Raw genomic sequence first — 144179 nt, 5'->3', positions numbered from 1 at the left:
GAGGCAAATGGCTCTGCTGGCAAGGTAAGCAGCCCTATAGCTGGTGTAGCTCTGTGGAATCCTCGTGGGGTGGAGCTGCTCTGGAGGATTCCGGGGGGGGGGGGAGAATGGATTGCACCGGAACGGACGGTGGGGAATCTGTACACCCCTAGATATGGACATGAGTTGGAACAAGCTTCAAGGTAGAAATTGAAGGACATTGATGAACTTGGTGATTCATGCATCCCTAGTCTTTTTCACTGTTGATGTTCTCTTGAAATGAGGAAGTTTCTTTTAATGCTTAGCTGAAATCTGCTTCCTTCCAATTTCCACCCATTTGGTTCTGGACCTGCCCTCTGGAGCAACTAGTTGGAAGAATCCAGCTGGGACGGGACTTGACGAGTTTTCATCAGCTTGCTCCCCACCCCAAACTTTGGTTCATCTTCTATTAGCTGGCCTGACTTGATCTTCAGCGAGTGGGGCCAGCTGGTGGATTTCCAGTGTTTGTGTAAATTATGGCTGCAAGTAGCACGAATTTGCACTGGGGACTCAGGAGATCCAGGGTCTAGTCCCCACTTGGCCATGAAGCTCACTGGGTGACTTTGGGCCAGTCACTGACTCTCAGCCTAACCTACCTCACAGGGTTGCTGTTGTGAGGATAAAATGCAGAGGAGGATTATGTAAGCCACCTTGGGTTCCATGCAAGAGGGAAAAGGGTGGGATATAAATGCAATAATAACTAAAATAAATCTATAATTGCAGCTGTAATTTGCACAAATTACACAAATGTTGGCCACAATTTGCACAAATTACACAAATTGTGCAAATTTGTGCAAATTATGGCCAGAACAACAACAACTAAAACATCCCCAGAGTTCGGGGGAAACCTGAGGCTTGGCTCACAAATATAAACTGAGTCAGGCATGCCATGAAACTCTGGCGAGCCCAAAAAGGGTCAGATTTTCCAGTGACAGCTATCCCTACAATAGTGAAGATGTCTGCTCCACCTTCTGCATGGCAGTCCTGCAGATAAATGAAGACCAGTATCATACCTCCCCTTAATTTTCTCTTCTCCAGGCTAAAAGACACCCAGCTCATTTGACCATTCCTCATAGGAACTGGCTTCCAGGTATACAACATATACAACCTAAAATTTCACATGCTATGGCTGGTGAGACTCATTTTGAACTCTGAATTATGATAATGCATTATAAAACTAATATGTTTCCACAGCTTAGTATATATATTTTAGGTGTGAAAACAAACATCCACTTTGCTTTCGAATCTTTGCAGGGCAAGATCTTGCAGAGTAAAGAAACACAGGAGGCAGGAGGCAGCCAGACTGTGCAAAGCACATACGGGTGTCACTATTTTCATCTCTGAAATGATGGGTGGTATGTTATTAAATCACCATAGAAATCATTTCTTTTCTGAGTGACTGAGTGAGTGAAATTATGGGTATATAGTGCTGACATTTATAATTCATTTATGCCAGTCTTCCCCAACCTGGAACCCTTGAGATGTTTTGGACTACAACTCCCATCAGCCCCATATAGCATGGCCAATGATCAGGAATGCTGGAAGTTGTAGTCCCAAAATCTCAAGGTTTGAGGAAGACTAATTTATGCTATTCTTTGAAAGTCTACCAGCATATTTAATTGGATATATTTAATGGGGAGTTTTTCATGTCCCAGAATATAGGTTTATTTTATTCATTTTTTGCCCAGATCCAGGTAAAATATGTCATGACTAAGACCCACTGCAAGCAACAGGGTTTAGGTTAGCCACTGACACCTTTTTATTGGTTTCAATGGGGTTTGGGGCTATACTACAAATGGCTCAAAGGATCTGGGATGGCACCTGGGCAGTGGTATGTTGACTTGGGCACTGACCTATTAGCTGATGGGTGTGTATGTGGTTTTCATAAGAAAAACAGCACAGTGGGGAGAGTTAAATGCCCTCTCTCCCATCTTTACTACCCTGGACTATTTTGGCTCTCTTAATCCCCACCCCACTGCTGCTTTTTAGCTTTAAAAAAAGATATCAGGAGATCAGATCATGGTATGTTCTTTGTTCTTTGTATCTATGTTCTTTGGTTTGTGTCATGTGAAATGTATAGTAGTTTGGCCCTAGGGATGGATGCAGTTTGGCCCTAGGGATGGGTGTAGTTTGCCCCAGGGATGGATGTAGTTGGCCCTAGGGATGGATGCAGTTTGGCCCTAGGGATGGGTGTAGTTTGTCCCAGGGATGGATGTAGTTCAGCCGTAGAGATGGATGGACCCACCCCTGTCCAGTTCTCGCTGGGGCCGGCTGAAGCACTGCCCCAGTTCAACCCCTCCTGGACATGCTCTCAAGCCCCCATGGGCTTGCTGAGCCACCCACACTCACCCTGCTGTATCCCGTCCATGAGCACCCACCATTTTCCTGAGCTTGTATTTACAAAAAGGGAGGTCTTTCAAAAAGCGCATATGTAAATATGTGCACATTCGGGCTGGGAAAGGTTGATATATGCAATATTAGTGGCGTAAATGGCTCATTAATGCCTCTAATATTGCATAGATCAGCCCTTCCCAGCCTGAATTGGTACATATTTAAATACGAACATTTTTAAAGCTTGGGAAAAGGGTGGGCGCTCACAGATGTGTCCGGGTGAGTGTGGGGAATGCCCGGGAGGATGTGACCAGGGTGAGCTAGGCCAAAGGCTCAGTAGGCATGGTCTGGGGATGTGGGCAGGGGGAGCCCAATGGACTCTCAGACCCAGTTGAATGTCTGCACCATCCGTATTTGGCCCTTGAGTTATGAGAATAATGAGTAATTTGGCCCTTAGTGATAAGTAACTATGGCTAGATTGAGATGTCAGTATATTATTATATGTCACCATGCATCTATGTGATTCAGTTTGTAAACTGAAATGGATTACTGGCCTGTCTTGTCAGCAAGGTGACATATTTGGTGGTTTCCACCTTTATTATGCTGAACTGGTATTGGCTACTGGATCTTGAAGATTTGGTACTCAGGATTTTCCCTTATTACACAGTGTTGAAATAGATGACTAGAGGGGTTCCATTCTGTGCCCCCCTTACCAGTCTACATTTAGATCAAGACCACTTGCAGTTAATTAGCCAGCCCTAGTAGATGCAGCAACCTAGAAAACCAAAATTCTTTCACAACAAAATCCTTTCTTTCTTGCCTTATTTCATATTTTGGTTGCCGCTTTCTTTCTTGCTATACTGGCAACTGTGTTATTAACTTGCTGATTCTAGAGATAATGGTATTTAATTAAACTACTTTGCAGCTTACTACTGTTTGGGGAGCATTCTAATTAATCTTTATGTAATTGCTTTGCGATGGAGTATAGCAAAAGTAGTTAAATTATACATTCTCCTTCTCACATTGCATCTCATTTTGGAATATAAGCACTTGTTAACAAGGGAAGAGGAAAGAGGTCAGAATTTAACTCTTCTGCATTTTGTTTGCTTTGGGGCAAGCCTCTGGAAAGTGCATGGGGCAAACTCGCCAGGATCCCCAAGTCCATGTATTGGCAAACCCCACCCCACAATGGCTGGAAAGGTGATGAGTAACTGGGACAGAGATGGAACAGTCAGGTGGCAGAAAAAATAGCTTAGAAGTGAGGAGGGATACCTTTGTGGCTTCCTCCAGCAACATATTGAAAAACTGAGAGTACAAAAGAACATGGAGAGCTATAGCAGGCATTGGCACGGCATGGCATAGGGTTGCTGTCTCAGAATTGCCTGACTCCCAAGGCCAGGAGAATTCTGGACTGTATTGTTTGCATCCCTGCTGGTCCTCTACTCTGACTAGGATGTGCAGATTTTGTAAAATCTGTTCTGTCTACATTTCTCAGCTTGTCACGTGCCTTTTGTTCCATTGTCCACTCATTGACAGAATTTGATTTTTTTGAATTTCCCGAATTTGTGCAAATTCACACTTTCAAAACTGTGTAAATCCCCCCATGGACACTGTCATGCAGTAGCCTATGGGGGAAATGTGCATTTTCAGCCAGATATATATATATATATATATAGAGAGAGAGAGAGAGAGAGAGAGAGAGAGAGAGAGAGACTGCGTTTGCATAAAATTGTGGAAAGTAAAAAACAAACAAACCCGCAGTTCTTCAGAATACATGCAACTTGGGAAAAGCCAGTCTGCTGTGGAATCCATGGGCCAGATTCATAGAAATCCAAACTCACTTGATTCCACTGCAGATTTCTCTAACATCCCTAACTCTGACCACTAACCTTACTGCTGTAGAGGCAGCAAAGCAGACCATATTGGAATGGCATCATCTCTTCTCACCAGATCCTCAGCTAAGTGACCCTGGTAGTCCCCATTCACCTATGATGTCTGACCAAGTGGATTTCTAAGCCCTGATGATGACACCTTTGCATTCTACCTCCCACAACCAGACTTTCCATAAAAATCCTAGAAGAGACCAAACAAGTTCAAAAATTGGTTGGCATCCACAAAGTAGTATATGTCTAGCCACACCAATTTGAAGATAGCAGCATCTCCAATCAAAAGGATCATGTATAGGTGATAGGGAAGACTCCTGACTCAGACCCCAGGAGTTATTGCCAGTCAGATCATGAGAGAATATTGGGCTGCATGGAGAAATAGTTTGACCTGATGTAAGATAGCTTCCTATATAATCTCTTGCTGATATCCTTTTGGAATAAACAGATTCTGGGGCTAGTTTCAAATGAGGGATGTATAAGATACCCATTTCAATTTGTTTGTTTTATCAGATTTTACGCAGTTTGCACCTCCTGGATATGATGATAATCTGCGGCCAACATCTGTACATTTCCGAGCTTGCAATGTGATTTGCAAAACAACAACAAAAAGTGTGCGAAAAATATGCATACATTCCAAAATTGCACTTCTGAAAAATGCATGCAAACACAGTTTAATCAATGGGCAAATAACGTATCCATTTTGAAAATGTGCAGAATTGATGTGCACATTTCGAAAAAATGCACTCTAAAATACACACACATTTCATGCAGAAAGGGTGGGAAAGCTCACAATATGTTGTGGTCATGAGTCAGGATGCGCTTCAAGGTAGAATTTTGAGAACCTCAACAAGCTTGACTTTTGTTGATTCACACATCCTTAGTTCATATTTCACTCCAAAATCTGTGATGGGTCCCTCTAATTGATTTCCTTACAGTACAGAGGAATGCTGAACAACATTTGCAAACTGTTCAGGCCAAACTAATCGATGTCAGGCTCCCACGCTGTGTCCCAATTGTGCAACTTTGCTCCCTTCGGCAAGTGTGGAGGTGGCAAATAATGAGATATTGGTTCTAAGCACTCTAAGAGAAATCTATTCCTTTTAAAAAATGGAGCTACAAATGCTTGAACACTCACGTGAGGTAGACAGGCACTCAGGTCATTTGCAGCATGATAAATGTCTGAAATAGACATTTCTGTATTCATTTTATTTGATTGTGATTTTACTATGGCCCTTTTTTATTTAGGCAAACTGAGGTGTGGTGTAAGCCAAATCCTGTCTTTACCTAGTACATATTATTGCATTGAAATGCATGATATTTGGGCATTAACGACATGGTGTGATGCCGTGAAGCATTTACATTAGGGATGTTAGAGAAATCTGCTGTGGATTCAAATGAGGCCAGATACTTTGGAATCCGGCTTCCGGAATCCATGGCTGGATGGCCCCACTTACCTCCACTCCAGGAGGATTCCATGCAGAATGGCTCTCGGCTGCTTGCTTAACTGGAGCCATTCGCCTCCTCCGCGCCGATTGCATTTTTTTTAAAGGATGTGACCATAGACTTATACACAAAATAGAGCCACGAATCTTGCTTTAAAAAATAGACCCATTTTTTTAAGCATCATGGCGATCAGCACGGAGGCAAAGGGCTCTGGTTAAGCAAGCAGCTGACAGCCATTCTGCATAAAATCCTCATGGTGTGGAGGTAAGTGGGGCTGCCCGGCAATGGATTCCAGAAGCCGGATTCCAAAAAATCCAACCTCATTTGAATCCGTGGCAGATTTCTCTAACATCCCTAATGATTTTGCAGAGCTGCCCAGCTTGAGGGCCGCTTACCTGACCCATTTGCCTCTGCGCTGATCACCATTTTTAAAAAATGGACACACAGACTTATACGCAAGATTCACGTCTCTATTTTGCATACAAGTCTCTGGGCACACCCTGCTGATTGCCATTTTTTTACGCAACGTGGCAATCAGTGCGGAGGCAAATGGGTCAGGTAAGCAGCCCTCAGGCTGGGTGGCTCCGCAGGATCCTCGTGGAGCGGAGCTGCTCTGGAGGATTCTGGGGGTGGGGGAGGAATGGATCACCTCCCCCCCAGGCAGATTCCCCACCAGAATGGACAATGGGGAATCTGTACATCCCTAATTTACATAGAGTCCATCGGTTGACCTTTGGTTTTCCCTGCCCCATGTGGCTAAAATCTATGAAAGGTTGTGTGTTGCCATTGAAGCTCTTAGCTTCTAGGGATGTCAGAGAATTCTGCCACAGATACCAGGGAGGCCGAATTCCAGTGAATTCACCCCCCCCCCAAGAATCTGTGGCGGAACGAAGCAACCTCCCCTCGAAATGGGCCTGGAACAGAGCCTACCTTGTGTCGGCCATCTGGTGCTCCGCGAATGGTGGCCGTGTCTGCAGCCGCCATTTGCATTCCGTCGAATGGCCGTGATAGGCTTTGTAAGTATTTCTGTAGTGTCACCATATGTGTCCCTGCAGAGGCTGTGATAGTCTACGTAAATATATACATAGCCTATCACGGCATGCCAGGGTGGACACTGAGCCCATAGAACCTCAGAGCAGTTCTGATTCTGAGGAGGAGCAGCCGTCCATGGGAGAGGAGCACGCTCATCCCTCCCAGGACCTGCAGCTGGCAGAGATTCCTCCTCCCAGCATTCCAGACATAGATAGCGGTCCTGGGAGTGAAGGAGCGTGGGAGGAGGGCTGGCTGGATGCTCGATGCAGACACAAAGAGCGACGAGCTATGGAGGGCGCAGAAAGGAGGCGTAGCGCCTGTTTGGCGTGCAAGCAACGGTCGCGTCCAGAGGACCCAAGGGAATAGGGGAGGGACTCTCCCTAGCCCATAAGTTCAGGGTCTGCAAGTAATTATCGTTCAAACAGGGACCAACTGTTTCCAACCCAGGGACATAGGTTATTCTGCTGTTCATAGCTTAGTCGCTGGTGATAGAGTTATTAAGTTGTAAAAGGAATAAAACCTTGAAAAGAATCCTTTGTCTGTGTCTGGCGTTGACTACTGGAGTAGACTGAAAGAGGCTGGTTAGGGCCCCCTGACACGGCAATAGGCAGGAATGCAAATGGCAGCTGCCGTAACTGCCGCCATTTGCGCCCCTGTCTTTTGCCGTGATAGGCTACGTATATATTTACGTAGCCCATCATGGCAAAAGACAGGGGCACAAATGACGGTGGCTATGGTGGCCGCCATTTGTATCCCTGCGCAGCCCAGGGGCTGGATGTCCGGCTGTGGGCGGCCCCGGCTGGCGGCTCTGCAGAGTCGCCATGGAGCGGAGCCGGCCAGGGAGAATTTCAGGGGGAGGAATGGAGCACCTCCCGCTGCTGTGAATGACCCCACGGGGAACGAGGTAAGGGATTCGTACATCCCTATTAGCTTCTCCTGCATGTTAAAGCAAAGTCACCTCATCTGCCACACTCCAACTAATGCATCCATTCCCTCCTCTTGAGCATTCATGCCTGTTGTGAATCAGGATATTGCTGGGAGTTCATCTTTCCTTTCTGAATTTGAAGTGTCGGAAAGGTTCTATACCTATCCACTGGGGAGTGAAAGATAGGCCTAGGGGGGAGGGGGATCAGGAATGGCGTAGGGATGGAAAGGAGTGGAGAAGAACGTTTTTGCATTGGTGGACAATGCATTGCCTTGTGTTCAAGTGGTTCTTCATAGCAGCAGCTGGTGAAGCAGTTAGGCAACAGGAACCACCTCGGAGGGCTGGTCAAGGGGGGGGTATTACTAGTAGGGATGTACGAATCCTTTACCTGGCTCCCTGCAGGGGCATCCGCAGTGAGGGGGAGGCATTCCGTCCCTCCCCCCGGAATCCTCCCTGGCTGGCTCCGCTCTGCAGTGGCTCTGTGGAGCTGCCAGCCAGGGCCGTCCGCAGCCGGTGTTCCGGCCGCGGCTGGGCTGCTGCAGCCACAAATGGCAGCCATTGTAGTGGTCGCCATTTGTGTCCTGCCAAGCTGCCATAATAGGCTATGTAAGTATTTATGTAGCCTATCACGGCAAAGAGCAGGGATGCAAATGGCAGCCTCTATGCCGTTTGCACTCCTGCTCTTTCCGCGATAGGCTATGTAAGTATTTACGTAGACTATCATGGTAAAGGCAGCCACGCAAATGGCATAGTTTGCATCTCTGCTCTTTTAGTTTGTGTCCCTGCCATTTGCGGCCGCAGCAGCCAGCCGAGAGACCAGCTGCCGCCAGAACCGCCACCGGAGCCGCCTCCGCATCTGCCCCAGGTAAGCTTTGTCCCAGGGGGATTCTGCGGGGGGTGGGGGTGGGAGGCCATTCCGCCACGGGTTTTGGGGGACCAAATGCCAGTGCATTCAGCCTCAGTGAAATCTGTGGCGGAATTCTCCACCATCCCTAGTTACTAGTATCTGTTGGGTGGCAGAAGTGGAAGCATGGGGTGTCTCTGCCACACTGGGAAAATGCGCAGTTGCTGAATGGCTAGTTGCCCCAATACACACTGGTTGTTGTGGCCAGCCAGTCAGCAACCACATAGGGGTATACGAAATACTCACCCCGTTCTAGTTCAGGTGTCCACAGGGTGAGCGGAGGTAATCCCTCCCTCCCCCCAGAATCCTCCCCTGGCTGGCTCCGCTCTGCGGCAAGTCCATGGAGGCACTGGCCAGGCCCGTCCACAGCAGGACTTACATCTGGTGCCGGGCTGCATACACAAATGGCGTCCGGCGTAGCCAACACCATTTGCGTCTCAGCTCTTTTCGGTGATAGGCTACATAAATATTTACGTAGCCTATCACAAAAACAGTAGCGACGCAAATGGTGTCCACTACGCCATTTGTGTCCCTGCTCTTTGCCGTGATAGGCTACATAAATATTTACATAGCCTATTACCAAAAAGAGCAGAGATGCAAATGGCATTGGCTATGCCGGATGCCACTTGCATCCGCAGTCTGGGGCAGTGGACGGATGGCAGTGGACAGACCCAGACCGGCTGGCAGCAGGTAGGGTCCATCCAGGGAGAATTTCAGGGGTTGGCGGGGCGGGAGTAGTCCATTCTGCCATGGACTCCAGGGGGCCGGATTCTAAAGAATCCAGCCTCATTGGAGTCCATTGCAGATTTCTCTGCCATCCCTACAACCACAACCCTTTCCTCTACTGCTGTCTCCTATGGTTGCTGAGGTGGCAAGATGGAGAAATTGCCTTTCCTCTTGATCACTGCACAATGACAACTGACATTTCCTACTAGTTACCCACCCCCTAGTGCAGGCTGCTGACATCAACGAAGTGGCCAAGCAGTCAGCAACCACATGCTTGCCTGCAGTTTCCTGGAATTTTGGATCTTGAGTGAACATGGAAAGCCCTTAAGACAACATCTTAAACTAATCAATTATATATATAATAAACTGCCACTCCTGATATCCATTTAACAGCACAGCTACTGATAAGGGCAGCTGAAACACACACACACATGTACACGCATGCGTGCGCGCGCGCGCGCGCGCACACACACACACACACACACATATATATATATATATATATATATGAATACTCTGTTTTTAGTTTTTCTGACTTTCATATATGTACACACACGCACACGCACACACATGCAATCATACACATACGCACCACATGTTTAACATCAACGACAACAATGCAAATACTGCAACTTTAGAACCCTTGAAGATGGTTGGATGCCCCATTTTAATGCCTCTGCATTTTCGATGCCCTGCAACCATCTCCAGACAGAAAAACATCCCATACATACAGGAAGAAGGCATATTAACACTCCCCCACCTCCAAGTGCGCATTGTAAGTCTCTAAACAGAGCACTTAGCTATAGAGAGAGAGAGACTCAACCAAGTGTAATGAATTTTATTACATAGCAGCTGTTCAAATAAAGGAAAACAAATTTGCCTTAATAGCTACTTGATGAACGGTCCCTAGTCTTTTTAAAAAGACAGCAGCAATGTGAATGGGACTACATCAATAACTTACAGCAAGGTCATGGACAATACTATACAAGTCAAAAGGTAAACTTAGCTACGGTGTGCTGACGTCATGCTATCCTCAAGTCAGAGCTCTGCATCCAATAGGATATAGTAGTCCCTATGTCCCTTACACAGGGCAAAATCTAAGGTTCAACCTTTCCTAGACATCAAATGATTTATTGTTATTGGTGTTATTGACCCCAGCCGTTCTCCTTTACTGCCCCTTATGCCAGAACTGTCTCCCATATAATGTCACTGCTCTCTCTTCCTTCAAATTCTTCCTAAAAACACAGCCTATCACTAACTCTTCATTAAACCCCTTTGTGCTCACCCTCAAGTCAAACTGAAATGAAGCCTATGTATGTTTAACATCATTTACCAACATTCATCGCTTGTCAATAGGGGCACTGGAAGGATCTAATCCTGGGGTAAATGTGTGTGTGTGTGTGTGTGTGTGTATGTGTGTGTGTGTTGGGTGCTTCACAGTCCACATGGGAGAGTTGGTTAAAGGATTTAACCAGTTGGTCAAAGAAGCACGGGACACGAAATAATGGGCTCAAGTGACAGGAAGCCAAATTCCAGCTGAACATCAGGAAAAACTTCCTGACAGAGCAATATGACAATGGCACCAATTACCTAGGGAGGTGGTGGGCTCTCCCACCCTGGAGGCATTCAAGATGAGGCTAGACAGCCATCTGTCAGGGATGCTTTGACTTGAATACCTGCATTGAGCAGGGGGTTGGACTCGATGGCCTTGTAGGCCCCTTCCAACCCTACTATTCTATGCTTCTATAATTCTATAATTCTATGATTTATTTATTTATTTATTTATTTATTTATTTATTTTATTAATCGCCCATCTGGCTGGTCACCAAGCCACTCTGGGCGATGTACAACAGTAAAAACAGTTCATACAATAAAAATCAACATTAAAAACATCACATTTCTAAAATTACCCTAGCCCACCCCAAATGCCTGCCTGAACAACCATGTTTTTAATGCGTGGCGGAAGCTGCTCTCCCAGTGCTACCCTCTGGTACCTGCCGGAGAGGAAGGACTGGGACCACCGTAATACAGTGTCTCCAATGCCCAACCCCTCCAGGCGGTCCAGGAGGATACCGTGGTCAATGGTATCAAAAGCCACTGAGAGGTCGAGGAGAACAAGGAAGGAGCATTTGCCTCTATCCAGAGCCTTCCTCATATCATCCACCAAGGCGACCAAGGCTGTTTCTGTCCCATGCCGAGGCCTGAAGCCCGACTGAAATGGATCTAGATAATTAGCTTCTTCCAAGTGTGCCTTCAACTGCATCACCACTAGGGGTGGACGAAAGTCCCTTACCTGTCGTCGAAGGACGTTCGCGGTGGGGGGGAGGCGCTTCGCTGTTCCCCCCGCGAAGTTCAGGCCGGGGGGGGGAGACTTCCCGCCTCGCCCCGGCCGAAATTCAGGCCAGGGGGGAGGCTTCCCACCTCGCCCCGGCCGAAATTCAGGCCGGGGAGGAGGCTTCCCGCCTCGCCTGGCCGCGAATGCGAAAGTTTAAAAAAAAAAAAAAAACACCCCCTGATAGGCTACGTGACGATTCACGTAGCCTATCATGGCTAGATCTGCAAAGTCAGCCGTGATAGGCTACGTCAATCGTCACGTAGCCTATCACGGGTGACTTTAAAAAAAAAAAAGCGCGTACGCTAATGGCAGCCCCCATAGGGAGCCGCCATTCGTGTTCCTTATTTAGTCGCTGTAGTCTACGTAAACATTTACGTAGACTACAGCAACCAAATAAGGAACAGGAATGGCGGCTCCCTATGGGGGCCGCCATTATCCGTACGCGCTTTCTTTTTTTTTTTTTTTAAGTCATCCGTGATAGGCTACGTGACGATTGACGTAGCCTATCACGGCTGACTTTGCAAATCTAGCCGTGATAGGCTACGTGAATCGTCACGTAGCCTATCAGGGGGCATTGTTTTTTTTCTTTGATTGCTATGGCGGTGGCGGCAGCCGGTCGAAAGACCGGCTGCCGCTCCCGCCCCGCTCAAACACCCGCCGAACCGCCGGCCGGACCCGCCACCAGGAGGGACATTCGGTGAAGGTAAGTCCCGTCCCGGGGGGGGTGCGGGGTGCGGGGGGGGTTCGGAGGATTTCTCCCCGAAACTTGTTCAGGGGGCCGAACACGTTGGCGCTCGGCCCCCCGAAGTTTCGGGGAGAAATTCTCCGCCATCCCTAATCACCACCACCCACTCAATCACCTTGCCCCAAAATGGCAGAATTGAGACTGGGCAGAAGTTGTTCAGAACTTGGGGATCCAAGGAGGGCTTTTTAAAAAGTGGTCTTATCACTGCCTCCTTGAGGGCTGATGGCATCACTCCTTCCTCAAGGGAAGCGTTCACCACTGCCTTGATCCCCTCACCCAGCCTCTCTCTGCAGCTTACCTGGCTCCTCCGGGTTCCGCTGGGCAGGGAGGCGCTCCATCCCTCCCCCCGGAATCCTGGCCAGCCGGCTCCGCTCCACGGGGATTCCACGGAGCCGCCGGCCGGCTCTGCCAGTAGCCCGACATCCGGCCGCTGGCTAGCAGGGACGCAAATGGCGGCTGCCATAGCTGCCGCCATTTGCGTCCCTGTATTCAGCCGTGATAGGCTACATAAAGACTTATGTAGCCTATCACGTCTGGGTTAAAAAAAAAAGCGAATGCAAATGGCGGCGGCTATGGCCGCTGCCATTTGCGTTCCTTACTTTTGACCGTCTTAGTGTACGTAAATATTTACGTAGACTAAGATGGCGAAAATAAGGGGGAACACAAATAGCGTAGCGGGCATAGCATTCCCCTTAGCCATAGCCGCCGCCATTTGTGTACGCGTTTGTTTGTTTGTTTTAACCCAGATGTGATAGGCTACATAAGTCTTTACGTAGCCTATCACATCTATGTAAAAAAACAAACAAACCAGAAGTGACCAGACTGCAAATGGTGGCGGTGGCAGCCAGTTGGAAGACCAGCTGCCGTTGCCACTGAAGCCACCTCTGGAGCCTCCGCCGCCCGGAACATCTGCCCCAGGTAAGTCTTGTCCCGGCGGAGATCCGCAGGGGGCGGGGGGGTGGCAGACCGTTCCGCCACGGATTTCAGGGGGCCGAATGCACTGGCATTCGGCCTCACCAAGATCCATGACGGAATTCTCTGACATCCCTAGCCAAGATGGGCAAGGATGAAGTAAGCAGGTGGTTGGCCTTACAGATGAAAGCACCTTGTCCACTTCATCAGAAGGAAGAAGCTGGAACCAATCCCACAAAACCAGTGTGCCACAGACCACCTCCTGCTCACTAACTGTATCCACAGCGCACGGAATAACACTCTAAGATTTGGGGCTGTCACTTCAAGGCCCGGGCTAGCTTAGGAGTTGGCATGCCTGTGACAAACCTAGGCTGAAAATTACTACCAATGGCCATTCTTTGATTCTCTAGCCACTGGTTCCTCTGGCATAGGGAGGTGAGGACAGCATCAAGGGGTGGGGTGCCCTCTGAGTCCAAAAGGTCTGGTAAAGCCATGCCCTCTAGCCTGGAAAGTCCCAGGGTGAGTAGGGATGCATGAGAAATTCAGCTCATTTGAGTGTATTTTTGACCAGGATTCCAGTTCACACTTTCCAGACTGAACATGGACTCATATGCAATCTGGGCTCAAAGTCCGTACAGTCCTGAACTTCCAGTGTGATTCACAGGCCCCTACAAATGTGCTTGACAGCATGCACACATTTGAAAAATATACATGAAAACGGTGTACGTTTGAAAAGTGCACACAAATGCGTGTTAATCAGTAGGAGAAGAATGTGTTTCAAAAATGCACACAATCGATGGGATTGTCAGAACAAGCTTTGAGATGAAATTCAGAGAACTCGAGTTTTGCTGATTTGCACATCCCCACCTTTGGCTCAAGCAGAGCAACTCACATGAGAGTGCAAAGGATACACCATTCAGTCCCCAAAGCTACAACACATTAGCAACATGGTTCAAATGCTGATTTATTTCAATGTCCAATGTGAGGTGTGTTTTTTGTTTTGTTTTTAAACCATCTAGTCTGGGCACAGCTTCAATTTACTTTCACCACAGCTATTTCCACCCCAAACAGAATTAGCTTAAGCCACTGAATTATCGATCGTGTTGATCAGGGAACTGGAATCCGTCCATGTAACGTGCACCTTACAAAAACACAATAACTGTTTGTCCCATTAATAAGGAAGGAAACTGCATAGGGTTGGGGGATGCCATGCAAATTGTGCATGGGGGGATGCCATGCAAATAAATAAGGAAGGCAGTAGGGGGATGCCATGGGGGGGTGCCATGCAAATTAATAAGGAAGGCAACTGCATAGGTGTGGGGGATGCCATATAAACTGTGTACAAAAACAGGAGGAGGAGGATGCCAAACATCTCCCCTGCACCCACCTGCCCCAGCTGAGAACTCTTATTACAATTTCAATAGCTTTCCTTATCTTCCTTTGTCCATAGTTGCTTACACGAGCTAAACACCTCCATCCATCCCAACCCATTACTTGTATTTAATCAAATGGCTCAGCAATGACATGTTTGGTGACAGCCGACTTAGTTACCCTGCTGAGATAAAGGGTTGATCAATGTTCTATTCTTCTTTCATTTATTGGCTTTCCTTTCTTTGCTGTGCACTCCCAGATCCAGTTTTGTCGAGTTTACAGTGCAACAGCCCCTGGCCCTTGTATTCTCCCTTTAAGGGGTGGCTTTTTCCAGCTAGTGTTCAGAAGAACCATGAAGTTTATTGGAATCTTCTCAGGGGTTCCCCTACTAGAAAAACAGTAATGATATATAAGCTTCCTTGAAGCAGAGGAACAGAACGTCTTTCAGCCAGAGCGTTGGATTCCATTTGGGGGAAGTTGTTGAGGGGTGCATTCCAGTGGTGGATGAGGCTGAAGGCAAAAGTTCTCATGACCGAAGGCAAAATGGGGGGGGGGATTAGAAATCCATTGAGCCTTAGAAAGATCCCCCACCACACAGACAAATTTAGTGGATTATGTCCTCTGGATGCCAAAGCCCCTTGTTGAAAAAAAGTATCCAGCATGGGTTACCATAATTTAACAAGTTCCCTATAATTTTAGCAAACGGATGCAGAAGCCAGCATGAGCAACCTTGCATATGGTGAACATTTCATATCAATCTAACCAAAATGTCTTTGGCAATGAGACTGTGAGGGCTGGATGCGCCTGATCTTGTCTGAACTTGGAAGCTAAGCAGGGTCAGCCCTGGTTAGTACTTGGATGGGAAACTGCCTGGGAATCAGGCTTCTTGCACTAAGCAGGGGGTTGGACTCGATGGTCTTGTTGGCCCCTTCCAATCCTGTGATTCTATGATTCTATGAATAAATTTAGCATTTGTGAATCCAAGTGGGACCTGCAACAATATGCTGCAGTCTGCGGAGCTCCTGTTCACAATACTCCAATACATTCCCTATCCTCATAGCCAATCATCATTCTGTGGGCATCCCCCCACCCCCCCACACACACACTTTTAGGGTTCTTTTTTCCTAACTTTTATTTCTTGGTACTTCTGTAAATGTAGGGGTTCCCCCAAGCCTCTGATACCTAGGGATGCATGGATTTGGTAAAACCCATTCAGTCTGTGTTTTGTGGATTGTCAGATACCTTTCAATCCATCATCCACTCATTAACAGAATTGGATTTTTTCCAGTTACCTAAATTTGCACACATTCTCATTTGCAAAAATTCACACTTGTGAGTGTGCAAATTTCACCCACCCCCAATACACAAATCCTTCCCCTGAACGTTGCCATGGTTTGACCTATGGGGGAAATGTACATTTTTGCCCAGTTTTTTTTTAAATGTTTACATATTTTTCTATGACTAAATTTGAGTTAAAGAAATGGTCCACAAGTCCACAGAATCTGTGCAATTCAAGAAAGCTGGTCTATTGTGGAATCCCTGGGTCAGATTCATAGAAATCTGAAGTCATTTGATTCCACTGTGGATTTCTCCAACATCCTTACTGATACCTCCCTGTTGTGTATGGGTGATGCCTTGTGGGTTACATAAGGATCAGCATTCAGGGAATTGAAATATCTATTAATATATGTTCGAGCAAGTGTACTAAAGAGCAAAGCAACATCAAGTGAGAGTTCCTCTGCAGTGGTCTTTTAAGCAGAACAGGTAGCAAACCATATCTGTGCTGGAGCCAGCAAAGAGAGCATCTCTCCATGCCAAAACACAATTCACCTTCTGTGCATGAAGAAAATCTCACAACTGAAGAAGGACCTCCCCCCCACACACACATATTGGTTATTTATTATTAATTGGACCAAATCAAAGAACAACTGGAATAGTGATGAATAGAAATTGCATAAGACCATATCTAGATTTTATGTCATTTCTAAAAATGGATGTACCGCTTTTCCAATATGTGCTCAGTGGGTTACAGCAACAGAGAAAGGAAAAAATACAGTAAAAAAAAAAGATTAAATAATGTGTTTGTTCCACAGCCTTCGAATCAGAGCTGTAAAGGGCCTCCTTCTAGTGGTAAAGATAAATGATAACTGAAATAGGGACTTGTTTTTTAAAAAATAAAATAACCCATATTGTTGGGGGGGGGATGACGTTCCCTCCTCTACGCCAAGAGAAAGAGTGATGGGTCCCTCTAATTGATTTCCTTACAGTACAGAGGAATGTTCTGTAATACCTCTGGAGTGTCCTTTACATGAAATAAAATGACTCAAATGGAAGCAGAGTTGAAGCCCTTGTTTGTTGAGAGTATTGTTGAGAGTATTAAAATCCACATTATAAAGGAAGATTAAAGTGTCCGTGCATGTGTGTGTGTGTGTGTGTGTGTGTGTGTGTGAGTGTCCCCAGCAGTTGCTCAAGAAAAACAGCAACACATCCCAATGCTTTTGATCTGCTTTACCTGTGTTTGGAAAACCTATTTCTGAGCTAGCACTGTAGTTCCTCTAAGAATAATAGACTTCAGATGGCTCGTGACCAACAGTATCAATCAATGCACACACACCCTCATTTTCACGACCTGTTTCCAAAACTCCGTCCTTCCAGCAGCTTCAAGAGCATGGAGGGACTTTTTTCAAGAGTCAGGCTAGATTAATGGTGATGTTAGGGATGATCTAGTAGTCCCATGTTAATAAATTAGAATCAGACAAGTAGGGATGGTGGAGAATTCCTCCACCGACTCCAGTGAGGCCGGATTCTTTAGAATCCACCCCCCCCGGAGTCCGTGGTGGAACAGAGTGCTCCCCCCACCACCACCCCGTGAAGTCCCCATGGATCAGATCCTACCTGCCTCCGGCAGGTCCAGATCTGGCAACTGCAGCCTGCTGCTCCGCTGTGCGGTCGCAAATGGCATCCATAGGCTACGTAAATAAAGCGTGGACACAAATGGCATAGGGGATGCCATTTCCCCACTTTAGCTGTGTCCCCGCTTTAGCCGTGATAGGCTACGTAAATATTTACATAGCCTATCATGGCAGTGATGCAAATGGCATCCCCTATGTAGGGTGCCATTTGCGTCTGCAGCAGCCCGGCAGCGGACGGAAGCCCCGCTGCGGATCAGCCCAGCCAGCAGCTCCGCGAACTCGCCACGGAGCGGAGCTGGCCAGGCAGGATTCCGGGGGTAGGAATGGATCACCTCCCCTCCCAGCCAACCCCCAGCAAAAGAAAGGTAAGGGGGATCTGTACATTCCTACAGACAAGTGGGACTGGCAACAAAAAGTTGCATTATGCACTTTAGGGTTCCAGCCAGCCAGTCATGCCCTCTTGCAGGATACCATTCGGGGGGGGCAGGATAGTAGCACAAACTAGCAGCTCTCATTTATTCCCCCCTCCTCCAAAATTCCCCAATTGTGAGATGCTAGTACTATGCAGAAGGGGCTTTTGGGAGAGGGGGAAATGACAGTCACCAAGGAAAAAGCTGTTGCTGCTGCCTTTGCTATGAAATACCACCAGCAGCAGCAGCAGTAAAGAAAGGTGAAACATGGTGAGGACCAGGGATGTATGAGAAATTCATTTCAGTTCGTTTTTGAGCAGGATTTACCCAGTTCGCACATCCCAGACTGAACATGGACTTGGACACAATCTGCGGTCCAGGTCTGTATATTTCCGAGCTTGCCATGTGATTCACGGATCCTCTCCCCACCCATGTGTTTGAAAGCATGCATATATGCAGTTCCATTGGTAGAGGCGTTCAGAGCACCGTCTGGTCCAGTTTTATTCGATAAGTCTCAGTTACTGAGGCCTGAGGATGAAGACAAGGTGCTTGGCCAAGTCCGATCGACCACTTGTGTGCTTGACCCTTGCCCTTCACGGCTTATTCAATCAAACAAGGAGGGGTTGTCCGGCTGGCTCCAGGAGGTTGTAAATTCCTCCTTGAGAGAGGGAGTGGTGCCAGCCACTTTAAAAGAGGTGGTAATCAGACCACTCCTGAAAAAGCCTAACCTGGACCCAGAGTATGTTAACAATTATAGGCCAGTGGCCAACATCCCCTTCCTGGGCAAGGTGCTTGAGCGGGTGGTTGCAGGACAGCTCCAGGCACTCTTGAATGAAACACATTATCTAGATCCATTTCATTCAGGCTTCAGGCCTGGTTTTGGAATGGAAACTGCCTTGGTCGCCCTGTGGGATGACCTCTGCTGGGAGAGGGACAGGGGGAGTATGACCCTATTGATTCTCCTGGACCTTTCAGTGGCTTTCGATACCATCAACCATGGTATCCTTCTGGATAGGTTGTCTGGGTTGGGAGCTGGAGGCACTGCACTGCAGTGGTTCCACTCCTACTTGGATGGCCAATTCCAGAAGGTGGTGCTGGGGGATTATTGCTCTGTGCCATGGCAATTGTGCCATGGAGTTCCACAGGGCTCTATTTTATCCCCCATGCTGTTTAACATCATGAAACAATCCAGACAAGATAGAGGTACTATTAGTGGGTGGTTCGTCTGCCCGACTAGGTGATATTCAACCTGTTCTGGAGGGGGTTGCACTCCCTCTAAAGGATCATTCACAGTCGTAGTTTAGGGGTACTCTTGGATCCAGAACTCACTTGAGGCACAGGTGAACTCAGTGGCATGGAGCACTTTTTATCAGCTTAGGCTGGTATACCAACTACGCCCTTATCTGGACAGAGATAGCCTAGCTGCAGTTATCCATGCTCTGATAACTTCTCATCTGGACTACTGCAATGTGTTACACGTGGGGCTGCCTTTGAAAACGGTCCAGAAACTTCAGCTGGTCCAAAATAGGGCAGCAAGATTGTTAACAGGGACTGGTCATCGAGCTCATATTACGCCAGTACTTTTCCAGCTGCACTGGCTGCCAGTCCATTTCCGGGCCCGATTCAAAGTGCTGGTGTTAACATTCAAAGCCCTTAACGGCTTGGGGCCAGGTTACCTGAAGGATCGCCTCCTCCCATATGTGCCTGCCCGGACCTTAAGATCATCATCAGTGGCCCTCCTCCATGAGCCCCTGCCAAAGGAAGTGAGGCGGGTGGCTACCAGGAGGAGGGCTTTTTCTGCTGTGGCACCCCGGCTCTGGAATGAGCTCCCTAGTGAGGTTCGCCTGGCACCTACATTGTATTCCTTTCGGCGCCAGGTGAAGACCTTTTTATTTTCCCAGGCATTTTAGCATTTTAGCTTTCTAAATTTTTATCTTTGCTGTTTTAAATCTGTATTTTAAACTCCTGCACTGCTGCTAGGTTTTATTGAGGTTGTATTGTTACATTGTGGTTTTAATGTTCTATATATTTTAAATTGTTTTATTGTGTGCTGTTTGGTTTTAATTTTTGTGAACCGCCCAGAGAGCTTCGGCTATTGGGCGGTATAGAAATGAAATGAAATGAAATGAATGAATGAATGAATGAATGAATGGATAAATAAATAAATAAATAAATAAAATTCTCCATGAGCCCCTGCCAAAGGAAGTGAGGCAGGTGGCTACTAGGAGTAGGAGGAGGGCTTTTTCCTGCTGTGGCACCCCAGCTGTGGGATGAGCTCCCTAGTGAGGTTCACCTGGCACCTACATTATATTCCTTTCGGCGCTAGGTGAAGATCTTTTTATTTTCCCAGGCATTTTAGCATTTTAGCTTTCTAGACTTTTAGCTTTTCTGTTTTAAATCTGTATTTTAAATTCCTGCACTGCTGCTAGGTTTTATTGTGGTTGTATTGTTGTATTATGGTTTTCATGTTCTATATATTTTAAATTGTTTTATTGTGTGCCATTTGGTTTTAATTTTTGTGAACCACCCAGAGAGCTTCGGCTATTGGGCAGTATTGTTGTTGTTGTTCAGTCGTTCAGTCGTGTCCGACTCTTCGTGACCCCATGGACCATAGCACGCCAGGCCCTCCTGTCCTGCGCTCTCTCCCGGAGCGTGCCCAAGTTCATATTCATTGCATCCGTGATGCTATCTAGCCATCTCATCCTCTGCCGTCCCCTTCTCCTTTTGCCTTCAGTCTTTCCCAGCATCAGGGTCTTTTCCAGGGAGTTTTCTCTTCGCATTAGGTGGCCAAAATATTGGAGCTTCAGCTTCAGTATCTGTCCTTCCAATGAGCACTCAGGGTTGATTTCCTTTAGGATGGACTGATTGGACCTCCTTGCAGTCCAGGGGACTCGTAAGAGTCTTCTCCAGCACCACAGTTCGAAAGCATCAATTCTTCGGCGCTCAGCCTTCCTTATAGTCCAGCTCTCACAGCCATACATTACTACTGGGAAAACCATAGCTTTGATTAGACGGACCTTTGTCGGCAAGGTGATGTCTCTGCTTCTTACTATACTGTCTAGGTTGGCCATAGCTTTCCTCCCAAGGAGCAAGCGTCTTTTAATTTCATGGCTACAGTCACCGTCTGCGGTGATCTTGGAGCCCAAGAAAGTAAAATCTGTCACTGCTTCCATTTCTTCCCCTTCTATATGCCAGGAAGTGATAGGGCCAGATGACATGATCTTCGTTTTTTTAATGTTGAGTTTCAAACCAGCTTTTGCACTCTCCTCTTTCACCCTCAACAAGAGGCTCTTGAGATCCTCTTCGTTTTCTGCCATTAGGGTGGTATCGTCTGCATATCGGAGGTTGTTGATAATTCTCCCGGCAATCTTAATTCCGACCTCTGATTCATCCAACCCGGCATTTCTCATGATGTACTCTGCATATAAGTTAAATAAGCAGGGTGACAATATGCAGCCTTGTCGTACTCCTTTCCCAATTTTGAACCACTCGGTTGTTCCATGTCTGGTTCTTACTGTTGCTTCTTGACCCTCGTACAGGTTTCTCAGGAGACAGGTAAGGTGGTCTGGTACTCCCATCACTTTCAGAATTTGCCACAGTTTGTTGTGATCCACACAATCAAAGGCTTTAGCGTAGTCAATGAAGCAGAAATAGACGTTTTTCTGGAATTCTCTTGCTTTCTCCATGATGCAGCGAATGTTGGCGATTTGATCTCTAGTTCCTCTGCCTCTTCGAAACCCAGCTTGTACTTCCGGTAGTTCTCGGTTCGCATACTGCTGAAGCCTAGCTTGTAGGATTTTGAGCATCACCTTGCTGGCATGTGAAATGAGCGCAATGGTGCGGTAGTTTGAACACTCTTTGGCGTTGCCCTTCTTTGGAATTGGAATGTAAACTGACCTTTTCCAGTCTTGTGGCCACTGTTGAGTGTTCCAGATTTGTTGGCATATTGAATGCAGCACTTTAACAGCATCATCTTTTAGGATTTTAAATAGCTCGGCTGGAATACTGTCATCTCCGCTAGCTTTGTTGTTACTAATGCTTCCTAAGGCCCACTTGACTTCACTCTCGAGGATGTCCGGCTCAAGTTCAGTGACCGTACTATCATGGCTATCAGGGACATTCAGATCTTTCCTGTATAGTTCTTCTGTGTATTCTTGCCACCTCTTCTTAATCTCATCTGCTTCTGTTAGGTCCCTGCCTTCTTTGTCCTTTATCATGCCCGTCTTTGCACAAAACGTTCCCTTGAGATCTCCAATTATATTGGGCAGTATAGAAATAAATAAATAAATAAATAAATAAAATATATTTGAAAAATGCATATGAAACCATTCATACTATTGAAAAATGCACACAAATTCGATTTACTCAATGGGTGAAGACTGCATAGAGTTCAAAGATGTGTACAATTGATGCGTATATTCGTGGGAGGGGAACGCATGGAGATACGTATTGCTTTTCATGCAAAAAGAATGATAAAGCTCTCAATCCGATATGGATTCAAGTCAGAATGACCTGTGACTCGTGCGATGGAATCTGGAGAGCTTCAGTGAGTTCAAGTTTTTCTGATTTACATATCCCTAGTGAGGACTTTACTGCCTGCATGCAACTGTCAACGTCTTCTCAAATTCAGCCATATGAGTTTTGGCTATAGGGCCTTATAGAAATGTAAGAAATAAATAAATGAAATATATAATATACAATTTTATAATATATATAATATATAAAATTCACCTTTTAAATTTTTCCACCTGGTGTTAGTTGAACCCCAGAATCCATAATGCTTGATTCCTTGACTGAGGTAAGATTTAAACTGGATGCCTTTAATTTCCTACCCCCCCTCACAGATTGCATGATTCAAGCTCAGTTTGCATGCTTATGATTATGATTTATTAAATGTATAAGATGCCTTTCTCAGAAAAAAGACTCAAGGCGTCTTACAATAGGGGTTAAAATCATGCAGTGGTATAAAACAGCTAAAACCAATCAACAATAAGAATCAGACATGTTAAAAACTACAAAATTAAGAAGCCCCATGACATGCTACCAAATGCCTGGAAGTAGAGAAAAGTCTTATTGGATTATGGTTTACAAGCAGCCATTCCTGGACTGGGAGAAAGAAGTGGCCAAAACAAGTGCGAGCAAGCCCTGCTAGTTCTTCTTTGTGTTCTCCTGCTTAGGAATGGTAACCAGGAACATCAGCATAAACCATATCACAAAGAGTTCTAAATGACAACAGCTCCATTGGGTGTGTGTAGGGGGGAATGGGGGAGTTAGATCAAAAGGCATCTGTTGTTTTGTAACATGCAGTATTTCTCATTGCTGAAGTTCATTTGATCCCCAAACTACAGTATTGGGAATTTCTTCTACATAAGTGACTGGTGTTGCAAATAATATCAGAGATCTTTGATCAGATTTAAATGAAAACAGTACAATGCCTCTCCTTTAAAAGAAAGAAAGAAAGAAAGAAAGAAAGAAAGAAAGAAAGAAAGAAAAGAGGGGGGAATGAAGAATGATAAAATGACAAATACTAGAGTAAATATTTAAGGATACATTTAAAAGACAAATGATGAAATGGAAGATTTATTGTGTCGGGGAGAAGACTGGGAAGATAAGCAATTAGGCATTGTGAATAAGACAACAGCAGCCACATTAAAGTTTGGCTTGAAAACATCTGGATTTGAGACTCAAGCAGCAGCAGACACAGCCTTAATGAGAATGAAGATTGCACAGAAACACATAGCTAAAAGGTTAGTGGCTTATAAAACCATCAGTGCATAAAAGTTTGGTAGCTACGTCTGCAGTTGGAGACAAGAATGGGGGAACCAGGGATATTAAACATAAAGGGCCTCAGGCCAACTGAGAACCTAATCATGGTCGGAGATATGAAGACCAGGGATTAAAAAGGGGGGAATGTCCCCCCCCATTAAAAAAAAATCCCTGGAAAAAAGTTTTCCAATATTAAAATAAAATTCCATCCTCCCGAATGTTTTGGGATTCTCTCCCCACCCCAGGCCTTCACATCTCTAACTGAAGCCCATGGCACATAGGGACTTGTGAATATGTCATAAAATTTTGCTCAGTTTCTCCTTTTCCCAACATTATGTTCATTTAGGACCATTTGCAAATTCAGCAAGAGAAAAAGGTTGGCCGGAAAATTCATACACATTTCCTAGCACATTCTCCTCATGTACACATTTTTTCCTATATATTTCCCAGCATGCATGCTTTTTGTAAGTGCTTTTCCCAATATAATGAGCTCTTTTGCATATTGTCCCCTAATACATGTATGTTTTTCCTTACAGTGCAGAATGTTGTGCACATTTTTGAGTTGCAACCTGCCTTGCAAAATTCTGAATAGTGTGGATTTCAAGGTACAAATGTGTTCTGGTTTGTGTATAAGTTCAGAGAGTGCAAATTGGGTAAGTCCTTATATAAATTTGGACCAAACAAATTTCTTCTCCATCCTTAATGACACCCCTATTCAAATATTGGCTTCTCCAAAGTTCACAAATGATCCAGACAGGAGACTGTAATGTGCAACACAGGAGGTTTACTGGAGCTGTGCAACTCTCACAATAATATCTAAAAGGACTAACTCTCTGTGTTTTGATTCTAGGAATCTCTGATAATGGGAACTAAAGTGGTCCATAAGGAAGGAATTTGTTCAGAATGTTCCTTGTTCTACTCTAATGTTATATCTGATTGGCACCAGCAACACTCACAAGGCTTGAAAAAAAGGTACATTGATCTATAATTTAGCCTCTTTTTTTCCGCGTATGGTAATGTATTTACGACATGGCCAGGCCCGCCCCTTTGAATCTCCGGCCCAGGTAAACATATCCTTTCTGCAGTGCTTGGACCCTGAACATATGTAATACTGGGACTGGGTCAATAGACTCATTTCCCTGTTTAACAAATAGAGTGATACTGTGAATTTGTATTTGATACTGTATTATAAGTACTGTGACTAGGGCATCACTAGCCGCTGAGAGTGCTATGGAGAGTAGGGATGGCGTGGGCACCTGATCTGGTAGAGGAGTCTGGCAGTCTCCCCCCTCCACCTGCTGCCCCAAGCCACCCCTGCTGAGCCCCCTGCCCCGACCGACCCCCCTGCCCACCGAGCTGCCTGCACTCACCGCAAGCCCATCCAGCAATCTCCGCAGCTGCCATTTTGCCAAAATGGCGGCCACATATATGTGCACATTTGCTCTTAGGCAAAATGGTGCTGTGAATGGCTGATATACACAAGGTTACAGGTGTAAATTGAGCACGCTCCGGGAGAGAGCGCAGGACAGGAAGGCCTGGCGTGCTATTGTCCATGGGGTCACGAAGAGTCGGACACGACTGAACAACAACAGGTGTAAATGGCCCATTAACCTGGATGGGGGAGGGGCTGCCCATCCCTAACAGAAAGGGGCAAGGGCTTCTTTGAGGGAGCTACCTGTGGCTTTGTAGACCAAATATCAGTGCAGGCTAGTGGCTCTGATTTCAGTGGGGCTTGTTAAATCCTGTTTAACCTCAGAACCTGCACCAAATGGGTCTGAAGCACCCCAGTGGGTAACCAAACTAATCCCAATAGACAAACACCACTACAGACAAAATTCTAAAATGAAATCTATTCAATGCTTTATTTCAGAGAAATATGAAATATAAAGGAAGTGGCACGGTGGTTATATGAGTGTTAGAAACTTTCTCTATAATTACAGGGAAAGAGAATGCAACAATAGAAGATTAATCAAAAGAATTGCAATTGCCAAAGTTGGTATTATGAACTTGGCCAATAAGATAACGGCTTCAGCTTCTAATGTTGTTATGACTCCTCCTTCCAACTTTCTCCTGTTTACTACTTGCAGTTCAAAGCTAAACTAAAACAGCCTAAAATAAGTGTTAACCCTCTCGTTACTTCCTCCTGCTTCTTACTTAAATACAAAAGCTATGCTAAAGCATTACTGTGTTCCTATAGGCATATGAAGAATAGAGGTAGGAGTTAGAGTGAAACAAAAGACCTGGAAATAATTCCATTTGTCACCTCTGAAGATGGGATTCCAAATCCCGTCCTCAGAAATAACCTCCAAGTCTCAAGTTTAGAAAGCACTCGCAGTGCCAAACTCATAAATAATTATTAGTTCTACTTTCAGATAGGAGTGTATGAAACCCTGCTTACCTGGCTCTGCTGGGTTCCTCAGGTGGGGGGAGGCGATCTGTCCCCCCCCCCCAGAATCCTGCCTGGCCAGCTCCACTCCGTGGCCAGGCTGCGGAGCCGCCAGCCAGGCCAACCCGCAGTGGGGCCTCCAGCCGCTGCTGGGCTGGTGCGGACACAAATGGTGTCCTGCATAGGGGATGCCATTTGCATCCCTACGCAAGCCCGTGATAGGCTAAAGCAGGGATGCAAATGGCATCCCCTACGCCATTTGCATTCCTGCTTTAGCCATGATAGGCTACGTAAATATATATGTAGCCTATCATGGGCCGGCGTAGGGACGCAAATGGCTGCTGCTATGATGGATGCCATTTGCAGCCACAGCAGCCCAGCAGTGGCTGGAGCCGCTGCAGCCACTGCCGGCAGAGCTGGAGCTGGAGCCGCAGCCAGGTAGGCTCCGTTTTGCGTAGGGATGTCAGAGAATTCTGCGATGGAACTCGGTAAGGCCGAATGCTAGTGCATTCGGCCCCTCGAAATCCATCGTGGAATGGCCTGCCACCCCCCGCCCCCCGCAGATCCCCCCCAGGATGAGACTTACCTGGGGCAGATGTTCTGGACAGCGGCGGCTCCAGCAGCGGCTTCGGCGACGGCGGCAGCTGGTCTTCCGAAAGGCTGCCACCGCCGCCATTTGCAGTCTGTGTCTTCCCCACCCCCCCATAGACGTGATAGGCTATGTAAAGACTTATGTAGCCTATCACATCTGGGTTCTTTAAAAAAACGCATACGCAAATGGCAGCGGCTACGACCGCCGCCATTTGCGTTCCTTATTTTTCGCCGTCTTAGTCTACATCAATATTTACGTAGACTAAGATGACGAAAAGAAAGGGGAACGCAAATAGCGCCCACTACGCTATTTGCGTTCCCCTTTCTTTTCTTTGTCTTAGTCTATGTAAATATTGATGTATACTAAGACAGTGAAAAATAAGGAACGCAAATGGCGGCAGCCGTAGCCGCCGCCATTTGCATACGCTTTATTTTTTTTTGTTACCCAGAGCCCTCCGCGGCCAGAAATCCGGCTGTGGATGGCCCTGGCCTGGGCCCGGCTGGCTGCTCTGCGGAGCCACTGCGGAGCACAGCTGGTCATCGAGGATTCTGTGGGGGAGGATCGGATAGCCTCCCCCCTGTCGAGGATTCCGGGGGAAGGGATGGAACGCCTCCCCCCCCCATGAACAGAATCCATGAAAAGGTAAGTCACTTTCATACATCCCTAGTTTTGCGGGGCTTTCGCGGGGTAGTGGGGCGGGGGGCTCTGTTCCGCCATGGATTCCGGGGGGGGGCAAATTCACTGGAATTCACCCCTCAGGATCTGTGGCGGAATTCTCTAACATCCCTACTTTCAGAAAACATCCTAAGTTCCAAAGTCTAAGAGTCTAAAGAGATCCATAGTTACCCAAATCCTTGGGTCTGGTGGCACGGCAGAAAGAATGAAGTAGCAGCAGCAGCAGGAACCAGAGCAACACTGAGCTTTCATTACCTATGCTTTTATACCCCTGCTCTGGTCAAAGGTGGGGCCCAAGGAGCAATGAGACAATCACCTTCTAATCAAAATGGGGTGCACGTGGTTAGAGCATTTGCTCACCAATCAGAAACAAGGTGTCTCATCTATCTCCCACAATTTCATGTGTCTGGGGAACATGTCTGGCACCATTACAAATGGGTTACTTTGAAATGTCCCAAAATATGACCCAAAGTCTGCCATCTGAGCATGTTTTCTTGATTGACACATTCTCTCTGGTATACGTATCTTCTTTGAACTCTCAGTCATCTTTGGCCATTTTTGGTCATATCTGCCCAAACACCTCCTCCCAGTTGTCACTTGTGCTCAGAGCTACTGCTCCCCTGCCCAACTAGCATCGAGTAAAGCCATTCTCTTATCTGCAGGTGTACACCACAAGATATCAAAACAGTACTTTTCCTCCTCTTAGTAGGCATCTGAGCATGCTCAGTTCTGCTGTTCATCTCAATTAGACACTCTGCCAGCACGTCATGGCCTTGAGCAAGTTCTGTGAAGGCGCTTGTAAAGACAGCTGCTTTTTTTCTTTCTTTCTCCAAAGGCAGTCCTGCAAAATCTCAGTTAGAGTCTCAGTTAGTGAAATAATATCATTTAGCATAGAATCAGACTTCAAGGTATTCTTGCCCAGGGGTCAAGAGTCTGACTGGAATATAAAACTGGTTATGCGTCTGGGGTTTTTTAGGGGCTCTTCTTGTAGGTCTCCCCAAAACCCTCACTCAGGTCATTCTACCATTCCAGATCAAATCCTCTGTCTTTACTCTTTGTTAACTCTTTTACTACCATATTAAAAGGGCTGTGAATCCATTCTGGGTTTTAGTCAGAACCAGGCAGAACTCTAAAGGAGTTATTTTGGGGATAAGGCTCAGCACCCATTAGAGTGCTGCCTGAAACCTGAAATGGAGCCCCACTGCAATCAGGGCCTCAAGCATCCACTGCTGAATATGGAACGCAAGCCACTTACAAAGGGATATGTTAAAGCCTTCCAGAAAAGAAGAAGACCCTTCACAGTACCATTTGTTTTCCATGAAAGTGCGTGCATGTGTGTCTGCTCTGAGGAGGCAGGAAAATGTTTTGAGAATCCTTTTGGGAGGGAGGGTTTCTTGGCTTACCTTACTTTTAGATGAGGTGACTGGAGATTTTGTTTCTGTTTGATTTTGTTGTGCATTTCTAAAACAAATTTTGTTTCCATGGACATTCTGGGCCCAGAAACATGGCTGGGAAGCTCCAAGGGAGAACAGAGCAGTCATGAGGCTTTTTAGAAGAGCAAATCAGTAGGAACAAACCCCTCAGTCACCTTGTCTAAAACTAAGATAACTCTAGACTAGGGGTGTGGAGAAAGTAGATCTCCAGATGTTTTGGACTTCCAACTCCCCACATTCCTGACAGTTGGCCATGTTGGCAGGGGTTTCTGGAAGTTGAAGTCCAAAACATCTGGAGAGCTACCTTCTGCCCACCCCAGGCCTAGACAATCTTGCAAGATTTCTCACTCACACACAACCTTCAAGTGACACTTCCTTTTCACCCCTCCCCACCCATGAATAGCTGAAAAGAAGCAGCAGCTGGGCTGATTGGTTTGGAATCCAACTCAGGAATATATGGGAATAATAAAACATTTTCAGTTCCACTTTGGTGAAGGAAATAGATTTGCTTATCATTTGGGGCTAGCTTATCAGTGGACAGTGCTTTGGGAATATGAATAGGTGATCATTGCATCTCTGCTACTTTGGTTGCAAAAATTTAATTAACTGAGTTAATCCAGCCCCTAAAGCTGTTTTCTCGACCACATCTAATACAAATTCACTCAAACATGCAACTCAGTGGAATTTGTCATAATTATAGTCAATGTAAAATAATAAGTATCATCACAATTTCCCAAAATGTCCAGGTGTTTTGCTGCATAATTAATAGAATTGTTCTAATCACAGAACCCTAAACTGGTGTTACTGCTTTTTAGAGATTGCCTTTGTGAAGAAATTCTTCAGATATTGTTGCTACAAACCACAAGAAATACTTAACTTGTGGCCTGCTTTATCTCTGCTTTACTAGGGAGATTGTAGATAACATATGTAATGGGGTTTTTACAATGTTACAAAAGGTAAACAGGACCTTAAACCAAAAATGAGTTTTCTTCCTTATGGAAAATAAGACCGTTTTAGCTCCTGTTTACATGAAGAGATCCCATCAATCTTGGTTGCACCCCCAAAAAAACCTTTACAGTTTTCCAAAGCTATCATGCAGAGTTCACAAAGAAAATGCTTGTTTAAATGCCAATTTACATCCCATTACATACCCTACATTTAATTAGAAAGGATCATCTTTAATAGTGTGTGAGGTTGTTCAAAGCACACATTTTGAACCTGCTTTCTGCTTTGGTATAAATACTGGAAATCTAAGCAGAAACCATTCACGTTTTTGTGGTTTATCTTGTTTCACTTAAGAGGCTTGTGGCATAGTGCATTTTCTGGGGGAGAGGACATCAAAGGAAAGATAGTCATTGCTCAGGTGATAATCTAAACCATGGTATTTTAAAGGAAGAGCATTGGAGTTGCAGTCCAACACATCTGGAAAGGTTGGGGAACAACACAGAGGTACCTACCTCATCAAACAAACAGTGGTGGATTAACTTCAAAATATTGAACACTTGTTCAATGTCCTAAGGAGAGCTCATCCTGCTCCCCGGGTCTTAAAGGCACATAAAAGGGGAGAGATCTTCTCCAAGCTGCTGATTGTAAAGAGTGTGCAATTTCCTCCACTTAATTAACAGCACTGGCTAAATGAGTTGTTGTTGCTGTTATTTTAGTATTTTTAAAAAAATACCGAATGTTCTATGTTGCATCAGTGGAGAATGAAATTACTTTTTCTGTAATCCCTCTGTGGTTCTTAATGTTAAAAAAAGCTGAAGCAAAAATTTCTTAATATTTAAATGTAAGGACAAGGAAGCAACTCAACTAAACTGAATATGAAATTGTTCTATAAATACTTGTATGTATTTTTCTGCACTCAGTCTTTGGGTGAAATACTTAAGAAGAACTGGATTTTATATATAGCTCTAAAATAACACTTAACATTATCTTAAATTACTGCAACACACTCTATGTAGGGTTGTCAGAGAAATCCGCAATGGATTCCAATGAGTTTGGATTTCTATGAAGCAGACCACCTTTTTCCAAGTTGCGTGGATTTTGTGGACTTGCGGACTGTTGTGTGTGTTTTTTTTACTTTTGGAGAGGATTTATGCACATTCAGACTTCCTCAAGTGTGCATTAGTGCAAGTGTGAATTTGCAAATTAACACAGTTCACATATAAAAAATCCAATTCCTTCAGTGAGTGGACAACAGAATGCAAGACGCCTGACAGTCTGCAAAATACAGATGGAACAGACTTAAAAAAAAATCTGTACATTCCTAACTCTAAGTGGGGCTGCCCTTGAAGAGTGTTTGGAAATGGCAATTGGTGCAAAAAATTAACAAACCAACAAACCCGGGCATATACCTTTGTATACACTTTGCCAGGTAGGTTCCAATATCTTAAGGGTCTTATAGGGCCCTACTACAGTGCAACTGCCTGAGAGCACTTATACACGTAAATGTGACATGAAAGAAAATATATCAGTGGAACCCAGTCATGGTTCTGCATGACCCCCACCCGAGTCCTTCCATCCAGTTTTATTCTTCCAGTTAAAATTAAGATAATACATATTTCTCTGGAGCACATTTTTGACCAAGGGTGTTTTTCTCCCACACTGAATCGTTTAATGCATTAGGCATTTTTCCTCTATAGGGTTGCAATCATTTAATTCATTCAACATCTTTTCTTTGTAGGTTTGCATTCTAGCAATTTCTTTTCCATAGACTCTTTCTTGTCTGTCTCTTTCTAGCTTGATGCATCGTTTCTCCTGGGCTAAGAAGCAATGTTAGCCATTACTATCTGGGAGACAAATCCCCCTCATTTCCACCCCTTTTTCAGTTGCGTCAGCAGTTTTCAAAATCCAAGGAATATATCTGTTTCAGTCACTATGAAGATATCAGCCAGTTCAGCTCCTGGGTTGGCCACAAAGATTAGAAGAAAAATGGGTATGTTTTAACAATGAGCTGAAAGTTCTTTAAAAGGAATTTTGAGTAGAGAATTTGGGGAGGGGGTAAAATTTGGATGGGGGGCTTCAATGGAGAAAAACTGGGGGTGGATAGTGGACTTCCATACAAAGTTCAGGCAGGCTTACCATTGGTGGCTCCCTTTATTTTTAAACTTTGTTTTAGCAGCAAGAAAATGTCATCGGAGCTTCTCTAAAGTGGCTACCAGCTAAGGAGGGGAGAGAAAATCGTTCAGTTTGCATTCTAGAATAAATTTATTTAATTTTGCACTTTTTTGAACAACTATGAGAAGCAAAACTCATTTATGGTTCAAAATTCACACATATCCAAATTTTGAAGTGGAGGAGCAGTCTCAGAAGGTGGTGCTGGGGGACTTTGGTTCCACTCCATGGCCATTAGCTTGTGGGGTGCTGCAGGGTTCTATCTCATCCCTCATGCTTTTTAGCATCTACATGAAATCGCTGGGGGAAGTCATCAGGACGTTTGGGCTGAAATGTCATCAGTATGCGGATGACACTTAGCTCTACCTCTCATTTCTATCTGTACATCCCAGGGAGGCTGTGAAACTCTGGAACCAGTGTCTGGAGGTTGTTTTAGGATGGATGAAGGTGAACAAGCTGAAACTTAATCCAGACAAAATGTAGGTACTGTGGGTTGGGAAACTCACTACTTTGGATGGAGGTTTACAACCAGTCTTAGATGGGGTTGCACTCCCCCTGAAAGACCAAGTGTGTGGTATGGGAGTCCGCCTGGACTCCCAGCTACCTGGGGAAGCCTAGGTGGCTGTGGTGTCCAGGAGTGCTTTTTTACCAGCTTCAGCTTGTACTCCAACTGCATCCCTATCTGGAGAGAACTGATCTTGCCTCAGTTATCCACACACTAGTCTTGTCCAGGGCTCCAGGCTGGACTACCGTAATGTGCTATATGTGGGTCTGTCTTTGAAGATGGTTCAGAAACTTCAGCTTGTGCAGAATGCAGCCACCCGAGTATTGATGGGGGCAATTTGATCACATAACGCCTATACGGCACTGATTACCGGTGCATTTCTGAGCCCAGTTCAAAGTGCTTGTTTTAACCTTTAAAGCCTCATCACTTAAGATGAGGGAAGCTAAAAAGTTTTCCAAGAGTTGAGCTGAAATGTGCAGTTAGAATGGTAACATGGTGCAGCTATTGCTAAGATCTTATTACTCCAAATGTCAGGATCACCCAGTGCAACTGATTGACAGTTGACTCAGAACAAACCAAAGAGCTTCTTCATGTAACTCATAATTACAGTATTAATACAGAAATTGAGGAAAACAATAGAATGGGAAAGACTAGAGATCTTTTCGAGAAAATCAGAGATATCAAGGGAACGTTTTGTGCAAAGATGGGCATGATAAAGGACAAAGAAGGCAGGGACCTAACAGAAGCAGATGAGATTAAGAAGAGGTGGAAAGAATACACAGAAGAACTATACAGGAAAGATCTTAATGTCCCTGAGAGCCATGATAGTGCAGTCACTGAACTTGAGCCAGACATCCTAGAGAGTGAAGTCAAGTGGGCCTTAGGAAGCATTACTAACAACAAAGCTAGTGGAGATGACAGTCTTCCAGCTGAGCTATTTAAAATCCTAAAAGATGATGCTGTTAAAGTGCTGCACTCAATATGCCAACAAATTTGGAACACTCCATAGTGGCCACAAGACTGGAAAAGGTCAGTTTACATTCCAATTCCAAAGAAGGGCAATGCTTCTTTGTGTTCAAACTACCATACAATGCTTCTTTGTGTTCAAACTACCATACAATTGCGCTCATTTCACATGCCAGCAAGGTTATGCTCAAAATGCTACAAGCTAGGCTTCAGCAGTATGTGAACCGAGAACTACCGGAAGTACAAGCTGGGTTCCGAAGAGGCAGAGGAACTAGAGATCAAATCGCCAATGTTCGCTGGATCATGGAGAAAGCAAGAGGATTTCAGAAAAACGTCTATTTCTGCTTCATTGACTACACTAAAGCCTTTGATTGTGTGGATCACAACAAACTGGCAAATTCTTAAAGAGATGGGAGTACCAGACCACCTTACCTGTCTCCTGAGAAACCTGTACGAGGGTCAAGAAGCAATAGTAAGAACCAGACATGGAACAACCGATTGGTTCAAAATTGGGAAAGGAGTATGACAAGGCTGCATATTGTTGCCATGCTTATTTAACTTATATGCAGAGTACATCATGAGAAATGCCAGGTTGGATGAATCACAGGTCGGAATTAAGATTGCCGGGAGAATTATCAACAACCTCAGATATGCAGACGATATCACCCTAATGGCAGAAAGTGAAGAGGATCTAAAGAGCCTCTTGTTGAGGGTGAAAGTGGAGAGTGCAAAAGCTAGTTTGAAACTCAACATTAAAAAAATGAAGATCATGGCATCTGGCCCCATCACTTCCTGGCATATAGAAGGGGAAGAAATGGAAGCAGTGACAGATTGTATTTTCTTGGGCTTCAAGATCACTGCAGACGGTGACTGTAGCCATGAAATTAAAAGATGCTTGCTCCTTGGGAGGAAAGCTATGGCAAATGTCCTAGACAGCATAGTAAGAAGCAGAGACATCACCTTGCCAACAAAGATTTGTAACATCAAAGCTATGGTTTTCCCAGTAGTAATGTATGGCTGTGAGAGCTGGACTATATGGAAGGCTGAACGCCGAAGGATTGATGCTTTCGAACTGTGGTGCTGGAGAAGACTCTTACGAGTCCCCTGGACTGCAAGGAGGTCAAATTAGTCAATCCTAAAGGAAAGCAACCCTGAGTGCTCATTGGAAGGACAGATACTGAAGCTGAAGTGCAAATATTCTGGCCACCTAATGTGAAGAGAAAACTCCTTGGAAAAGACCCTGATGCTGGGAAAGATTGAAGGCAAAAGGAGAAGGAGACGGCAGAGGACAAGATGGCTAGATAGCATCACTGATACAATGAATATGAACTTGAGCACGCTCCGGGAGAGAGCGGAGGACAGGAAGGCCTGGCGTGCTATGGTCCATGGGGTCACGAAGAGTCGGACATGACTTAACAACTGAACAAATGTATTTATTTATATGTATCTGTACTCCTTTCCCTAATGACCACATTTTCGCACACATTTTTTGATTGAAGAACCCCATTGCAATATTCAGAGAAATGTGAACTTCAAAGGAGAACTTGGTTTTGGTTTGCGTTCACATTCAAATGTGAACTTAATAAATTTCTGCCCCATCTCTAGTTCTCTGCACCCGCAAAATTAGAGAGAGAACTCTAGCCTAACCTTTTTGGCACTATGTGGAAGGGATTGTGTAGCAGCAAGACAAATCACATAAAGTTGCTGATCATGTAATTTGGCTCACAGATGGCTGTGTGTTGTTGTTGTTGTTGATTTTTGGTGGGGGAGGCATTAAGCAATGCCATGGAAGGCAGGTCTATCAACTGCTACTGGCCATGATAGCTATGTTCTAAGGCATTACACCCCTGAGTACCAGATGCTGAGAGCAAACAACGAACAGGTGCCTTCACTTTTCTATCCTTCTTGTTGACTTCCAAAGGCATTTGGCTAACCTGCATTGTAAACAGAATTCTGGTCAAGATCACCATTGTACACTCGATTCTGGAAACAGTATTTTATAATAGAAATATTCTTCAAATACAGCAAAGCCCCAGGTAACAACAAGGCAGTGCTGAGAAATTGGCCAGCCAAGCAAATTTCCCAATGAATTTGATAATTCAAGTGAAAAGTATGTGATACACGAGTGTATTAAATCCTTCCATCAAGATCAATATAACAGATGTCTTTTTAGTTCATGGGACATGCGGTTGAGGATCGAAATTACAAAAATGCACAGCACAAAAATGGAATGCAGCATGAAGTCAGCTGAAAAAGCCTTTCCTCCACTCTCACAGTGCAATTATTTGATTTTTTCCTACCTTGTCGTTCATTTATTTTCCCAGGTCAGTTGAAAATGAAGTATCTCCACACCTCTCTGATTTCTTCTATTTTTTTTTTTTAAGGAAACGAAAAAAGAAGAGAAAATATTTGAAAAAATGAAATAGGTTGGTATCATAATAACAATAAATCCTGCATTATTTTATGTGTTTTTAAGCAGCAGGAGAAGGGATTAGGAGTTGTTAGAATCCCCCCTGCCCTTTGTTGACCTTTGTGGGAGCCCCTGTGAATATGGTGGTGAGGATGTTGCCAATTTGGGGGGAGATGGGCAAATGTCACAGCACATTCAGAGGAGGTGTGTTAACTTTTCAATAAGGAGGATTCAATTCTTTTTTAAACATGTGGGAAGTCATCAACCCCACCCACCCACCCCGCACAAGAATGCCTCTGGGATCAACACTACATCATCACCTAGCATCGCTCCCACAGATATTTTGGCTCAGGAATGTAGCAAGGATGCTTTGAAAAGCCACACAAATTCTTGCTGTTCTCAAGAAGCTCAGCCATGATGGCTTTTACACATCTGTTTTTCAAGCATCACCCTAGCACCTTGTCTGATAAGTTGTATTGCTCTGGAAGGCTGCACTGGGCAGCTAGGAGCAAAAACATCCTGGTGGTTATGTGCAAGTCACTAGCAACAGTTGTACTTAATGTTCATTACCTGTGTAACATTACCATAAGTTAATTAACAAGAGCTGGATTTCTGTGGGTATACAAAACATGCAAACTCTGGATATATGTAGATGTGTTCCTAATAGTCAAGTCACTACTCACTACCCTAGACAGGCAACCCACAAGGCAGCATAAAGCTAGCCAATCTAAAGCCCTAGGAGGGCATAGCCCCCAGGCCAGAATACTCCAGATAAGCTATTAGGTTAATGCACCACTGAGTTATTACTTGTGGTCCTTTTTGTTCTAAGGTCAGCCACCTAAGTTGTCCCTTGGAAGGATGGCTTTGTAATGCTTAACTAGCCAGCCCAAATTCAATCATATGGCCAAGAACCTATGGAATGCTCATATTTCATTCTCAAGAGACAAATGATTGAATCTTTTGTTTACCACCATCCCGAGCATTCCAAAAGTTGTTACCTCCTGGGTGTTCTCTGTTGAATTCTGTAACTACGTTTGAGTCCAGACTATCAGTGGTGATCACAGGGTCCAACATACACAGATGTTCTTTTGCACTGACCTGTGATTCTCCCAGGGTTCACCTGGTACCATGTCTGTTCCTTGTGACCCACTCCTAGCACTATAACTCCCTCTGGAGCTGAGCCCACTTTTCCCAGAGAGCTTTTCTCTCTACTTCCACTACCTTACTGTCTCATTCTTCCAGGCACCCCACCCCACCCCACCTCAGTGAATTTGCTGCATTTGGACTAGGGCCATTTCAGTGGTTCTGCCCAACTGTTCAGGGAGCTCTGCCACTTGCCTAAGATACTTGAGGGTAGGGATGGTGCCGGTGCCCAATTCAGTCTGGGAATCTGGCGGACCCGCTCCTGCCCATACCCCCGAACCCCACTCACCTGTAAGGATTTTTCTTGCAATTTACATTTGAGTACAACATGGGGAGGGGGTTAAAGCTAATGGGCAATGGGGCAAGTAGTGGAGTAAGATCTACTGTATTAAAAGCATGCTAGATGCTGATGCTGATAAGAGATGTTTGATAACCATCCAACCTTATCCATTGTGTCATCCTTATAAGGAAACTGGATTAAAAGTAAGGGATAATAGATAAGAACACATTGTGGTTTGGGACTTCCCTGTCTGGAAATAAAGGGAAGAAAAAGAGAGCTGTTGACCACATAAAAGGAGAGCTTAGACCTGTTTCTCAGTAAACAAGAGGTCTGACGGAATATTTGGGAAATGTGTCATGAGATGGGATGTATAGGATGACATGGACCAATAGTTGTAAAGATTTTGGAATATGTATTAGAGGGGAGGACACCAACTTTGAGAGGGTATATACTGGGGTACACGGAAGAGATCTGGGTCTTCTTTCTTTTCTCTGGGCTGAGCCTGGTACACTGTGGTCTATGGTATAGGCCATGGTTGAAGCCAGGGTTTGGAGTAGGAGAGAGTCCCTTCACTCTTTATGGTAAAGTAGCACTTCGTGAGTATGGCTTATATTTGCTTTGTTGCTGCGTGGAAGGTTTGTGTGCTGGTTAAACTGAGGGCCAAACTCAGGCTGTTTAAAGGAGATGTGCCTAGGTGCCCAATACCAGGGACTCTGAAATTTTAGCCTCCCGTTTTTCCCTTACACAAGACCATGCCCCTGCTTGGCAAATGGTCTGCACTCACCCCAGCTCTGTGTGTAGCCACAATATTGAAGTTGCAGACCTTTGCACGTGACTCTTAGCTCCAAAGAGGCCCATGCCTCACAGTGGGAGTAAGTATTGCTGCTGGCTTCTAGCTTGGTGCTTCTCCTTTCCTGTGGTCAAAATAAGAACTAAGAACATTTTGCTGAGGATTTGTGGGGTCTCACTGGCAAAGTTGATTCAACATCTACCTAGCTTCTCTCTCTTGCCTCTTTACCCAGGGTCTCCGGAGAACTGGTGCAGCTAGGTAATTTTAGACTCTGGACTGAATGACCAACAAACAAACAAAAGAAAGGGGGGTAACATATCAGAGATATTCCCAAACCCACACCAGGTCACACTAGTGATACAGGCCTTCTTTAAATAATGTCTCGGGAGTCGGGATGTATGAAAATTTCATTTTAGTTAATTTTCCACTCAAATATGTGTGTTTACTCCTCTGAACTTAAACATAAATGTGAGCACTTTTTTCTGGTAAAGGTCACATTCTCCCAAACGTATGTTTGAGTTTGGAAAATGTGTACTTTAAAAAATGTGCATTTCTAAAAAATGCATTTTCACACTTTAGTCTGTGGGGCGAAAGTGCACATTTGGGTGTGCACTTTAAAAAAATATAGGTACTTCCCCTCTGCAAGGCACATTTTTTCCCATCTGAAGAAGAAAGAAAGAAAGAAAGAAAGAAAGAAAGAAAAGGGAGGAACAGATCTCAATCTAACATGAGAGCAAGGCAGTCTGAGCTTCAAGGTGGAGTTTGGAGAGTTTTGGCAACTGAGAACATCACTTGTTCCCCCATCGCTAGTAGAAACACCTGGTGGGCTCCAAACATGGGAGTGGGAGTAAATACTGCCCCCAAACCACAATAGCAATCTTCTTGTTTCCCATAATTGCAGAATTCAGTTCTGTTATAACTTACCAAAGGCTGTGTGTACATTGCCCACATAATAAACATAATTATAAATGCACAATGAGGCGGCTTGGGAATGGGGTGGGAGGTGGAGGGAACTCAGATATACAGTTACACCGAAAGCCTTCCATAAAGGTGTTGAAGAGTGAACGTGTTGACGAGACCTAAACCAGAACTTCACCCTCAAGAACTGCTTTCAAAACAACCTTGTCCCAAATGGGAAACTATCACACCAAATGATGTCTTCTCAAATTAGTATCTAATTTGTAATATCTAATTAGTATCTAGAGCTTCGGCTATTGGGCGGTATAGAAATAAATAAATAAATAAATAAATAAATAAATATTTACTGCTACAATGTATCCTGGTGTAATTAGATTTGCAGAAAATAGCATCCGAGTGGCGCTAAATTAGGTGTTTTAGAGCAAACACAGAATGGTAGTGACATGTTAACTAATTAGAGAGTTCAGAATTCATAAAAGAGGCAACAACAGGTTAGAGGAAAGGGAGATTCTCCCACTGTCTGTCCAAATCTCTCTCTCTCTCTCTCTCTCTCACACACACACACACACACACACGGTGACTGGTCAGAGCCCAGTCTGAATTTCTGCAACCTCTTCTTCTCCATATCATCTTAATACTCTGATGATGGAAACATCCTGACTACAACATCTAGCCAGCATTGCCCTTCTCCCCTCCCCCCACCAACCTGCTTTTTGTAACTCTTGCCAGCTGCAGAGATCTGGAGATATCAAAAGCTTGCACTGGGCGGGGGGGGGGAGATGATCTTTGAGTTGGCATTAAAAAGTTACTATACAATATGAATTCTGGATTTTTTTTTTTTTATGGCCAACACAGCTCCCTTCATTTTTTTTTTTCATTTAACAATGAATGGGATCCACTATGAGAGGCAGTAAGCCTCTGTACACCAGTTGTTGGGGAACATGGGTGGGAGGGTGCCAATGCACTTGTCTCCTGCCTGTGGGTCTCCTGTTGACAGCTGTTTGGCCACTGTGTGAACAGAATGCTGGACTAGATGGACCCTTGTTATGATCCAGCATGGCTCTTCTTATGTTCTTATGGGATAACCAATGTATATTTGCAGCTTCTTCATCTATAGTATTACCTGAATGAATATATCATGCAGATTACTAATCATCTCAGTTTCCATAACTGCTGCCTTTTAAACTAATTACATATTCCAAAGACCCACTAAAACCAAATCTACCCAAAGCATCTGCCTTTAGAAGTCCTTGAGAGGCTGTACTCCTGAAGATCTTGATAGTTCTTCTGGAGGACCAGTTGGGTTTCTGGTCTACAGCTTGGTTTCCCTACAAGCCAGGATCAAGATGAACACAGAGTTGTTTATTGTTGCACCAGCAAGACTAGTGGGAGGCTTCTTATATAGGAGGAAGGAAACAGGGTTAGTCTTTCCACATCACAGACTAAGCAGAGCCACTTGGTGTGGTGTCTGATTAGCTTCTGATGCTGTTAAATGAAGGAAATACATCCCAGTTGGCCCTTAGGAACAAACTACATGTTACATGCAAAAGAATGCATAATGAAACTGTGACTTTTTAAAATGAAAAGCAACCTCTGTAGGCTGCAGCGTTGAGCAGAGAAGCAATAAGGAGGAAGCAGATGCTTAACTCTTTCCCTGTTGGCTGGTTTCCTTCTAAAACAAGCAAACAAGCTCTCTGCCCCTGGCTTCAGGGTCCCAAATGGGGCAATATTCCATGGTGTCATTCTGCAAATCTCTGGTGTTCCATTTCAGACCTTGACAGAGTCCCTCCATAAATTCCTTGGCAAAATCTTCAAAGACATATTTAGCATCAGGTTCTGCCCTTGAGATTTACATTCTGGTTCATCCTACCATCCTCAATGAGTAGCAAGATTAGTCATTTAAAACAAAACACTTTCGTTAACAGCATTCCCTGAAATAGGCTACTGCAGTAACTCTGAACTACAAATAGAAGTACTTGGATTTCCTTGCATTTTCTAGTTATACCCTGATATCGAAGTCCTACATCTTATTTCAAAGTTGTGGACAGTATTCAAATGCACAAAAAAATGTGTCCTGGAACAGGAGACTAATAAAGCTAAAGATCTACAGTAGCTTTCAGATCTTGATCGCTATCTTAGGGATGTACGAAAGTCACTTACCTTTTTGACAGGGTGATTCGCGGTGGGGGGGAGGTGCTCTGCACCTCCCCCCGAAATCCTAAACTGTCCGGCTCCGCTCTGCAGCAGCTTCGCAGAGCCGTCGGCCAGGGCCGTTCACAGCTGGAGTTCCGGCCGCGGATAGGCTGCTGCAGATGCAAATGGTGGCTGCCATAGCAGCCGCCATTTGCATCCTGCGAAGCTGCCCTGATAGGCTACGTAACTATTTATCTAGCCTATCACGGCAAGCCCCCCCCCAAAAAAAACAGCGTACGCAAATGGCGGTGGCTGCGGCAGCCGCCATTTGCGTTCCCTATTTTTAGCCGTTTTAGCCTACGTAAATATTTACGTAGGCTATTACGGCAAAAAAAAGGGAACGCAAATAGCATAGTGGGCACCATTTGCATTCCTTTCCCCCCTCCGTTTTAGCCTACGTATTTACGTAGCCTATCACAGCTATGATCAGGAAGCGAATGGCAGCTGCAGGGCAGCCGCCATTCGCAAGTCAGCACAGATGGCAGCAGGTATGTGCTCCGTTTCGCGCACCTTTTGTGGGTTGGGGGGGCGGAGGCTTTGTTCTGCCATGGATCTCACTGAGATCCGTGGCGGAATTCTCTGACATCCCTAGGCTATGTATGGATTTGGAGGTTGTGTGCTCTGAACTGGCAGTGGAGAAGAACCAAGGAAAAGGGTATGCATTCCCTATGCACTTCTTCTCCATGTCCTTTGTTTATATCCAGTAGGGATGAATGGATTCCCTACTTTCTGGTCTGCAGGAATGTCCATGGGGGTGGGGAGGTCATCCGTTCCTCCCCCCAGGAATCCTCCAGATTGGCTCCCCATCCGGAGGCTTTCATGGAGCCGCACTTCAGCTCCATAGCGTTTGTGATATGGTAATGGCAGCTGCCATTACCGTATTCCTGGAAGAAATATAGCCGCAAATGGCATAGTGGATTGCCACTTGCTGCCGTAAAGTCCTGAGTTTACCCTAACTGCAGCCATTTACGGCTTTATTTAGATAAAAAGCAGCGCCTTACAGCTGCAAGTGGCATGGTCCACTAGACCATTTGCCGCTGTATTTCTCCCAGGAATATGGTAATGGCGGCTGCCATTACTGTATCACAAATGCTATGGAGCTGGAGTGCTGGTCCATGGAAAATCCTCCAGAGCTGGAGGTAAGTTGAGCCATCCCGCCGCGGATCCCGGATTCTTTGGAATCTGGCCTCATTTGAGTCCGCAGCAGAATTCTCCAACATCCCTAATATCCCGTGCTGACTCCAGAGTTCCGAGGGCCCTTTGCCAAGGCACTCTCAATGGGCCCCCTCCCTCAGTGAGCCTCCCTTCTCACCACCATTGCCTCCAGCTGCTCTTGCTCTTCCTCCTCTTTCCCATCATTGCTACCACTTGCTTGCTTGACAGGCAGAGAGCTGGGGAGCAAGTGGGCAGTGGCATCTCCTGCTCCTCCTTTTCAGCATCGTCTGGGCAAAACTTGAGGCAGGTGAACAAACTGGGTGAAATGGTGAAGAGGCTGAGCAAGCCCAGAGGACTTTTGTCAGCGGGTCCCTGATGGGATGTGGGTCCTTGGCAGGTACCCAATCATGCCCACCCCTGACGCCAGCCCTGCCTGGACCAGAAAACTGACAGCGCTAAAGACCTACGGTAGGTTGCAGTCCTTGAGTGCTATTCTGGAATCTAGGAGTTGTGTGCTTTGAAGCAATGACCTTGCAATGGAGAAAAACCCAGGATAAAGGTATGCACACCCTTAGAACCCCTGCACCATGTCCTTTGTTTCTATCCAGACACTGAGGTCATCCTAGGTTTGGAACAGAATTCAAAGCTGCTCTAATTATGTCATTTCCTACTTAACAGACCAACAACAAAGATGGCTTTCTCTGCTTGCTTCCTCCTCTCAGAAGGGCAGTGCTGTTGTCAAGAGGAACAAATGAACCTTTAGCTACAAGGGACAAAGATGCAAAGGTCAGTGGCATTGTCCAATTTCCTTTTTTTATTAGAATTAAAATTATGGTAATGTTTCCCAAAATAAATCAGGTCTCAGGTCAGATCCAAAGCAGCTTAATATACTGCAGGGAGTTGAGAAGGCCGTAATTCGTGGGCTGATGAAGGATTTGGGTTCAGTTCTTGGCCTTGTGTCTCTTCAAATGGCATGATGCAAATGGAGGACATAGTAAAGTGTTCACCTTTTCAGAACAATGTTAATTAAGGCCATTTGTAATAGGCTGTAATGTTTCCTTATCCAGCAGTGAGTTCATCCACCAGTTATCTGGAATTATTTTGAGAACTGGTAACCCACATAATGACCCTAAACAGTATTTTGTGGTTTGATCTTCCATAAAATGAAATGTCCTTTTTTGAGACCTTCACTCTCAGGACAGGATGACAATGTTGAACTTAGACCTAGGATTAGGGATGTCAGAGAATTTCTCCACGAATCTCGGGGCGGCCGAATGCCAGCACATTCAGCCCCCCGAAATTGGTGGAGAAATGGTCTGCCCCCCCGCCCCCCCGGGACGGGACTTACCTTGCTCGAATGTCCCTGGTGGCAGCGGCGGCAGTGCGGCGGCGGCGGCGGCTGGCCTTCTGACTGGCTGCCACCGCCGCTATTTCCAAGTAAAAAAACAAACAAACAAACAAACGTGATAGGCTATGTAAAGATTTATGTAGCCTATCATGCCTAGATTTTTTAAAAAACACTGTGATAGGCTACGTAAATGTTTACATAGCCTATCATGGCTGACTTTGAAAAGAAAAGAAAAAAGCGCGTATGCAAATGGCGGCGCCCATGGGCGCCGCCATTTGCGTACGTGCTTTTTTTTTCTTTTTTAAAGTCAGCTGTGATAGGCTACATAAACATTTACGTAGCCTATCACAGCTGACTGCAGGGACACAAACGGCGGCGGTTACGGCCGCTGCCATTTGCGTCCCGGCAGGAGACGAGGTTTCGCGGCCGGAGGGACGGGGCACCTCCCCCCCGGCCAGAATTTCGGCGAGGAGGGACAGGGCGCCTCCGCCCCGGCCAGAATTTCAGCGGGGATGGACAGGGTGCCTTCCTCCCCAGCCAGAATTTCGGGGGAGGGACGGAGCGCCTCCCCCCCACCGCGAAGCAAGCTTCGGGATCAGGTAAGGGACTTTCGTCCATCCCTACCTAGGATCACATGCGTCTTTGGAGTTGTGTTTGTTGTTTGGATTTCTGTAACTTGTTTTGACCCCAATTGTAAGAAACAAGGCTGGGTGAATTTTCAGCTGAATTTGGGACCCCTGTACCCTTTTCACAGCCAGTGCTGGCTCCAAGATTTTGAGAAGCAAGACACTTTCAGCAGACCACTTCCGTCAGTGAGGCTACCTTCTCACCATCTGTGATTGCTCCTCCTCCTCTCTTTCATCATTGCCACCATTTGATTGCTTGGCAGGCAGAGAGCCAGGGATCAAATAGTCAGTGGCATCTGCTGCTCCTCCCTTTCCCCACCACCATTGACTGGGCCAGCATGAGGGGCTTCAGCCAAAATCCCTGCTTCTGCTATCCAATTTATTGGCAGGAAAATCAGAGGGCAAATCAGCAATTCTCTGGCATGCTGGCAACCATGTGAGCCTGCATGCACATTCTTACAGTGCTAAAACCAAAGAGAGCTGTGAAATCCATCTTGCTAACCAGGGCAAGTGGCTTCCCTGATTAATGTTCTATTTTTAGTCTCTTTTTCTTAGTCTGGATAATTCTTCCAATACTCATTTACATCATTGAGGAGTTGTGTTTTCGGTCAGCATTAAATGTCTAAGTTAATGCCATTTTCTGAATGTAGTGTTGGATAAAATCGAATCACAGCAACAGGAAACCTTCTCTAGGTGCCATCCATCTCTCTGCTCGAGGGAAGTGGGGACACGGCAACCCTAAATGCAGTTTCTGAGTCTTCACTACACATGGTTCGTATGGATCGAAACTTCTATGTAAAACAGTGAGGGCTTTGCTGCTGCTAGGGATGGACGAAAGTCCCTTACCTGTCCTTGAAGCTTGCTTCACGGTGGGGGGGAGGCGCTTCAGTTCTCCCCCCGAAGTTCATGCAAGGGGGGGAGGCGCCCCGCCTCGCCCGGCCGAAATTCAGGCTGGGGGGGAGGCACCCCATCCCTCGCTGGCGAAATTCAGGCCGGGTAGAAGCGCCCCGTCTACCCGGCCGCGAAAAAAAAGTAAAAAAAAAACAAAAAAACCCACCCCCATGATAGGCTACGTAATGATTTACGTAGTCTATCACAGCTAGATTTCCAAAGTCAGCTATGATAGGCTATGTAAATCGTCACGTAGCCTATCACGGGTGACTATGAAAAAAAAAAAAGCGCGTACGCAAATGGCGGCCCCCATAGGGCACCGCCATTTGCTTTCCTTATTTGGTCCCTGTAGTCTATGTAAAGATTTACGTAGACTATGGCGAAAATAAGGGCAATGCTATTTGCGTTTTTTTTTTCAAAGTCACCCGTGATAGGCTACATGACGATTAACGTAGCCTATCACGGCTGACTTTGGAGATTTAGCCGTGATAGGCTACGTAAATCGTTACGTAGCCTATCACGGGGTTTTGTTTTGTTTTTTTACTTTCCTTGTAATGGCAGCGGTGGCTGTCAGTCGAAAGACTGGCTGCCGCTCCCGCCCCTGACGAAGACCCGCCGAACCGCCGCCGGGACCCGCCGCCGGGAGGGACATTCGTGAAAGGTAAGTCCCATCCTGGGGGGGGCAGGGGGGTGGTGGAGAATTTCACTGCCGATTTCAGGGGGCCGAATGCGTTGGCACTCGGCCCCCCAAAGTTTCGGGGAGAAATTCTCCCCCATCCCTAGCAGCTGCTTTTTTTTTTTCAAGCAAGCAAAAAATAAATAGAAGAACTCAATCCCCTGTGGCAGAGAGTCATTTCCACTTAGGGATGTATGGACTGTGTAAAATCTGCTCGGTTTGTGTTTCACGGATCGTCAGGTGCCTTTCATTCCGTCATCCGCCCACAGACAGATGCAAATTTTCTTTTTCCGTCATGCAGAAAAATACGGAAAGAATTACTTAAGTATTTACGTAAGCAGTGGGGGGGAGGCGCTCCGTCCTTCCCCCCCGAAATTCTGGCCGGGGGGGAGGCGCCCTGTCCCTCCGGCTGAGAAACCTCCTTTCCTGCCAGGATGCAAATGGTGGCAGCCGTAGCCGCCACCGTTTGCGTCCCTGCAGTCAGCCGTGATAGGCTATGTAAATGTTTACGTAGCCTATCACAGCTGACTTAAAAAAAATATTTGCATTCCCCTCATTTTTGCCGTAGTCTACGTAAATGTTTACATAGACTACACATGCCAAAATAAGGAATGCAAATGGCGGCGCCCATGGGCGCCGCCATTTGCGTACGCACTTTTTTTTTTTCCAAAGTCAGCCGTGATAGACTACGTAAACATTTACGTAGACTATCATGGTGTTTTTTAAAAATCTAGCCATGATAGGCTACGTAAATCTTTACGTAGCCTATCATGTTTGTTTGTTTTTGTTTTTGTTTTACTTGGAAATGGTGGTGGTGGCAGCCAGTCAGAAGACCGGCTGCTGCAGCTGCCGCCGCCAACCACTGCTGAACCGCTGCCGGAGCCGCCGCCGCCAGGGACATTCGAACAAGGTAAGTCCCGTCCCGGGGGGGCGGGGGGGCAGACTGTTTCTCCATCAATTTCGGGGGGCTGAATGCCCTGGCATTTGGCCTCCCCGAGATTCGTGGAGAAATTCTCTGACATCCCTAGGTTCGTATAATCAAAGCTATGGTTTTCCCAGTAGCAACGTATGGCTATGAGAACTGGACTAAAAGGAAGGCTGAGCACCGAAGAATTGATGCTTTCGAACTGTGGTGCTGGAGAAGACTCTTACGAGTCCCCTGGACTGCAAGGAGGTCAAATCAGTCAATCCTAAAGGAAAGCAACCCTGAGTGCTCATTGGAAGGACAGATACTGAAGCAGAAGCACAAATATTTTGGCCACCTAATGCGAAGAGAAAACTCTCTGGAAAAGACCCTGATGCTGGGAAAGATTGAAGGCAAAAGGAGAAGGGGACGGCAGAGGATGAGATGGCTATATAGCAACACCAATGCAATGAATATGAGCACACTCCAGGAGAGAGCGGAGGACAGGAAGGCCTGGCGTGCTATGGTCCATGGGGTCATGAAGAGTCGGACAATTTAACGACTGAACAACAATGACAACATAACATTTAGTGCATTGTCCCCTATTCCATTCAACATTTCCTCCACAGAAATTTATATATTTTTCTATGGATTTATATGCATAAATTTCAGGAAAGTAAAAAAAAAATGGAATCCAAAAGTCCACATACCCTGTGCTGCCTGAGGGGGTCACTCCGACGGGATTCCACAGGTCAGATTCTTAGAAATCCAAGCTCATTTGAATTGATTTATTTAATTTGTTTAATACATCTTGAATTTCTCCAGCATCCCTACTTCCACTGTCACTCTCATTGACTTTAAATGGTCAAATGCGTTGCCTGCTTATTTTATGCACATATGGGTTAAAATATTGATATACTGCCTGCTGCCAAATACTATTGGCAGACAGGATTGCATGGGGGACTAGCGGGCGCATCAGAGGACACACCCTGCATATCAGTAGGGATAGCTGAACTCACCCCTGTCCGCGCCGCATGCCAGTCACCTGGCCCTTGCCAACTGGCCGCTCCTGTCTGCTTTAGGTGGTGAGCCAACGGATGGTCCATGGACACCTGGCACATGGTGTGTGGCCACCTGATCACTCACTGAGCCACCATTTTGCATAAAAATGGGGGCTTGGCTGTTTTTGTAAATCTCTGTTTACACAAATGGTGGCTGTAAAGCAGCCATTTATGCAAGATTACAGGATTAAATGCTCTATTGACACCTCTAATCTTGTGTAAACGGCCCCTTTGCAGCTGTCATTTGCATAAATAGGGATTTATGAAAAAGGGAGAGCTGCCATTCTTATGCAAAATGGTGGCTCAGTGGTCCATGGACTGGAGTACAGAAAGCCAAGTGGGGGGAACTCCACCAGACTCAACCCCCTTCCCAGATTCCTGCAACATCCCTACATATCAGGTTTGGATGATCAATGTTTGGGAGATTTAGGATTATTGATGAAATGACTTTATAGGTATAAGTAGGAGTGCTCGAAAGTCACTTACCTCATCTTGCAGCTTGCTTCGCGGTGGGGGGGAGGCGCTTCGCTTCTCCCCCCGAAATTCAGGCCGGGGGGGGAGGCGCCTCGCCTCGCCCGGCCGCGAAATAAAAAGTTAAAAAAAAACCACCCTCATGATAGGCTACGTGACGATTTACGTAGCCTATCATGGCTAGATCTGCAAAGTCAGCCGTGATAGGCTACGTTAATCGTCACGTAGCCTATCACGGGTGACTTAAAAAAAAAAAAGCGCGTACGCAAATGGCGGCCCCCATAGGGAGCCGCCATTCGCGTTCCTTATTTGGTCACTGTAGTCTACGTAACCTTTATGTAGACTACAGCGACCAAATAAGGAACGCAAATGGCGGCTCCCTATGGGGGCCGCCATTAGCCGTACGCGCTTTTTTTTTTTAAGTCACCCGTGATAGGCTACGTGACGATTAACGTAGCCTATCACGGCTGACTTTGCAGATCTAGCCATGATAGGCTACGTTAATCATCACGTAGCTTATCACGGGGGCGTTTTTTTTTTTTTTTACTTTTCTTGGAATGGCAGCGGCGGCAGACGGTTGAAAGACCGGCTGCCGCCCCCGCCCCTGTCGAAGCCCTGCCAAACTGCTGCTGCGACCCGCCACCGGGAGTGACATTCGGGAAGGTAAGTCCCATCCCGGGGGGGGGGCGGGGGGCAGGGGGGCGGAGAATTTCTCCCCAAACCTACTTTGGGGGGCCGAATACGTTGGCACTCGGCCCCCCGAAGTTTCGGCGAGAAATTCTCTGACACCCCTAGGTATGAGCCGCTGAAGTTCAAGTTAACAAACAGGCATGTCCTTTCCCCTGCTTTCTTTTCCCACATTGAACCTCTAGAGAGCAGGCTTCCCTAACCTGGTAATCTACATGTGTTTTGGACTACAACTACCAGAATTCCTACCATTGGCCATGCTGGATGGGGCTGATGGGAGTTGAAGTCCAAAGCAATTACAGGTCATGAAGTTGAGGAAGGCTGCTTTACAGTCTGGCAGAAGCCACAGAAGGGCAACACACAGAGGTGCTGCCTCTTTGTTAGCCCTTTGCGAGGGGGGGGAGCACCAATGTTGTTCTAGGACATGGATGGGGGGGTGTACCTGCCATATGTTGTTGGATTACAACTCCCATCCCCTTCACCATTGGCTATGCTGGCTGGGGCCAAAGGAAATTGCCATCCAGTGATACCTGGAGGGCATATGTTCTCCACCACTACTACAGAAGAAGTATTAGTCAATTTATCCATGCATTTATTGTCTGCCTTTTAAGTTGGGATGTATGTTGCTTTGAAATCCGGCCCACCTGGGGCTTGATGTATTCCCATTGCCCACCCAACTCAGCTCCCATTCCTGGGCTGAGTTGTGGGTTTCCCCCAAATCTGGGGACTTTTCCACATTTTTTTTTATTTGCCCAAACAGAGATTTGTGCAAATGTGCCCAAAATTTAGTCAAATTAGGTAATTTGCACCTGCAACTTGTGCAAATCTCTATTTGTGCAAAAAAAAAAAAAAAAGGAAATCCGTTAGCCTGACTTGCTGTGGAAAAATGCTGGGCTCGCTAGTGGAAGGTGAGTCAAAGTCCAGGGGCTGAGCTGATGAAAGTTTGTTGAGTACCACCCCCCAACTAGATTCCTCTGACATCCTTACTTTTAGGGTATAGTCCTTAGAAGATGGCAGGCATGGCAGTCCTATTGGGGTGGGAGAGGGAGGAATGGAGGTAGGAGAACAGCCAAATCCAAAGCCCTGTAGATAGGGTTGTCAGAGAAATCCGCAACAGAACCAAATGAGTTCAGATTTTCATGTATCCAACCAGTGGATTCCGCAGTGGGCCAGCTTGCCCCCGTCCGGTGGATTCTGCAGGCTTGCAGACTGCTTTTATGACTTTCCTGAATTGTGTGCAAATTTCATCTTAGAAAAATATGCAAATTTATTTATTCATTCATTCATTCATTTCATTTCTATACCACACAATAGCCAAAGCTGTCTGGGCAGTTCACACAAATTAAACTAAATTTTAAAAGGTCAGCCAAAAACGTGTATTTCCTCGATAGACTAAAGCATGAAAATGCACATTTGGGGGGAATTTGTGCATTTTTGGATATATGGATTTGTGCAAATTCAGGAACCAAAAAAAAAATGGATTCTGTTGATGTGTGGATGATGGAACGAAAGGTGCCTGCACTTCCAAAGAAGAAGAAGAAGCGGCAGCGGAGGACACATGGCCACCCTAATTCCATAGCTGTACTGCATAACACAAAGCAGACCAACGCAAAGAGAATCATAATTCTATTTGCTCACAATATTTTTTAATTTTATTTGAATCTCTTTACATTCTGGCATTGCTCAAGGCAGCTGTCATCAAAGAACAACTGAACATTAAAACAACAATAAATAAAGCAGTTCAGAGTTTAAAACCACCCTACATGATCCTTTTTAATTAAAAGCACATGATACGTTGGATCTCCCTCCAAGGAGAGGCAGTGCCTATATTAATTAAAATTTGTACAAGTAATCCAAGAAAATAATTCAGTTTGTTCTTCATCTGAGCTAACTTGAACTTTTCCCAGATAATGGTGACTCAAAAGGATGCTTCCATCTTGAGTATCCTATATTGGTTATTAGTGTGCAGTCTATCATTCTGTATGGTAATGTTGGTAGGGATAGAGCAAAGTACATGTTTAGAAAGACAACTATTCTGTTGGTAATGAATTGATTTGCATCGCCTTTGTGAATACGCCCACCAAATTATTGTTTTTGTTAAAGAATGCTTTCAGTTCAGTCCGTAACAAATATTAAAACTGAAATGCCCATTGCATTTTTCACATTAGGCAATATTGGAACTGGAATTTCACATCTGCTGCTTGTCTGCAAACAGCATTCACACCAAATTAGACAATATTTGTGAAGGAGCTTTATACATACTTAGCTATCAGAAACACCTGATACTTCCTTAATGCCTGAGGAATAACATTATGTATTCATGCACTGAGAATGGGAACTAATTCACAACTGCTACATGAAAAGTGTGGTGTAAAGGGAGTATATACCATCCCAGCTCATGGAAAATTGTGGTACTACCCTGATTTGACAAGAATGAGCACCCCTAGACAGCTGTAACCATGAAAATCAAGAGAAAAACATGTGATACAGGGTTCTATGTATTGTGAATGGAGGTGGAAATAAAGAGACAAGACACAGGCATTGATAAAACTAGGGCCACATTTATTTAACAAAGTTCTGGAGGCATAACTATAATTTCAGGCTGCTAGGTTGTATGATTTGGGGGCAAGTCCATCCAGGTCTTGGAGAACGGTGTCAATGTGATTGCTGCCCCTCAGACTCCACCTATCCAACCCACAGGTGCCTCAAAGCTCCAAGTAGGTGACCCAAGGTAGCATCAAAGGAGCACTGTATCAAAACCCTTGGTCTCACAGCCCAAAGAGGCACACCACCAGGCATCCTACCAGTTTAAAGATGCCTCTGCATGCTAGGAATGTATGAGAATTCCATTTTGGAGTGAAATCTTGATGGATTTTATTATTTCAGTCCTGGCAGATTTTGCTTCATTCCCCCCACTCCCCAGCTTTGACTCAACGTGTAGCTAGTGGATGCAATAAACAGATTTGGGTTTGGTTTTTTTTCAATGAAAGCGGCAATTTCTGCAAATGCGATCTTTTCCCCTTTGGGTCTTAAAATTTGCACAAATGGGGCCACCAAGCTTGTGGCTTTGCTTGCCCCCACTTGTGCCCTACCGAATGTTCCCTGCACTCACCCACACCTGTCCGTGATTGCCCGCCATTTTCCCAAGCTTTTTTTTATGGAAAAAGGAGGTCTTTAAAAATGTGCATTTTAAAATCTGTGCAAATTCAGGCTGGGAAAGACTGATCTATGCAATATTAGAGGCATACATGGCCCATTTACTCCTCTAATATTGCATATATCAACCTTTCCTAGCCTGAATTTGTGCATATTTAAATATGCACATTTTTAAAGACCTTCTTTTTCATAAAAAAAAAAGCTTGAGAAAATGGTGGGCGCTCACTGATGGGATCCAGGATGGGTGTGGGCAGCTCAACGAGCTCATGGGGGCTCAAGCATAGGTCCAGGGGAGGCTTGAGCAGGGGTAGCAGTTCAGTGGGCACCTGCTGAAACCAGACAGGGGTGGGTCCAGCCATCCCTACATCTAACATTTCAAATATGGAGAAAATGGCAGCATACTTTATCACCATATGTTTCCCCACTTATACCATTCTTATTACACCCAATTTCTTATAACAAGGACAAATGGTCCCAGTTTAGCTCATGGAAGGAGGCCAGATTATTCAAGTTAAAGAATTTATTTGAAGGAGCCTTCTGGCTTGCCTGGCCACAGGGGCGAGGAGGAAAACAGGGATGGTGAGCATTCAGTGGCACTGTTTCTGTGACAGGTGATGCCTGAGGCCTCCCGCTCTGGGTTTTGCAGCCTGTTGGGAGGATAAGGGTTACCTGTGAGGCCAACTTACTTCATCCACCCAGTGTTTTGCGGCCTGGAAGGGGGTGACAGGTGAAGGCCTACCTCCCCCAAAAGGGGTAGTCCTGGGGGTGGTGACCTCTTTGACGCCACGCAGCAGGCTTTGAATGTTTCACCTCATATAGTTCCTAGCTAGTGCTGGCACAGATTAGTTGCCTGTCCAGGTCTTCCCCCTTTACAATCTATCAATAAATGTGGCGCAATTTGATACCAATCACTTATGTCTCATCTCTTCATTTCCACCTTCACGCTCAGAACAGATCCACAACTGAAGTACCAACTGGAAGGCATAAAGGTAAACTAGTTTTAATTACACCAAGGACTCCATTTGAATACCAACCCTATGGTTCAGAAACAGGCCACAAGACCATTAACAGCAATTGAAGAATTTATTCTTATATGTGAATCCTCAACCAAAGGCCTCACATCCAATATACATATGGTATTAATTTTGGAAAGAATGAGAACTACTATAGTGCTGAAAGAAATATGGGAACATGACATATAAGAAAAGACAGAGGAAAAGAAATGGAATGAAATATGGGTTCAAAACCATATCGCTCAGTGTCGGCAAAAAAAAGAGAAAACTCCTTGAAGGTAGTACTGAGGTGGTATTTAACCTTGATAACTTTAAGCCAAATAAACAAAACATCACCAAACTGTTGGAGGGCGTTTAATACATTAGGTACGTACCATCATATGTGATGGGAATGTGGACAAATACATAGCTTTTGGAGGGAGGTCTTTCCAGAATGCAGTACTATAACAGGAGGGGAGGTTCACATAGATCCTACCCTGGCACTACTATCTAGTGTCCCTGATGAATATTTACCAGGCAAGTGATGAGCAAACTCCCCTCAGTTTGATTTGAATCACTGGAGAATCCTCTGAATAATGGGACTTTCTGGTCCCTGGAGCCTTTAACTATCCCCTTTTTGGGGGGAGTGTGCTTAGCTCTGTGTCATCACCATACTTGGAATTAGGTTTGAAAGAAAAGAGCTGCTTCCCAAGTGGGGGGGGAATTTGCAGAGTCTGCTTCTAAGCTGACTAGGGGACATTCACCCACCAGTAGATATTACATTCAAAATGCTCATTAATTCCAAGCTTTACAAACTAGGCAAATCTGTTATTCTGGGCCAGGTGATTACAAGTTTCAACAGCACCACCACTGAAACCATAATGTAGCCTCTTCCAGGCAATTAAGAAGACTGCCCAGAATCACGCACTGTGAGAGTTTTTCTTTGGAGGCCTGCCTTCTGACCAAACGACTTTAGTAGCTCATCAGCCACTACTTATTACACTATTTTCCTGTTTTGTTGTTAGTCAGGCACCTGGCTGGCCACAAGGATTGCTGTTTTTTAAAGATTGTTTGAACAGTCTCTTGCTTGTGAGCCATTTCCCATGGCCGTTAAAACCTATTTCAAGAGAATGAGGTGTCAGAATTTTAATGCCTCATATATTCCAAAGAGAGATAGTAACGTGCGTTACTTTGACCTTTCCAGTGTCCTGTAATTTGATTCATTGGCCGATCCCATTCTACCCTATTTATAGCCATAACAAGAAAAGGGAAGTGCACAGTGTGGTCGGTACATATGTACAAAACATCTCCGAAGGGAAGCGCGTGATGGGATGGCGATTGAGCAAGTGACAAATATTTCAGCCTCTGGGGCTACACAATAATGCAGCCAGGAAGATGAGGGAGAGTGATAATGGTTTCCAAATACCCAACAGTTTGGGTGAAATAATATATGATGCGAAACATACTGGTTTAAAAATATGTATTAAGAAAAGTGAGAAAAAACAGTTTATGAGACCCACAAAGGGAAGGGGGGCATACGCACACACACACACACACGTGTGTCTCTGTGTGTGTGTGTGTGCACACATGTGTATAGGGATGTTGTGAGTGCCCATGTATTATTATTATTATTATTATTATTATTATTATTTTATTTATTACATTTATATCCCACCTTTCTTCCATCATGGAACTCAAGGTGGCTACATGTGGTTCCCAGGCGGTCTCCCCTCCAAACATTGACCAGACCCAGACCTGCTTAGCTTCAGCAAGGTGGCTGCCTCATGTGCCTTCAGGCCATGCCCATATAGGGGGTGGAGTCTGGTGGACTGCCCTCCACTCAGCCCCCCAGATTCAACTCACTGAGACCCTGCCCTGCCCACTGAGCTGCGCGAGCAGCTGAGACTTACCGGTCCCCCACGTGAGTGCCCACAGCCATCCGTCCTCTGGGCAAGTCACCATTATATGTAAAAATGGTGACTTGCTATTATCCGTAAATTCAACTTTGCGCACAATGGCCAGCACTTTCCGTATGGAAAGTGTATTCAATATTATGAAAAATGGCAGCCATGCAGGGCCATCTCTGCAACATCAGAGGCATAGAGGGGCCCGTTACGCCTCTAATGTTGTGGAAATGACCCTACATGGCCATCATTTTGTGCAACATTAAATAGACGTAAGTTACAGACCCCTGATCTTCCATAAAAATGGCAGCTCACAGTGAGGAACAAGCCGCTGAAAGGCGCTCCCAAGCTATGTGGCATTCAGCCAGCACATCTGTGAGCACTCTGTGGCTCGGTGAGTGGCATCTGGGGGGCTGAGCAGGGGGGAGTCTGTCAGATTCCACCCCGCTGCTGGGTGCTCACAACATCCCTATATGTCAACAGCAATACCCTGGATATGGATGAACTAAGAGGTCTTTATGGAATGTTGAACTTTGAATTACTTGACATAAGAATATGTGGACTGACTTTCTGGAACAGATCAACTTCAATCTAACCCAGGATTCAGTTTCTATGCCCCTGGGTGCTTACAAGCAGGGCAGGAAGATGGTGGCCCTTTGCGGTTGCTTGCTTCCAGCACGTGATACTCAGGAGTATATCCTCCAGGGCAGAGGGTCTCTAGTTGTTGTCAATGCCCCTGAACCCATGTTTCTATGACAGCAATGTAATAACTTATCACACACTTGGAAATAATGAATCTGAAGCTCTGTCAGAGAGAAAGTTTATAGTCCAAACAAGGACACCATTCCTTTTCTTAATAAGTGGTTGAAATGAAACTTCCTTTTCATTGCAGGATTGCTTAAGACTTCCCTTGAGATCACGTGCTTTGCAGTTAGCTATTTATACAGCTCCCATACAATACTTTTTATCCCTCTGCCAATATATTTTCCTCTTTCTGTTCATTAACTGGGGAAGGTGCAAATATCATTATTATGTATTCAGACTGCAGCCAGTAAAACAAATCAAGCAGTGTGCTAGCACTATCTTTGAAGAAACAAATCAAGTGCATTAAAAAGAAGAAGAAAAGATATTAGGACTTCTGTTCACCCTAAATCACTCCCCTCACCCCCTACCTTTGACCTTGAAGGAATACTTTGGACCTCTCTTTACCTTCTTCGCAAAGCATCGAGAAAATTAATGGATCATGCCAACTAGGACCATCCCAGCCTCTATGCATCCACTCATCTTCCCCATGACCTCCATGCATTTAGTGAAGGTGAGAACAGAATCTAAATGTGTACAACTGCACGTGTTAAGTAGGGATGTGAATTTCACTTTCTCCCACTCACCCATATGCACCCACCAAATTCAGTAGGTGTAAGGATGTATAGTATAATTCTTCCAGTTCATTTTTTATCAGAACTGTACCCAGTTTGCACCTTCCAGACAGAACACAGAATCAGACACAATCTGTTATCGAAGCCCATACATCAAAGTCTATTGAAGTCTATATGGCAAAGTCCAGCAAAGTCTATACATTTCTGAGCTTGCAATGTGATTCGTGGACCAAAAAAAAAGTGTTCAACAGCAGGCATACATTTGAAAATTGTGCAAGAAACTATGCATTGGATTTTCATGATAAAAGGGGGGGGGAAGCTTGCAATATGATATAGACCTGTGTAAAAATGAGCTTCAAGATGGAATTTTGAGAAATTTAGCAAGTACAGAGAGCATAGACCTCACTCTCATTTTCAGCAAAAGGTATGGAGATCTAGTAGATGTGATCCTGCTACCTCTTCACACAATCGTTAGGGATGTCAGAGAATTTCTCCACGAATCTTGGGGAGGCCGAATGCCGGCGCATTCGGCCCCCCGAAATTGGTGGAGAAACAGTCTGCCCCCCCGCCTCCCCCCCAGGATGGGACTTACCTTGTTCAAATGTCCCTGGCGGCGGCGGCGGCTCCGGCGGCCGGTCTTCCGACCGGCTGCCACCACTGCCATTTCCAAGTAAAAAAACCAAACAAACAAACTTGATAGGCTACGTAAAGATTTACATAGCCTATCACAGCTAGATTTTTAAAAAACACCGTGATAGGCTACGTAAATGTTTATGTAGCCTATCACGGCTGACTTTGAAAGAAAAAAAAAGCGTGTACGCAAATGGCAGCGCCCATGGGCGCCGCCATTTGCGTTCCTTATTTTGGCACGTGTAGTCTACATAAACATTTACGTAGACTACGGCGAAAATAAGGGGAACGCAAATAGCGTTCCCCTTATTTTTGCCGTAGTCTACATAAATGTTTACGTAGACTACATGTGCCAAAATAAGGAACGCAAATGGTAGCACCCATGGGCGCCGCCATTTGCATATGCGCTTTTTTTTTTTAAAAAAAAGTCAGCCGTGATAGGCTACGTAAACATTTACGTAGCCTATCACGGCTGACTGAAGGGACGCAAACGGCGGCGGCTACGGCCGTCGCCATTTGCGTCCCAGCAGGAGAGGAGGTTTCGTGGCCAGAGGGACAGGGCGCCTCCCCCCCGGCCAGAATTTCGGGGGGAGGGATGGAGCGCCTTCCCCCCACCGCCAAGCAAGCTTCAGGATCAGGTAAGGGACTTTCATCCATCCCTACAATCGCTCTACACATAGAAAAGGGCTTTTGTCTGCCACAGGATCTCTCGATATTACAGAGAATGCTGGGGCAGATTTTTACATGGATTCAGTCCATGCTGAATTCACAAGAGGCACTCGTGTGCCTGTTCCTCTGTTTGAACTGAGAGTGCACCCTCTTTGCAAAGTCCAATAGGAACTGATGTCATCTGCATGTCTTGGACTAAAGTGTGGTTCAGAATGTAGTCACAAGGAATGTATTGATTTTGTTAAATCTTTTTTCCATCTGTGTTCTACAGATTGTCAGGTGTCTTTTGTTCCATTGTCCACTCATTGATGGAACTGGATTTTTTTAAGGATGAACCCCCCCCCACACACACACACACACACATCCACTTGTGCAAGTGTGCATTAGCCTTAATATGCGTTCGCGCAAGTACACATTTGTGCAAATCCCCACCCTACAAATGTTTTTTTAAAAAAAATGGTCCACAAGTCTGCAGAATCTGTGCAACTTGGAAAAGGCCAGCCCACTGTATAATCAGCAGGTCAGGTTTATACAGATTTGAAATCATTTGAATCTGCTGCAGATTTCTCTGACATTCCTAGTAGTCACCCATTTCCCAAATGTTTCAGTGCAGTTCTTGGCTCAAAAAATGTATTCAAATACATTTGTAATATGTATTTGGGAAAAATGTATTTAGACAAGCCATTGAAATTTTAATATGAATTTTCTTTAAAAAAATAAAAGAAAAAAGAAATAGTAGATTAATGTGGAAGTGTTGTGGGATGGAGTCATGGGATGATACAAGTAAAAGTGACATGGACTGGAAATAAACTGATCTATCCATCCTTACTAGTCATGGACAAACTTACCTTGCGTTAGGGATGTTGGAGAATTCTGCCACAGACTACAGTGAGGCCGGATTCTTTAGAATCCGCCCCCCTGGAGTCTGTGGTGAAACAGACTACCCCCCTGCCACCCCCCGAAATCCCCCCCGGAATGGACCAATCTGGCAGTGGTGGTGGCAGCAGTGGATGCAGCAGCGGTGGCAGATGCGGCGGCAGCAGATGCGGTGGTGGCAGCGGCTCCGGGTCATCTTCCGGCCACTGCTGGGCTGCTGTGGCCACAAATGGCGGCCGCCATAGCGGCCACCATTTGCATCCATGCCTTAGGCTATGGCTGTCAGGAGTGCCCTTGTGGCCTCTTTCAGTCTACTCCAATAGCTAACTCAAGACACAAACAAAAGGATTCTTTTCCAGGCTTTAATCCTTTTACAGCTTAATGACTATTTCAGATGCTAATCACCAGCAACTAAGCAAGGAACAGCAGAGTAGTCTATGCTCCAGGTTAGGCAGTTGGTCCCCATTTGAAGGAGAATCATGGGAAGACCCTGAACTTATGGGCTAGGGAGAATTCCTCCCTCTTTCCCTTGGGTCCTTGGGACACGACCGTTGCTTGCGCACCAAATGAGCGCTACGCCTCCTTTCCACGCCCTCCAGCTGTCGTCGCTGTCAGAGTCAAGCATCCAGCAAGCCCCCCTCCCGCACTCTCTCACTGCCAGGGTCACTATCAATCTCAGGAATGCTGGCAGGAGGAATCTCTGCCAGCTGCTGTGCCTGTGAGAGATGAGCGTGCTCCTCTCCCATGGATTGCTGTTCCTCCTCAGAATCAGAACTGCTCTGGGGTTCTATCGGCTCAGTTTCCACCCTGACAATGATAGGCTACGTAAATGCTTACATAGCCTATCACAGCCTAAGGCACAGATGCAAATGGTGGCTGGCATAGTGGCCACCATTTGCGTCCACAGCGTGGCAGCAGTGGCCGGAAGTCTGGCTGCGGCCGGCCCTGGCTGGTGGCTCCGAGGCTTTGCCGCAGAACGGAGCTGGCCAGGGAGGATTCCAGGGGGGAGGGACGGATTGCCTCTCACCCCCAATGGGTGATCCGCTCACCCCTACCTTGCGTTAATTTGCTATTTACTCAGAAAGTAACTAATTCATCCATATGATCTTGGGCGAGAGTTCTCCTTTAATATAGATTTTTGTTCCATGTCTACAAGGTTTTTTGCATGCACACTATCAAGGTACGTTTTGATAGCTGTTCATCTCCATCAGTATGGAGGAGAGAAGAAGAGGGACCTGCAGAGTCTTCGTTGTCTTGGATCCAGAGGTGCAGCCATGATGAGAAGGAAAGAAGCGGTGAATGCACCAGATCATTCAAGCCCACGTGCAGAAATGGCCTTGTTTTGATGTCCATGCTCCAAGCTTGCAATTCATTCCAAACTTAATAGAAAATTCATAATACATTGATTCAGGCTGTCTTCAAAGGAGAGCATTATGAATGGATGAGTTTCGGCCAGTGAGCCATCTCATTACAAAATTTGGCAGCATCACTAATCATTAGTCATTACCCTTAACACTCTCCTGCAGCTTCACACTGCAAGGGAGGGTTGGTAGATCAGTAATGGAAAGGCAACCTTTGTTTTGGGGAAACATGTCCACCAAGGATGGATGGACTAATTTCTGTCTGGTCCCAATGCATGATTGACAAGCCGCTGTCACTGCCCACCTGCACGAGCTTTGCCGTGAGGACTATGGGACGGCTCAGCTACCACCCAGGAAGCACTGCAGGGCTGTCTGTAGCCTTTCTGAGTTGCCATTGTGCCATTTACCCCTGTAATGTTGAGTCATTGTCCCTTAAGGTAACCAGAGATGCAACATTAGATGTGTGGAAGTGACAGAGCCACCATTTTTGCACACAATGGCAACTCGGTAAGGTGATGGATGGACTCTCAGTGCTTCCCGCCGGTCGCCAAGCAGGCAAGCTAGCCTGGTGACGGGGGTCCAGGTGGTTGGCCAGGGAGAAGTCCATCAGACTCCACCCCCTCCTCAGACCCTTGCGCTATCCCTAATGTCCACCAAAGCAGATGTTCTCATTGATATACCCCAGGGTTTCCCAGGACACATCTTGAAGAACAACAGCTTTGTATTATATTTAAAACTGGGCTTTTCTATCAAATGCATCTTTTGAATTTTTCAAGTCTTCCCATTTTGTCAAAAAATCAAACCTCCCCATCCCCACCCATAAAATGCATTAACACTAATATATCACTTCATTTTGATCTATCGTTACATGATCAAGTTATGCACTGTTTCTTCAATGCAATTGTGTTTGTTATTAATGGATTCATGTTTCAGTAGAGCACAGTAAAAAAAAACTGTGCAAGCAAAATCCTCAATTCTGTTCTTTCAGAACGGCTCAACTCAGTCCACACTTAATGTCAATTCTTGGGTCTATTTTGACAGATGACATAGTCAGATTGGGGCTCAGCATGTACAAAACCTTCTGGGGAATTCCATTTCTTCACTTCATTTTTTCTGATCCAGAGAACCCAATTTCCATGGCACATTCAGCCTGGATGGCATTTAGGGATGGACGAAAGTCCCTTACCTGATCCCGCAGCTTGCTTTGCGGTAGGGGGGAGGCGCCCCATCCCTCCCCCCTGAAATTCTGGCCAGGGGGGAGGTGCCCCGTCGCTCTGGCCATGAATCCTGCTGTCCTGCCAGGACGCAAATGGCGGCAGCTGTAGCCGCCACCGTTTGCATCCCTGCAGTCAGCCGTGATAGGTTACGTAAACGTAGCCTATCACGGCTGACTTTGGAAAAAAAAAAAAAGTGCGTACGCAAATGGCGGTGCCCATGGGCACTGCCATTTGCGTTCCTTATTTGGGCACGTGTAGTCTACATAAACATTTACGTAGACTACGGCGAAAATAAGGGGAATGCAAATAGCATATGCGCTTTTTTTTTTTCAAAGTCAGCTGTGATAGGCTACATAAACATTTACGTAGCCTATCACAGTGTTTTTTGAAAATCTAGCCATGACAGGCTACGTAAATCTTTATGTAGCCTATCACATTTCTTCTTCTTGTTGTTGTTGTTGTTTTACTTGGAAATGGCGGCGGCGGCAGCCGGCCGGAAGAGCGGCCTCCGCCGCCACCGAACCGCTGCCGAACTGCCGCTGGGAGCCGCCGCCGCCAGGGACATTCGCACAAGGTAAGTCCCATCCCGGGGGGGCGGGGGGCGGACCATTTCTCCACCAACTTCAGGGGGCCGAAGGCGTTGGCATTCGGCCTCCCGGAGATTCGTGGAGAAATTCTCTGACATCCCTAGCTAGGGATGGGTGAGAATTCCGCCATGGATTCCAGTGAGGCCAGATTCTTTAGAATCCAGCCCCCTGGAATCCGTGGCAGAATGGCCTCCTGCCCCCCCGCCCCTGCAGAATCCCCCCAGGATGGCACCTACCTGGGGTGGATTCAGCGGCAGCGGATTCGGCGGCGAAGGCTCTGGTGGCGGCAGCTGGTCTCCTGGCCAGCCGTGGCAGGGCTGCTGCCACTGCCATTGCTGTCCTTGGACCATGATAGGCTATATAAGAATTTACGCAGCCTATCATGGCTAATGTCAAAAAAAGAAAACAAACACGCAGCGTACGCAAATGTAGGGGTGTCGTAGAATTTTGCCACGAATCTAGGGGAGGCTGGATGCCAGTGATTCGGCCCCCCGAAATTGGTGGCGGAACGGTCTGCCCCCCCGCGCCCCCCGGGATGGGACTTACCTTTGGCGAATCTCCCTGGCGGCGGCGGCTCTGGCGGTGGTTCGGCGGCGGTGGCTGCAGTGGTCGGTCTTCTGACTGGCTACCGCCGTTGCCATTTCCAGTAAAAAAAACCCCAAAAACGTGATAGGCTACTAGGGATGTACGAAAGTCACTTACCTGTTCTCGCAGCTTGCTTCGCGGTGGGGGGGGAGGCGCTTCGCTTCTCCCCCCAAAGTTCAGGCCAGGGGGGAGGCTTCCCACCTCGCCCAGCCAAAATTCAGGCCGGGGGGGAGGCTTCCCGCTTCAACTGGCCGAAATTCAGGCAGGGGAGAAGCGCCCAGTCTCCCCAGCCACGAACTTCAAAAGAAAAAAAAAAAGCCCCGTGATAGGCTACGTAACGATTTACGTAGCCTATCACGGCTAGATCTGCAAAGTCAGCCGTGATAGGCTACGTTAATCATCACGTAGCCTATCATGGGTGACTTTGGAAAAAAAAAAGCGTGTACGCAAATGGCGGTGCCCATGGGTGCCGCCATTTGTGTTCCTTAGTTTGGGACGTCTAGTCTACGTAAACGCTATTTGCATTGCCCTTATTTTTGCCGTAGTCTACGTAAATCTTTACGTAGACTACAGGGACCAAATAAGTAATGTGAATGGCAGCTCCCTATGGGGGCCACCATTAGCGTACACGCTTTTTTTTTTTTTAAGTCACCCGTGATAGGCTACATGACGATTAACGTACCCTATCATGGCTGACTTCGCAAATCTAGCCGTGATAGGCTATGTTAATCGTTACGTAGCCTATCACAGGGGCATGCTTTTTTTTTTTTACTTTTCTTGTAATGGTGGCGGCGGCAGCCGGTCAAAAGACCAGCTGCCGCCCCCGACCCTGACGAAGACCTGCCGAACCGCCGCCGGGACCCACCGCCGGGAGTGACATTCGTGAAAGGTAAGTCCCATCCCATTTGCATTCCTTATTTTGGGACATGTAGTCTACGCAAACATTTACGTAGACTACAGTGAAAATAAGGGGAACACAAATAGCGTAGCGTCTACGCTATTTGTGTTCCCCTTATTTTCGCCATAGTCTATGTAAATGTTTACATAGACTACACATGCCAAAATAAGGAACACAAATGGCGGCGCCCATGGGCACCACCATTTGCGTATGCGTGGTTTTTTTTCCCCACTCAGCTGTGATAGGCTACGTAAACATTTACGTAGACTAGGGCGAAAATAAGGGGAACGCAAATAGTATAGCGTCTATGCTATTTGCGTTCCCCTTATTTTTGCCGTAGTCTACCTAAATGTTTTCGTAGACTACACGTTGCCATTTGCGTACGTGGTTTTTTCCCCCCACTCAGCCGTGATAGGCTACATAAACATTTACGTAGCCTATCATGGCTGACTGCAGGGATGCAAATGGCGGCGGCTATGGCCGCCGCCATTTGCGTTCCTGGCCGGCCAGGATTTGCGGCGGGAGGGACAGGGCGCCTCCCCCCCAGCCAGAATTTCAGGGAGGAGGGACAGGGCCCCACTCCCCAGCCAGAATTTCGGGGGGAGGGATGGAGTGCTTCCCCCCCACTGCGAAGCAAATTTCGTCAAAGGTAAGTGACTTTCGTACATCACTACGCAAATGGCGACGGCTACGGCGGCCACCATTTGCTTTCCCTATTTTTTGACGACTTATCTTACGTCAATATTTATGCAAGATAAAACGGCGAAAAAAAAGGGGGACGCAAATAGCATAGTGGACGCTATTTGCGTTCCTTTATTTTTCACCGTTCTGGCCTACGTAAATATTTACGTAGGCTAGAACGGCGAAAAATAAAGGAACGCAAATAGCGTCCACCACGCTATTTGCATTCCTCTTTTTTTCTGCCGTTTTATCTTACGTAAATATTGACGTAAGATAAGTCGGTGAAAAATAGGGAATGCAAATGGCGGCCGCCGTAGCAGCCGCCATTTATGTACGCTGCGTGTTTTGTTTTGTTTTTGACGTTAGCCATGATAGGCTATGTAAATTCTTACGTAGCCTATCACGGCTGTCTAGCTGGATGCAAATGTAAATATTTACATTTGCATAAATAATATTTACATTTGCGTAAATAATATTATGCAAATAAATGTAAATGTGAATGTAAATAATATTTACATTTTAATCTGCACCAGGCCGTCCATGGCCGGAAATCCGGCCGTGAACGGCCCTGGCCAGCTGCTCCGTGGCCTGGCCACGGAGCGGAGCCAGTCGTCAAGGATTCCGGGGGGGAGGACCGGATCGCCTCCCCCCCATCAAGGATTCTGCGGGGAGGGACGGAGCAAAGGTAAATGAGTTTCGTACATCCCTACATTTATGTGAGCATATTTCAAAGGTGTGAATTTCCCCCATTCACTAAAGCATAAAAATGTGCATTTCAAAGCACACATTTTTTTTAAAGAAATACCCATTTCAAAATGCATTTTTTAAAAAAAGTTTGCATTTTCCAAATGCAAATGCAAGTTCAGCACTGTATGAACATTTTCCCCAAAAAACAATGCACTCCCATTTGTGTCTGTGGGTGCAAATGGGACAAGTTTGGATGTTTTGTGAACTGAAACAGAATCTCATACATCTTACCTCCTGTACATCAGCCCAAAATATGTCCATGGAAAGGTTAAGGCTTACAAAATTTCTAAAAACAGTTTGGAACCAAGATATCAAAGAGTCCTTTCATGCCAGAACATCTACATTCACATGAGATTTGAATAGGGATAGGGGAGAAATCACTCCGGGAGAGAGCGCAGGACAGGAAGGCCTGGTGTGCTATGGTCCATGGGGTCATGAAGAGTCAGACATGACTGAATGACTGAACAACAACAAGGGGAGAAATTCATTCAGTTTGCATTTTAGTATGAACTTCCCTAACTTTGCAGCTTCGACCTGTATGTGAACTGAAATTCAGTTATCATGAAAAATTCACACTTATTCAAATTTTGCAACAATGTTCTCCAGTCAAAAACAGTATACAAAAATGTATATATTGGCAACAACTGTGCATACAAATGTGTATATTAGTGAAAATAACTTTCAAAAATATATTATATCATGGGAAATTGCTTGCAAATGTGCCTACAAAATGCAAGTATTGTGAGAAATACACACAAAAAATGAGTGTGAATTTTCATGCAAATTTTAAAAATATATATCTCAAACTAATGTGAAAACAAAATTTAAGATTGGAAAAATGAGAAACTCAGAGAAACCAGAATTGACAGATTTGTTTGACAATAGATTTATACCCCAAGATGTTGTGTATGTCAAACATACATATGCAGCTGTTACCATCATAAGCCTTTTACCTTTGAGATCCACCATGAAGTCCAATTTCAAGTGAAACACACACATCTGCTAAAACAGGGGAGGGCAGAAACTAGATGCCCAGATGGGTACTGGTGTAGCGGACACCATTTGCATCCCTGCCCTTGCCCGTGATAGGCTATGTAAATATTTCCGTAGCCTATCACAGCAAAGAGCAGGGACTAGGGATGTACGAAAGTCACTTACCTTTTCGCAGCTTTGCTTTGCGGTGGGGGGGAGGCGCTTCGCTTCTCCCCCCGAAATTCAGGCTGGGGGGGAGGTGCCCTGCCTCGCCTGGCCGAAATTCAGGCCGGGGGGGTGCCCCGCCTCGCCCGCCCGAAATTCAGGCCAGGGAGACGCGCCCCGTCTCCCTGGCCGCGAAAGAAAAAGTGGGGGAAAAAAACCCGTGATAGGCTACGTAACGATTAACGTAGCCTATCACAGCTATATTTCCAAAGTCAGCTGTGATAGGCTACGTAAATCGTTACGTAGCCTACCACAGGTGAGTTCGAAAAAAAATAGCGTACGTAAATGGCGGCGCCCATAGGGTAGATTTACGTAGACTACAGCGAAAATAAGGGCAACGCTATTTGCGTTGCCCTTATTTTCATCGTAGTCTACGTAAATCTTTACGTAGACTACCGGGACCAAATAAGGAACGCAAATGGCGGCGCCCATAGGGCGCTGCCATTTACGTACATGCTTTTTTTTTTTCAAAGTCACCAGTGATAGGCTACGTAACGATTTACATAGCCTATCACAGCTGACTTTGGAAATCTAGCCGTGATAGGCTACGTTAATCGTTACATAGCCTATCACGAGGGTTGTTTGTTTTTTACTTTACTTTGTAATGGCAGCGGCGGCAGTTGGTCGGAAGACCGGCTGACGCCCCCGCCGAAAAGCCGACGAACCGCCGCTGGGACCCGCCGCCGGGAGGGACATTCAGCCACGGTAAGTCCCATCCCAGGGGGGGGTGGGGGGCGGAGAATTTCACTGCCGATTTCGGGGGGCTGAATGCATTGGCACTCGGCCCCCCAAAGATTCAGAGAGAAATTCTCCGCCATCCCTTGAGGGACACAAATGGTGTAGCGGATGCCATTTGCGTCCCTGTCTTTGGCCATGATAGGCTATGGAAATATTTACATAGCCTATCACGGCCAAGGGCAGGGACGCAAATGGTGTCTGCTACGCTGGACACCATTTGCGTCCGTAGCCTGGCAGCGGATGGTTGTGGAAGGCAGCGGAGAGTAGGCATGGTGGAGAATTCCACCACGGATCTCGGTGAGAAAGAATGCCAGCACATTCGGCCCCCCGAAATCTGTGGCAGAACAAAGCCCCCCCCCAACCCCGCTAAATGGGCCCAGAACAGAGCCTACCTTTGTCGGCTGTTCTGGTGCTCCTAGAATGGCGGCTGAGTCTGTAGCCACCATTTGCGTCTTTTGAATGGCCGTGATAGGCTACATAAATACTTACATAGCCTATCACGGTTAACACAGGGATGCCATTTGCGTCCCTGCGGAGGCTGTGATAGGCTATGTAAATATTTACGTAGCCTATCACGGCAAAAACAGGGAACACAAATGGTGGCCGCCATAGCGGCCACCATTTGCATTCCCTTTTTTTTTGCTGTGATAGGCTACGTAAATATTTACATAGCCTATCACGGGCTGGCGTAGGGATGCAAATGGCGTCCTCTACACAGACGCCATTTGCATCAGCAGCAGCCCGGCAGTGGCTGGAGGCCCCGCTGCGGGTTGGCTTGGTCGGTGGCTCCACGGCCTGGCTGCGGAACAGAGCCAGCCAGGCAGGATTCCAGGGGGGAGGAACAGATCATCTCCCCCCCATCGAAGATCCCGGGGGGAGGAACGGATCGCTTCCCCCCACCTGCGGAACCCAGCGGAGCCAGGTAAGTGGGGTTTTGTACACCCCTAGCGGACAGACCCAGACTGGCTGGCACCAGGTAGGGTCCGCCCCTACCGGACCTCGCAGGGTGGCGGGGGGGAGCAGTCTGTTCCACCGCGGAGTCTGGGGGGCTGGATTCTTGGAGTCTGTGGAGAATTTCTCCACCATCCCTAACCACACTGGCTCGTAACATATTAATAATGAATGAACTGAAATGCCATGTTGGAGAATTTCTCCACGAATCTCCGGGAGGCCGAATGCCAATGCATTTGGCCCCCCGAAATTGGTGGGGAAATTCTCCGACACCCCCCACCCCCTCCGGGATGGGACTTACCTCGTGCAAATGTCCCTCCGGCAGTGGGTCCCGGCGGCAGTTCGGTGGCGGTTTGGCAGCGGCGGCGGCAGCTGGTCTTCTGACCGGCTGCTGCTGCCGCCATTTCCAAGTAAAGTAAAAAAACAAAACAAAAACGTGATAGGCTACGTAAAGATTTACGTAGCCTATCATGGCTAGATTTTCAAAGTCAGCCGTGATAGGCTATGTAAAGATTTACGTAGCCTATCACGGCTGACTTTGAAAAAAAAAAAGCACGTACACAAATGGCTTTGCCCTTATTTTCACCGTAGTCTATGTAAATCTTTACGTAGACTACCCATGCCCAAATAAGGAATGCAAATGGCGGCGCCCATGGGTGCCGCCATTTGCGTACGTGCTTTTCCCCCCCCCCTAAGTCAGCCATGATAGGCTACATAAAGATTTATGTAGCCTATCACGGCTGACTTTGAAAATCTAGCCGTGATAGGCTATGTAAATCTTTACGTAGCCTATCACGTTTTTGTTTTGTTTTTTTACTTTACTTTTTTCTTTCGCAGCCAGAGAGGCAGGGCGCTCCCCCTCGGCCAGAATTTCGGCAGGGAGGGATGGGGCGCCTCCCCCCTGCCCAGAGTTTTGGCAGGGAGGGGCAGGGCACCTCCCCACCCACCAAGAATTTCGGGGGGAGAAACGGAGTGCCTCCCCCCCCAAAAAAGCTGCGGGACCAGGTAAGGGACTTTCGTCCATCCCTACCCATCCCTACATAAATGCACAGTTTTCCTGTTTGAAACACTTACTTTTCCTGTTCAAACAGACTGAAAAAGAGGATACAAATGAAAATGGAAGTGAGCTGAACCGAGTTTCGAAGTGACGTTCCGAGAATTTTGGCAAGCTTATAGGAAATGATTTATATTTTAAACTGTGGCTGCTAATTTGGTGGCTTTGTTGGCATCTACCGTTATTTTTTTTAAGTTTTCAGTGATGTTTTCTAGTTCCAAGGATTTGTTGTGAGCCGCCTTCAGCATGGGAGAGGCAGGATTAAATAATTAAATAGCTATTCCCTTTTTGTTTTGGCAGTGGCCGACGGATCCTGATCAGATGTGACAGTGATCGAGCCACTGCTGCTGCTGCTTGCACATAAAACCCACAAGTGGCTGATTAGATGTGACACTCCAAAGCGTCTGTGATTACTTAGCCACCAGTAGAGCAGGTTGAAACATGTTAGTCACGTTTGCATGATGTAGCTCTCGGGAAAGACTGAACTGGGTTTTCTTGTCAAAACAATGTAATCAGCATATGATTTAAGGGTCAACATTTATTTAGGATTTTAAGCTTTTACATTCTCCTTTCTTATCCCATTTTATTTCATGCCCCCACCTACCCTTTACCATTTAATTCTGAGAAGCAAGAAATGTATCACCCATCAGACAATCTTGTACCCAAAAAGCAAATCGGCAACTTCAAATTTGAGAATTGATATGTTAAACTCTGTCTTGGCTGTGGCCACCTTGGTAAGGCATTTTGAAATATATCTGCCACCTTTTTAATAGGGCCTCGCACCATTTCAGCCCAAAGCTTGGGCTTCTTCCAAGGCAGGGCGGAGCGGGCACAAAGTGGCATGAAGTGGGACAGGTCATGCTGAAGCACTTTGGTGCACTTCGGAGCAATCTGGAAGCCCAGGAACACAGCCACCACCCACCACCCTTACCTGGGCCCTTGGGCACATGCTGGCAGCCATCTTCTTCTTCCAGGGAGTTGCCATTTTTAAATTGGTGGTTCCCTCTATTCCCGGAAATGGAGCCTATACAAATGGTGATGGTCAAGGCATCAAGTACACAACATTAATGTAGCGTATTTGACAGCTGCCATTTGTGCAGTATCTATTTTCAGAAACATAAAGCAGGGTAAAGAAAATGAAATAACACAGTGAGGGTTTCTCACCTCTAGGCTATAACAGACTAACATGCTTTATACTGAGTTCAGCCACTGGTCCATCTAGCCTGGTCTTGTCTGCACTGACTGGCCATGGCTCTCTACGTTTTCTGGTAGGTGTCTTTTCCAGCCATACCAGATGCCAGGTACCGAGCTATATCTCCTCCCTGAATGATCAACTTTGCCAGCTACATGAAATTACATCACAAGCCATGGGCAAATGAGCAATGTTTGAGATTGATAGGATTTGCTAAACATCATGTCAACACACATCTTGTGCCGATTCCTGTTTGCGACTGCTGCTCGCTTTGCATGAATGAGGAAATTGTGCAAATTGAGCAGCCATTGAACATGACATTTGCATGGCTTTACTTCACTTGTGCAACTTTCCTCTATAGACTAAAGCAGGGCTGATTCAGTCTGCAGTGGGAATTTGCCCAAAATCAAACTGGAGAAAGCTGTATGAAATGAACATGTCTGGCAATTTGTGAACATTTTCAGTGGACATATGCTCGTGCTCACGCTCGCATTCAGGACTTTCAACAGGGCATGCTCATGTGTTTTACAGGCAAAAACATAATTCTCATACATCCGTATTCTCAGCTCCAAACTGAAGAATGAATGCTGGTAAGTTGCATAAGACACTTACAAAACTGTTTCACTAACAAGCTGGTTTCATATTTTCTGACTCAAATAAGTATGTATGGAACCATCCCAATGAGAAAGAAACCTGAGTTGCCTTAGTGAAACGATCTTACTTTATTTTCAGTTACTTGGAAATTTGATGTACATAAGCATTCTATATTCACTTCATTTTCAGTGAAACTGATGGCTAGGAATGTACGAAACCCCCCTTACCTGGCTCCGCTGGGTTCCGCTGGGGGGGTAGGTGCTCTGTCCCTCCCCCCAGAATCCTAGCTGGGGGGGAGGCACTCTGCGCCTTCCCCCCAGAATCCTGGCCGGCCGGCTCCGCTCCGCGGGGATTCCACAGAGCTGCCGGCCGGCTCCGCCAGCAGCCGGACATCTGGCCGCCGGCTAGCAGGGACGCAAATGGCGGCAGATGTAGCCGCTGGCGTTTGCGTGGCCGCTGGCTAGCAGGGACGCAAATGGCGGCAGCTGTAGCCACCGGCGTTTGCGTCCCTGTAGTCAGCCGTGATAGGCTATGTAAAGACTTACGTAGCCTATCACGTCTGGCTTAAAAAAAAAAAAAAGCGTATGCAAATGGCAGCAGCTATGGCCACCGCCATTTGTGTTCCTTATTTTTGACTGTCTTAGTCTAAGTAAATATTTACATAGAATAAGATGGACAAAAATAAGGAACGCAAATGGCGGCGGCCGTAGCCGTCGCCATTTGTGTACGCTTTTTTCTTTTTTTTTTTAAGCCAGACATTATAGGCTACGTAAGTCTTTACGTAGCCTATCACAAATGGGGGAAAAAAACAGACTGCAAATGGTGGCGGCGGCAGGCGTTCGGAAGACCAGCCACCACCGCTGCTGAAGTCGCCGCTAGAGCCACCGCCATCTGGAACATCCGCCCCAGGTAAGTCTCATCCCGGGGGGGATCCACGGCAGGTGGGGGGGTGGCAGGCCATTCTGCCACGGAGTTCGGGGGGCCGAATGCACTGGCATTCAGCATCATCGAGATCCATGGCGGAATTCTCTGACATCCCTACTGATGGCAGTCCAATTTTTTGTAGTAGCAAAAAGGAGACTACTCCTACTTGAGAATACTACCCCATAACAGATGCCCACCTTTTGATAGGGGTGGGAGTAGGGTGGCCACATACACATCACAAAAAATAGAAAATGCATCACTAAACAAGAGAGGGCACAAGAGAACACCAGTTTGCATAAACATTGCATATGCTCATTTATATGTATAGAAGCACATTTGGAAATAATGGGAATAAATCTAATAGTAATACAATACAGCTGGGAAAGACTGAACCCAGGTGTGACCAATGTTCTTTCTCAGTCTGCTTTCCAGATGGGCAACTTCAAGGGTTCCCTGCTTTCCATTGTTTGGGTTCTTTATCTTGAAACGAATAGATTAGAGTTTCATTTTTAACTCATAAAACATGTGAGCATGCCCCGTTCTAAGCTCCAAATGCAAGTGTGAGCACATGTCCGCTTATTTTTGCAACTGGTCATCTCGTACCCAAGACCCAGTTCGATTCTGTAAATTTCCTACTTTCCGCAAACTTCCTCTATAGACTGAATCAGCCCCACCTTAACCTATGGAGGAAATTTGCACAGATTTGGGGAGATTTGCTGTTTGATTTTGATCGCTGCTTGATTTGTGCAAGTTTCACGTTCGCACAGAGGGAGCAGTGATCACAAACTTGAAGAGGAATTGGAAAAATACCCCTAATTAAATAAATTCCTTATTTTAATTTCCTAATTATTTTAATTTAGATTAAATTAGGGTAATTAATTAATTAAGGCAATTAATTAGGGTGATTATTAATTAGGCTAACTACTTATTAGGGTAATGCCAGATGTGGATTGTCCTTCCCCCTTTGCAATCAACACCACATCGAGACAAGCTTCAGGCTGTCACTAATTTATTTTGCTAGGAACTGGCCTCCTTACAAATGCAGGTTCTAGGAATACTTTCAGACTTTGTCAGGCCCCTAAACCACTAATTTGCAATCCCTAATAGAGTTGTTGAGAGTTTGGGAATGAATTTATCATGGCCAGACTTGCTTCACAGTGATGCCCCTCACTTAGGGTGGCTCCCTCCTATGATGGCTTCTAAGCATGGCTATCCTGGCTGAGCGTCTGAGCCTCGCCCCTAACTTTTCCCACTTGTCTTTGCGATGTGCTCTAGCATCTCTCAAGTCATGCCCCTCCTCCACCTCCTTCTCTCAGAAACGTGAGTTCTTACAGTGGAGGGAGGGGGCAGCAACTCAGCCTGGCCCATCTATTTGTCAAGGTCTTCCGAGGAATCTCTCCGTGTCTTGGCTCACTAGGGACGTTCCCTCCCCATGGCTTCTGATCTAACTGTTCCAACTCTGATTCAGAGTCAGAGCTGTCAGAAGTCTCAAGGTGCTTGGACTCATCCCTGACTGGTAATTCCTAATTAGGAAATTTGCACAAATCTGGGGAGTTTTGCTCCTTGATTTTGATCGCTGCCTGATTTGTGCAAGTTTCACATTCTCACAGAGCAAGCAGTGATCACAAGCACAAAGAGGAATCAGGCTCAAGATGAGTGGTGAGATGATGTCTGGAGAATCCTGCCATCTTTGAATTTCACTCATTCACCGATCCCTACTTTAAAGCAGACTTGGACTGGACAATCCTTCAAACTGAGGACACTTTCAAATAGAAAACTGTACTCTGACAGCCCTTCAAAGAGAGAAATCTCTGGGGATGGCTGAACTCACCTACCCTTGCCTTGCATGCCGCTCACCAGACCCTGCTGGCAGCCCAACCCAGCTCAGCACACGGTGCAAGCCACCAGACAGTCCACAGATACATGGCGAGCATCCACTTATGAGCAAGCCACCATTTTGTGGAAAACCGCGGTCAAGCTTAATCGTCTAATTACCATTTATGCCTGCAATTTTGCATAAATGGCACTACTTACAGCCATCATTTTGTGCAAAATGGCTATTTGCGTAAAAAGCTTACCCATGGTTTTCCAAAAAATGGTGTCTTATGGGTAAGTGGGGTGCCCCAAGCTTGCCCAACTCAGCGTGGAAGCATGAGGGTCTGGGGGCCCCCTGTCTGCCAGACTTCACCCCCTTCCCGGACTTCTGCGACAACCCTAAATATCTGCTCTGTAAAGTAGAACATATAGCCATAGACCATCCTTAGCTTACTATTTCACTCAAGAATCTGACATTGTTGTTGATCCTTTAAGCAGATGTAGCAGTATTGCTCCTGACAGAATCCAGAAAATGAACAAATTATCCAGCTCTTTATAGCCTAAACATAATAAACATGGGTTTCCCCCACCACTGCTTTTCTCATGCTTCCTACCACATAGCACAACAGAGTGAAAGAAGATGATTTTAAAAGAATGACCAAATTTAATAGGTGTTAGGAAGAAATCTCTCTGTCCGATGCCGTTTGAAGCCTCATCTTTTCAATGCATGGACAAAGATTAAATGGAGCAGATACAGCATTGCACCAAAAGATCAGAAGGCTACATGCCTATTGTATATATGTATACACACAGAAACATGTATATAGAGATTTTTTTTCCCCCACTTCCAGCTAGGGATGTACGAAAGTGACTTACCTTTCCGCGGATTATGCTGATGCTGGGGGGGAGGCATTCCGTCCCTCCCCCCTGGAATCCTGGCTGGCTGGCTCCGCTCCGCAGGGATTCTGAGGAGTGTAGCGTCTACGCTATTTGCGTTCCCCTTATTTTCGCCATCTTAGTCTACGTAAATGTTTACATAGACTAAGACGTGCCAAAATAAGGAACGCAAATGGTGGCCGCCATGGCCGCCGCCATTTGTGTACGCACGTTGTTGTTGTTGTTTTTTAAATCAGCCGTGATAGGCTACGTAAACATTTACGTAGCCTATCACGGTGTTTTTTTAAAAACTCTAGCCATGATAGGCTATGTAAATCTTTACGTAGCCTATCATGGTTTTTTTTTTACCTGGAAATGGCGGCGGCGGCAGCTGGTCGGAAGACCGGCCGCCACCGCCACCACCGAACCACCACCGGAGCCGCCGCTGGAGCCGCCGCCGCCAGGAAGATCCACCTAAGGTAAGTCCCATCCCGGGGGGGCGGGGGGCCATTCCGCCACCGATTTCGGGGGGCCGAATGCGTTGGCATTCGGCATCCCCAAGATCCGTGGCGGAACTTTCGTACATCCCTACTTCCAGCTCTGTTCAGAGCCTATAAGGAAGGAGACTGCTTAGCCGGCAGCTCGGTTGTTCTCCTTTGTAAGAGCAATTCCCAATGGCTGTAAAAGCCAAGGGGGAAAATATCTGATGCCATCATCCTATCTAAACAATGCAGCTTGAAAGAATGAAATTACTTAGCACATTTCAAGCCTTGCAGTAATGGGAAAAGAAGCATGTCAATGCACATCAGGACATTGTTTACCCTGATTTTCAAGCTTCAGTGCTATATGGTCTGATAATGTATGTTTCTCAATTTATTTGAGGTTGTTGTCTACAGAAACGAGAAGCTTTAGAACATTCAGACAGCCCCACTAAAGGTCCATCTATTTTAGAGGCAGGGCACCTCCAAAGAGCAGTTAATGGATACAAGAAGTGAGAGCGATAAGTTGTTTTTTAATGTTCTGCTTGTGGGATTCTTGCAAGTTATCTAAGGGAAAGCTGGCAGGAAGATCAAGGCAGGAAGTAGGACTTTGGATAGCTCCAAGTGGGTCCTGCAGGTTGGAACTCTCTCTACTAGGATAATAGGAGGATGTTTTCTCAACTGAAACTGGATGTAGTATGGTCAGCTCTGCCTACCTGGAGGCATTGATTGGATTGTTAAAAGGCCCCCACCTGATTTTGTAGCTTGCCACTTCTTCAAGTCTGGAGAGATGGAGGAGGACACACACACATTTTTTTCAATGTAATTGCAAATTTGGGAATTTGAGAATGTTTCACAAACTGCTTGCATTCGTGCTCAGGATTGTGAAGGATTTGAAATCACATGATTTGCCAACAAAAACTAGGGATGGACGAAAGGGACTTGGCTGGTCCCGCAGCTTGCTTTGCGGTGGGGGGGAGGCACTCTGCCTCGCCCGGCCAAAGTTCAGGCTGGGGGGGAGGCGCCCCACCTTGCCCGGCCGAAATTCAGGCCGGGGAGAAGTGCCCCGTCTCCCCGGCCACGAAAGAAAAAGTGAAAAAAAAAAAACCACCCGTGATAGGCTACGTAACGATTTACGTAGCCTATCATGGCTAGATTTCCAAAGTTAGCCGTGATAGGCTATGTAAATCGTCACGTAGCCTATCACGGGTGACTTTGAAAAAAAAAAAGCATGTATGCAAATGGCGGTGCCCATGGGTGCCGCCATTTGCGTTCCTTAGTTTGGCACGTCTAGTCTACGTAAAGATTTATGTAGACTATGGCGAAAATAAGGGAACGCTATTTGCGTATTTGCGTATGCGCTTTTTTTTTTCAAAGTCACCCGTGATAGGCTACGTGACGATTTACGTAGCCTATCACGGCTGACTTTGGAAATCTAGCCGTGATAGGCTACGTAAATCATTATGTAGCCTATCACGGGTGTGTGTGTGTGTGTTTTTACTTCCCTTTTTTATTTTGCAATGGCGGAGGCAGCAGCTGGTCAGGAGACCGGCCGCCGCCACCGCCCCCGACGAAACGCCGCCGGGACCCGCTGCCGAGAGGGACATTCTCACGCGGTAAGTCCCATCCCAGGGGGGCGGGGGGCTGGCGGAGAATTTCACCATCAATTTCGGGGGGCCGAATGCGTTGGCATTCGGCCTCCTGGAGATTCGTGGAGAAATTCTCCACCATCCCTAACTAAAACTAAATTCTTGCACATCCCTAAATAACAGTTGTGAGAGAGGAGGAAGCAGGAGGAAGCATGTGTCCATACCTTGGTCAGAGTGTGCCCACCTCCTTCTATGGCTGGCTGCAAATGGCTATCTCCCTGTGGATTGCTCTGTGCCAAGATTGAGATGACCAGACTGGGTAGAAACAAGTTTGGCACATGTCAAACTGGAGGTGTCAAGGCATGATGGGAGAACCAGTTAACTTTAAAAAATGCATTTCTTTTACTCAAGCACTTTCTAGAGCCAATGACTTTTGGAAGGAAATGATATTAATTGACTTGCAATCTTTACAAGTTGAAGTTCAAATTGTGTTTGAATGTCCATTACTTTGAAACTTAGCAGCTAAGGTCAGTGTCTGGAAATTATAGGTTTTATTTAAGCTCTTTCAACACATGCACTCCAAATCCATGCAGACGAGGAAATGTAAAGTAATGGGAAATGATGCAGGAGAGTCAAATGTCACCCCAAAACATATACGAAAGACAAGTTGCAGTGACTTCAACCACTTTGGCTAATGAAAAAAGTATCTGACACTTGCCCTTGCTGGAGTCCTCAGAAATATTAAAGTTGTTATAATTCAGCATTTTTTGCAGGAATTAAATCCTTAGGTATTCTGGTCAGGCACGCACCACTGCTACCAAGATAAATTGAAAGATATTTAGATGAAATCCTTCATTAAGGAGTCTTCATCTTTGTCTTCTTCCTTCCCTGGTGAGAGTTTCTGTTATGATATGAACCATATTAAGGCACCCTCCAAGTGGTTAAATTGACCACATGAGAGAGGGAGCACACAAGTCCTGCCCCCTTCATTGCCATGTTCATCACCCTTCTCATGGAGGCTAAGTGTCTGAAGAGGAGAGCCTCCTGTAACTATGGAAGCCTTCCACACAATTGAGAAGATGTTTTTTTCAGGATTCCCAGTCACATGGAAAGCCTACATGGGTAGAGGACACTCTCCTCTTCAGACAGTCACTCTCTACAAGTAGAGGGTGACAAATGCAACAATGGAGTGGGGAGAGGCTAGCATGCTCGCTCTCTTCATATGGTCAGTTTAACCTCTTAGAATACAGCTCAATAGGCCCATGGTTGACCATAATAAATGATTAATAATAGGCAGCTCTAAAATCTCTAGAGCCACATGCAAACAGGGGGTTGGACCCTATATGGTTCCAGCCCAGCCTATCTCAAGGACCGCCTCCAGCAACACCAGACAGGCAGCTTAACAAAATCAGCCTCGGATGGCCTTCTCTCTGTCCCATCAGCCAGGACAGCTAGACTGGTGGGGACAAGGGAGAGGGCCTTCTCTGTCATGGTCCCCACTCTGCGGAACTCCCTCCCTAGGGAACTCTGCCATGCCCCCTCTTTAATGAGCTTCAGCCGCGCATTAAAAACTTGATTGTTCAGGCAGGCATTTGGGGTGGGTTAGGGTATTTTTAGAAATATGATGCTTTTACTGTAGAATTTTATTGTTTTAAACTGTTCTATTATATACTCTGTACATCACCCAGAGAGGCTGGGTGACCAGCCAGATGGGCGATTAATAAATTTAATAAAATGAATGAATGAATGAATGAATGAATGAATGAATGAATGAATAGGCCCCTCAACCCTACTATTCTATGAGATTCTCAAAATTCTGCACCCTATCTATTGGCAGATAAATTTGGGGGGTTGAGGAGGGGACCATTTTACTGCATTTCTCCAGACTTTCCAGGGGGGGGGGTCACCATTAGCAGTGGCAGTACCACAGCATCTTTATTCCCCCCCTTTTTCTGTTTTACTTCTGCAACTAGGGATGTCTGAGAATTCCACCACGGACCCCAATGAGGCCGGATTCCAAGAATCGAGCCCCACTGGGGCCCATGGCAGAATGGAGCACTCACCTCTGGCTCCCCTCAAAATCCGTCCAGGCCGGCTCCCTCCCTGTGGCGATCCTGTGTAACCGGCTGTCAGCTCCGCAATGCTGGTGATATGGCCGGCTGCCATTGCCATGCCATATCGCTATCTTAAGTATCCAGATGCAAATGGCATATTGGGCTGCATTTAGGCTAATCCATCAGCTTTACAGCCACAAATAGCATCCACTATGCCATTTGTGTCCCTGCTTTTTCTTCATGTGATACAGTCTACACAAATATTTGTGCAAATATAACTTTATTCTACACTACATACCACTGCATTTTCACGCTAGCTGCCAAATTAAAATAACCATGGCCCTTTGCGATAACCTGAATCATGTAGGAATGGGTGAGAAATTCATTTGGTCCAAATTTCAATGTGAGATGATTCAATTAGCACTTCCTGGAATTGAACTTGCATTCATAGAACCATAGAATCATACAATAGTAGGGTTGGAAGGGGACTATAAGACCATTGAGTCCAACCCCCTGCTCAGTGCAGGAATCCAGGTCAGAACATCCCAGACAGATGGCTGTCCAGCTTCATCTTGAATGCCTCCAGGGTAGGAGAACCCACTACCGCCCTAGGCAATTGGTTCCATTGTTGCCTTGATCTAACAGTCAGGATGTTTTTTCCTGATGTTCAGCCGGAATCTGACTTCCTGTAATTCTGTGTCCTGCACTCTGGGATAATCGAGAAGGGATCCTGCCCTTCCTCTCTGTGACAGCCTTTCAAGTATTTGAAGAGTGCTATCCTATCTCCCCTCAGTTTTCTCTTCTCAAGGCTAAACATGCCCAGTTCTTTCAGTCTCTCCTCATAGGGCTTAGTTTCCAGTCCCCTGATCATCTTTGTTGCCCTCCTCTGAACCCTCTCCAGTTTGTCTGCATCCTTCTTCAAGTGTGGTGCCCAGAACTGGACATAGTATTCAAGACGAGGCCTAACCAGTGCTGAGTAGAGAGGAACTAGTACTTCCCGCGATTTGGAAGGTATACTTCTATTAATGCAGCCCAAAATAGAATTTGCCCTTTTTGCAGCCACATCACATCGTTTGGCTCATATTCAGCTTGTGATCTACAACAATTCCACGATCCTTCTCACTTGTAGTGTTGTTGAGCCACGTATCCCCCATCTTGTAACTGTGCATTTGGTTTCTTTTTCCTAGGTGCAGAACTTGGCACTTATCCCTATTAAATGTCATTCTGTTGTTTTCTACCCAGTGCTCCAGTCTATCAAGATCGCTTTGAATTTTGTTTCTGTCTTCCAAAGTGTTAGCTATCCCGCCCAATTTGGTGTCATCTGCAAATTTGATCAGCATTCCCTGCACCTCCTCCTCCAAGTCATTAATAAAAATGTTGAAGAGCACTGGGCCCAGGACTGAGCCCTGTGGTACCCTGCTCATTACCAGTTTGAGAAGATCCCATTGATAAGCACCTTCAATGCACTTACACATTATACCAGTTAATACTGTTGTTTATGTTTAATTAATGTGAATTAACAACTCCAACACAAACTCCCTCTGAAATCATTTTGCAAGTATCTCAGTTTATTGCACCTCACTGAGATGTCACTAGTTGCCCCAAAGCTGGTAATTAAAGAGCCCTAACATATAATAGGCCTGGCGTGCTATGGTCCATGGGGTCACGAAGAGTTGGACACAACTGAACGACTGAACAACAAACATATAATAGAATACACCCACTGCACTTAGTCAAGAGTAAGGATGGCAGAGAATTCCTCCACAGATCTCGGTGAGGCCGAATGCCAGTGCATTCGGCCCCCCGAACTCCATGGCAGAACGGCCTGCCACCCCCCCACCCCCCCACGGATCCCCCCCAGGATGAGACGTACCTGGGGCGGATCTTCCGGGCAGCGGCAGCGGCGGTTGGTCTTCCGACCGGCTGCCACTGCCACCATGTCCAGTGTTAAAAAAAAAAAAGAAGACATGATAGGCTACATAAAGATTTACGTAGCCTATCATGGCTAGGTTAAAAAAAAAAAAACACGACGTGATAGGCTACATAAATCTTTACGTAGCCTATTACGCCTGACTTTAAAAAAAAAACACGTGCGTACACAAATGGCGGCGGCTACGGCCGCCGCCATTTGCATTCCTTATTTTGGGCCATCTTAGTCTACGTAAAGATTTACGTAGACTAAGATGGCGAAAATAAGGGGGAACGCAAATAGCGTTCGCTACACTATTTGCGTTCCCTTATTTTTGCCATCTTAGTCTACGTAAATCTTTACGTAGACTTGTTGTTGTTCAGTCGTTCAGTCGTGTCCGACTCTTCGTGACCCCATGGACCATAGCACGCCAGGCCTTCCTGTCCTGCACTCTCTCCCGGAGTGTGCTCAAGTTCATATTCATTGCATCCGTGATGCTATCTAGCCATCTCATCCTCTGCCGTCCCCTTCTCCTTTTGCCTTCAGTCTTTCCCAGCATCAGGGTCTTTTCCAGGGAGTTTTCTCTTCGCATTAGGTGGCCAAAATACTGGAGCTTCAGCTTCATTATCTGTCCTTCCAATGAGCACTCAGGGTTGATTTCCTTTAGGATGGACTGATTTGACCTCCTTGCAGTCCAGGGGACTCGTAAGAGTCTTCTCCAGCACCACAGTTCGAAAGCATCAATTCTTCGGCGCTCAGCCTTCCTTATAGTCCAGCTCTCACAGCCATACGTTACTACTGGGAAAACCATAGCTTTGATTAGACGGACCTTTGTCGGCAAGGTGATGTCTCTGCTTCTGACTATGCTGTCTAGGTTGGCCATAGCTTTCCTCCCAAGGAGCAAGCGTCTTTTAATTTCATGGCTACAGTCACCGTCTGCGGTGATCTTGGAGCCCAAGAAAGTAAAATCTGTCACTGCTTCCATTTCTTCCCCTTCTATATGCCAGGAAGTGATGGGGCCAGATGCCATGATCTTCCTTTTTTTAATGTTGAGTTTCAAACCAGCTTTTGCACTCTCCTCTTTCACCCTCAACAAGAGGCTCTTGAGATCCTCTTCGCTTTCTGCCATTAGGGTGGTATCGTCTGCATATCGGAGGTTGTTGATAATTCTCCCAGCAATCTTAATTCCGACCTCTGATTCATCCAACCCGGCATTTCTCATGATGTACTCTGCATATAAGTTAAATAAGCAGGGTGACAATATGCAGCCTTGTCGTACTCCTTTCCCAATTTTGAACCAATCGGTTGTTCCATGTCTGGTTCTTACTGTTGCTTCTTGACCCTCGTACAGGTTTCTCAGGAGACAGGTAAGGTGGTCTGGTACTCCCATCACTTTAAGAATTTGCCACAGTTTGTTGTGATCCACACAATCAAAGGCTTTAGCGTAGTCAATGAAGCAGAAATAGACGTTTTTCTGGAATTCTCTTGCTTTCTCCATGATGCAGCAAATGTTGGCGATTTGATCTCTAGTTCCTCTGCCTCTTCGAAACCCAGCTTGTACTTCCGGTAGTTCTCGGTTCGCATACTGCTGAAGCCTAGCTTGTAGGATTTTGAGCATCACCTTGCTGGCATGTGAAATGAGCGCAATGGTGCGGTAGTTTGAACACTCTTTGGCGTTGCCCTTCTTTGGAATTGGAATGTAAACTGACCTTTTCCAGTCTTGTGGCCACTGTTGAGTGTTCCAGATTTGTTGGCATATTGAATGCAGCACTTTAACAGCATCATCTTTTAGGATTTTAAATAGCTCGGGTGGAATACTGTCATCTCCGCTAGCTTTGTTGTTACTAATGCTTCCTAAGGCCCACTTGACTTCACTCTCTAGGATGTCCGGCTCAAGTTCAGTGACCACACTATCATGGCTATCAGGGACATTCAGATCTTTCCTGTATAGTTCTTCTGTGTATTCTTGCCACCTCTTCTTAATCTCATCTGCTTCTGTTAGGTCCCTGCCTTCTTTGTCCTTTATCATGCCCGTCTTTGCACAAAACGTTCCCTTGAGATTTCCAATTTTCTTGAAGAGATCTCTAGTCTTTCCCATTCTGTTGTTTTCCTCGATTTCTTTGCATTGTTCATTTAAGAAGGCCTTCTTGTCTCTCCTTGCTATTCTCTGGAACTCTGCATTCAGTTGGGTATATCTTCCCCTTTCTCCCTTGCTTTTCGCTTCCCTTCTTTCTTCAGCTACTTGTAAACCCTCATCAGACAGCCACTTGGCTTTCTTGCATTTCTTTTTCTTTGGGATGGATTTCGTTGCTGCCTCCTGAACAATATTACGGACCTCCGTCCATAGTTCCTCAGGCACTCTGTCTATCAGGTCTAATCCCTGAAATCTATTCCTCACCTCCACTGTATATTCATCAGGGATATGATTTAGGTCATACCTGAACGGTTTAGTGGTTTTCCCGACGTTCTTCAATTTAAGCCGAAATTTTGCAAGAAGCAGGTCATGATCTGAGCCACAGTCAGCTCCAGGTCTTGTTTTTACTGACTGTATGGAGCTTCTCCATCTTTGGCTGCAAAGGACATAATCAATCTGATTTCAATATTGACCATCTGGTGACGTCCATGTGTAGAGTCGCCTCTTGTGCTGTTGGAAGAGAGTGTTTGCTATGATCAGCATGTTCTCTTGGCAAAACTCTATTAGCTTTTGTCCTGCTTCATTTTGTACACCAAGGCCATGCTTGCCTGTTATCCTGGTGATTTCTTGACTTCCTACTTTAGCATTCCAATCCCCTATGATGAAGAGGACATCTTTTTTTGGTGTTAGTTCTAGAAGGTGTTGTAGGTCTTCATAGAACCGATCAACCTCAGCTTCTTCGGCCTCAGTGGTTGGGGCATAGACTTGAATTACTGTGATGTTGAAAGGTTTGCCTTGGATTCGTGCTGAGATCATTCTATCATTTTTAAGATTGTACCCCAGTACTGCTTTTCCCACCCTTTTGTTGACGATGAGTGCTACTCCATTTCTTCTAAGGGATTCTTGCCCACAATAGTAGATATGATGGTCACCTGAATTAAATTCACCCATGCCTGTCCATTTTAGTTCGCTGATTCCAAAGATGTCGATGTTCATTCTTGCCATCTCATGTTTGACCACCTGCAGCTTACCTTGATTCATTGATCTGACATTCCAGGTTCCTAAACAATATTGTTCTTTACAGCATCAGATTTTCTTTTCACCACCAGACACATCCACAGCTGAGTGTCCTTTCGGCTTTGGCCCAGCCGCTTCACTCTTTCTGGCGCTACTTGGAAATACCCTCTGCTCTTCCCCAGTAGCATATTGGACACCTTCCGACCTGAGGGGCTCATCTTCCGGCGTCATCTCTTTTAGCCTTGTGATACGTTCCATGGGGTTTTCTTGGCAAGAATACTGGAGTGGGTTGCCATTTCCTTCTCCAGTGGACCACATTTTGTCAGAACTCTCTGCCATGACCTGTCCGTCTTGGGTGGCCCTGCACGGCATAGCTTATGGCTTCACTGAGTTACGCAAGCCCCTTCGCCACAACAAGGCAGTGATCCATGAAGGGGTTACATAGACTAAGACGGGCCAAAATAAGGAACGCAAATGGCGGCAGCCGTAGTCGCCATTTGCATACGCACTTTTTTTAAAAAAAGTCAGACGTGATAGGCTACATAAAGATTTACGTAGCCTATCACGGCTGACTACAGGGACGCAAACGGCGGCAGCTACGGCCGCCACCATTTGCATCCCTGCTAGCCAGCGGCTGGATGTCTGGCTGCTGGCGGAGCCGGCTGGCGGCTCCACGGAATCCCCATGGAGCGGAGCCAGCTGGCCAGGATTCCGGGGGGGAGGCACGGAGTGCCTCCCCCCCAGCGAGGATTCCAGGTAGAGGGACGGAGCGCCTCCCCCATCAGTGGAACCCGGCGGAGCCAGGTAAGGCCAGTTTCATACATCCCTAGTCAAGAGCACTCTACTCAAATGCAAAATGTCAAGAGCACAATCATATATGTCTTCTCACAAGTAGCCCCCATTTAAGGTAAGTGGTTTATTATTATTATTATTATTATTATTATTGTTGTTGTTGTTGTTGTAGTTGTTGTTGTGAAACCAGAAACCACATGAAACCAGATGAAATGTAGCTGCTTTGATACTGATTAATTACAGCTGCTCATAGGAAATGGCATCCTATTTTAGTCAACAATGAGGTCATTGGCTATCTAGATTAATAAAATAAAATGAGCATCTTCGAAGTGACTTCAGCTTTGAACAATTAATTATCAAGTTGACTCTGGTGTACATAAGATGGGATCCCTCGGCAAAATTTGAAACAACAACAAATATGATATTTGGTTTTATTGAGAGTTCTGTATCATTTAAAATTATGTAGAGAATGTGGAATGTGAAGATTCCCACCCACTGACCCATCTCAGAATACCAGAACACTGGGGTCACTCAATAAGATTCAGTGGGAGAAGATTCAGGGCAGACAAAAAAAAAAGTAGTTTTTCATACAACATGTATTTAACTTATGTGAAAAGATATGATGTGACTATGGTTACTAGTTAAGGTAGTTTTAAAGGGAGATTAGACTAGGGATGGTGTGGGCGCCTGACTGGGTCTGGGAATCTGTTGGACTCCCCCCTGCAGCTCGTCCGGACCACACCTGCCAGGCACCTGGCCTCACTTGCACCCTCCCGGAAGTTCCCTGCACTTACCTGGACCCATCCATGTACTCCTGCCATTTTCCAAATCTTATTTTTATGAAAAACGAGCTCTTTAAAAATGTGCATATTTAAATATGCACAAATTCAGGCTCAGAAAGGCTGATCTACACAATATTAGAGTCACAAATGGGCCATTTATGCCTGTAATCTTGGATATGTGGGCCATTCACAGCCCTGTTTTGCATACAACTAGATGTGCGCATATTCACGATCACCCTTTTTTCACAAAATGGCACTCACAGCACTTGTGGACGGGTCCTGGGTGAGTGCCGGTGGCTCAGCAAGCACGGGGGAGGGGGAGCAGGGGAAGGGTCTCAGCAGGCATGGCTTGGGGGGGGAGTCCGCCAGACTCCTGGATCCAATCAGGTGCCTACGCCATCCCTACTTATGCTTCTTTCTAGACTGTAATGCTGTGGCAGATATAATTTAGTGAGAAACTACAGTTCAGTGGCACAGTACATCAGAGGTAAGCAACCTGGTTCCCTCCAGATGTTTTGGACTATGAATCCCATAATCCTTAACCACAGGCCATGCTGGCTGGGGAATTGTACTGCAAAACATCTGGAAGGAACCAGGTTGCTTACTCCTGCTTTACAGGCAAAAGAAAGAAAGAAAAAAGTGCCCAAGTTTAATTTCCTTTTTTTAAAATCTATTTTTATTTTATTTTTACAAATAAAATAAACACTACCAACAATATAATCAAAATCTTCAGTTTCCAACATTACAGTATTCTAAAAAAAGAAAAGAAATGGAGGCTAGCAAAAGAGGGAAGAAGAAAAAAAAGAAAAAAAAGAAAAAAAACAGAATTATATTAAACTTCCATAAAGACAAACCAAATATCCAAACAGTCTTTTAGCACAGAAATAGAGGTAAACAATCCAATTCCATTAGCCATAAATTACTATTCAGTTAACACGTATTAATAAACATTGAAGGTTTATCCAGCAAGGAACAGCAACAACAATAATCCCATAGTGATATTAATAGTGATAATACTAATAAAAAAGGGGGGGAGGAAAAGTTTAAGAGAAAGACAAAAACAGGAACAAATCATTTGTATATTTTAAGTGCTATCATATCTAAAAATAGATTTATATGTGTACTCACATGTACGCACACAAATATGCACTTTATTACAATATAACATAAAAAAGAGGAGAGAGAAAGGGAAAAAAATGCAAACATTTATCTTTGGCCTACTGCATGACCAATTATCAGCTAAAACCCAAGCAACACTTCAAAAGAACAGTAAAAACAGCTAAGTTCCAACTTCAGAGGCTGAGAGAATTGGTTCCCTTAATTTAATTTTAATACCAATTAAAAATGTTTCTGCAGTTTCAGGATCCAAGAATCTCTTCATCTGATCTTCAAAAAGAACACAAAATGTAGCCGGATATTTAATATGATATTGCAGGTTAATTTGCTTTGCCAAACTTCTTGCCTTGGCAAATTGCCTTCTTCTGTCAGCAATTTCTTTAGTATAATCATGAAAGAGCATAATCCTGTCATTTGCTGGTCCCCACCGGAACTCACCTCGGTCTCTTGCCAAACGCATAAGGTTAGGGATGTACGAAAGCCACTTACCATTTCGCAGATCTGCTTTGCAGTGGGGGGGGAGGCGCTCCGTCTGTCCCCTGGAATCCTGCCCGGCTGGAATCTCCACGGGGATTCCGCAGAGCCGCTGGCCAGCTCCGCCCGCAGCCAGACATCCGGCCGCTGGGCAGCAGGGACGCAAATGGCGGCTGCCATAGCTGCCGCCATTTGCGTCCCTGTATTCAGCCGTGATAGGCTACATAAAGACTTATGACTTATGCGTCCCTGTACTTAACCATGATAGGCTATGAATACGCTTTTTTTTTTTTACTTTGCCGTGATAGGCTATGTAAATATTTACATAGCCTATCACGGCAAAGTAAAAAAAAAAAAAAGCGTATTCAAATAGCAGCAGCTATGGCGGCCACCATTTGCGTTCGCTATTTTTAGCCATTCTAGCCTACATAAATTTTTACGTAGGCTAGAACAGCTAAAAATAGCGAATGCAAATGGCGACCGCCATAGCCGCCATTTGCGTACGCTGTGCCCAGCCAGGAGAACAGCCTCCGCCCCCGCAGCCACAACTGCCACCCCTGCTGCCCCCGCCGCACCTTCTGCCACACCTGCCGCCCCCGCCGTCGCCGCATCTTCCGCCCCTGCCACTGCCCGTTCCGCCGCCGCCGCACCTTCCGCTGCCGCCACACCTTCTGCCACCACTGCTGCACCACCGCACCTTCGCTGCACCTTCTGCCGCCGTTGCTGCACTGCTGAACCGCTGCCACCGCCACCACATCTGCCGCATCCGCCCCAGGTAAGTGCCATCCCGGGAGGTTCTGTGGGGCGGGCTGGGGGGCAGGAGGCTGTTCCACCATGGATTCCGGGGGGCTGAATGCCAGTGCATCCGGCCTCACTGGAATCCATTGCGGAATTCTCCGCCATCCCTACATAAGGTAGTTTTTTGTGGAGACTCATGAAAATTGAACAACAGTCCCAGAAGTCCCTTTAATTCCATGCCTTGAACCAGGAACATGACATGCATGCTCGATTAGGGGTGCACGAAAGTCACTTACCTGGTCTCGCAGCTTGCTTCGCGGTGGGGGGGAGGTGCTTCGCTGCTCCCCCCGAAGTTCAGGCCAGGGGGGGAGGCTTCCCTCCTCGCCCGGCCGAAATTCAGGCTGGGGGGGAGGCTTCCCGCCTCACCCGGCCAAAATTCAGGCTGGGGAGGAGGCGCCTCGCCTCGCCCGGCCGCGAAATAAAAAGTTAAAAAAAATGCCCCCGTGATAGGCTACGTGATGATTTATGTAGACTATCACGGCTGACTTTGCAAATCTAGCCATGATAGGCTACGTTAATCGTCATGTAGCCTATCACAGGGGCGTTGGTTTTTTTTTAGTTTTATTGGAATGGTGGCGGCGGCAGCCGGTCAAAAGATCGGCTGCCGCCCCCGCCCCTGACGAAGACCGACGAACCGCTGCCGGGACCCACCACCGGGAGGGACATTCGGGAAAGGTAAGTCCTGTCCCGGGGGGGTGCGGGGGGCAGGGGGGTGCAGAGAATTTCTCCCCGAAACTTCTTCGGGGGGCCGAACACGTTGGCGCTCGGCCCCCGAAGTTTCGGGGAGAAATTCTCCACCAACCCTAATGAGTCCTGAATTGTTTCAAGTTTCTTTGACTGCTCTTGTAGCTGCAAAGACATAGTTTTTATCAAAGCAAGCAAGCAACTCCTCTTCATCTCCGGCATTTCTAGAAACCTTTGCCGGGGGAGCCATTGGGAGGGTAAGTGGTGTTTTCAAGTCTTTCCTTTTTTCCTTTGGTTCTGCCATCCCCCACTTTCCAATGCACAGCAAGCAAGTATAATTGCAGAAACAAGAAAAACAAACTTACACAAATTTAATTACAAGTCCTCAGATATTGCTGGTAATTTAAGTTCAGAGATGTTATTTGGAGCCATTAGTCCTTGTGTCTCCTAATTGCTTAGAAGTTTCAAATAGTGTGCAGTGAAGACACTCCGGCAACTATTCTTAGATTTCAGCCCCTCTGTTTCTTCACAAAAGCAGCTGTTCTTCCAAGATTTCATCCGGATGGTACTGTAAGCTTCCCCTTTTAATTCCAGGGGAAGATAAAAAAGTTTCTCAACCTTTTCCCCGCTGTTTGAGATAAGCAACCTACAGAACTCTGCAAGTCACTGCCAGACGCCATTGCTCCAACCGGATGTCGCCCAGGTTTAATTTCCAATAAAATGAATTGGATAGTGATGTGAAAGACAGTGTACCTGAGATGCTGGAAAGCCACTGCCAGGCAAAGGAGACAGTACTAACTAGATGAAGGGGTGTAAGTCAACATCCTATGTGTTGGGGGCTGATGGAGTTGACAGGGACATCAGTGCATGCGTCTGCGACCTGGCTTGTGGACCTACCAAGGCTTAAGACTTGGAGGCCTCTTCAGGCTTAGAAGGAAAGCGATGAGTCAACATCAGCCCCTGTGACAAGAAGGTAGACTGAACCTTTGGGAGTGGCCAGGCCTGGTTTCAATAATCCCAGGAGCCTGGGCTTTCCCCCTCGTCTGGCCAACAGAACAATACCTCCGGCATGTTCCATTTCATACTCCAGCTTTTTACTGCTTCCAGCTTCTACTTCCACCTTCTCCCCTCTGTCCAGGTTTAGATTTAGCTAGGTAACTGTTCATACAGTTTAGACTAGAGCAAATGGCTTCTGTAAATTTTCTGCCCTATTTATGGACAGATAAATTTTTTTGGGGGGGATTCACAGATTTTTTCCAGGAGGAGAAATGGTGGTGCTTACCAACTATTAGCATTGGCAACAGCTAAGGATGCATGGATCAGCAAACCCCGAGCTCTCTGAATTCCATCTCAAAGCTCATTCCAACCCCAGTCCATATCAGATTGTGAATTTTGTTTTTCTCTTTGCATGAAAATGTGTGTGTATTTTTGTGGATACTTCTCCAAATGTACCCATCAATTGCGTGTGTATTTGAAGTGTACACATTCTTCTCCTATGGATTAAAGCAGATTTATGTGCATTTTTCAAAAGTGCACATTTTTCGTGCACATTTTTCAAATGTACAAATGTTGTTGAATACATTTGGGGGGGGGGATCTCCAAATCACATTGTAAGGTCAGAAATGGACAGGCTTTGACTGAAGATTCCATCTGTGCTCAGTCCAGAAGGTGTGAACTGAGCAAATCCAGATTAAAAACACAAATCCAGATTAAAAACACAAACTGAGACTAATTTCTCACACTTCCCTAGTTGGGATGATGTGGGCACCCAATTCAGTCCAGGAGTCCAGCAAACTCCCCCCCCCCACATGTGGCTCAGAGCTGTTCCTGCCAAGCCCCTACCCCCACTTGACATCCCCTACCCCCACTTGGCATCCCCCCCTGCTGCACTCGCTGAGTTGCCCACACTCACCCAGGCTCCGTCCTCTGGCATCACAGTTGCCATTTTACAAAAAAGAAAATTGTGATTGCAAATTTGTGCACATGGAGCTATATGTAAAATGGTGTTGTGAATTGCCCATATACGCACGATATGGGGCAGGTTCTAGGCAGGCACCTGGAGAGCCTGGACAGGGGGCACCCATCAATCCCTATTCCCTAGTAGTAGCACAGCTTCTTTCTTTTTCCAAAAAGGTTTTTATTGTGGCTGCTGTGAGCCACCCTGTTGGTATCCTGCCCACTGTTCCCCTCAGTGCCCCAGACTTAGGACTGTTCCCCACTGCTGGCGGGGGCATGGCTGCTGCCATGAAAAAAAAATGGGGGAGATTATTCAGAGAAAACATCAGCTAATTTGCCTTTTTAATTATTTAGGGGTGTGAGAAAAAGAAAAATCCACGATATTTTCTTAGGAAAAAAAAATGTCTAAGAAGCATCACCTCAAGTCTAGCTTAGAAACTGGAAATGTCTTTAAGAATCCAATCCTATGCATTTTTAGACAGAAAAAAGTCATACAACTGCCAGCATTCCCCAGCCAGCGTGCTGGGGAACTTTTTCGTAGAACTTTTTTTTCTGTCTAAACATGCATAGGATTGTATCCTAAATCCCTTTCAGATTTGAAACTTACTAGGTGGTCAGAGCCAAGTCATTGATCCTGATCTGGCTTCAATTTGCAGAACAACAGATCTACCATCTTGAACTGGGTTTATCAGCTCTCTCCTGATAATACCATGAAACATTTAAGCAAGGAGAAAAAAGCAGCTCCTGGAAGCTTGAAAAGTTGCATTACGATGCCAGAAATGTACTGCACATGCTGTACAGATGCGCACAACAACTGTTCCAGTGACAGAACATTGCACATTCTTTCCAGTTCCTCGACTTGAATTGGGAACCAGGATGCAATTAGAGTCAGAAAAGAAAGGCTTCTCAGAATCTAGTCTGAAATGCAGTGATCGTGGGTGTACAAAGAAATGAAAACCAAGGCATGGCAAAGCTTTATTGCTTGCATTTTCAGCTACACAACAGAAGGCCTGTAAAGCAGGGTGGAAACTGAGAGGTGATTGCCCATCATTCAGCCCTTTCACCTGGTTAAATCACAGTGGAAGACAGGCAGGCATGTTATGTACTGCTTACCTCTGAGCAACATGGGAATCTTCTTCACCTGTTGTGGAGCCCTTTGACTGGCCCTCAAGAGAATTAGGCTGATGATATCCAAAACCAGATCAGAACACACAGGTTGAGAGCAGGTTGCCAAGAATTTGTCAGTGATTGCTAAAGGTACTGCAGAAGGATGGATTATTTATTTTATCATGTATTTTATTTACAATATTTGTATACTGCTCCATATCTAAAACAGAGTTTGGAGTGGTGAAAATAAGTTCAAGGTAAAATAGTAAAAGGATAAAACACCATGTTAAAAGTACGCTTTTTAAAAACAGAATGACAATAAAACTGTGTCTGGTTGGTTAATAAATGCTTCCTGGAACAGTGCTGTTTTCAGGATGTGCAGGAAGCAATACAGTGTTGGTGCCTGACTGACCTCCAGGAGCAGGGATTCCATAGGAAGGGGGCCACCACACTTCTCCAGGTAGACCCCAGGTGGGCCATAGGTCCACATGGAACCACCAGGGACATGCCCTCCAATGACCTCAGTGACTGGGCAGATTGGTAAGGGAGAAGGTGCTCTCAGGTATCTTGGTCCCAAGTTGTTTAGGGCTTTGTAAACTAGTACTAGAACCTTAAAGCTGCCCCAGTAGCAAATAGCCGGTGCAGTTTCCTCAGCAAAGGAGTTACATGCTGAAAAGTGGCAGCTCCTGACAACAGCCGAGCTGCTGCATTCTGCACAAGCTCCAGCTCCCAGAGCAGCCTCAAGGGCAGCCCCACATAGAGCGCATTGCAGTAGTCCATTCTTGAGGTTACTAGCTCCTGGACCACTGTGGCCAAGCTACCCCTGTCCAGGAGAGGCCGTAGTTGGTGAACCAATCGAAGCTGGTAAAAAGCACTCCAAGCCGCCATGGCCACTTAGGCCTCCAGTGACAGTGATGGATCTAGGAGTACCCCCAAACTGCAGACGTGATCTTTCCAAGGAAGTGCGACCCCATCTGGAACTAGCAATGAGCTTATCTCCCAAACTCAGGAACCACTCACCCACAGGGCTTTCGTCTTCCCAGGATTCAGTTTCAGTTTATTGGCCCTCATCCAGCCCATAACTGAGTTCAGGCACTGGTCCAGGATTTGGACAGCCTCTCCTGATTCAGACGTCACAGCGAGATAGAGCTGTGTGTCATACTGAGGGCATTTGGCTCCAAATTCCCTAATGACAAATCCCCTAATTACCACTCCCAACAGTTCAATTACTGTTTCCTACAAAGGAAACAGTAATTGAACCAGAATGTAGAACCAGAATAACAGAGTAGGACTGTGACATTTGATAAGGCCTGAAGCAATCCAAATCAGGGCATTTTGGGTGTTACACCCAACACCAGAAGAGTGCCCCAGTGAAGTATGCCAAACCCATTAGGGAAAGACAAATCAGTCTGAATTATTATTTTTTAGAATTTTGCTTCCTTTCATGGTTACGTCCATTCTATCCCCTTAGCACGTTAATGTGTGTGTGTGTGTTTTTAAGCATGAAATTATTATCATCATCATCATTGGGATGTCAGAGAATTCCACAACGGATCTTGGTGAGGCCGAATGCCAGTGAATGCCCGAAATCCATTGCGGAACGAAGCCCCTGCCCCCCCAAACCAATGAAAGGCACATCCATTCGTCCATACTTTGTATCCTGTTTTCCTGATCATTCTTTCTTCCTTTATTTATTTATGTATTTATTTCTGTACCATCCAATAGCCAGGCAGTATAGCCTAGCAGGACAAAGGGGAAAAAAATGGCTTCCCAATCCCACCTTAACTCCAAGCAGCTATTATCATTCTTTTTGTGTTGTTATTTTTATATTCAGCCGTTTTTCCTCTTGTAAGGAACCCAAGGTGGCTTGCATTGTCCTCTTATCCATTTTTATCTTCACAATACTCCTGTGAGGAAAGTTTGGCTGCGGGTTAGTGACTGGCCCAACATCACCCAGTGAGGTTCATGCTGAGTGGGAACTAGAACCCAGATCTCCTGAGTCCCAGTCTGACAGTTTAACCATTACACCACACTGGCCACCACTTACATTGCAAAAAAGGAAAGAGCATGCTTAAAAAACAGCATAAAGGCAGTCCTTGTGCAATGTGTTGAAGTGCAGATTCTAAAGAGGAACATGTTCTGATTGAGACGTTAATCCAGGACGTGCAGATCAGGTGAGGTTGCTTTGAACTGTGGACCCACTAGGGATGGCAGAGAATTCCGCCATGGATGTTGGTGAGGCCAAATGCCAGTGCATTTGCCCCCCCAAAATCTGTGGCGGAACGGCCTGCCACCACCCCGCAGATCCCCCCCCCGGGACGAGACTTACCTGGGACAGAACTTCCAGGCGGCGGCGGCTCCGGTGGCGGCTTTGGCGGCCCTGGCAGCGGCGGCGGCTGGTCTTCCAACCGGCTGCTGCCGCCGCCATTTGCAGTCTTGTCAGGGGGGGGGGGTTACAAGACATGATAGGCTACGTAAAGACTTACGTAGCCTATCACGTCTGGCTTAAAAAAAAACCCGCATATGCAAATGGCGGCAGCTACGGCCACCGCCATTTGCGTTCCTTATTTTTGCTATTTGCATTCCTCCTTATTTTCGCCGTCTTAGTCTACGTAAATATTTACGTAGACTAAGACGGCCAAAAATAAGGAACGCAAATGGCGGTGGCCGTAGCCGCTGCGATTTGCGTACGCGTGTTTGTTTGTTTTTAAGCCAGATGTGATAGGCTACTTAAATCTTTATGTAGCCTATCACGGCTGACTACAGGGACACAAATGGCGGTGGCTATGGCCGCTGCCATTTGTGTCCCTGCTAGCCAGCGGCCGGATGTCTGGCTGCTGGCGGAGCCAGCCGGCAGCTCCGCGGAATCCCCGTGGAGCGGAGCCGGCCGGTCAGCATTCCGGGGGGAGGAGGGATGGAGCACCTCCCCCGCCCAGCGAGGATTCTGCACCTCCCCCCCTGGTGAGGATTCTGGGGGGATGGACGGAGCACCTCCCCCCCAGCAGAACCTGGCGGAGCCAGGTAAGGGGAGTTTCGTACATCCCTAGGACCCACCAAATTCAACAAACATCCCTAAAACCCTTTCCTATGACCTTTTCATACACAGTTGCACAAGGTTGAAGGGGTGAATTTAAGTTGATTTGAACACCAAATCTGTCATTGTGGACTAGGGAGGTACGAAAGTTCCGCCACGATCTCGGGGAGGCCGAATGCCAGCACATTTGGCCCCCCGAAATCGTTGGCGGAACGGCCCGCCCCCCCGCCCACCCCGGACAAGACTTACCTTGGGCAGATCTTCCTGGTGGTTGCGGCTCCAGCGGCGGTGGCTGCGGCGGCCGGTCTTCCGACCGGCTGCCGCCGCCACCATTTCCAGGTTAAAAAAACAAACAAACAAAAAAGGTGATAGGCTACATAAAGATTTACGTAGCCTCTCACGGCTAGATTTTAAAAAAACACCGTGATAGGCTACGTAAATGTTTACGTAGCCTATCACGGCTGACTTAAAAAGGAAGGGGTTGGAAGTGGCCTACAAGATCATCGAGTCCAACCCCCTGCTAAGTGCAGGAATCCAAGTCAGAGCATCCTTGACAAGTGGCTGTCCAGCCTCATCTTGAATGCCTCTAGTGTGGGAGAGCCCACCACCTCCCTAGGGAATTGGTTCCATTGTTGTATTGCTCTAACAGTCAGGAATTTTTTCCTGATGTTCAGCCGGAATCTGGCTTCCTGTCACTTGAGCCCATTATTCCGTGTTCTGCACTCTGGGATGATCGAGAAGAGATCTTGGCCTTCCTCTCTGTGACAGCCTTTCAAGTACTTGAAGAGTGTATCATATCTCCCCTCAGTCTTCTCTTCTCAAGGCTAAACATGCCCAGTTCTTTCAGTCTCTCTTCATAGGGCTTTGTTTCCAGTCCCTTGATAATCTCTGTTGCCCTCCTCTGAACCTTCTCCAGCTTGTCTGCATCCTTCTTCAAGTGTGGTGCCCAGAACTGGACACAGTACTCAAGATGAGGCCTACCCAGTGCTGAGTAGAGGGGAACTAGTACTTCCCAGGATTTGGAAGCTAATGCTTCTATTAATGCAGCCCAAAATGCCATTTGCCTTTTTTGCAGCCATATCACATTGTTGGCTCATATTCAGGTTGTGATCGACAACACTTCCAAGATCCTTCTCGCTTGTAGTGTTGTTGAGCCATGTATCCCCCATCTTGTAACTGTGCATTTGGTTTCTTTTTCCTAGGTGCAGAACTTGGCACTTATCCCTATTAAATGTCATTCTGTTGTTTTCTACCCAGCACTCCAGTCTATCAAGATCACTTTGAATTTTGTTTCTGTCTTCCAAAGTATTAACTATCCTGCCCAATTTTGTGTCATCTGCAAATTTGATCAGCATTCCCTGCCTCCTCCTCCAAGTCATTAATAAAAATGTTGAAGAGCACTAGGCCCAGGACTGAGCCCTGTGGTACCCCACTCGTTACCTCTCCCCAGGTTGTGAAGGTCCCAATGATAAACACTCTTTGAGTTCAATTCTGGAGCCAACTGTGGATCCCCCTGAACATTGTTTCATCTAGCCCACTTTGAGCTAGTTTGCTCATCAGGATATCATGGGGCACTTTGTCAAAAGTTTTGCTGAAGTCGAGGTATATTATGCCTACAGCATTCCCACAATCCACAAGGGAGGTTACTTGATCCAAAAATGAGATCAGATTCATCTGGCAGGATTTGTTCTTGACAAATCCATGTTGGCTTCAAGTAATCACTGCATTGTTTTCAAGGTGCTTACGGATGGATTGCTTTATAATCTGCTCCAGAATTTTCCCAGGGATTGATGTCAGACTGACTGGTCTGTAGTTCCCAGGTTCCTCCTTTTTACCCTTTTTGAAGATAGGGACAACATGAGCCATCCTCCAGTCATCTGGCACTTACCCTGTCCTCCATGTTTTCTCCAAGATAATAGACAGTGGTCCTGAGAGTTCTTCTGCCAGTTCCTTTATTACTCGAGGATGCAGTTCATCTGGCCCTGGAGATTTGAACTCATTCAAAGTAATTAGGTGTTGCTTGACCATATGCCTATCAATCTTAATTTGCAATCCTGCCCCTTCAGCCTGTACCTGGCCTTTGCCAGAGGGGTCATAGATAGACCCTCTTTTGGGAGAAGACTGAGCCAAAGTAGGAATTGAGCACCTCTGCCTTTTCTTTGTCCTCTGTTATCGTTTTGCCATCCTTGTTTAATAGCTGAACCACCATTTCTTTCCTCTGTCTTTTACTCTGCATGTAGCTGAAGAAAGCCTTTTTGTTGTTTTTAGCATCCCTCGCTAACCTCAGCTCGTTCTCAGCTTTAGCCTTCCTGATGCCATCCCTGCAATTCTGTGCTACCTGCCTGTACTCTTCCTTTGTTGCTTGGCCTTCTTTCCACTTCCTATATGTGTCCTTTTTTGTTTTCAGGTAATCTCTAAGGTTTTTGTGAAGCCTGGCTTCTTCTGTTGTCTTCCACCTTTTCTTCTTGTTGGAATTGTTTGTAATTGTGCCTTGAGAGTTTCCTTTTTTAAAAGCTCCCACCCATCTTGGACTCCTTTTCTCATTAGAGTTGCTTGCCATGGGACCTTACTGATCATTGTTCTGAGTTTATTAAAATCAGCTTTCCTAAAATCCAGGGTACGTGTTTGACTGCACTCGGCTTTTGCTTCCCTTAGAACCAAGAACTCAATTACAACATGGTCGCTTTCCCCCAGAGTTCCTGTAACTGCTGCTTTATCCACTGAGTCATCCCTGTTGGTTAGGATCAAGTCAAGGACAGCTGATCTTCTAGTCCCTTCCTCTACTTTCTGTAGGAGGAAGTTATCGGCCACACAAGTCAGGAATAGCCTGGAGGGGCCATGTTTTGCAGAATTTGTCTCCCAACAAATATCAGGGAAATTGAAGTCCCCCATTACTACTACATCATGCTTCCATGACACATTGGATATATGCTTTTCAAAAGTTTCATTCTCATCTTCCCCTTGATTGGGTGGCCGCCGGTAGTAGACTCCGACCACCAGGTTCCTTTTATTCTTTGCTCCATTTATTTTGATACAGATGCTCTCAATGGGGCTACCAAGCTCATCCTCCTGTATTTCTGTGCAGAGAGATGCATTTTTCACATACAGTGCAACCCCACCTCCCTTTCTGTTCCTCCTGTTCTTTTTGAACAAGTTATATCCTTCCAATGCTGTATTCCAGTCTTGAGAGTCATCCCACCAAGTCTCAGTTATACCTATCAAGTCATAATTTCCCTCTTGTATTGATATTTGTTGTCGTTTCTGAAGATGCCATGAAATTTCACACACATTCAAAAATTCTTGGATGGATAAGCACTGTGAGGACGACATCTTCTTTTTTACATTTCTATTAACTGAAGGAGAATGCACTGCTCCATTAACCATAGAATAGCTCTTTTGTTTCATCTTCAGTGTGTGCGCACACCCACACCTACGCACCAGTTCTGACCCCATTGGTGTATATTTGATGTTAGGATTTATTTATTTTTGCCTCCTAAGCATGATCATTTTACATTTCTTTCCATTGGGGTGTATCCAGACTTAGTCATACTTAGAGCAGGCCAGTTGAAATTAATGGGACTAAGGGCACAATCCTATGCATGTTTAGATAGGAAAAAGTCCTACAACTCCCAGCGTGCCCCAGCCATACTGTCTGGGGGATGCTGAGAGTTGTAGGTCTTTTATTCTATCTACACATGCATAGGATTGTGCTATAAATTAGTCATGATGAAGTCTGGATTGAAATCATTCAGTCTCTTATGGTGCTGTTCAACTATTCAGCTATTTTACAGCCTGCTTGTGTTTTCATCATACTGCATGCGTTGGTGTCTTCCAAACATGACCACCTCAGCACTCACTCTTAACTCCAGTTTATTCACAAATAGGCCATCTCCCCTTGTATGTGGTTAAATTTACACATTTGGTAAGATCTCATGAAGGAAAAGAGAATAAACAAGATAAGAACGTATTGTGATAATTAGAATCACTTTGCAATCTATTGAAGTAGATGGTTTAATCAGAACATTCCCATGGGAATATTAGCATTTTGATGAAAATATTGAAGTTCCTTCTCTTGGTAGATTGAAATGCATATTTTCAATTATCTAAAGCCAAAATTATATTCTTTTAATGGGTATTTATTTTCTGTATTGACTTTGTTGATGTTAAGGTTAAGTCTATTTGTCTGAGTTGGAATTCTTTTGAGTAGGAAATTATTCCTTCTTAAGATTGGCTAAATGGTTATTCAATGGAGGGGGGAAGAATCTGAATAGACAACGCATTGTGAAATACAGGCCTCAGTTATTAGAAGTATAAGTTATTATTATTTTAGGACAGTAGGATATTATATATATACATGTATGCTCCAATTCAGGGATAGGCAGTTTGGCGTCCTCCAGATGTTTTAGAATGCAACTCCCATAATCCCATTGACCATGCTGGCTGGCATTTATTGGAATTGTAGTCCAAAACATCTGGAAAACACCAGGTTGCCTACCTCTGCTTTAATGTGTATGCCCTTTGCTATAAGTACCAGTGGTGGTGTAGTGGTTAAAGCAACCTTCCCCAACTTGGTTCCCTCCAGATATTTGGACTTTACCTCCCATCACTAAAGGGTCATAACTCAGTGGCAGAGCACATGCTTTGAATGCAGAATGCCTCAGGCTCGATCCCTGACATCTCCAGATAGGGCTGGAAAAAAACCTCTGCTTGAACTCCTGGAAAGGTGCTGCCAGTCAATATTGACAATACTGGGCTAGATGGACTAATGGTCTTTCTCAATAGTAGGCAGCTTCCTAGGTTACTATCATCTTCATCCAGCATGACCTGTGGACATGCAGACTGGGGATGATAGTCATAGTAGAACAACACATATGGAGGGCATTAGTCTGGGTTGGGGAAGACTGGGCTGGAATGTCAGACTAGAACTGGGAAGACCCAAGATCAATTCCTTACCCAGCCATGCAGTTCACTGAGTGATCTTGGGCTAGTCCCTATCTCTCAGACTAAATGATCTCATAGGGATGTTTAGAGGATAAAATGGGGTAGAGTCCCAAGTATGAGCATCATCGCTGAGCAGGGATTGAACCTGGGTCTCTCCAGTTTTAGTAGTCCACCTCTCTAATACACTACAGTGGCACTCTCTCTGTTACAAAGATCCGTAATGGTGTATCAGTTTCTATGTGCTTGTATGTGCACATAATGCATCTCTGTTCCCACCGCTCCTGATGGCACTGCAATCTATGTGTGCTTCAGAGGCCTGCAGAGCCTTGAATGGCAATGGCATTGTTCTCTTCAAGTGAAACCGGAAATCACCCATGATTCTGTGCTTGAGAGCCAGCAACCAAGAGATGTAATATTTTCATAGCTGAGCAGATGTATATAGCCTGCATTCATAAGGCTGTGCTACTGGTAAGCATAAATGAAAATACATTTTGACAGGTACCTAGATAAGGATAAATATACACAATGTGGCTGTTTGTCCCTTACAGCAGCAAACCTTAATTCACGTTCAATGCCATTCATTTGTTCCCTCCTGCACGGTGTTTGATCATTCTCTGCCATTTTGTTTGCATTTCGATTTAGTGTTGCTCTGATTCCATTCTTACTCCTTATAAAATAGCAGATTATAACCCGTGTATTTTTCACACTGTGTTGAACAGCAGCCTCTGAAACACCTGGCAAGTCATAATTACATGATTGCTGTTCTTTTTTTCTAAAGCATTTCAAAGGCACTCTGGTGGAGATAAATGCTATAGTAAAAAAGGTCCTGGTCTTTTCTGCATACAGGCAATGGACTACCCATCGCCTTCTCATGCCGGGAGCTATGGAATAAATGGGGACCAGAACAAATATGGGCTATTGGGGGTAAAACCTATGAGCAGGAGGAAACAAAATTTAGTATATTGTTCATGGATGGTTTCCTGTGATGTCCACTGTGAATTTTCTCTTCCAAGTGAATGAAATTGCTCTGAGTTTTTACATGTATTTATTTTAAAGAATCCTCCATAATATATAGGCCATATCATTTTGCTCTATTGATTATATACCACATTTGGGATAACGGAGAGTGGAAGCGTTATGATTTGACAGAAATGGCTTTCAAAAACACACACAAAAACTTGGCTCAGAATACTTTATTAGATTTATTAGTCACCCATCTGGCCGGCTACCCAGCCGCTCTAGTCAGCATACAATACAAATAACACGAAATGCAACAAATCTACATAATCAATTGAACAAAGCAAAATTGCTCAAAAAGAAAAAGAGAGAGAGAGAGAGAGAACCCTAACCTGCTTAAACAGCCAGGTCTTCAAAGCCCAGCAGAAGCTCATTACAGTGGGGGCATGGCGGAGGTCACTAGTGAGGGAATTCCACAGAGTGGGGGGCCACCACTAAAAAGGATCTCTCCCTAGTCCTCACCAGCCTAGCTGTCTAGTTGTGTTTGGAGCTTCACCAACATTTATCAGGGAATTTTTTTTCCATCCCAGTTGTGAGGATGGAAATGTCTGCCACTCTCACCACTCTGCCGGTGCTCTTATACCTCAGTGAGGGCAAAAAGGGGATGCTCCAGGAATGGATCAGGGGGAGACTTATATAAGTAGCAGTAGTTCAGTGTTTTATAGCTGTAAGTGTTCTTTTTATTTGTGTTAAAGTTTTATTGTTTTAAATTGTTCACCCTGATGGCCTTTGAGCAAATACGGCAGTATATAAACAATAACAATAACCACACGATCCAAATCTCTCCTTTTCTCCTAACATGCCCTCAAACTGGAAACAAAACTGTGTCAGCCCTGGAGCAGAAGCCTGATGATGGAACTCAGGGAGTGGGGGAGTCCCCACACACTTTCTAACAAGCTGATGTGAGTCCAGTTGGGCATAGGAAAAGGTGGTTTGTTTGTCTTCCTCAGTTTTTTTGCCACCCGCCATAGTATTGCTCTGCCCAAGCATAAAAGCAAAGAGTGAAAATTCATTTTAAATGACTGGGCCAATATGAAGGCCTTAACCTAGTGTCAAAAAGATTGTCATGTCGGCAGCAGCTGAGCCACTTTGAGGAGAGCATTCCAGAGTTGGGGTTCCACTGCAGAAAATGCCCCCCTCCTACATAAGTAAAGGATGTACCTCTGTTAAAGAGAATACTTGGAGGCAGACCTCTATGGAAAATCTTTAGACACAGACAGACTAGTGTGGGAAGAGGCATTCCTTTGGGTATTCTTAGAAGGGTGCAGCTATAGGGTTTATCATGAAGAGCACCAGCACCTCAGAATATACCATTAGACCACTGGACCTGTACTGGATGGTTTCAATTTCACAGCCCAATAGAAATGAATGAAAAACAAATGGATGTTTGATGTAGATCTAGTTGTTCAAATTCCCATCTGTTTTGTATAGCTGAAATGAATAGGACTCATTTGTTTCATTTTAAAAACACGCAGCCCTGTTGTCTGTATCACTGTATGTCTCTTTATATATGAAGGTTGAAAACAGAGGCTTGGGTTGGAAGCTCCCTGCACATTCCCACCAACGGGCGGGAGGGGGCTGTTTCACACCCTCTATTGGCTTCTTCTTGAAGCTGCTAGGATGTTTATGGTGGTCTAGAAAATTGGAGATCTCAAGGGAACGTTTTGTGCAAAGACGGGCATGATAAAGGACAAAGAAGGCAGGGACCTAGCAGAAGCAGATGAGATTAAGAAGAGGTGGCAAGAATACACAGAAGAACTATACAGGAAAGATCTGAATGTCCCTGATAGCCATGATAATGCGGTCACTGAACTTGAGCCGGACATCCTAGAGAGTGAAGTCAAGTGGGCCTTAGGAAGCATTAGTAACAACAAAGCTAGCGGAGATGACAGTATTCCAGCTGAGCTATTTAAAATCCTAAAAGATGATGCTGTTAAAGTGCTGCATTCAATATGCCAACAAATCTGGAACACTCAACAGTGGTCATAAGACTGGAAAAGGTCAGTTTACATTCCAATTCCAAAGAAGGGCAACGCCAAAGAGTGTTCAAACTACCGCACAATTGCGCTCATTTCACATGCCAGCAAGGTGATGCTCAAAATCCTACAAGCTAGGCTTCAGCAGTATGCGAACCGAGAACTACCGGAAGTACAAGCTGGGTTTCGAAGAGGCAGAGGAACTAGAGATCAAATCACCAACATTCGCTGCATCATGGAGAAAGCAAGAGAATTCCAGAAAAACGTCTATTTCTGCTTCATTGACTACGCTAAAGCCTTTGATTGTGTGGATCACAACAAACTGTGGCAAATTCTGAAAGTGATGGGAGTACCAGACCACCTTACCTGTCTCCTGAGAAACCTGTACGAGGGTCAAGAAGCAACAGTAAGAACCAGACATGGAACAACCGATTGGTTCAAAATTGGGAAAGGAGTACGACAAGGCTGCATATTGTCGCCCTGCTTATTTAACTTATATGCAGAGTACATCATGAGAAATGCCGGGTTGGATGAATCACAGGTCGGAATTAAGATTGCCGGGAGAATTATCAACAACCTCCGATATGCAGACGATACCACCCTAATGGCAGAAAGCGAAGAGGATCTCAAGAGCCTCTTGTTGAGGGTGAAAGAGGAGAGTGCAAAAGCTGGTTTGAAACTCAACATTAAAAAAACGAAGATCATGTCATCTGGCCCTATCACTTCCTGGCATATAGAAGGGGAAGAAATGGAAGCAGTGACAGATTTTACTTTCTTGGGCTCCAAGATCACCGCAGACGGTGACTGTAGCCATGAAATTAAAAGACGCTTGCTCCTTGGGAGGAAAGCTATGGCACACCTAGACAGCATAGTAAGAAGCAGAGACATCACCTTGCCGACAAAGGTCCGTCTAATCAAAGCTATGGTTTTCCCAGTAGTAATGTATGGCTGTGAGAGCTGGACTATAAGGAAGGCTGAGCGCCGAAGAATTGATGCTTTCGAACTGTGGTGCTGGAGAAGACTCTTACGAGTCCCCTGGACTGCAAGGAGGTCAAATCAGTCCATCCTAAAGGAAATCAGCCCTGACTGCTCATTGGAAGGACAGATACTGAAGCTGAAGCTCCAATATTTTGGCCACCTAATGCGAAGAGAAAACTCCCTGGAAAAGACCCTGATGCTGGGAAAGACTGAGGGCAAAAGGAGAAGGGGACGGCAGAGGATGAGATGGCTAGATAGCATCACGGATGCAATGAATATGGACTTGAGCACACTCCGGGAGAGAGCGCAGGACAGGAAGGCCTGGCGTGCTGTGGTCCACGGGGTCACGAAGAGTCGGACACGACTGAACAACAACAACAACAATCTCTTTGGAAGAAAAATGAGAAGTCAAGATCCCTTTGGATGTCCATGCGGTTTATGTCTGCCGACCCTGCTGACTTCGACTTTTCTCCTGCTGGCGCTACTGTGAGAGCTCCTGAGCTGGGGAAGTGGGAGGAGTGGTGGCTGTGAAGGTTAGGGGAAAGGAAAGAGTTCCCGTTCTTATCCCGCACTTTGCAAAGACAACAGCCATGAGGCCCAGAAGCCTGGAAAGGAACAAAGACAGGTGGATGAATCAGTGTATTTCTGGTTCATTTTTTTCTTTAAAAATTCTGGCCCATGTCAGTTTTGCATGTGTTCAAGCATGTCCATTCCATACTGTTTCTGCTTCTAAAAAGTGCACAAAACTGAATTTATTTCTGTATGCAATTTTCCATGAAAAACGCATTTTGAATGCATCAGCATTCTTTGAGCCAAGAATTACACCACAAACTCAGAGAAGTGTGCAATCCGAGGGATAACTACATTCCAATCAGCACATTAATCCAGGTAAAGCAGTTTATGTCTGTTCATGTAAAAATGCAGACCAAACAAAACTCCCCCCACCCGTAGTGCATTCACACACATACATGCACAGCTGTGGTGTGTGTTTTCCCACTGGAGAGATATACAACCAAAAATACAGCTAAACTAGGGATGGGTGAACATGCAACGTTCAACTTCACTGAGGTTCTCCAAATTCTTCCTCAAAGTTCATTTCACCTTGTTTGTGTTCATGGAATGTAAGCATCTCTTAAAATAATAATAATAATAATCAAGAAAACTCACATTTTTAAAAGTGCACAATTTTTCACAATTGTAAACATATAGATTACTCCTCTGAAGGGGATTACTCCAGCAGAGGCACGGAAAACTTGTATATTGTCTTAGGACATGAATAAATTAGGCATGCAAATTTGCAAATTTACAAATTCAGTAATGAAAAGGCATTCAAACACTGAACAAATGGAGAGAGGCACCATAGATAACTCATTTGACCTAGGGGCAGCTTTGGGCTCTCAGATTTCATAGTGCTGACTAGCAGGGGCATCTCTCTCTCTCACACACACACACTCTTACTTTGCAGGTACATAATTTATTATGAGAACAAGGAAACCCAGTAGGCCAGTAATGAAACAGCTTCCAGGGCAAAGGTCTAGACTGCAGCAGTCAATAAGCCACTAATGGTCTGGACTGCACATTATAGCCAGAGAACCGGAATTGTTTTATGGCTCAAAAATTGGACATAAGTTGTGTATAACACCATGAGGCACCTGAAATCACTGACTAAACAAGCAGTTCTCAAGTTGTGTTCCAGGGAACCCTGTGGTTCCTTGGAAGCTGATCACAACTGGCAAACAAGGCTCTCTGAAATATTGTTTGCCAGTCACTGTCCATCTTCCCTTGTAATGGGCAATAGAAAAGGAGAGTATTGTGAGTTCATTTTTATTATTGTGATCTCACTATGTACAAGGCAACTCTGAGGTCCAGCAGATCTGGGCAGTGGCAAGCATACTAGAACATGGTCCAGAATCCTTCCCTCTAATAGCAAACTCTGGTGGTTGAGTATCTTGTCAGTTTGGAAGTGAAATGAGGTCACCCAGAACTAAAGTTGTGGCTTCGACATATGGCCCTGGTATGCAGAAGTACATGGTTTGTCTATTGAAGGTTTTTCTGGGCTCTTCCTTTCAGGGAAGGTCCTCTCGACTCAAATTCTGATGGGCTGCCACTCTGGTGGAACGCCTGCCACATCCTCGCAACTCCACCTGCTTAACTCGATGGTGAGCTCTGGCATCTGTCACTACTGATCCTTCCTCCCCCTCTGACAGAGAACAGGTTCCCACAGGGAGGATGGAAGACAGTCTCTGAGCCTGGTCAAAAAGCCTCTAGGAATGTCCTTCACTGACTCTGGGGGAGTCTTGGGGAATTTCCTGGCTGGGCTTCTTCTAGCTCTGCCTCTCAATCTGAATCAGAAACCAAGACAGAAAGCCTGGGCCCAATCCTGACACATGAATGCTCAGTGTGTGAGGGGGAAGCCCACTAACTATGCCCCCTGCAACCTGACATTCACACTGGTCATGCTCCCCGGTGACTGTGCATTCAGCATCAGTGTGAAGAAGGCCTACATGCATACAGAACCACGTCCATATTTTTGCTGGTCTGATTTATCTTCTATAGTACATAAGGGGTCTATTAGCAGACAGACAGAGAGCGGGGATGATCTTTGGCAGATGAGCTGATGGCAAAAGGATTTCCTGAGAATCAGAAGTTCAAAAACCACTGGACTGAACAAGCAATAATGAATTCAAGGCAATGCTGTTGGGTTGTAAAACCAGTCCTGGGGAACATACATCCCCATCAACTCCGGAATAAGATAAGTTGCTCTTGCAAACAGACACTCAAATAATTCATCTGAAGTTTCGGGCAAATGCATTAAACATTGTTGTCAAAAGCTGTCCCTCATTATTAGCATCTTTTCCCCTCCTAAATCAAGCCACCATTGACATGGCAGTACTGTAAGCAAAATCCTTGGTGCTGGAGACAGCAGGCATTCAGTATGCCCACTTAACCAGCTGGCCCTTTTCCTCATTTGACCTGAAGAGCTGAATTTTACAATACCTGTTATCATGCAACTTTTTTTCTCAAAGTGTTCCTTGAATACACGGAGCTTTCTATGATAAAAGAATACCAGGCAAGGGCTGGCTCTGGCACTGGACATCCTTGGGCAGCTGATGCTCACTCTGGTCTGGACCACCGGATATTAAAAAAAAAAAAAATCTGAGCAGGGCTGGGTGGTTGGTTCTAGCTGCTGTATTAATCTCCTACAATGCCCCTGCAATAGCATCACTGAGGAAATTAAAATACAGCTAGCCAGCCTCAACCACCCGGTGCTGCTGGTAACATTGCTAAGAGCACTGCTCCCTCCACCAGGGGTTCCCCTTTCAAAAATGGACTAGGGTGATGGATGCACTGCACAGTTGAGCACGGGCCAAATCTGAAGCCACCTGCCGCCTTCTTTCCCGACAATTCCTCTGGACTGGGACATAGTGGGGTCCAAAGGCATTCTGGGGGAAATGAAGTTGGTGGGTGGCTACAGCTCTGGTTGGCAGTTTGCTTTGTGGAATGCCTACTGTCCTGGTAATAAAACAAAAGGGGGAGGATGTTGGTGACCAGTGTCAGCCCCAATGGGCCTTCTTGGGATCATAGAATCATAGAATAGTAGGGTTGGAAGGGGCCTACAAGACCATCGAGTCCAACCCCCTGCTCAATGCAGGAATCCAAGTCAGAGCATCCCCAACAGATGGCTGTCCAGCCTCGTCTTGAACACCTCCAGCACCACCTCCCTAGGTAATTGGAGCCATTGTCATATTGCTCTAACAGTCAAGAAGTTTTTCCTGATGTTCAGCTAGAATCTGACTTCCTGTAACTTGAGCCCATTATTCTGTGTCCTGCACTCTGGGATGATCGAGAAGAGATGCTGGCCTTCCTCTCTGTGACAACCTTTCAAGTACTTGAAGAGCGCTATCCTATCTCCCCTCAGTCTTCTCTTCTCAAGGCTAAACATGCCCAGTTCTTTCAGTCTCTCTTCATAGGGCTTTGTTTCCAGTCCCCCGATCATCTTCATTGCCCTCCTCTGAACCCTCTCTAGTCTGGTTTGTCTGCATCTTTCTTCAAGTGTGGTGCCCAGAACTGGACACAGTACTCCAGATGAGGCCTAACCAGTGCTGAGTAGAGAGGAACTAGTATTTCCCAGGATTTGAAGCTATGCTTCTATTAATGCAGCTCAAAATAGCATTGGCCTTTTTTGCAGCCACGTCACATTGTCTGCTCATATTCAGCTTGTGACCTACAACAACTCCAAGATCCTTCTCACTTGTAGTATCATTGAGCCAAGTATCCCCCATCTTGTAACTGTGCATTTGGTTTCTTTTTCCTAGGTGAGGAACTTGGCATTTATCCCTATTAAATGTCATTCTGTTGTTTTCTGTCCAGTGCTCCAGCCTATCAAGATCACTTTGAATTCCGTTTCTGTCTTATTTATATATTACATTTCTTAATCACCCATCTGGCCAGTCACCCGACAATGGTACAGTTACTGGTACTTTGGTCTTCCAAGGTATTAGCTACTCTCAATTTTGTGTCATCTGCAAATTTGATGGGCATTCCCTGCACCACCTCCTCCAAGTTGTTAATAAAAATATTGAAGAGCACTGGGCCCAGGACTGAGCCCTGCGGTACCCCGCTCGTTACCTCTCCCCAGTTTGAGAAGGTCCCATTGATAAGCACTCTTTGAGTCCGATTCTGTAGCCAACTGTGGATCCATCCAATCCTTGTTTCATCTAGCCCACTTTGAGCTAGATCAGGATATCATGGGGCACTTTGTCGAAATCTTTGCTGAAGTTGAGGGTCCAGAAGTTTTGGCATTTGCCCCACCATGCCACCTGCAATTCTGATTGGTAGCGGCTTTCCACTTTAGGGATGGGTAATAATTCCATTCAGTTCATTGTTTGATCAACATTGACCAAAATACCTATTTTTTTTCATAAATGTGATGGAAAGGACCAGAGGCTTCTTCTTCTTTTTTTAATAATCATATCTGGGAGAAACCAGAAGTGACAGATTTGTTCTTCCCTACTCCAGGGTATCACGCAGAAAGAATCTACCTGGTGTGTGTGTGTGTGTGTGTGTGTGTAGAGAGAGAGAGAGAGAGAGAGAGAGGCACCAGGGATTGAAACTGGGACCTTCTATCCACTCAGTAATGGTCCCCAGTGTGAACAAATACAATGTAGATCAAGGGAAGAAAATGCATGTTTGAACCAAGTCTGAACCACTGAAATCACCGGAGAATTCAGCTTGGGGAAATATCTCATTTTTGTGTGAAATTTTCCATCAGCAAGGAGGATTATGAATTTGAATCTCCTCTTTTTGTTTATGCAATAATTAATTGTATCAATTTAGAGAGAGAAAAACGTATTTTCTAGAAATCTCCATGATTTCCCTGGACCGGTTTCGGAAACCCTTTAGAGAATGCTGCATGTTTTTAACAAACCTTACATCAGTTTGATAAAACAACAGCTTTGCCAAGTCTCTCTCTATTCACAGCTGTGGTAATGAAATGAAGAAGATTGCTACTGTGCTTATCTGTAATGGAATTGAATATCTAGCCTTTATTAGAACAGATACGCAAATGGACTTTGATTCAGCTGCTTGCGCACAAACAAATGAGATCAATTTTTATCCTGCTTGGAGGGACAATATGAATTCAGCAGGCTGGGGGAAAGACGACAGTGCTGTTTTAAAGAAAAGCAGAGTTAAATATGTAGGACTGATAAATACGTGAGTTACTCAGCTGTCGCCCAAGCGTACTGCATCGGCATGTTTAAAAACCTCATGCAAGTTCAAATGAAGCAAATTAACATGGTGTGCATGCTGCACCATCCTTATTAATCCAGTAGCTTAGAGGTCTTCGCTTACCTAAGCAGTGCCACCACATAAGTTCCACTTTGGAAACTGCCAAAAGCGCTTCCCCTAGACAATCATAAATATCAATGCCGGTTCCTGTATTTCATCTCTTTGTCACACTTCGGCATGACCAATAAACTGGATCCAGGCTTGTCCTTTGCAGATGAAGAAGTGAGCTATGCAGATAAGGGCAGGCTCATTTCCAAACAGAGTACTTTGGAAATGGCAGGAGCTGCTGGATCTGTGTGTGTGAGTCTGCTCTATATGTTGAAGCACTGGACTGCAGGTGGCAACTTCTGAGTGATGTAGGTTCAGGCCTGGACTGGCTGTGCCCACCAGGGCTGGCCATCGGATGCTTCTCTGCAGGAAGCAGTACAAGAGAGTATCCTGCTCCAGCTGAATCTTGCTTCAGCGACATAATCTTCCTGAGCTCTGGGGTGTTCTTCTGTCCTTGGATATTCTTTGGTTGTGACTTCTGGCTTGCTCCTCCATCCTGGTTTGTCCTCCAGATCCTACTTTTTTTTTTCCTGATTCTAGGGATGTACGAAAGTCCCTTACCTGATTCCGAAGCTTGATTCGCGGTGGGGGGGAGGCGCTCCATCCCTCCCGCCGAAATTCTGGCCGGGGGAGAGGTGCCCCGTCCCACCCCCCTGAAATTCTGGCCGGGGGGGAGGCACCTCGTCCCTCCGGCCGCAAATCGTACAGTCCTGCCAGGACGCAAATGGCGGTGGCCATAGCCGCCGCCATCTGCGTCCCTGCAGTCAGCCGTGATAGGCTACGTAAATGTTTATGTAGCCTATCACGGCTGAGTGGGGGGAAAAAAACTGCACATACGCAAATGGCGGCGCCCATCGGCGCCGCCATTTGCGTTCCTTATTTTTGCATGTGTACTCTACGTAAACTTTTACATAGACTACGGTGAAAATAAGGGGAACGCTATTTGCGTTCCCCTTATTTTCATCGTAGTCTACATAAATGTTTCTGTAGACTACACATTCCAAAATAAGGAACGCAAATGGCGGCGCCCATGGGCGCCACCATTTACATATGTGCGGTTTGTTTGTTTGTTTTCACTCAGCCGTGATAGGCTACGTAAAGATTTACGTAGCCTATCACGTTTGTTTGTTTTTTACATGGAAATGGCGGCGGCGGCAGCCGGTCGGAAGACCAGCCGCCGCAGCCACCACCGCTGAACCGCCGCCAAACCCCCACCGGAGCCGCCACTGCCAGGGACATTCGCCAAAGGTAAGTCCCATCCTGGGGGGGGTGGCAGACTGTTTCTCCACCAATTTCGGGGGGCCGAATGCGCTGGCATTCGGCCTCCCCGAGATTCGTGGAGAAATTCTCTGACATCCCTACTGATTACTGGTTTGTCCTACAGTGTGTAGTTCCTGGTTCACCTCAGACTGCTACTCATCATCCAGCCCTGACATATATAAAGTCAATGGGTTCCAGTTTCAAGTACTATTTGTATGGGGAGCCCAGGCACATTGTCCTGTAAAATACACATTTTAAAGCAAAACATGGACCTATCTATCTATCTTGCAGGGATATCACACCTATTAGCTTCTTCTCCAGGCTCTTCCTTCTCATTCTCCATCTCTGTCTCTCTCTCCCATCAGCTACTGATCACCGATAAGGTTTTGAGGTTGTTGTTGTTGTTTCGGGGGGGGGGGGTTGCCCTGCATGGGAGATGAGCCAGAGGAGGAAGCTTCTGCTTTCAGTCCTGCATTCCCCTGAGACTTGTGAGTAGACATGCAGAGTCTTGCCCTACTTACTTGTGAGTAAATGTGCTGCTCATGCTTACTTCTGAGTAGAGATGCAGAGGCCTGGTGCTTGGGATGATACGATACCTAAAAGGGCTGCCAAGTGATTCAGTCCTGATTACTGATGAGGAGTCAGGCAAAGGCCTTGCCCTCCTCACTTCTGAATAGGCTTAAGATTGGTAATAATCACATTTTGGCCTCACCCACTCTGCTTTGGCCCTGCCCACTTTGCCTTTGGCCTAAGGCACAGAGGGAATGTGAGCCCTGGGAGTTTTCCCATAGTGGAATTCAGCCCTCAGGCTGAAACAGTTATAGTGTATGTGTTGTTATAGTGTATGTGTTGTGTGTGTATATGACACACATGGGTGGCTACCAGGAAGAGGGCCTTTTCTGCTGTGGCACCCCAGCTGTGGAATGAGCTCCCTAGAGAGGTTCACCTGGCACCTACATTGCACTCCTTCTGGCACCATGTGAAAACCTATTCATTCTCCCAGCATTTTAGCATTTTAGCTTCTTAGCCCTTTAGCTTTGGTGTTTTAAATCTGTATTTTAAATCTCTGCATTGCTGCTAGGTTTTATTTTGGTTGTACTGTTATATTGCAGTTTTAAGCTTTCATATTTTATATATTATTTTATGCTGCGCGTTATAGTTTTAATTTTTGTGAACTGCCCAGAGAGCTTTGGCTATTGTGTGATATAGAAATTAAATACACACACACACACATGGGGTAGGACTTGTGTTTCCACCATTGGTTACATCACAAGTACTATCCAACCAGGTGTATGCAGGAGGCACTGAAACAGTGATGGGGGCACTGTTTAATCAGCAATCTCCAATCCTTGCATGAATGTCTGTAACAGAATGGAGGCAAAGGAACTCAATGCAGCTGTTCATTCTGCAACCTGTAGATTATGAGGGTATTGTTTAAAAAAATCAATTGTACATTGCCATAGCGAGCAACAACTATTCTTTCCACTTGGGTGGGTCTCCCACAAGTTTATTTCAGGTTAAATCACATTTGAGCATTTTAAATTATCCAGGGGACCTAGGTGAGATGCATCAATGCCACTGAATGTTCTGAGGAAAAAACAGCAACAGTGGCTTACCAATAGGTAAGATTTCTCAGCAGGATTTTGCTCACAATCCTTCCCCATCTGTAGCTAATGAATGCTTTGGAAAGAGAGAGTTCTCTTTTGCAAACTGCCAATTTAAAGCAGGAGATTGACAGCCTGACACACAGTGTGATCCATCCCCCTCTCTAGTCAATTTGCAAGTGTACTGCCATCTTGAAGGAGCTGATTCACAGTGAGGTCCGCACCACCATTTCTTCCTGTCTCCTCTCAGTTTGCGAGCACACTGCCCATGTACTGTATGTTTGTTATGGATATAACAAACAGTGCTCTCCTGATTGGTTAGGACTACCCAATTGAACTGTTTGGGAAGCAGTGCCCTTCCTCTAATGTGGATATATGTGCCCCTGGTGGCATCATCGCACTCATCATGTGATCCCTGATTGACTGGGATCTCTCTAGGAAGGAGAGATCAGAGAAGAACAGTGGCACCTAGGGAAAGAAGCCTAGGGAGAGAATGGCTGAAAATGGAGATGAAAAAAGAAATGACAGTGAAGAGGGTAGGGCTGTGTGAGAGCAGGAGCAGAATTCTCAGGAAAATCTTGCAATTCCCTGAGCTTGTGTTCGTGTTCAGAAGTGCACACTTCTGAAATGTGCATTCCTCCCACCCCAAGCCTGCTTTCCCATGTTTTAGCCTAGGGGTGGGGGGTGGGGAATGCACATTTAGGCTGCATGTTTTGAAAAGGGCTCTTTTTTTGTGTTTGAAAATGTGCGGTTTCCCTGTTTGGAAACAAATAGACATTCACGTCTGGGAGTGAGAATATGACAAGAACTGAGGTGGAAAATGTAGAACCTCAGTGACCTCGACTACTGCTTGTTCTCCCATCTTTAGGAGAGGGTTTTAGACCCTTTCGAACCATTTTAGCCCCCCTCAAAGTCAGATTCACAAGTCTCCTGCTCAGTACCTATAAGTAAGCTTGAAAGAAACCTATGACTTGGGGATATAAAAAGGGTGAGAACTGCATAGACAGCAGATCATGGAGGAGAGGGAGGTGGGTGAGACGACTGTGACACACATTTCTTTAAGGCCAAATTTCTCATTTTCTTCCTCCAGTGGTAAGGATCTTTGCAAATTCCTAATCACAGTATTTCTGTGCAGATGGGCACAAGGATTCCTTCCTCTGGAGAAAAAAGAGTCAAGTGTTAGCTTAGTAAGAGTACGGCTGCTTCGTTCTTTCTCTGTTAAATATTACTCAGTGAGGCAGTCTGTTAATAAATTCTGTGGCCGTCTGTGCTCTGTCCAGGACTTCTCTGATCTCTCATCGTCTAGTGGCGAAAGATCAAGAAAATTAAAACTGAAGTGCTGTAACTGATTTGACTTGAAGCAGTTACTCCTCAAAATGCAAGAGTGATAATCTGGCAGTTTTAAATTTCCCTTCATTAGGTTTGAAAAGAATTAGAGAAAATCGACTCTTAAGAGACAGGGGATTGTGGGATGAAAAGAAGCTATGTCTTTTTGGATCCATTTTTTGCTCTTTGATTTTTTCTTTCCTTTTACATTTAATGTTCTCAGTCCTTCACTGGCAACCTGATTCTAAATGCTTCCAGGCAGGGGTAGCAAGCTACAGGATCTCTGTTGCCCTTTTCCTCTGGCACTGCAGTCCACGCCAATCAGAGAAGTATCTTGTCCCTAGGGATGTTAGAGAATTCCGCCACGGATCCCAGGGGGGCCGAATTCCAGTGAATTCGGCCCCCTGGAATCCGTGGTGGAACGGAGCAACCCGCCCCACCACTCCATGAAAGCCCTCTGGAACGGAGCCTACCTGGCGGTGGCTCTGGCTGTGGCTTCAGCTTCGGCTCCGGCGGTGACTCCAGCTGCTGCTGGGCTGCTGCAGATGCAAATGGTGTCCTGAGTAGGGGACGCTATTTGTGTCCCTATGGTAGCCTGTGATAGGCTACGGAAATATTTACGTAGCCTATCACGGCTAAAGCAGGGACGCAAATGGCGTCCCCTATGCCATTTGCGTTCCCGTTTTCTCCATGATGGGCTACGTAAATATTTGCATAGCCTATCACGGGCTACCATAGGGACGCAAATGGTGTCCCCTACTCAGGACGCCATTTGCGTCCGCAGCAGCCCGGAAGCGTCTGGAGGCCCCGCTGCAGATTGGCATGGCCGGTGGCTCCACGTCCTGGCCGCGGAGCGGAGCTGGCCGGGCAGGATTCTGGGGGGGAGGAACGGATCGCCTCCCCCCATCGAGGATTTCGGGGGGAGGGACGGAGTGCCTCCCCCCCACCGCGGATGTCCCTGGACGAAACCAGGTAAGCGTTTCGTACATCCCTATTTGTCCCATTCTGTAGTCCCTTGAGGCTCACACGGGAAGCTGGTAGCAAGATCGTATAGAGCTTTGGGGTTGGGTGTCATCAATATGCTATTGAGACCCAGGTTTCAATTTCTCTAGATAAGCAGCTGGGAATAGCTGGCATTGTCCTCTCTACCTGGAAATCATAATCAAAAGGATGAGGGTTAATAAGCTGAAGCTGTATCCAAAGATGGAAGTGATATTAACTAGGAAAATGGAGGCTTTGGAAATATGGTGTCCATTTGTTATACTTGATGTGTGCATGTTGCATGTCACAGCAGGAACATGGCCTGATGCCCTTGTGGATTCATCACTCCTATGGCAGCAGTGTCCAGAAATGATTTGTGTCAATTACATTTGATATGCCAGCTTCACCACCGTCCCCTTTATAGATAGTCAGGACTTTGCAACAGTTATCCATGCATGCGTAACTGCAAGGACTGACTACTGTAATCTAGTCTACATGGGGCTTTCCTTGAAGATGATTCAGACATTGCAGTTAGTACAAAATGCTATTGACAGGTGTAGGCAGGAGAACATATGCTCAGTTCTGTGCCAACTGCACTGGCCACTGGTCTGTTCCCAGACCCAATTTAATGTTCTAGTGCTCACCTCTAAAGCCTTTCATGGGTTGGGACCAACTTATCTTAGACGTGACATTATTTATCTATTTATTGTATGGCACATTTACATTGCATTACAATAAAAACATAGAGCATAATAAATATGAAATGTAAAATATAAAATATAGACAGGAATATTACGAACGTCTCTCTAGGTTACAGATACAGGTTTTTTTACTTCAGTTGTCACAGCCAGGAAATCAGCAAAGTCTCCACTGTAGGCTCGGTTTTGACACTGTGTCACTATATGTTGGATAGTTTGTTTTTCAGCCCCACAATCACAATTTGATGATGTTGTTTTGCCCCATTTATAAAGGGCATCTGCACATCTACCACGACCCATGTGAATTCGGTTCAAGGTTGTCCATATCGCACGGGGCTGGTCAAATCCAAATGCAAATGCAATTCACATCAATGTTTTTAACATTTGTTGGAGGGGGTTGTTTTGTTTTTTTAAAAATGTAACTGGGAGCCATTGGGAGTGGGGCTTGAGCGTAGAGACCATGTGAGCAGGAAGAAGAAGTGTTCAACCCTTCTGTCCTGCCATAGTGCCACCAGAATCTACACACATCGTATTTGCATCAGTTTCCAGAGGGGTTAGCCTGTTTCAGCAAGAACAATGAAGAGTCCTGTGGCACTTCAATGACCAACACATTTATTCTGGCCTTCGTTTCTAAGGACTACTGCCTTCTTCAGCAGATACAGGAAGTGTGGATTTCAAACTGGTAGATTTACATAGACATGCTGTGTTGTCAAAGGGAAGTGAAATGCAATTAGTGCAGATGGTGATGATTACCAGAACAGTTGCCATTAGAGATGTGTGAACCCACCCCCGACTGGGATTGGCAGGTGCCTGCTGAAGTGCCACCCCCCACTCGATCCCCCCCTGACCTGCTCTTGAGCCCCCACAAGCTCAGTAAACCACCCACACTCACCCTGGGTCCCATCCATGAGTGCCCACCATTTTGCTAACTTTTTATGAAAAAAGGAGCGAATTAAAAATGTGCATATTTAAATATGTGCACCTTCAGACTGGGAAAGCTTGATCTACACAATATTAGAGGCATAATGCCTCTAGGATAGGGCTTACTTGGAAACCTATTTCATCAATCACTGTAACCAAAGGCTTCCAGTTAAACACCAAAGCACCCAATTCTGACTGACATCACAATGTAAGCATCTCTAGCAAGTGGGTTCTCCCTCTTTCTTTCTTTCTTTCTTTCTTTCTTTTTTCTTTCTTTCTTTTTTTGCCAGTAAGGTCAGCCCTCCAAGATCACCACAGATGGTGACTGTAGCCATGAAATTAAAAGATGCTTGCTCCTTGGGAGGAAAGCTATGGCAAACCTAGACAGCATAGTAAGGAGCAGAGACATCACCTTGCCAATAAAGATTTGTATAATCAAAGCTATGGTTTTCCCAGTAGCAATGTATGGCTGTGAGAGCTGGACTATAAGGAAGGCTGAGTGCTGAAGAATTGATGCCTTTGAACTGTAGTGCCGAAGAAGACTCTTACGAGTCCCCTGGACTGCAAGGAGGTCAAATCAGTCCATCCTAAAGGAAATCAACCCTGACTGCTCATTGGAAGGACAGATCCTGAAGCTGAAGCTCAAATATTTTGGCCCCCTAATGCGAAGAGAAACTCCCTGGAAAAGACCCTGATGCTGGGAAAGATTAGGCAAAAGGAGAAGGGGACAGCAGAGGATGAGATGGCTAGATAGCATCACCGATGCAATGAATATGAACTTGAGCACACTCTGGAAGAGAGCGGAGGACAGGAAGGCCCAGCGTGCTATGGTCCATGGGGTCACAAAGAGTTGGACACGACTTAACGACTGAACAACAACAACAACAAAGGTCAGTCCTGAAATTTCATGTCCTGACAATTTCCTTCTATTTCCCCTCACATGCATGCAAGCATCAGACTGGAACATTTCTCTGTTACTGCTTCTTGGCTCTTCATGTCATGGTGATAGAATAAGCTGAAAATTAATCACAGGGCACATCTACTAGCCTGTCCTAGCCTTTTCTCTGGTTTTAATGAGGTTCCTATACTACTAGATATGTTATTGTGATTTCCTATGTAGTGTGTCTCTTGGAGAGCACCCAGTTTGTTTCTAATTTTGTTTTTGGATCTTTCTTTAAGTCAGAATGAATCATAAAAGTACACATACAAAATCAGGGCTTTGGGGTCAAGTTATCTCCAGTTTTGCTCATAAGGACTAGCAACTTACACTTACGATTAGTCCCTCTAAACTAAAAATGCAACAACAACAACAACAACGATAATAATAATAATATCACATTAACTGTGATGGCATATCCCTTCAACCCTCCAAGAATCCTTGCTAATGTTGTTTGGGAAGTGCTGTGTATCCCCATTGTTGTTCAGTCGTTCAGTCGTGTCCGACTCTTCGTGACCCCATGGACCATAGCACGCCAGGCCTTCCTGTCCTGCGCTCTCTCCCGGAGCGTGCTCAAGTTCATATTCATTGCATCCGTGATGCTATCTAGCCATCTCATCCTCTGCCGTCCCCTTCTCCTTTTGCCTTCAGTCTTTCCCAGCATCAGGGTCTTTTCCAGGGAGTTTTCTCTTCGCATTAGGTGGCCAAAATATTGGAGCTTCAGCTTCATTATCTGTCCTTCCAATGAGCACTCAGGGTTGATTTCCTTTAGGATGGACTGATTTGACTTCCTTGCAGTCCAGGGCACTCGTAAGAGTCTTCTCCAGCACCACAGTTCGAAAGCATCAATTCTTCGGCGCTCAGCCTTCCTTATAGTCCAGCTCTCACAGCCATACATTACTACTGGGAAAACCATAGCTTTGATTAGACGGACCTTTGTCGGCAAGGTGATGTCTCTGCTTCTGACTATGCTGTCTAGGTTGGCCATAGCTTTCCTCCCAAGGAGCAAGCGTCTTTTAATTTCATGGCTACAGTCACCGTCTGCAGTGATCTTGGAGCCCAAGAAAGTAAAATCTGTCACTGCTTCCATTTCTTCCCCTTCTATATGCCAGGAAGTGATAGGGCCAGATGACATGATCTTCGTTTTTTTAATGTTGAGTTTCAAACCAGCTTTTGCACTCTCCTCTTTCACCCTCAACAAGAGGCTCTTGAGATCCTCTTCGCTTTCTGCCATTAGGGTGGTATCGTCTGCATATCGGAGGTTGTTGATAATTCTCCCGGCAATCTTAATTCCGACCTCTGATTCATCCAACCTGGCATTTCTCATGATGTACTCTGCATATAAGTTAAATAAGCAGGGTGACAATATGCAGCCTTGTCGTACTCCTTTCCCAATTTTGAACCAATCGGTTGTTCCATGTCTGGTTCTGACTGTTGCTTCTTGACCCTTGTACAGGTTTCTCAGGAGACAGGTAAGGTGGTCTGGTACTCCCATCACTTTAAGAATTTGCCATAGTTTGTTGTGATCCACACAATCAAAGGCTTTAGCGTAGTCAATGAAGCAGAAATAGACGTTTTTCTGGAATTCTCTTGCTTTCTCCATGATGCAGCGAATGTTGGCGATTTGATCTCTAGTTCCTCTGCCTCTTCGAAACCCAGCTTGTACTTCCGGTAGTTCTCGGTTCGCATACTGCTGAAGCCTAGCTTGTAGGATTTTGAGCATCACCTTGCTGGCATGTGAAATGAGCGCAATTGTGCGGTAGTTTGAACACTCTTTGGCATTGCCCTTCTTTGGAATTGGAATGTAAACTGACCTTTTCCAGTCTTGTGGCCACTGTTGAGTGTTCCAGATTTGTTGGCATATTGAATGCAGCACTTTAACAGCATCATCTTTTAGGATTTTAAATAGCTCAGCTGGAATACTGTCATCTCCGCTAGCTTTGTTGTTACTAATGCTTCCTAAGGCCCACTTGACTTCACTCTCGAGGATGTCCGGCTCAAGTTCAGTGACCGCACTATCATGGCTATCAGGGACATTCAGATCTTTCCTGTATAGTTCTTCTGTGTATTCTTGCCACCTCTTCTTAATCTCATCTGCTTCTGTTAGGTCCCTGCCTTCTTTGTCCTTTATCATGCCCATCTTTGTACAAAATGTTCCCTTGAGATCTCCAATTTTCTTGAAGAGATCTCTAGTCTTTCCCATTCTGTTGTTTTCCTCGATTTCTTTGCATTGTTCATTTAAGAAGGCCTTCTTGTCTCTCCTTGCTATTCTCTGGAACTCTGCATTCAGTTGGGTATATCTTCCCCTTTCTCCCTTGCTTTTCGCTTCCCTTCTTTCCTCAGCTACTTGTAAAGCCTCATCAGACAGCCACTTGGCTTTCTTGCATTTCTTTTTCTTTGGGACGGATTTCGTTGCTGCCTCCTGAACAATGTTACGGACCTCCGTCCATAGTTCCTCAGGCACTCTGTCTCTCAGGTCTAATCCCTGAAATCTATTCCTCACCTCCACTGTATATTCATCAGGGATATGATTTAGGTCATACCTGAACGGTTTAGTGGTTTTCCCGACGTTCTTCAATTTAAGCCGAAATTTTGCAAGAAGCAGCTCATGATCTGAGCCACAGTCAGCTCCAGGTCTTGTTTTGACTGACTGTATGGAGCTTCTCCATCTTTGGCTGCAAAGGACATAATCAATCTGATTTCGATATTGACCATCTGGTGACGTCCATGTGTAGAGTCGCCTCTTGTGCTGTTGGAAAAGAGTGTTTGCTATGATCAGCATGTTCTCTTGGCAAAACTCTATTAGCTTTTGTCCTGCTTCATTTTGTACACCAAGGCCATGCCTGCCTGTTATCCCGGTGATTTCTTGACTTCCTACTTTAGCATTCCAATCCCCTATGATGAAGAGGACATCTTTTTTGGGTGTTAGTTCTAGAAGGTGTTGTAGGTCTTCATAGAACCGATCAACCTCAGCTTCTTCGGCCTCAGTGGTTGGGGCATAGACTTGAATTACTGTGATGTTGAATGGTTTGCCTTGGATTCGTACTGAGATCATTCTATCATTTTTAAGATTGTACCCCAGTACTGCTTTTCCCACCCTTTTGTTGACTATGAGTGCTACTCCATTTCTTCTGTGGGATTCTTGCCCACAATAGTAGATATGATGGTCACCTGAATTAAATTCGCCCATGCCTGTCCATTTTAGTTCGCTGATTCCCAAGATGTCGATGTTCAATCTTGCCATCTCATGTTTGACCACCTCCAGCTTACCTTGATTCATTGATCTGACATTCCAGGTTCCTAAACAATATTGTTCTTTACAGCATCGGATTTTCTTTTCACCGCCAGACACATCCACAGCTGAGTGTCCTTTCGGGTTTGGCCCAGCCGCTTCACTCTTTCTGGCGCTACTTGGAAATACCCTCTGCTCTTCCCCAGTAGCATATTGGACACCTTCCGACCTGAGGGGCTCATCTTCCGGCGTCATATCTTTTAGCCTTGTGATACGTTCCATGGGGTTTTCTTGGCAAGAATACTGGAGTGGGTTGCCATTTCCTTCTCCAGTGGACCACATTTTGTCAGAACTCTCTGCCATGACCTGTCCGTCTTGGGTGGCCCTGCACGGCATAGCTTATGGCTTCACTGAGTTACGCAAGCCCCTTCGCCACAACAAGGCAGTGATCCATGAAGGGGATTAGACATAATAGATCCCCATTAGACATCTCTATCAGAATCAGCCAGCATGGGAGCTAGCAGAATCAGGGTGTCCCCGACGTTCCCCACACTCACCCGGACCCGTCCACGAGCACCCGCCATTTTGCTGAGCTTATTTTTACAGAAAAAGGTCATTCAACATGCACATATTTAAATATGTGCAAATTCAGGTTGGGAAAGCCTGATTTGTCTGTTCTGACCGGCAGGGATCTTTCACCATCACCTTCCACCTTATACTTTCAACTGGAAATCCAGGGTTTGAACTTCCTCATACAAAGCATGTGCTCTGCCACTAAATTATGTGGCAAGCAACTTTCCATAATCCCTTGAATACCTTCTTTGAGTGGACAGCACTACTACTCCAAAGTATATCTAGTCTACCACCATTTTGTCCTTCCTAGAGTATTTCACCTTGATATACAGACAGCCCCTCTACCAGCTAGCACTTCATCTTCTCCTGCCTTCTGAAATTTACAATTGAAATGGATGGGGAGATTACCATATTAAACCTTTAAGGAGTGGGCTGGCTGAACGCTTTATTGTTTTAAGTCAGTTGCATTGGCTTTTAAGTTACCAATAAATTTAATTTATATAAATACAGGTGTCATGGTAAGTCATAGTCTAGTGCATTAGAAAGCACTTGCTAGTCTTTTAAGGACAAAGATGATTAAAATCAAGTTAGCAGGATGAATCATGGGAGTGCCTAATGCACTATGCCAAACATTAAGTGAAGCTTCTTGCCCACGGAAGCGCTTTGAGGGATGGCCATCAGTGTTCCTGCAGCTTCCTTGGTAATTGCTAATGGCTAAGAGAAACTCTGAAGTTTTCACTGGGAAACAGCTCTTGCTCCTATCTGGCTGTCAAAAACTGTAAAGTTTGGTCTGCTGTATTTTGCAATGCAAGACAAGTAACATTATGACTTTATGACCCTTGTTTGTAGCTGCGTTGTATTTGAAGCCAGCAGTGCACAATGATTATGATGACTGGCAAAATAAGGCATTATTTTACTTTTTTGGTCACACTGTTTTTCCTCAGCTGCAATCCAGCTCACAATTTGGCCCAGTCCAGATCTCATGGTGTGGGAGCCACTTACTAGTGGCATGAGCACTTTGCAGACTAGTATACTGTATTGCTTAGAGACAGATTCAAATCTCCACTCAGCCATGAAGCTCACTGGATGGTGAGTCACTAAACTCTCAGCCTAAGCTACTTTTCTGGGTTGTTGTGGGGAGAAACTAGGAGGGGTAACATACATGATCTTGAGTACAGTGAAAGAAATCTGGGTTATAAATGTAATAAAGAAACAACTCTGTAAGTGGCTGAACACACAAGCCAGATGGGTGGGCCAGGGATGTGTGATGCTGGGAATTCTGTTCCATTTAAGCCCAACAGGATTTCTCAGTGTTTCTGTTCTTATAAGTGGTGGCAGGCTGTAGTGGGTCTTCCCCCCCCCCAGTTCCTGAAATGTTTGTATTTGTTGTGCATAGGGATGGGGGAGAAATCCTTCACAGACCCCAGTGAGGCTGGATTCAAAAGAATCCAGCGCCCCCCGGAGTTCGTGGAGGATCGGAAGACTTACCTCAGCCTCCTGGAGAAATCCTCTCTGGCTGGATCCTCCCTGCCAGCTGGCTCTGGAATGCCAGCGATACGGCTGCCATTGCTGTATTGCTGGCTGGGTGGATTAACTGCAGCCACAAATGGCATCCGGGATGCCATTTGCGGCTGTAAAGGCTTTAGTTTAAGGTAAATGCAGCCATAAATGGCTGCATTTACCTTAAACCAAGGCCTTTATGGCTGCAAACAGTGTCCTAGATGCCATTTGCATCCTCAGGCAGTAGTTCCCTTCAGCCAGCGATATGGCATGGCGGCCGTATTGCTGGCACTTCAGAGCCAGCTGGTAGCTCCACGGAATTGCCACAGAGCCGGCCGAAGAGGATTCTGGGGGGGAGGAACAGATCGCCTGCCCCCTCTGCGGACCGCCTCCAGAACGGCAGGTAAGCATTCTGCCCATCCCTAGCCTCAAATTTCTCCAGCAACCCTATTATCCACGATATATTCCCATTATAAATATCTTTGTCAGTTTCACCCTCTCAGCACATCACTTGGTTTAGCCCAGCCATATTCCATACTTGTCAAAGAACTTGTCAATTTCATCCTCTTCTTTTGCACTTCATGAGTGAATCCCATTTGTACAAATTTAAAGACCTGAAAAAAAAACACAATCCCATTTGTGCAAATTACTGCTACCATTATTCAGAATCTGAAATCCGTGTATTGAATCAATTCACTACAGACTGAGTTGAGACCAGTGGGGGGAAATGGAATGAGATCCATCAAGGCCAAACTAGTAAAATCCGTTGAGATTTCATGCCCAAAATGGAATTCTCATACATTCCTAGGGTGGACTTATGGAAAGGTCATTTCCTTCTGATCAGTTTCTGACTGGAAGCTAGGGCAGTGATTCTATGGGAGAACTCATACAATTGACCTCACTCATGCTGGGCAACATGGTTTGGAAGTTGGCTCAGTGCTGTCTCCAGCAGTTGTCATCCAGATGTTGCTATGAGCTCATCAAACAGATGCCCCTGGGAAGCTCATAAGCCAGGCATAAAACCAATAGCTCTACCTTTTCTTTTTCCCCTTAGCTACTTGGTACTGTAGTGACACCTAGTGACACATAACTATCATTACAACATAGCCATGTTTAGAATACCTCTAAGTGGGAAAGGTGAGAAAGAAAGCAACCATGTGTTCTAATTCACTGAGAAAGTACAACTAGCTCTTGAAAGACAGCAACATGTATTATTTGTATAAATAATGTCATACAGATACTTCTAGCATACAAATAGTGTAAAGCAATCTTAGCTTTACACTATTTCATCCACTGAGATCTTCCACAGTAGATTGTCATGACTGGAATTCTACATGTGGGAGGTAAGAACATAAGAGCCAGGCTGGATCAGCCCAATGGTCCATCTAGTCCAGCATTCTGTTCACACAGTGGCCAACCACAGCTGGCTGTGGGAAGCCCATAATAAGGACATGAATGCAATAGGAAACTGAGACAGCACTCACTTGCCCAAGGATACCCAATGTAGGGATGTGTGAATTAGGAAAACCTAAGCTTCCCAACTTCTCCAAATTCCATTTCGAAGCTCATTCTGACTCAACTCTGTTTCGGATCGTGTGCTTTGGGTTCGTTTGGTTTTTTGCATGAAAACCCATGCATAGTTCTGTACATCTTTTTCCAAATGTACACATAAACTGTGCACATCATTGTAATGTATGCATGTACGCATCATTGAAATGTACACATTCTTCTCCCATTGATTAAAGTGTATTTGTGCACATTTTTCAAACGTATGCATTTTTCATAAATGTTTTTAAATGTATCCATGTTATTGAAAGCTTTGGGGTGAGGAGTCTGCAAATCATATTGCATGTTCTGAAATGTATGTACTTCATCCTCAGATTGCATCAAAGTCCATGTTTGGCCTGGAAACTGCAAAATGGGTAAATCCTGATTGAAAACAAACTGAAACCTATGTCTCATGTATCCATAATCCAGTGATGTCGTGGCTACCATCTATGTGTAAATGTGAATCCACATCTCAGTCCAACACATTATTCACAGAGCCACAGCAGAAGCTATACTGTGGCTCTTGACTTTAAAAAAAATCTCTTTCAAGCTACACCTTCCCCACATCTGAAAAAAATAAGGGATGCCTTTGAAATCAGATTGAATGAGTTTGTTATGTTGTTATCGCCCTGTTTTTCCACCACTGAAGCTGCTACCCTTTTATTGGGGTGGGTAGGGGGTTAATGCATTTCACTAGCATTTTCTACTGTTTGACAAATACTCCCCCCCCCATTTTACCCTTGATAGTCATAAGCAACCTTGCCAGAACCTTTAAAAATAACAACTTAGCTAGTATTAAATATAATGTTAGCTGATCAGAGCCAGAGAGGCCAAAGGGAGACCATGCGGAAAGAAAATATGAGCTTTTTACCTATAGCTCCCTTTAAGCGGTAACACCTTTTCAAGAAAATTTGGTCTTGGAGGTCAAAGCAGAAACAAGCTGTATGAAGTGAGTTTCTGTGCTATGAATTCATCTCTTCTGCAGTTGAACTGCAAAACAATTCAGCCATTCAAAAAACACACACCGTGGAAATTTTTCTTCCTAACATGCAACAGTCTAGGTCCAATTCAGCTATATATTAATTAATTAATTCATTTATTTATTTTTAACATGTCGTTTTCAAAATGCCAGCCATTTTTAACATACAGTTTTTTAAAAAAAATCATCCAATTTTGTTTTTTGTTGTTGTTGTTTTGTTTTTACATGCAACTATTTGTTTTCTAACATACAACAGTCTAGGTTCCGTTCCAATGGCATTGCAAAATATGTAAATAAAATGGAACAACTGTCTATGGGGATGGGTATTGCAAGCCATTCACTGCATTTAGGGGCAACCAACATGCTCGGGGATGACTTCATGTTTTCAGATAACTTTATTTTTTGCTCCTTTTGCCCTGCTGCTGGAAATACATAGAATCATAGAAATATGCAAATCAAACGTCCTGTCTTGATTGCACTGTTAGGGAAATTCCTCTGCGGCTCCTAGCACAGCTTTAAGACTGAGATTACTGGGGCTTATTGTTGTTTTCTGGTATGATTTCCTATTCATTTCATTTCTTTTATTTTAATCATTTTTCAAGCACGTGCAAATGCCACTGATTTTCACCAGCATATTCAACATATTTTATCCAGTTTCTATGTTTCAGTAGTAGTAATACTAATACTACTAATAAAAAATTGTAGTATGTAGTGCTCCTTGCTCCAGATTTGCTCCAGATTTTAGCCACTCCATTCCATTCCCCCACAACTAGGGTTTTCCATTTTTTACTACAACAGTCAATCAGCACTCTGTGGCCGCTCAGTATATATAACCTTCATTGGGCTCTTTTTGGTGGTCCCTCCTTAGGTTTTTTCCCACCTAAAGATATTTTGTACTTCTTCAAACCTTGGGAATCCTCAAGGCTGCAGTTACCTCCATCTTGAATGTGGGTGGTGCTGTTTTGGCTATGTAAGCAACAGTACTCACAGCCTGAACATTAGTGAGGACATACAAGAAATTTGTTTCAGTTTGTTTTTGATCAGGATTTACCCAGCTCACACCTTCCTGACTGAACACAGGTGCAATCTGTGGTCAAAGTCCACACATTTTGAAGCTTACAATACAATTTGCAGACCTGAAAAGTGTGTTTGACAGTATGTGTACATTTGAAAAATGTGCATGAAAAAATGCATGCTTTTGAAAATGCACACAAATATGCTTGAATCAATGGTACATTTGAAGTACCAGAAGAATGCATGCATTTCAAAGACATGCACAATTGATGGGTACATTTGGAAAAATGTACTGCTGAGAGATTTTATGATATTCGGTGGTATATAAATGCCACATGCACACACACATGCACGCGCGCCTGAAAATACGCACGGTTTTCATGTGAAAAGAACAAAACAGCACTCAAATCTGACATGGACTCAAGATGGAATTCGGAGGATTTCTGTAAGCTTGAGAACTGCACATCCCTAAACATCAGAAATAGATGGGGAGTTGTAGTACTACTACATGGAAGATTTTGTGAACCCATGGATAAGCGATTTCCGCCAAAATAGATCACACTGTGCCCACTCAACCAGATTCAGAGGCCACCTATACCCTCAACATAACCACATGATACAGCGTTCCCAGGACTGTATGACTACATATTAGTATTGTGTTGAAAATGCCTTCCACATTTTTCTAAAACATTCTCATTCAATTTGATAGAAAATAAAGTGTCTGTATGGGGGGGATCCAAATTTCGGCGAAATGCTTGTAGGCCCCTGAAAATTAAGTGATTTCCCCTCATTGAAAAAATCATCCTCCTACTCTTTTCATTCCACAACTCTCACCATCACAAAATCAGTAACAAGCTATGGGCCAGACGAATTGCCCCACCACTAGCATCATCTGATTCATTGGAATATGTAGATAATTTTCAGGATTTTCACCTCTGTTTTCGTACCATACCCCATGAAAGTGACTTCCATGGCACAAAGTAGGAATGTAAGTGAATTTTGTTCCTGTTCACAAATCATGTGAATATTTCCCATTCACAAGACTGACCATGATCAGGAACACAGTTCTTGGGAATTTTTTTGCAATTTCCTGAGCTTGCATTTCTATGCTTGCACACAAATGCACACTTCTGAAAAGGAATACTTGAATCAGTGCACGTTTGCACAAATCCCCAACAAATCCACATTTTCACATTTTAGCTGGGGGAGATGCACATTTTTTTTAAAAAATGGATATTTTTTCCATGTGGGAAAAAATTGTGCACTTTTAAAACTGCACATTTTTCTCAATCGGAAAAAATAGTTGGGTTCGGGAAAGCAAATGAGGTGAAACAATCTTTGAGGGAGAATTTGGAGAATCTCAACAACTCTAACACTGCATGTTGCTCACCCATCACCCCTAGCCCAAAGCACTTTATGATGAAGGCTGTCCTAAAAATCTATGGCCCATCCAAGACAGAGGTAGTCCTGACATATTTATCCATGCTTGGATACCCTCCTGTTTGGACTAATGCTGGATGCCCTTAAAGAAAAGACTACTCAGAAACTTTAGTTTGGACAAAAGCCAGCAGTTAGGCTATTAACAGGGACTGATAAAATTGGCTGCATCTCACTAGCCCTGCACTAGCATATGATCTATTTCTGAACATGATTAAAGGTTTTGGTTACTCTCTTTAAACCCTAAATAGCTTGGGATGTGGGTACCTGGAAGACCTGCATGAACCTGTCTAAGTCTTAAGATTATGGATGTATGAGAAATTCATTTCAGTTGGGTTTTTTTTAATAAGGGTTTTACCCAGTTCACACCTTCCAGACTGAACACAGCCTCACAGATACAATCTGCGGTCAAAGTCCATACATTTCCAAGCTTGCAATGTGATTCACAGATAAAAAAATGCATTTGACAGCATGCTTACATTTCAAAACTGAGTGCATTTCAAAATGAGTACATTTCAAGTACTGAGTGCATTTCAAAATGAGTACATTTCAAGTACCATTGATGCATACATTTGGAAAAATAAACATGGAAATAGGCATGGATTTTCATGTGAAAAGAAAAATAAACAGTTCACAATCTGATACGGACTTGACTCAAGTTGGTACAAGCTTTAAGGTGGCTTTCAGAGAACTTCCGTGAGCTCACGTTTTGCTGATTCACACATCTCAACTTAATATCTTCCATGGACGCCCTTCCCCATGTTCCCCTGCCTTCTAATGTGATGACCAGTGAAGGGGCCTTCTCTGATGTGACACCCCAGCTGTGCAATGCTTCCCCAGAGAGGCTCACCCTGCACTGAGTTTAATTATGTTTTTGTTTTGTTTTTTACTGTGTGTGTGTGTATGTGTGTGCATGTGCCAAGTTTCTCTTTTTATTTTCCCAGGCCTTTGTGTTCTTCTGATCTCTCTCAATTTTATTTGTTTTCATATCCCCTTGTTCCCCCCCCCACCTCAAAGGCCAGGTGGGATATATTAAAGGAAACCACTTCTCAGACATTGTTCCATAGCTTTAGGGGCTACACCAGCAAAGGCCCTGACCCTATCTACTGATAATTCCATTTCATGCAATGAAATTATTTGGATCAAGGCTTTTGCTGAACAGCTTAATAGGTGATGGGGCTCCTGCAGAGAGAGGTGCTTGGTGCTGCAAGTTAGAAAAGCAAATAAATAAAGTGCTTTCTCTATAATCCCTTTTTACCATTCTCCTCTATCAGTTCAGTAGCAAAATATATTTGCAAGCATCTTTTCTGTAAGAAACTCATTTAAAAGATCCATTTCTTTTTTTTTTTTTCATTTTGGCAAACCAAGGGGCAGAGTTTATAATGTTTCTCCATCACACAATTCTGAGATGAGGTCATGAATATAACACACAGGTGTCATCCTCATTTCCAGTCACTGCCTTCCAACTGTTGGATGAATACAGACAAAAAGAAATCTGATACATGCATTGATGGCCTTGTCAATATCAAACTGAAGTGTCTCAATCAATAAATATTCATAGCAACTGCAACACCCAAATTGATACATGCTGCTTTTATTTCTTAAGAAAGCTGAAAACAGCCTGCTCTCCCCGCCGCCCACCTCACTGTCTTATTTTGCATGTGTGTGTCAAAAACACACACTTCAGATACTCATCTGGTGTGTGTGGGGGGGAATAGTTCACTTGCAAAGACTCCATGCTGATGAATACATCTTTAAAACATTTTTTTAAAAAAAGAAAAGAAGGAAATGAATATCAGAATCAATTGTCGCTGCCTTCTGTTCTTTTTTGTGCCTCGGTATATACAGGCGGGCCAATCTGTAAGCATTTTGTGAAATGAGCAAAATTGCTTACAATGCCACCAGAATTACCACCCTTGTTTCAGTTCATTATATCCCCTACCATACCCAAATGTCAAACCATCACCCAATGAACTTGCAACACACCGGGTCTTTCAATAATAAATTACTGTCATTTATTATGGTTCTGTGAAAAGCAAAATGGTAAGCATTCTGAATACCGTTATTTTGCACCTGAAGGTAATTACAACCAACTGTTCAACCTCTGTCTGCCTGCTATACATCTGTATTTAGGAAAGTGACTTCCCAGCATTCCATTCCATTCTCCCGACAATCCGTTGCAAAATGCGATGAGTATCAGATTCCAGGATGGGAGCTGCATAGAATAGGATCAGGTTTGATCAGTGGGGTGGCAAGGGCTGGATCTTGGGTCCAAAGCCCAGGGTGGTCCCATGTGACCACCCATGGAGTGGCATATGATGAGGATATCAGGGCAGCCAGAAGAAAACTCCATTTTATTCCTGTAGTCATTATGATGATGCTATGATCTAAGTGAGTTTAAAATGTGAAACTGTATGTGTTTATAGTGTGCATGCATGCGTGTGTAGACACACTGCTGGGCAAACTGTCTTCTGTTTGTTTATTTTCTGAAATCCCACCCCCAAATGCCAAAGACTTAAATATTCCCTTTCCTCCCTCCACTTCCCTCAGTCCTCTCTTGCCATCAGTGGAGACCAGTGTCATGGGGTGGTGAATCCGAGTTGTGTTTCAGTCAGAACTCTGAAGGAACTAGCCAAGGTGCTGATCCCTACTCCCAAAATTTGTTTAGCACCTTGGATAGCTCCTTCAGAGTTCTGACTGAAACCCAGAGTGGATTCACTGCCCCACTGACATCGGAGCCACTAGCCTCCAAGGATTGTCATTATTCCCCCTGATTCTTGCAGCTTGTTCTTTCCTGGGTTAATCACATGCTCAGGAATGCAATTTATTCATTAAAAAACACTATTAGGAGCCAGCAATATTTTCTAGGAGCAAGATGGAAGGGAGAGCAGGGATGGGAGCAGTGGTGTAGTGGAACCAGGGCTCACAGGGACACACACCTGAGTCCTTTTGATTAGCAGGGATGCTGACATCATCTGCTGCCACCACCAGCCCTCAGAATTTTCTGTTCCCTCTTAACTTAGCTAGAATCCTCACAGTAGCTGAAGGGAAATGAATTCTCCCAACAACAATATACTGTTCCTTTGTCTAATGCATTTTTCTGTGGCTTGGTCTTGAATGGGCAACGAAGACCCATTCGCTTTATGAAAGACCTGCACCTAGCAGAAAACTCCTACTACAGTGGTTGGTTGATATGGATCAAAACTGGGGATGGACACTCACCCCAGTCCACCTTGTGCACTGCTCACTGGACCCCCACTGTCCCTGTTTTCCATGCCATGCAAGCTGCTGGCCAGTCTGGAAACACCCGGCCTCTTCCCTGAGTGGGCTGCCATTTTATGTGAAAATGGCAGTTCAGTCTTATATGTAGAGGGCCTTTTATGCAAATGGTGGCCATAAAGCAGCCATTTACGCAAGATTACAGGCATAAATGGTCCATTTACTGCTGTAATCTTGCATTAATGGCTGCTTTACGGCTGCCATTTGCATAAGAGGCCCTTTTCGTAAAAGAACGAACTGCCATTTTTACGCAAAATGGCAGCTCGCCAAGGGAAGAGGCCGGGTGCTTGCGGGCTGTCCATTTTTATGCAAAATGGAGGCTCAGCAACCTAGTGGGGACTGCCACGCTTGCCTGACTCAGTGCGCACCAGGTCCTGCAAGTGCAGCAGTCTGTGGACGAGTCCAGGAGGTCAAGTGGGGGGGAGTCTGTCGAACTGCATCCTAGGGGTGTCAGAGAATTTCTCGCCGAAACTTCGGGGGGCCAAGTGCCAACATATTTGGCCCCTCAAAGTAGTTTTGGGGAGAAATTCTCCGCACCCCCCCCCCGGGATGGGACTTACCTTTCCCGAATGTCGCTCCCGGTGGCAGGTCGCAGCGGCGGTTCGGCAGGGCTTCGACAGGGGCGGGGGCGGCAGCCGATCTTTCGACCAGCTGCCGCCGCCACCATTCCAAGAAAAGTTAAAAAAAAAAAACACCCCCATGATAGGCTACGTAATGATTAACGTAGCCTATCACGGCTAGATTTGCAAAGTCAGCCGTGATAGGCTACGTTAATCGTCATGTAGCCTATAACGGGTGACTTAAAAAAAAAAAAAGCCGGTACGGCTAATGGCGGCCCCCATAGGGAGCCGCCATTCGCGTTCCTTATTTGGTCGCTGTAGTCTACGTAAAGATTTATGTAGACTACAGTGAAAATAAGGGCAACGCTTGTAATGGCAGCGGTGTTACAATGTAATGGCATTGTAATGTAATGCCATTCCTTGTAACGGCAGCGGCGGCAGCCAGTCGAAAGACCGGCTGCCACCCCCGCCCCTGACGAAAACCCACTGAACCACCACCGGGACCCGCCGCCTGGAGGGACATTCATCAAAGGTAAGTCCCTTCCCAGGGGGGGTGGGGGGGCGGAGAATTTCACCACCAATTTCGGGGGGCCAAATGCGTTGGCACTCGGCCCCCCAAAGTTTCGGGGAGAAATTCTCCCCCATCCCTATTTTGTGCACAGCAGAGATGCTGTGTGCGCAAGTCTTTTGTTCTCCCCCCTGGTGTTGGGAGGCAGAACAAAAGACTTGTGCACAGTGACCCCACTGTGTGCAAAATGCATACAGCAGTCCTGCCGCTATGCATGACTGTCTCCTTCTCTCCTTGCTGGGATCCAGGAAGGGGGAGTAGGAGCCGGTAGTGCATGGCGGCAGAGTTGTTCACAAAATGTTAGCAAGGAGTGGCGGGGACTCCTGCCACTACTGCTTACCGCCATTTTGTGCCAAAAAAACTTGATAAAGCTCCTGTGTTTGGGGAATTTTATTGCAGTTCAGCTCGCTGATGCAGGCCAAGCCAAGTCTGTCACAAGGATCCGTTGGGCCCATAAATGACCAGTGGTTCAATCATAATCCTGATGAGCAAACTAGCTAAAAGTGGGCTAGATGAAATAACAATCAGGTGGACCACAGTTGGCTCCAGAATCGGACTCAAAGAGTGCTTATCAATGGGATCTTCTCAAACTGGGGAGAGGTAATGAGCGGGGTACCGCAGGGCTCAGTCCTTGGCCCAGTGCTCTTCAACTTTTATTAATGACTTGGATGAGGAGGTGCAGGGAATGCTGATCAAATTTGCAGATGACATAAAAATAAAATTGGGCTGGATAGCTAATACCCTGGAAGACAGAAACAAAATTCAAAGTGATCTTGATAGGTTGGAAAGCTGGGCAGAAAACAACAGAACGAAATTGAATAGGGATAAATGCCAAGTTCTGCACCTAGGAAAAAGCAACCGAACGCACAGTTACAAGATGGGGGATACGTGGCTCAATAACACTACAAGTGAGAAGGATCTTGGAAGTGTTGTCAATCACAAGCTGAATATGAGGCAACAATGTGATGTGGCTGCAAAAAAGGCCAATGCTATTTTGGGCTGCATTAATACAAGCATAGCTTCTAAATCCTGGGAAGTACTAGTTCCCCTCTACTCAGCACTGGGTAGGCCTCATCTGGAGTACTGTGTCTAGTTCTGAGCACCACATTTTAAGAAGGATGCAGACAAGATGGAGAGGGTTCAGAGGAGGGCAACGAAGATGATCAGGGGACTGGAAATGAAGCCCTATGAAGAGAGACTGAAAGGGCTGGGCATGTTTAGCCTTGAGAAGAAAAGACTGAGGGGAGATAGGATAGTGCTGTTCAAGTCCTTGAAAGGTTGTCACAGAGAGGAAGGCCAGGATCTCTTCTCCATCATCCCAGAATGCAGGACACGGAATAACGGGCTCAAGTTACAGGAAGCCAGATTCTGGCTGAACATCATAGGGGTGTCAGAGAATTTCTCGCCGAAACTTCGGGGGGCTGAGTGCCGACGTATTCGGCCCCCCGAAGTAGTTTCGGCGAGAAATTCTCCCCCCCCCGCCCCTGCCCCCCCCCCGGGATGGGACTTACCTTTCCCGAATGTCGCTCCCGGTGGCGGGTCGCAGCGGCGGTTCGGCAGGGCTTCGACAGGGGCGGGGGCGGCAGCCGGTCTTTCGACGGGCTGCCACCGCCGCCATTCCAAGAAAAGTAAAAAAAAAAAAACACCTATCACCTATCACGGGTGACTTTAAAAAAAAAAAAAAGCATGTACGCAAATGGCGGCCCCCATAGGGAGCTGCCATTCGCGTTCCTTATTTGGTCGCTGTAGTCTACGTAAAGATTACGTAGACTACGGTGAAAATAAGGGCAACGCTATTTGCGTTGCCCTTATTTTCGCCGTAGTCTACGTAAAGATTTACGTAGACTACAGGGACCAAATAAGGAACGCGAATGGCGGCTCCCTATGGGGGCCGCCATTTGCGTCCACGCTTTTTTTTTTTTTTTAAGTCACCCGTGATAGGCTACGTGACGATTAACGTACCCTATCACGGCTGACTTTGCAGATCTAGCCGTGATAGGCTACGTAAATCGTTACGTAGCCTATCATGGGGCATTTTTTTTTTTTTACTTTTCTGTTGAAGTTCGCAGCTGGGGAGACGGGGCGCTTCAGCTGAATTTCAGCCGGGCGAGTCAGGAAGACACCCCCCACTCACATGAACTTCGGGGGGAGAAGCGAAGCGCCTCCCCTCCACCGCGAAAAAAGCTGCGGGACAAGGTAAGTCCCTTTCGTACATCCCTAGAACATCAAGAAGAACTTCCTGACTGTCAGAGCAATACAGCAAAGGAACCAATTACCTAGGAGGTGGTGGGCTCTCCCACACTGGGGGCATTCAAGATGAGGCTTGACAGCCATCTGTCAGGGATGCTCTGACTTGGATTCCTATATTGAGCAGGGGGTTGGACTTGATGTTCACATAGGACCCTTCCAACCCTACCATTCTATGAGTCTATGAGTCTATGTCTGGATTTCCTCATGATGGACAACCCTAAATGTGAGCTGTTCTGTTGTTGTTCAGATGGAGAAAGAGCACACTCGAGTGCACATTGTTTTAAAGCACATACCCAAATGTGTGCTTTCCTTCCATTGACTCAGGCATGAAAACGTGTCTTTTTCTTTTCTTTTCTTTTCGAAATCTGCATTTTTATTATGCACATTTTTCTACTCTTTGGATTTTGTGAATGCAATCACTATACTAGGACCACACAAGCTTTGCCTGAAAAATGCACTTCTGTTCATGTCTGCACGTGCGAACGGAGCACATTCTGATGTTCAACAAACTGAAATGTAATTATCATGAATCCCTAAGGGAGAACGAGAGATGCAGATGGAGACCAGAGCATGCCAGGGAGAGAAGGCAACTTGTTTTTGTCTGCTCCCCCTTCCCGCTACTGCTACGGAAGTCACTTCAAATATGGCCATCACCAAGTTCCTACACTATCCAGTAGCTTCTGCTGATGCTGCTCAACTGGGCTATAAGGGACTATGAGAGGAAATGGTAGGGGTGGTTGTAGTAGTCATAGTGCTGGTGGTCAGAATTGTAGTAGTTGGTTACAGTAGTAATAGTGCTGGTGGTCAGAATTGTAGTTGGTTGCAGTAGTCATAGTGCTGGTGGTCAGAACTATAGTTGGTTGCAGTAGTAGTCATAGTGCTGGTGGTCAGAATTGTAGTTGGTTGCAGTAGTCATAGTGCTGGTGGTCAGAATTGTAGTTGGTTGTAGAAGTCATAGTGCTGGTGGTCAGAATTGTAGTTGGTTGCAGTAGTCATAGTGCTGGTGGCCAGAATTGTAGTTGGTTGCAGTAGTCATAGTGCTGGTGGTCAGAACTATAGTTGGTTGCAGTAGTAGTCATAGTGCTGGTGGTCAGAATTGTAGTTGGTTGCAGTAGTCATAGTGCTGGTGGCCAGAATTGTAATTGGTTGCAGTAGTCATAGTGCTGGTGGTCAGAACTGTAGTTGGTTGCAGTAGTCATAGCGCTGGTGGTCAGAATTGTAGTAGATGGTTGTAGTAGTCATAGTGCTGGTGGGCAGAATTGTAGTTGGTTGTAGTAGTCATAGTGCTGGTGGTCAGAATTGTAGTTGGTTGCAGTAGTCATAGCGCTGATGGTCAGAACTGTAGTTGGTTGCAGTAGTCATAGTGCTGGTGGTCAGAATTGTAGTTGGTTGCAGTAGTCATAGTGCTGGTGGTCAGAATTGTAGTTGGTTGCAGTAGTCATAGTGCTGGTGGTCAGAATTGTAGTTGGTTGCAGTAGTCATAGCGCTGGTGGTCAGAACTGTAGTTGGTTGCAGTAGTCATAGTGCTGGTGGTCAGAATTGTAGTTGGTTGCAGTAGTCATAGTGCTGGTGGTCAGAATTGTAGTTGGTTGCAGTAGTCATAGTGCTGGTGGTCAGAATTGTAGTTGGTTGCAGTAGTCATAGCGCTGGTGGTCAGAACTGTAGTTGGTTGCAGTAGTCATAGTGCTGGTGGTCAGAATTGTAGTTGGTTGCAGTAGTCATAGTGCTGGTGGCCAGAATTGTAGTAGTTGGTTGCAGTAGTCATAGTGCTGATGGTCAGAATTGTAGTTGGTTGCAGTAGTCATAGTGCTGGTGGTCAGAATTGTAGTAGTTGGTTGTAGTAGTCATAGTGCTGGTGGTCAGAATTGTAGTTGGTGGCAGTAGTCATAGTGCTGGTGGTCAGAATTGTAGTTGGTTGCAGTAGTCATAGTGCTGCTGGTCAGAATTGTAGTTGGTTGCAGTAGTCATAGTGCTGGTGGTCAGAACTGTAGTTGGTTGCAGTAGTCATAGCGCTGGTGGTCAGAATTGTAGTAGATGGTTGTAGTAGTCATAGTGCTGGTGGGCAGAATTGTAGTTGGTTGTAGTAGTCATAGTGCTGGTGGTCAGAATTGTAGTTGGTTGAAGTAGTCATAGCACTGGTGGTCAGAACTGTAGTTGGTTGCAGTAGTCATAGTGCTGGTGGCCAGAATTGTAGTTGGTTGCAGTAGTCATAGCGCTGGTGGTCAGAACTGTAGTTGGTTGCAGTAGTCATAGTGCTGGTGGCCAGAATTGTAGTTGGTTGCAGTATTCATAGTGCTGGAGGCCAGAATTGTAGTTGGTTGCAGTAGTCATAGTGCTGGTGGTCAGAATTGTAGTAGTTGGTTTTAGTAGTCATAGTGCTGGTGGTCAGAATTGTAGTTGGTTGTAGTAGTCATAGTGCTGGTGGTCAGAACTGTAGTTGGTTGCAGTAGTCATAGTGCTGGTGGCCAGAATTGTAGTAGTTGGTTGCAGTAGTCATACTGCTGATGGTCAGAATTGTAGTTGGTTGTAGTAGTCATAGTGCTGGTGGTCAGAATTGTAGTTGGTTGTAGTAGTCATAGTGCTGGTGGTCAGAATTGTAGTTGGTTGCAGTAGTCATAGTGCTAGTGGCCAGAATAGTAGTTGGTTGCAGTAGTCATAGTGCTGGTGGTCAGAACTGTAGTTGGTTGCAGTAGTCATAGTGCTGGTGGTCAGAATTGTAGTTGGTTGCAGTAGTCATAGTGCTGGTGGTCAGAATTGTAGTTGGTTGCAGTAGTCATAGTGCTGGTGGTCAGAATTGTAGTAGTTGGTTGCAGTAGTCATAGTGCTGATGGTCAGAATTGTAGTTGGTTGTAGTAGTCATAGTGCTGGTGGTCAGAATTGTAGTTGGTTGTAGTAGTCATAGTGCTGGTGGTCAGAATTGTAGTTGGTTGCAGTAGTCATAGTGCTGGTGGTCAGAACTGTAGTTGGTTGCAGTAGTCATAGTGCTGGTGGTCAGAATTGTAGTTGGTTGCAGTAGTCATAGTGCTGGTGGCCAGAATTGTAGTAGTTGGTTGTAGTAGTCATAGTGCTGGTGGTCAGAACTGTAGTTGGTTGCAGTAGTCATAGTGCTGGTGGTCAGAATTGTAGTTGGTTGCAGTAGTCATAGTGCTGGTGGCCAGAATTGTAGTAGTTGGTTGCAGTAGTCATAGTGCTGATGGTCAGAATTGTAGTTGGTTGCAGTAGTCATAGTGTTGGTGGTCAGAATTGTAGTAGTTGGTTGTAGTAGTCATAGTGCTGGTGGTCAGAATTGTAGTTGGTTGTAGTAGTCATAGTGCTGGTGGTCAGAATTGTAGTAGTTGGTTTTAGTAGTCATAGTGCTGGTGGTCAGAATTGTCGTTGGTTGCAGTAGTCATAGTGCTGGTGGTCAGAATTGTAGTAGTTGGTTGTAGTAGTCATAGTGCTGGTGGCCAGAATTGTAGTTGGTTGCAGTAGTCATAGTGCTGGTGGTCAGAATTGTAGTTGGTTGAAGTAGTCATAGCGCTGGTGGTCAGAACTGTAGTTGGTTGTAGTAGTCATAGTGCTGGTGGTCAGAACTGTAGTTGGTTGCAGTAGTCATAGTGCTGGTGGCCAGAATTGTAGTAGTTGGTTGTAGTATTCATAGTGCTGGTGGGCAGAATTGTAGTTGGTTGCAGTAGTCATAGTGCTGGTGGTCAGAACTGTAGTTGGTTGCAGTAGTCATAGTGCTGGTGGCCAGAATTGTAGTTGGTTGCAGTAGTCATAGCGCTGGTGGTCAGAACTGTAGTTGGTTGCAGTAGTCATAGTGCTGGTGGTCAGAACTGTAGTTGGTTGCAGTAGTCATAGCGCTGGTGGTCAGAACTGTAGTTGGTTGCAGTAGTCATAGTGCTGGTGGCCAGAAGTGTAGTTGGTTGCAGTATTCATAGTGCTGGAGGCCAGAATTGTAGTTGGTTGCAGTAGTCATAGTGCTGCTGGTCAGAATTGTAGTAGTTGGTTGTAGTAGTCATAGTGCTGGTGGTCAGAATTGTAGTTGGTTGTAGTAGTCATAGTGCTGGTGGTCAGAATTGTAGTAGTTGGTTTTAGTAGTCATAGTGCTGGTGGTCAGAATTGTCGTTGGTTGTAGTAGTCATAGTGCTGGTGTTCAGAATTGTAGTAGTTGGTTGTAGTAGTCATAGTGCTGGTGGTCAGAATTGTAGTAGTTGTTTGTAGTAGTCATAGTGCTGATGGTCAGAATTGTAGTTGGTTGCAGTAGTCATAGTGCTGGTGGTCAGAATTGTAGTAGTTGGTTGTAGTAGTCATAGTGCGGTTGGCCAGAATTGTAGTTGGTTGCAGTAGTCATAGTGCTGGTGGTCAGAATTGTAGTTGGTTGTAGTAGTCATAGTGCTGGTGGTCAGAACTGTAGTTGGTTGCAGTAGTCATAGTGCTGGTGGCCAGAATTGTAGTAGTTGGTTGTAGTATTCATAGCGCTGGTGGGCAGAATTGTAGTTGGTTGCAGTAGTCATAGTGCTGGTGGTCAGAATTGTAGTTGGTTGCAGTAGTCATAGTGCTGGTGGTCAGAACTGTAGTTGGTTGCAGTAGTCATAGTGCTGGTGGCCAGAATTGTAGTTGGTTGCAGTAGTCATAGCGCTGGTGGTCAGAACTGTAGTTGGTTGCAGTAGTCATAGTGCTGGTGGCCAGAACTGTAGTTGGTTGCAGTAGTCATAGCGCTGGTGGTCAGAACTGTAGTTGGTTGCAGTAGTCATAGTGCTGGTGGCCAGAACTGTAGTTGGTTGCAGTATTCATAGTGCTGGAGGCCAGAATTGTAGTTGGTTGCAGTAGTCATAGTGCTGCTGGTCAGAATTGTAGTAGTTGGTTGTAGTAGTCATAGTGCTGGTGGTCAGAATTGTAGTTGGTTGTAGTAGTCATAGTGCTGGTGGTCAGAACTGTAGTTGGTTGCAGTAGTCATAGTGCTGGTGGTCAGAATTGTAGTAGTTGGTTGCAGTAGTCATAGTTCTGGTGGTCAGAATTGTAGTTGGTTGCAGTAGTCATCGTGCTGGTGGTCAGAATTGTAGTAGTTGGTTGTAGTAGTCATGGTGCTGGTGGTCAGAATTGTAGTTGGTTGCAGTAGTCATAGTGCTGGTGGCCAGAATTGTAGTTGGTTGCAGTAGTCATAGTGCTGGTGGTCAGAACTGTAGTTGGTTGCAGTAGTCATAGTGCTGGTGTTCAGAATTGTAGTTGGTTGCAGTAGTCATAGTGCTGGTGGCCAGAATTGTAGTTGGTTGCAGTAGTCATAGTGCTGGTGGTCAGAATTGTAGTTGGTTGCAGTAGTCATAGTGCTGGTGGCCAGAATTGTAGTAGTTGGTTGCAGTAGTCATAGTGCTGATGGTCAGAATTGTAGTTGGTTGCAGTAGTCATAGTGCTGGTGGCCGGAATTGTAGTAGTTGGTTGTAGTAGTCATAGTGCTGGTGGTCAGAACTGTAGTTGGTTGCAGTAGTCATAGTGCTGGTGGTCAGAATTGTAGTAGTTGGTTGTAGTAGTCATAGTGCTGGTGGTCGGAATTGTAGTTGGTTGTAGTAGTCATAGTGCTGGTGGTCAGAATTGTAGTAGTTGGTTGTAGTAGTCATAGTGCTGGTGGTCAGAATTGTCGTTGGTTGTAGTAGTCATAGTGCTGGTGTTCAGAATTGTAGTAGTTGGTTGTAGTAGTCATAGTGCTGGTGGTCAGAATTGTAGTAGTTGTTTGTAGTAGTCATAGTGCTGATGGTCAGAATTGTAGTTGGTTGCAGTAGTCATAGTGCTGGTGGTCAGAATTGTAGTAGTTGGTTGTAGTAGTCATAGTGCTGGTGGTCAGAATTGTAGTTGGTTGCAGTAGTCATAGTGCTGGTGGTCAGAATTGTAGTTGGTTGCAGTAGTCATAGCGCTGGTGGTCAGAACTGTAGTTGGTTGCAGTAGTCATAGCGCTAGTGGCCAGAATTGTAGTTGGTTGCAGTAGTCATAGCGCTGGTGGTCAGAACTGTAGTTGGTTGCAGTAGTCATAGTGCTGGTGGCCAGAATTGTAGTTGGTTGCAGTAGTCATAGTGCTGGTGGCCAGAATTGTAGTTGGTTGCAGTAGTCATAGTGCTGGTGGTCAGAATTGTAGTAGTTGGTTGTAGTAGTCATAGTGCTGGTGGTCAAAATTGTAGTTGGTTGTAGTAGTCATAGTGCTGGTGGTCAGAACTGTAGTTGGTTGCAGTAGTCATAGTACTGGTGGCCAGAATTGTAGTAGTTGGTTGTAGTATTCATAGTGCTGGTGGTCAGAATTGTTGTTGGTTGCAGTAGTCATAGTGCTGGTGGTCAGAATTGTAGTACTTGGTTGTAGTAGTCATAGTGCTGGTGGTCAGAATTGTAGTTGGTTGCAGTAGTCATAGTGCTGGTGGCCAGAATTGTAGTTGGTTGCAGTAGTCATAGTGCTGGTGGTCAGAACTGTAGTTGGTTGCAGTAGTCATAGTGCTGATGGCCAGAATTGTAGTTGGTTGCAGTAGTCATAGTGCTGGTGGCCAGAATTGTAGTTGGTTGCAGTAGTCATAGTGCTGGTGGTCAGAACTGTAGTTGGTTGCAGTAGTCATAGTGCTGGTGGTCAGAATTGTAGTAGTTGGTTGTAGTAGTCATAGTGCTGGTGGTCAGAATTGTAGTTGGTTGCAGTAGTCATAGTGCTGGTGGTCAGAATTGTAGTTGGTTGCAGTAGTCATAGTGCTGGTGGTCAGAACTGTAGTTGGTTGCAGTAGTCATAGTGCTGGTGGTCAGAATTGTAGTTGGTTGCAGTAGTCATAGTGCTGGTGGCCAGAATTGTAGTAGTTGGTTGTAGTAGTCATAGTGCTGGTGGTCAGAACTGTAGTTGGTTGCAGTAGTCATAGTGCTGGTGGTCAGAATTGTAGTTGGTTGCAGTAGTCATAGTGTTGGTGGCCAGAATTGTAGTAGTTGGTTGCAGTAGTCATAGTGCTGATGGTCAGAATTGTAGTTGGTTGCAGTAGTCATCGTGCTGGTGGTCAGAATTGTAGTAGTTGGTTGTAGTAGTCATAGTGCTGGTGGTCAGAATTGTAGTTGGTTGTAGTAGTCATAGTGCTGGTGGTCAGAATTGTAGTAGTTGGTTGTAGTAGTCATAGTGCTGGTGGTCAGAATTGTCATTGGTTGTAGTAGTCATAGTGCTGGTGTTCAGAATTGTAGTAGTTGGTTGTAGTAGTCATAGTGCTGGTGGTCAGAATTGTAGTAGTTGTTTGTAGTAGTCATAGTGCTGATGGTCAGAATTGTAGTTGGTTGCAGTAGTCATAGTGCTGGTGGTCAGAATTGTAGTAGTTGGTTGTAGTAGTCATAATGCTGGTGGTCAGAATTGTAGTTGGTTGCAGTAGTCATAGTGCTGGTGGTCAGAATTGTAGTTGGTTGCAGTAGTCATAGCGCTGGTGGTCAGAACTGTAGTTGGTTGCAGTAGTCATAGTGCTACTGGCCAGAATTGTAGTTGGTTGCAGTAGTCATAGCGCTGGTGGTCAGAACTGTAGTTGGTTGCAGTAGTCATAGTGCTGGTGGCCAGAATTGTAGTTGGTTGCAGTAGTCATAGTGCTGGTGTCCAGAACTGTAGTTGGTTGCAGTAGTCATAGTGCTGGTGGTCAGAATTGTAGTAGTTGGTTGTAGTAGTCATAGTGCTGGTGGTCAGAATTGTAGTTGGTTGTTGTAGTCATAGTGCTGGTGGTCAGAACTGTAGTTGGTTGCAGTAGTCATAGTGCTGGTGGTCAGAATTGTAGTAGTTGGTTGTAGTATTCCTAGTGCTGGTGGTCAGAATTGTTGTTGGTTGCAGTAGTCATAGTGCTGGTGGTCAGAATTGTAGTAGTTGGTTGTAGTAGTCATAGTGCTGGTGGTCAGAATTGTAGTTGGTTGCAGTAGTCATAGTGCTGGTGGCCAGAATTGTAGTTGGTTGTAGTAGTCATAGTGCTGGTGGTCAGAACTGTAGTTGGTTGCAGTAGTCATAGTGCTGGTGGCCAGAATTGTAGTTGGTTGCAGTAGTCATAGTGCTGGTGGCCAGAATTGTAGTTGGTTGCAGTAGTCATAGTGCTGGTGGTCAGAACTGTAGTTGGTTGCAGTAGTCATAGTGCTGGTGGTCAGAATTGTAGTAGTTGGTTGTAGTAGTCATAATGCTGGTGGTCAGAATTGTAGTTGGTTGTAGTAGTCATAGTTCTGGTGGTCAGAATTGTAGTTGGTTGCAGTAGTCATAGTGCTGGTGGTCAGAACTGTAGTTGGTTGCAGTAGTCATAGTGCTGGTGGTCAGAATTGTAGTTGGTTGCAGTAGTCATAGTGCTGGTGGCCAGAATTGTAGTAGTTGGTTGCAGTAGTCATAGTGCTGATGGTCAGAATTGTAGTTGGTTGCAGTAGTCATAGTGCTTATTGTCAGAATTCTGCTCCTGTTGCTAGCGTGACTCTACCTCCGCTTGCGAATGCAGAGAGTATTGTAAGCCAAGCTACACTGAATGTGAGATGGAGCTGAAAGACCTTACTGAACAGAGAAAGGAATGAAGCAGAGACTGAGGGACTAAAAGCAGGTAGCGGGCCAGATCCTCCAAAGAGCAGCTGTAGGGATCCTTCAAAAAAGTTCATCATCCAAATTTTGCTCAGGGCTTTGAAGTTCTGAATTACCTGGTCCTGCTGCCCCCAAACTGCTGCATTAAGAATAATCCATTATTCTGTTGTATCTCCCAGTTCAATTCAACGCATTGTGCATGCACCATTTGCTCCACCTTTCAGTCCCTTCCCTCCTTCACACACATTAGTGATGCACATCTGTGCATTGATAAAACACTGCCCTGTGTAAAGGCAATCTTGACGTGGTTGTATGCAACATACATATGCTTGCATCAAGACTGGTTTTTGTTAGGGATTTTGCGAGTGTCCATTTGCGGGCTTGAGCTCGGCACACGCTGAGTCGGCACACGCTGAGTCGGGCAAGCATGGCAGCCCCCATTTCTTGCCCAAGAAGCGATGGCAAGATGGGAAGCCTTCCCATCCTGCCGCAGAGAGCAACTGCCCCCTTTTCTGCTGGTGCTCAGCAGAGAGGGGCGCAGTTGCTCTGGGTGGCAGCGGAGATGGCATGGTGGGAAGTGAAAGGGAAGCGGTGCTTCCCTCTCGCTTCCCATTCTGCTGCAAAGAGCAACTGCGCCCCTCTCTGCTGGTGCTTGGTAGAGAGGGGGGCAGTTGCTCACGGCAGTGACAGCACTCACTGGGCCCCTGAAAAATACCAGCCAGCTTGCATCCCAGTGTCAGCCAGGTCTGGCCATGGGCAGGGATCCAGCAAGCAGGTTGCAGGGCAGACTCAGGTGAGTTCACACAACTGTTATTTTTGTGTGGCGCAGAGTGGTAGGCGGCAGTATTGCAACTGAAACTCTCCCCATGACCTGAGTTCGATCCCAGGGGAAGCTGGGTCTCAGGTAGCCGGCTCAGGTCGACTCAGCCTTCCATCCTTCCAAGGGCGGTAAAATGAGTACCCAGCTTGCTGGGGGAAAGGTAGTCATGACTGGGGAAGGCAATGGCAAACCTTGCTACAGTCTGCAATGAAAATGCCAGCGAAAGCAGCGTCCCTCTAGGAGTCAGCAATGACTCGGGGCTTGCACAGGAGGAACCTTTCCTTTTCATTTTACTAATGCACTGGTGTGCCTGTGTACATTGGTAAACAAACACTCTGTAGAAAAATACTTTTGATGCAACAATGCACATGGCTGCTTCAGGGATAGGGATGTATCAAATGTTCATTTCTGTTCACAAATCATCAGAACTTGCCTCATTCGCAACCTCGAATGCAAACATGAACACAAGTGCATTTTCCCCCCCAAAGGTTGCACATTTCCAAATTTGCAATTATGTTTGAAAAATGCGTTTTTTGGGGGGATGCACACTCTAAAATGTGTGTGCGTGCATGCGTGCATATGGGATGTATGGATTTTATAAAATCCATTCTGTCTGCATTTCACAGATTGTCAGCTGCCTTTCGTTCCATCGTCCACTCATAGACAGAACTGGATTTAATCCAATTCCTGGAATTTGCATTAATTTGTATTTGTGCAACATTGCATTTGCACAAATCCCCCTGATATGTGGATTTTCATGTTTTAGCCTATGGGGACAATGTACATTTTTCGCTGTTTTTTAAAAAAATATTATACGTACGTATTTTTTTAATGACTAAATTCTGGACAGTTAAACCAAAAACCTGACCTGCAAGTCCATGGAATCTGTGCAACTTAGGAAAAGCCAGTCTGCTGTGGAATCCATGAGTCAGATTCAAAGAAATCTGGACTCATTTGATGTCATTGCACATTTCTCTGACATCCTATATATATCCAGATTTAGATCTAGATCTAGATATCTGTGTGAATGAGTGAGTGAGTGAGTGTGTGTGTGTGTGTGTGAGAGAGAGAGAGAGAGAGAGAGAGAGAGAGAGAGAGAGAGAGAGAGAGAATTTTCATGCTTCAGTCAATAGTTAGAAAGTGCATACTTTTGAGAAATGTGCACACAAATGTGCACTTTTCCCATTCAAAATGTTCACTTTACCTGTTGAAATGAAACAAAGAACAGATCACAATAAATGAGAATGGGAGAAAGGCAAACCGAGCTTCCAAGTGGTGTTTGGAGCATCTTTATGAGCTCAAGCATCCCTAATTCTCCCTAGTCCAAGATTGCTTTGGCACATCATTTTATCAATGAAAATGTGCACCTCGGTAACATAGACCAAGGCCAAGAAGATAGGAATCTCCTTACTGGTAGAACTCTGGGTAAATTGTAGAGTTCTCCAAGTGTTTCTGACTGGCAGTCATCTCCAAACACCTCCAAGTGTTTCTGACTGGCAATAGTTTGAAAATTGCCCGCAAGTGGCACAAAATACCCCAAAA

The sequence above is a fragment of the Heloderma suspectum genome, chromosome 8 (genome assembly GCF_057233095.1).
Source record: "Heloderma suspectum isolate Gila_16-S chromosome 8, 16-S_ref, whole genome shotgun sequence".
NCBI classification, from domain to species: Eukaryota; Metazoa; Chordata; class Lepidosauria; order Squamata; family Helodermatidae; genus Heloderma; species Heloderma suspectum.
Note: the sequence above shows the minus strand (reverse complement) of the source record.